This window comes from Myotis daubentonii, chromosome 4 (assembly GCF_963259705.1).
Source record: "Myotis daubentonii chromosome 4, mMyoDau2.1, whole genome shotgun sequence".
Lineage (NCBI taxonomy): Eukaryota > Metazoa > Chordata > Mammalia > Chiroptera > Vespertilionidae > Myotis > Myotis daubentonii.
In genome coordinates this window covers 10,383,638-10,489,998 of record NC_081843.1, presented here as the reverse complement: position 1 = coordinate 10,489,998, position 106,361 = coordinate 10,383,638, and the positions used below count along the sequence as shown (strand labels likewise).

At 53.0% G+C, this 106,361-nt stretch overlaps 9 protein-coding genes and 1 non-coding gene across 33 annotated transcripts; 4 read left to right on the top strand and 6 right to left on the bottom strand.

Annotated features, from left to right (window-relative positions):
* Positions 1-2,668: 2,668 nt before the first annotated feature.
* Positions 2,669-7,934, bottom strand: ALDOA (aldolase, fructose-bisphosphate A). Of its 3 annotated transcripts, none has more exons than XM_059692362.1 (9): positions 7,912-7,934; positions 5,266-5,392; positions 4,969-5,180; positions 4,418-4,472; positions 4,128-4,288; positions 3,709-3,792; positions 3,419-3,593; positions 3,058-3,257; positions 2,669-2,971 (listed from the first exon to the last, which is right to left on the bottom strand). In XM_059692362.1, the coding sequence occupies exons 2-9, from the start codon at positions 5,375-5,377 to the stop codon at positions 2,876-2,878; spliced, it is 1,095 nt and encodes a 364-aa protein (XP_059548345.1). In that variant the 5' UTR covers positions 5,378-5,392; positions 7,912-7,934; the 3' UTR covers positions 2,669-2,875. The 3 variants fall into 3 exon arrangements, with proteins under 3 accessions (XP_059548345.1, XP_059548343.1, XP_059548344.1); XM_059692360.1 differs by lacking the exon at positions 7,912-7,934 and adding an exon at positions 7,633-7,780; XM_059692361.1 differs by lacking the exon at positions 7,912-7,934 and adding an exon at positions 6,672-6,818.
* LOC132232779 (keratin-associated protein 10-10) lies at positions 7,911-15,096 on the bottom strand. 6 transcript variants are annotated; one of them, XR_009452475.1, is made up of 6 exons: positions 14,947-15,077; positions 14,685-14,717; positions 13,768-13,911; positions 13,366-13,521; positions 8,403-8,597; positions 7,911-7,989 (listed from the first exon to the last, which is right to left on the bottom strand). XR_009452475.1 is itself a non-coding variant. In XM_059692363.1 (5 exons), the coding sequence occupies exons 1-5, from the start codon at positions 14,989-14,991 to the stop codon at positions 8,484-8,486; spliced, it is 492 nt and encodes a 163-aa protein (XP_059548346.1). In that variant the 5' UTR covers positions 14,992-15,077; the 3' UTR covers positions 8,400-8,483. The 6 variants fall into 6 exon arrangements, 5 of the variants coding, with proteins under 5 accessions (XP_059548346.1, XP_059548347.1, XP_059548349.1 ...); XM_059692363.1 differs by lacking the exon at positions 7,911-7,989 and having other exon boundaries at positions 8,400-8,597; XM_059692365.1 differs by lacking the exons at positions 7,911-7,989; positions 8,403-8,597 and adding an exon at positions 13,070-13,270 and having other exon boundaries at positions 14,947-15,080.
* A 14,728-nt stretch (positions 15,097-29,824) lies between these two features.
* TLCD3B (TLC domain containing 3B) lies at positions 29,825-36,272 on the top strand. The gene is made up of 5 exons (XM_059692359.1): positions 29,825-30,687; positions 31,592-31,675; positions 34,194-34,428; positions 34,938-35,033; positions 35,318-36,272. Exons 1-5 carry the CDS (start codon positions 30,566-30,568, stop codon positions 35,603-35,605), a joined length of 825 nt encoding a protein of 274 aa, XP_059548342.1. The 5' UTR covers positions 29,825-30,565; the 3' UTR covers positions 35,606-36,272.
* A 162-nt stretch (positions 36,273-36,434) lies between these two features.
* Positions 36,435-40,246, bottom strand: C4H16orf92 (chromosome 4 C16orf92 homolog). Its single transcript, XM_059691934.1, has 4 exons — positions 40,139-40,246; positions 38,748-38,805; positions 36,630-36,911; positions 36,435-36,534 (listed from the first exon to the last, which is right to left on the bottom strand). Exons 1-4 carry the CDS (start codon positions 40,244-40,246, stop codon positions 36,443-36,445), a joined length of 540 nt encoding a protein of 179 aa, XP_059547917.1. The 3' UTR covers positions 36,435-36,442.
* A 3,360-nt stretch (positions 40,247-43,606) lies between these two features.
* Positions 43,607-48,138, top strand: DOC2A (double C2 domain alpha). Its single transcript, XM_059692357.1, has 10 exons — positions 43,607-43,912; positions 44,244-44,323; positions 44,538-44,612; positions 44,733-44,842; positions 46,732-46,858; positions 46,940-46,999; positions 47,075-47,238; positions 47,379-47,460; positions 47,563-47,659; positions 47,745-48,138. Exons 1-10 carry the CDS (start codon positions 43,642-43,644, stop codon positions 47,888-47,890), a joined length of 1,212 nt encoding a protein of 403 aa, XP_059548340.1. The 5' UTR covers positions 43,607-43,641; the 3' UTR covers positions 47,891-48,138.
* A 156-nt stretch (positions 48,139-48,294) lies between these two features.
* INO80E (INO80 complex subunit E) lies at positions 48,295-56,637 on the bottom strand. 6 transcript variants are annotated; one of them, XM_059692354.1, is made up of 8 exons: positions 56,502-56,637; positions 56,284-56,354; positions 56,023-56,075; positions 53,431-53,509; positions 53,219-53,330; positions 52,721-52,837; positions 49,449-49,541; positions 48,295-48,746 (listed from the first exon to the last, which is right to left on the bottom strand). In XM_059692354.1, the coding sequence occupies exons 1-7, from the start codon at positions 56,580-56,582 to the stop codon at positions 49,470-49,472; spliced, it is 585 nt and encodes a 194-aa protein (XP_059548337.1). In that variant the 5' UTR covers positions 56,583-56,637; the 3' UTR covers positions 48,295-48,746; positions 49,449-49,469. The 6 variants fall into 6 exon arrangements, with proteins under 6 accessions (XP_059548337.1, XP_059548339.1, XP_059548334.1 ...); XM_059692356.1 differs by having other exon boundaries at positions 48,295-48,735; XM_059692355.1 differs by lacking the exon at positions 48,295-48,746 and adding an exon at positions 48,753-48,882.
* Positions 56,638-57,170: 533 nt separating this feature from the next.
* HIRIP3 (HIRA interacting protein 3) lies at positions 57,171-60,220 on the top strand. Its single transcript, XM_059692350.1, has 7 exons — positions 57,171-57,312; positions 57,390-57,510; positions 57,628-57,739; positions 57,986-59,310; positions 59,412-59,574; positions 59,657-59,755; positions 59,832-60,220. The coding sequence occupies exons 1-7, from the start codon at positions 57,248-57,250 to the stop codon at positions 59,990-59,992; spliced, it is 2,046 nt and encodes a 681-aa protein (XP_059548333.1). The 5' UTR covers positions 57,171-57,247; the 3' UTR covers positions 59,993-60,220.
* A 697-nt stretch (positions 60,221-60,917) lies between these two features.
* TAOK2 (TAO kinase 2) lies at positions 60,918-81,991 on the bottom strand. 5 transcript variants are annotated; one of them, XM_059692346.1, is made up of 19 exons: positions 81,231-81,990; positions 77,936-78,102; positions 77,693-77,764; positions 77,497-77,598; positions 76,972-77,017; positions 76,747-76,843; positions 76,474-76,587; positions 76,280-76,371; positions 72,429-72,522; positions 72,248-72,329; positions 71,311-71,478; positions 70,879-71,157; positions 70,523-70,684; positions 68,547-68,912; positions 68,263-68,466; positions 66,709-66,948; positions 63,368-63,580; positions 62,235-62,417; positions 60,918-62,151 (listed from the first exon to the last, which is right to left on the bottom strand). In XM_059692346.1, exons 2-19 carry the CDS (start codon positions 78,065-78,067, stop codon positions 61,630-61,632), a joined length of 3,168 nt encoding a protein of 1,055 aa, XP_059548329.1. In that variant the 5' UTR covers positions 78,068-78,102; positions 81,231-81,990; the 3' UTR covers positions 60,918-61,629. The 5 variants fall into 5 exon arrangements, with proteins under 5 accessions (XP_059548329.1, XP_059548330.1, XP_059548332.1 ...); XM_059692347.1 differs by having other exon boundaries at positions 70,879-71,139; XM_059692349.1 differs by lacking the exon at positions 60,918-62,151 and adding an exon at positions 62,556-62,663 and having other exon boundaries at positions 62,279-62,417.
* A 991-nt stretch (positions 81,992-82,982) lies between these two features.
* On the bottom strand, positions 82,983-105,163 carry TMEM219 (transmembrane protein 219). Of its 8 annotated transcripts, none has more exons than XM_059692340.1 (6): positions 105,026-105,163; positions 94,761-94,962; positions 94,486-94,675; positions 86,614-86,843; positions 84,638-84,807; positions 82,983-83,084 (listed from the first exon to the last, which is right to left on the bottom strand). In XM_059692340.1, the coding sequence occupies exons 2-5, from the start codon at positions 94,923-94,925 to the stop codon at positions 84,670-84,672; spliced, it is 723 nt and encodes a 240-aa protein (XP_059548323.1). In that variant the 5' UTR covers positions 94,926-94,962; positions 105,026-105,163; the 3' UTR covers positions 82,983-83,084; positions 84,638-84,669. The 8 variants fall into 8 exon arrangements, with proteins under 8 accessions (XP_059548323.1, XP_059548322.1, XP_059548326.1 ...); XM_059692339.1 differs by having other exon boundaries at positions 94,761-94,959; positions 105,026-105,162; XM_059692343.1 differs by having other exon boundaries at positions 105,045-105,134.
* LOC132233883 (U6 spliceosomal RNA) lies at positions 88,052-88,157 on the top strand. Its single transcript, XR_009452737.1, has one exon. It is a non-coding gene; the product is annotated as a U6 spliceosomal RNA (small nuclear RNA).
* Positions 105,164-106,361: the final 1,198 nt, after the last annotated feature.

Sequence of the window (106,361 nt, the reverse complement as noted above, 5' to 3'; positions counted from 1 at the left end):
TGTGTTGGTCGGCCTCCGCCATGACAGCCCGAGGATGGACTCGCCTGGCTCGCCGGGCCGCCCGCCCGGCACCGGGCGCCCCGAATGCTCCCCGGTGGGCGAGGCAGCCTCAGCCCGACCGCCTCCCGCGGCCAGGGGGACTCTGCCGGGAGGACCTCCCCGTTAGAGGCACAAAGTCCGCCACGCCTGTGCCGGTCCGCATGGCCTCTGATTGCGGGGCCCCCTTGACACCCCTCCGTTGTCTTCACATTTTATTCCTTTTCTTTTTAAAGGAGGAAACGAGCTTAGAGAGGTTAAGTAACTTGTTCACATTTGCATAGCTAAGAATTGGGGTTTGAGTCAAGGTTGAAATTTGAACCCAGAACAGCTGTGTTCTGATTTAGCTTCCACCCGTCAATCACACTTGGCAGATTCAGTCATAAGAAGCCCAAAGCTCCCTGCAGTGGTATTCGAGTTCCTCTGCTCCCCTAGTCTCTGTTCCTGCAGGCAGAGGAAGCAACTAGTCCTTAAACGAGTCTTGTACAAGGTGCTCCCTTTTGGAATGTCCTTTTCACCGTCCTCCATGACCTTCAGTTTTCATTTGCTTTATTTCAGGTGTTTCAGGGTTGACCGTAGGCACAGAATGAGGGCACAGAGTTTGCAGGGGCTGTGGGAGAGTGTTGATTTTGTATGTCGGCAACATATAGAAATGTACAGAGAAGGAAAGGGCCAAGCTCTTAAACTAGAAGGTCCTAGGGTTAATCAGTTCTATATCTATCACTACATGGATTTAGTAGGTCCGGAGAGATCAGAAGGCCAAGACTTTTTTTTTCCCTCTAGAAGGGAGCTCAGACAGGAAAGGGTCCATATCAGAAAATCTGAGAAGTGGCAGGAATACTAGGTCCCTGGTCATGACTAGGACCTTCAACAGTTGAGAATATCTGGTGTATTTACTGCTGCACCCAGCCTGGGTGATTGGGGGAGGGTCCGAGGCATTGAGAAGGCTAACCCCTATTTTGTGAAACTGTTTGAAATTCTGTTTTAGACAGCCTCTTATTCTAAAAATATAACTGCTTTCTAGGCTGCTTGAATAATAAGGAAGATAAACTTAGCTGTCTGGCCTTGTAGGCCAGACACTAGACACGCCCATACTCGCAAGCCATACCAGATGTATTTCTTATTTATTTTTAATATATTTTATTGATTTTTTACAGAGAGGAAGGGAGAGATAGTCAGAAACATCGATGAGAGAGAAACATCGATCAGCTGCCTCCTGCACACCTCCTACTGGGGATGTGCCCGCAACCAAGGTACATGCCCTTGACCGGAATCGAACCCGGGACCCTTCAGTCCGCAGGCCGATGCTCTATCCACTGAGCCAAACCGGTTTTGGCTAGATGTATTTTTTAATTGGATATCACTGTGTTGTTTTCAAGGCCACAGCTTCCAGCGAGATAACCACTAAGCACACATAGGGCTGGCTCTTTAATAAAAAGGAAAGTTCTGCTTGTAGCTCTGCTTAGAATTTGAATTTATTTTTCTCTAAGCCCACCGGTGATTTAAAAAAAGGTGTAATTCCAAACTCTAAGTGTTGCTTGATTTTTTTTCCGGTTTTCTGCAACTGCATGACAGGGGTAAGTGCAGGGCCCTCGTTCTGGCTCCATGGAATGCAGCTGCTAGAGGCTCTGTTCTTAACCTGGAACCTGAGTTCTGTCTCTGCACATTGTTGGTGTTGGAGAGGATTCCAGATTCTTCAAGGGGTTCCACAGCCCAAGAAGACAGTGTAGATTAAGGAAATATGCATTAATATTCTTTTTTTTAAATATCTTTTTATTGATTTCAGAGAGGGACAGGGAGAGAGTTAGAAACACCGATGATGAGAATCATTGACCCACTGCCTCTCGCATGCCGCTAAGGAGTTCGAGCCGCAATCAAAACATGACCTCCTGGTTCCGAAGTCCACACTCCACCTCTGAAACCCAGCTGGGCCCACAACTGCAGGGCTGCATTAATATTCGTTAAAAAAAAGAAAGTATGTTTTATCGATTTTTTAGAGACAGACAGAAACACCAAGAGAAAAACATCATCGACCGGCTGCCTCCTGCATATCCCCCACTGGGGATCGAACTCACAACCCCGGCAAGTGCCCTGAGTGGGAATCGAACCGAGGACCTCTTGGACCACTGAACCACACTCGCCAGGCTGCACTAATATTCTTGTTTCCACCAAGAAAGAGTGTGATCTCCAGCAATAATGCCTGAAGCTTGAATGGGAAAAACATCTACTCATACAGAACGTTTTCATGTTGCCTGGCTCAGAGACTCAGGCAATCTCAGCTGTTGTCTGTGGCTGTTTTTGTCACAGGGCCTTCTGCACCCTTGAGGTGTAGGCCTAAGAGGCTGAGCCTGCAGCCTCCTACAACCAGCAGTTATACACACTCCCCGACTATGAGCCTTATCTGATGCTGCTAGTGGAAGGGGTAAGAGCCTCTGATGGTTGAAGAAAATTTCACAAGCTCTCCTCTTGAAACCCTGAGCAACTAGAAAACGAAACAGGAAAGTCTTACCCCATCCCTTCACCATTTTCCTACCCAAGAAGGAAGAACATAAAACAAGAGCGCTTTCTTCTGGACTCGGCCACCTCCCCAGACACGCCCCTGACCCAGACACTACAAACATGGACAAGAAACTCCCCCTTAAATAGCTGTTTATTGGCAGTGGGCTGGAAAGGGCATTGGAGTTGGCATACACAGACAACACCACGCAACCAATGTCACAAGGGAGGCAAAAGTGCTGGGAAAGAGCAGCCTGGAGCCCGGGATGAGGCCTCTTCAAGAGTGAGTGTGGGAGGGGGCGGGGCCTGGAGTGTTCGAGGGGCAGCCTTAGATCACCTCTGCTTAGTAGGCATGGTTAGAGATGAAGAGGGACTGGCTGGCTGCAGCCCCAGTCTGGCCGCTTGGGGTGTACTTTCCTTGGCAGGCGAGGCTGTTGGCCTAAGAGGGGAGAGGAGCCAGAGTAAGGTTTGTGTTGAGAATCCCATCCACCCCGGCACTCTGCCCACCTCCTGCTCCATCCTCACCAGCGCTCGCTTGATATATTCCTCCTGGGCAGTCTTCAGGTTCTCCTTCTTTCCACCCCAGGCCTTCAGAGCAGAGGCCTGCAGGGCCCGGCCATAGGAGAAGGTCAGGGCCCATGGCTTCAGCAGGGGGCACTTGTTGATAGCATTGAGGTTGATGGATGCCTCCTCCTCACTCTGACCTCCAGATAGGAAGGTGATCCCTGTAAAACAAAGGTGAAATGGGGAGAGAGGTTGTAGTCCGAGATCCAGGGGACTGCTAGGGGTTCCCAGCAGCTGACCTGGAAACCAGACCAATAGGCATAAAGATTGTGGATACCGTTTGTCTACCTCCCAGAGGGCAAGATGAGAGTGTGGGTCTCACCAGGGACAGCGGGGGGCACTGTGCGGCGTAGCGCAGTGACAGTTGCCATGGCAATCTCCTCGTTAGAAAATTTCTGGGTACAGGCATGGCCTGGGGTGACCATATTGGGCTTCAGCAAGGTGCCTTCCAGGTAGATGTGGTGGTCACTCAGAGCCTTGTAGACAGCAGCCAGCACCTAGAGTAGGGCAGGACCAAAGTGGGGTGGGGCAGAGTGGGGGGACAGGAGTCAGCCCCAAGGCCCTCGGCCCAGCTGCCAACCCACCACCCTGCCCAGGCAGGAAGCAACCTACCTTTTCAGTTACATACTGACAGCGCTTCAAGTCATGGTCGCCATCGGGGAGGATCTCAGGCTCCACGATGGGCACGATGCCATTCTGTGGGGTGAGGGACAGAGTAGCTATGAGACTTCCTGGAGGCGTCAGCTCTACCTACAGCCCTCCACAACCACTGGCCAAGGTCTTAGCTCCACGAAGACAGAGACTCGTGGCTTCAAAGCCCTCAGCTTTGCAGGATGTAGGAGACAGGATCTCCTCAGATCAACCCACACAAGCCCTCCACTGTCCTCCACAGGCTCAAGCCTGATGACTGGTGAGGATCCGGAGCAGCTGCCTTAGGGGAGGCAGACATCCTGGCAGATGGGTGGCAGGCTAGATGACACTCTGGAACCAAATGAGATGGAAGCTGGCCTGTGGGGGATGTGCAGGCCCACCTGCTGGCAGATGCTGGCATAACGGGCCAGAACGTTGGCATTTTCCATGATGGCAAGGGCTGAGGGGGTGTGTTCCCCAATCTTCAGCACACAGCGCCACTTGGCAAAGTCAGCTCCGTCTTTCTTGTACTGGGCACAGCGCTCAGACAGCCCATCCAGCCCTGGAAAGGGGATGAGAAGTCAAAACCTGGCAGAGGAGGGGGCAAGTGTCTCCCACTCATCCTGGGCTCTTAGAGGGGCACCAACCTGGGTGGGTTGGTCAGCAAGGCAAGGAGGCAAACAGTTCTCACCTTGGGTAGTAGTTTCACCATTTGTTCCTGCCAGGGGTACCACGCCCTTGTCTACCTGTTGGGGTAGGACAACACTATAAGGCAAGTAAGCAATCTCTACTACCTTCTCCTCTAGAGCCCCCGTCACCTAACCTCACGTGACACCTCCTGGGCTTCAAATGTTTCCACTTGGCTACAGTATCTGATCCTGAGGCAGATACGGGGGGTTATTATTCGACAGACAGCCCGGGAACCTACTACTTGCTGGCTCTGTGAGCAAAACACACCACTGCCTTGAGCTTCTGGTTTTCATCTGTATAATAATGGGTAATGACTTGCTCTTAGAACTTCGAGGATTAAAAATACCAAGCAGGGCAGTTTCTAGCTTTCCTTACCTCCGGTCTGGGGTAGACGCCACCCCAAGTCTCCAGGCTCCCAGCCCAACGTTCACCCCGCCAGCCTATTACTTTGGATGACTTTTCGATTTTGCTTCTAGGCAAGGTGTCTAGAAGCAAATGAGGCTTTTCCCCACACCATTTCAGATCTCCCATTCCGAGGCCCAGCCTCCTCACCTTGATGCCCACAACGCCGCCCTTGGATTTGATGACTTGGGGGAAGGGACGCCCATCATCTGTCTTCTGATAGAGTGTCTCATGGAAGAGGATGACACCCCCGATGCAGGGATTCACTCGGTCATCGGCAGTCAGCAGCAGCTGGCGGTAGAAGCGCCGGTTCTCCTCGGTGTTCTCAGTGCCAATGGACTGCAGCCGCTTGGCAATGCTCCCTGGAAAGGAATCGCCCATGGTCACAGGGGGATCAGCCTGTCACCCCCACGCCTGGGCCCTCCTCCCACTGTGTCCTGATCGCACCAGTGGACTCATCTGCAGCCAGGATGCCCTTGCCCGGAGCCACGATGCGGTGAGCAATGTCACTTAGCTCCTTCTTTTGCTCCGGGGTCAGCGCTGGGTATTGGTACGGCATGGTGCCAGTCAGTGCCTGGGCAGAGGAGACACATGGGGGAGCATGGGTTAGCTGGGTCTCCCAATGAACAGAGCCCCTTGCCAGGGCCAAGTTCCCTACCTTCCCTTCCCACACCCAGCAGGTCTTGGGGTACTTCCCCAGCTCTCCCCTACACCCGACTTCCCTATACTAGGCCTGCCTCCTGTACCTTTCCTAACTCTCTGTGTTGCTGGGTGTTGCCCAGCTGAGGGTGGGTTTGCATACTGGCATCTGGGCCAAAGGAATAGGCCAGAGCCATGGACAGATGGCTTGTGTAGAAGTTGGACCCTTCTGGCTTGCGCTTTGCCATGGGGTCACCTTGCCTAGAAGCAAAATCGAATCGCAGTCTTTCAGAATTTAGAGGTCTGCATAAGGCAGAGGGCCCAACCCCCTCATCTGAAAGGACCCAGAGAAAGGTCTGTATTCAAGTCATACAGCAACCCAAGGGTCAGATCTGAGATTGGAACCCAGATCTGACTGCCATAGGGGCGTTCCTTCCGATCCATCCAAGATCCCAGAGCGGGGACTGGCACCAAGGCCTCAAGGTCATCCCAAGGTCAGGCTTCTCCCCCCAGAGTGGGGGTGGGAGGGCATGAGGAAAAGGGTATGGAGAAGGGTGTAGGAGGGAATCAGAAGGCAGGAAAGGGCAGCAGAGGGAGTCCGGCCCGAGGCGGAGGAAAGGGATAGTTTTGCCCATCTCACTGCTCAAGCAGGGTAAGCTGCGGAGGAGAGGCAAGCGCCCCACCCCTTCCCCTGCAAAGCGCTCCTGTCTGCTCGCCGGGCTGCAGCTGTTCCAGGCTCAGAATCAAGGTCACCCGATAAGAAAAGACAGGGAAGGTGTTAATAGGGAAAGAGGCGCTGCCAAGGGTTGCCCTCCTCGCCAGGGGCGCCTGTGCCCCCGGGCAGGGCCCCCACCCGCCTTAGGGCACCTGAAGCAGTACACGGCCTGGCCCCTAACCCTCGCTGCCTCGCAGGCTCCCTGCAGAGGCAAAGGGGCCATGATCCTTTGCACTAGGGGTCCCGGCAGGAACAGGGAGGGGGACCGGCCCTTCACCTCGCCCTGCTTCCTCCCCGCCATGACTCAGCGCGCGGAGTCCGCATTGCGCAGTGAAGCCGGCGAGCGCCAGCTGGAGCGGCTGGGGACCGGGCTGGGAGTCGCGTGTGTGTGCGGGGGTGATGATGGAGGAGATGCCGGGACCCGGGGCGGGGGGCTCCGCCCGACCCCAGGCCCCCTCGCCGTGGCCTCAGACCTTCGCACGTGGCGAGGCGCGCTCACCTGGCACGGGGGGCGGGCGTGGCGGTGTCGCGGCGGCGGGCGGCGGGCGGGCGAGGCGGGAGCGAACGCGGAGGTCGTCACTACCAGCCTGTTCTGCGGCGCATTCCAAGAGGAACGCCGGCTATTTAGCTCGCGAGTGGGCGGCCCGGGAGGCGGCGCCGGCCTTATTAGGGCACCGCTCCGCCCTCCGCTGCGTTTTTCCTTTTGCTGGGGCTGCAGGCGCCCCGGCGCCCAATGGCAGGCGAGTCACTGGGAGCGGCCGCCCCTAAAGGCGAAGCCCGGAGGCGGCTCGCGGGCGGCGAGAACACGACACCCCCCCCCCCCCCCATCCTCCTCGGACGTGACTCGGGCCACATCCCGCCGGCCCCGTCCCTCCCTCTCCCTCTCCCCCCGCCTGGCGCGCTCTGGGCGCCGTGACTCAGCTGGTTTGGGGCCCCCGAAGGGGCTGTTCCTGGGGTGGGGGGCGGGGGCGGGGGCGCGGGTGGAGGAGCCGGGAAGACCCGAGCTCCGCTTCCCTCCCCGGCCCAACCCCAGCTTCCGGCCTGCGCGGTGCGGCGGGTGCGGGTGGCGCCCGTCCCTGGAGGCCGAGCTCGGGGTCTGGCGGCCACGCCCGCCGGCTGCTCCGAGGCCCCGGGCCGCCCCTCCGCGCTCGCTGGCCCGGGTGCAAGTGGCAGCGGCGGAGGACGAGGAGGCCGCGGGCTGCCGGGGGGAGGCGAGGCGGCAGCGGTGCGGACGACACGCCCCATGGTGCGCGCAGGCTGCAGAGGCCGCGGGGCCGCGAGGAAGGGGCCGGCTGCGCTCGGGCCCTCGCAAGCTGAGCGCCCGGGACACTCGTCCCGTGGACTGACGTCTCAGAATAAAACGTGTCGCACGCCGATCAGCCTCCCAGACACATCCCGCGCCCCGTCCTAGGTCTTCCCTCCAGCCCGGCCCCACCCAGCGCCTTCCCGCTGGCGCCCACCTGGAGGCCGGAGCAGCGGGCAGAGCCTGGTCAGCAGCGAGTGAGCCAGGCGGCACCGGGCTGGGTTATAAAGCAGCCCCTGCCCTCCCCCCGCCAGTGTCCCCAACCTTCTCCACTGACCCCTGCCCTTTCCTCCCCGGGTCCACGGGCAGGGACCTATATTTAGGGAAACCTGAAGCTCCTGACATTCAGGCCGGCGTGGGGCCCCGAGTGCGAGAAGCGGGGAGCGAGCTGGGCCTGCCCTATTTTAAGGCCTGGGGAGGGCCCCCGCCCACTCACCCGTAACTCAGAGGGAATTTCTTCCTTGGAAATCCAGTCTCAGGCCTTCAAAAGGGAAAGAAATCTCTGGGCGGGGATCTGTGGGGAGAAGGGGCAAGGGGACTCCGATCACGTGGCCTTCCCTGCCTCCTCCTCCGACCCCCTCCCCCGCCTGGGCTCGGATGGGAGCGGCTAGGATTCTCTGGAGCCCATTTCTTTAGAGGGGGTGCAGCTGCAGGTGCTAGCTAGACCCACACCCCAAAACAACCAAGAGCCCATGGACTGGGCACGCCAGGTACCCTGTATCCTGACACTTAGGTCCAAGTTCCACCCGTGGTTAGCATCGTTTACTGGGGAGGGAGGAGGAGGGCTGGCACCTGCGGGGCTCCCCCTCTTTCCTTGTCCCTGTGCGGGAACTGCAGTCTAGCCGGCCAGTGGCTCCCCACGTCTTGCTCTGTTGAGAGCCAAGTTCTCCACTGCTGGTTCTCAGGCCAGTGAGCCAGGCAGCCCACCCGTGGTCCCAGTGGCCGGAGGCCCCTCAGGGAAGAGGGCCTGGGGGCTGCCCACTCCCCCGAGGGCAGGGACTTGGGTCCTCATCGGAGCTTGATCTCGAAGCAGAGGCAGTTGAGGCTCTGGCAGTCAGGCAGCTGGCACGCACAGGCACAGTCGCAGAGCGGGCAGCAGCGAGGGCAGCGCGGGGCCCAGCCCTGAGGGAGAGGAGAAGGGGGTGAGGGGGTGGGCAGGAGGAAGGGGGACGGGAGCCTGAGGCTGTGTCCCTCAGGGGAGAAGGGAACAGGCCCGGAAAGCCCATTTGCCCAGTGGAACAGAGAGTACCATCCACCATCCCTGGGCACAAACCAAATCCGTGCTGTTGAGAAATCAGCAAGGAGGCAATGTTCCAAACAGCTGAGCTCAGGAGCTGGGAGAAACTATTCAGGGGGTCCTCTCGTTCTCCCCATTTAATAGGCGAGGAGACTGAGGACCGAGAGCTACCGGCCTGGTCCCATGCTCGCGTTCGGGTGTCCCAGTGTTCAGCTCAGTGATGGTTCTACATTTCTGTGGCCCAGGGCAATTGAAAGTCAGTAGACAGGGAAAGCACACACACATTTTCTGTCCCTGATGAAAATAACTTGTTGGTTTTGTGGATTTCTTCCTGGCATGAGACCAAACTGCAAGATCTCCACATCTCTGAGCACCTACTCTGTGCAAGGCAGACTGCATTCATGAATGAGTTTTAAAATCTTTAATAATGGTAATTTGCATATTTAAATTATTTAATGTCTCAAAAAGTTAGATCTCCTAATTGTCAGAACCTTGAGTAGAGGAGCCTCTTTACAAAAGAGGAAATGGAGGCTCAGAGAGGGGAGTGATTGCCCAAAGGAATGCATCTGGGGGATGCTGCTGGGATGCACCTGGCCTGCCTGCTCCCCGTCCTTAGGCCCCCCTCGACCCACTGCCTCCCAGGTCGGGAACATCAGCTTCTCTGTGGGTGTGCAAGGACAGGGACTGTTCATCTCACGTCCCCACGGAGCTGGCAGGGGGACTCACGCTCAGCGATGACTGTGGGCTGAATGGATAAACCAAAGCACATGATTTCTCCCTCTGTAGGCAACGGAGAAAGAAGAGGCTTCTCAGTTCCCAGGGAAACAGAAGGTCTGCCTCTTGGGGAGAAGAACAGCCTGTCCTAGAGACAGGAAGGGGGAGCAGCCGACTCCCGCCGACTCCCCTCCTGTCCCGGGCAGAGATGCTCGGAGGCTGCTTCGGGCATTAAGTGGAGTCAGGCCAACTGGCTGGGGCAGCACACGCCCAGGGTGTGACAGAAAATTGGCATCGTGAGTCCTAAGGCGGAGCTAGTGACAGTCACAGTTGCACAGATCAGACACTGGGCCAGGCCAGGAATAGGGGAATGACCTTTGGAACAGCTGAGGTTTCGGGGTGCGGTGCCGGATGACTGGTACTATCAGATGTCACTAGGGGCTCCTGTGAGGGGAAGGGACCTAGTGTCCCCAGGTAGAGGGGGCTGAATTGGGCTGGAGCTGCTGCCACTAGAATTGGCTCCCAAGGAGGAGGCTAGAAGTGTCATGGTGGAAGGGACAGAGAGCAAAGTGGTTTTGCTGTGTTTGATGAGGGTGTGCTTTGGGGTGTCTCTGGGGAGTCCCAAGTCTGGAGATGAAGTCAGCTCTGTGGGATTTTGGAGGACCCTGCTGTCATTCTGTGCACAAAATTGGTGGCTGAGAGGCTCCCCTGCCCTCACTTCAGAGAAGAGGGTATTAAAAGCATTTCTTGGCTCTGTCCATTGGATCTAGTCATTAAAAACTGGCTAATGGATTTCTCAACTCTCCCAGGCAGCCAGGTGACTTCTGGAAGGAATCTGCTGTTTAAGTACATTAAACCAGAGCTCCACAAGACTGTTAACTCTCGTGTTTCTCTAGGCCCCGAGTTTTCCACTTGGATATCTTTTGCTTTGATGCTGTGAAGACCAGCCACCTTCACCGGTTAGAGCCCCGGCTCAGCCTGGAGTCTAGTCCAGGCCCAGGCCTGGCGAATTCACGTTTTGGGCCTCAGGTTCCTCGTCACTGAGCCCACTTCTTAAGGTCATCGTGAGGAATCGGCGGAAAGAACGAAGCACAACGCCTGGTGCTTAGTGGGCACTCCGTACAGGGAGCTGCTCTTGTCCCAGCAGCCCTTTCCCCGGTGGGTGGGGCAGGATCGTGTGAGAACTTGTTAAAAAGTCACAAACTCTGCCCAGCTGGTGTGGCTCAGTGGTTGAGCATTGACCTATGAACCAGGAGATCATGGTTCGATTCCCAGTCACAGGGCACATGCCCGGGTTGCAGGCTCGATCCCAAGTTGGGGGCATGCAGGAAGCAGCCGATCAATGAGTTTCTCTCATCATTGATGTTTCTATCTCTCTCTCTCCCTCTCCCTAAGTCAATAAAATATGTATTAAAAAAAAATCACAGCCGAACCGGTTTGGCTCAGTGGATAGAGCGTCGGCCTGCAGACTGAGGGGTCCCAGGTTCGATTCCGGTCAAGGGCATGTACCTTGGTTGCGGGCACATCCCCAGTAGGGGGCGTGCAGGAGGCAGCTGATCGATCTCTCTCATCAATGTTTCTAACTCTCTATCCCTCTCCCTTATTCTCTGTAAAAAAATCAATAAAATATACTTAAAAAAAAATCACAAACTCCAATCAATCCAATCCCAGACCTTTCTGATGCCTGCTTCTGATCACAGACAGGGCTGAGAACCAACCACTGCACTGTATGAGTTTCTCACACGCTATTATAGTTGCCTACTTATTTCTCTCTGGCTTTCACCAGAATGTAAGCCCTGTGAGAGCTGGGACCATGTCTACCCTGTTTCCACTGAGCCCTCAGGGCCCAGCACAGGGTCTCAACAATAACTCCATAAATCTTTGGTTAAGTGAATAAATAATGAATGAATTGGATACTTGGTAACGGAAACCTAGGTTTCTGCCCTGGCTCAGTCACTCAAGCTTCTGTAAGCTGCAGTTTCAACAGCTGTGAAGTAGGCGAGAACTTGGTAATATCTGTGATTGTTACTGTTCCTAAGGAAACTGAAGGACAGAGACTTCAATGCACCAACTACAGTCCGTCCAAGTTATGAATCTGCTTGGTCTTCTAGCCACACTTTTCCCTCTTAAGGAAGGTCACCACTTCAAGGGCAGGAGCTTATTGTCTAAATCTCTGAGCCCAAAATAATTACTGCCTAGGAAGGTGTTCACTTACACGGAACATCTTTAAACCCACAAGTGCAAAAATGGCCTGTCCCCTGCACGCCAGGCTCCGCCCCGAGGACTCTAACACACTGTGGAACAACTTGCCAGGCAAGACTCTGCTGTGAGATGTTGGGGAAATGGCTAAACTTCCCTAAGCCAACGTTTCCCCTGTAATGAGGGGGGGGGGGGGCACAAATACCTACCTACCTACGTGCACAGGCACAGATTGGTGACCGAGGCGTGATGTTAAGTTAAAAAGGGTAAATTGCCGAAACCGGTTTGGCTCAGTGGATAGAGCGTTGGCCTGCGGACTGAAAGGTCCCAGGTTCGATTCCGGTCAAGGGCATGTACCTGGGTTGCGGGCATATCCCCAGTGGGAGATGTGCAGGAGGCAGCTGATCGATGTTTCTCTCTCATTGATGTTTCTAACTCTCTATCTCTCTCCCTTCCTCTCTGTAAAAAATCAATAAAATATATTTAAAAAAAAAAAAAAAAGGGTAAATTGCCGGTGTGGTTCAATGGTTGAGCATTGACCTATGAACTAGGAAGTCACAGTTCGATTCCGGTCAGGGCACATGCCAGGGTGGCAGGCAGCCAATCAATGATTCTCTCTCGTCATTGCTGTTTCTATATCTCTCTCCCTCTCCCTTCCTCTCTGAAATCAATAAAAATATATATATTTTAAAAAGAGTAAGTAGCAGTTGTGATGATATATGTGGTATGACCCATTTTTACCAAATCATAGTAAAATACAGCAGTGATGGTACTGTATGTTAGTACTGTATATGAGGGTCAGACAAAACAGCAACCTTAGAGAGTTGGTTTATAAAGTACCTTATATTTGCTATGTGTTACAACATGCACACTTTGTAATCAGTGCTTTTTGTGATCAGAAAAAAATATATGCAGGTTTTATAAAATACCCAGCTCCCAGGGTTGTTGAGAAAATAATAATGGAACATAGTATTCACTCAGTGAACAGAATGAGCTCTGTGAGAGGTTGTTTTTTCTTTCAACTACCACTTTCAGAGGTGATTGTATGCTCTACATGTTACACACATCACCTATCTCCACCTGATACCCTGTTTTCCTTTTCTTTTTTACATTTTATTGATTTCAGAGAGGAAGGGAGAGGGAGAGAGAGAGAGAAACATCAATGATGGGAGAGAATCATTGATCAGCAGCTGCCTCCTGCACGCACCACAGGGGATTGAGCCCACAACCTGGGCATGTGCCCTTGACTGGAATCGAACTCAGGACCCTTCAGTTCACAGGGTGAAGCTGTAGCCACTGAGCCAAACCGGCTAGGGCCTGTTTTCTTTTTTCCAAGCAGGTTTCATCATTAGAAATTATCTGGTATATTGTTTATGTTGTTGTTGTTGTTTATATTTTATTGATTTTTTACTGAGAGGAAGGGAGAGGGATAGAGTTAGAAACATCGATGAGAGAGAAACGGATCAGCTGCCTCCTGCACACCCCCTAGTGGGGATGTGCCCACAACCACGGTACATGCCCTTGACCGGAATCGAACCTGGGACCTTTCATTCCGCAGGCCGATGCTCTGTTCACTGAGCCAAACCGGTCAGGGCTGTTTATGTTGTTTTTGGCTGTTTCCACCCGACCCGGTACTGGAATTGTGCTGAATAATAAATGTTGAACAAGAACAACAAAAATCAATGTACAGATGGTGCCTAGCTCCGGCTCAAGGGGTTCGGGGACAGTGTGAGAACTCACAGCTTCAGTGGGCTGGGGGCAGCAGGCATCCAGGTAGTGAGCTGGGCTGGGCAGAGGGAAGTCGCAGGCTTCTGCACAGGTCCAGCAACAGTCCTGGGGCCTGGAGGCGCCTTGCTTCCTGCAGGGGGAGCTGCAATCCGTGCAGCAGCCTTGGGCCTAGGAAACGGCAGGGCTCAGGATCCGGACCAGGTGGCGGGGAGGGGTAGCCAAGATACGGTTTTGGGGAGAGGGACAAGAGAAGGCTCGGCAGGAGACAGCAGAGGAGGAACTCTGGTCCCAGGGAAGGGATAGATGGGGGACTGAATAAAAGAGGAGCCTCAGAGTGAGGGCCTGCAGACGAGGGCACAGGCTAACCGGGTTCCTCTTCCAGAGCCCACCCTTCGGCCCCCAGAGGCTCCTCACCAGCAGGCAGTGCCTCGTCAGCAGCACTAGGCCTAGCAGCAACAAATAGATGCCCACAGCGATGAAGACGATGGCGGGAATGGGGAGCAGCAGGGAAGGACTGCTGACGGGAGCCGGGGTGGGATTCCAAGGGCTAGAGGAGGCCTGGATGAGTACAGGAGGAAGGGATGACAAGGAGGTAGGGGAGGCTGCAGGAACACAGAAATACCAGGGGGACACTGAGGTGGCCGGAAAGGGGGGAGGAACAGCCACCAGATGGCCGGGTGAGTCGACAGGACTACACATTCTTGTCCCCCAACCCCCCCTTTCCCCTGTCATCCCCATTTCAGCACCGTACAGGGCTTGTGGTCATTCTAGGCTTCACCCAGACGGACTGAGCTTCCTCTCAGCACGTCTCTCCAAATGGACCTGTTGTCTGGGACGCCTTGCCGGCCCTCAGCCAACATCACTGCCCCTGACTGTCTTCCAACCTGCAGTGCTGCCCCTTCCCACAGCAGCTGTCCTTGTGTTTCCCTCCCTTCCTTACAACCCATTGATGGCTCTCGGCGGCTTAGTCCTCACTTATCTCAGAGACAAAAGCCCGGGCCTAGCCCCACCCACCCGCCTTCCCTCTCTGCACCCCAGCCACACGGAAGGCCCGGCAGCCCCCAAGTGCCCTCTCCTCTCTCTCACCCCAGGTTTCTACCCACTGTTCCCTCCGCCTCCACGCCTTTCTCCTTGATCACTCGGCAAACTTCCTCTGGCCTGGAAGAGCGGGAAGGGCCCTGCTGGGGGTCCCCCTCCCTGGCATTCCTTTGAACGCTCTCGTCCTGAGCGGGAGGGTTATTGGGGTGCAGCGCCCCCTCTGCAGTCCGCCCGCAGGCAGGCACGTCTGGGTGAGTTTAGGGCGCTGCGGGGGTCGGGGGCCTGGGACTCACGTCCATGGGGCAGGACAGCGCGCCAGGCAGGAGCTGCAGAGGAGAGAGCGCCCCGGGCTCAGAGGCCGAGAGGGGCCGCTGGCCCGGGTGCCCCGCCCTTCCTCCCGCTTCCCGGTCGGGGAAACGGGCCCAGCGGGGGTCCCGGGTCCGGACAGTGGCGATGGGACTCGGGGCGGCACGTCCCTCGCAGGCCCCAGCCCGACCCGGCCACACCCCTCTGCTGTCCCCGCACCCCAGCCCCCCCGTCCACCACCCGCGTCACCTGCACCCTCGGCGCCGCGGACCGTTCACGGATTCCGCGCCGCATTGGGCACAAAGGGCCGCGGGGGCTGCACAGCCCGCAAACCTCCCGGGCTTCCTACTGTCGCCATGGAAACCGCGCGCTGCTTCTACGGCGGCTGCCGAGACCCAAAATTTCTTCTCCCCGTTTCGCTTCTGCCGCATATTTTCTGAGACTAGTAGCTCTTTTTTTTTTCTTTATTTTATTTTATTTTTTTTTAATTAAATCTTTATTGTTCAGATTATTACATTTGTTCCTCTTTTTTCCCCCCCATATCTCCCCTCCTCCCAGTTCCCGCCCCACCCTCCGCCCTCACTCCCCACCCACTGTCCTCATCCATAGGTGCACGATTTTTGTCCAGTCTCTTCCCGCATCTCCCACACCCCTTTCCCCCCCAAGAATAGTCAGTCCATTCCCTTTCTATGTCCCTGATTCTATTATAATCACCAGTTCATTCTGTTCATCAGATTATTTATTCACTTGATTCTTAGATTCACTTGTTGATAGATGCATATTTGTTGTTCATAATTTGTATCTTTACCTTTTTCTTCTTCTTCCTCTTCTTAAAGGATACCTTTCAGCATTTCATATAATCCTGGTTTGGTGGTGATGAACTCCTTTAGCTTTTCCTTATCTGTGAAGCTCTTTATCTGACCTTCAATTCTGAATGATAGCTTTGCTGGGTAAAGTAATCTTGGTTGTAGGTTCTTGGTAGTCATCACTTTGAATATTTCTTGCCACTCCCTTCTGGCCTGCAAAGTTTCTGTTGAGAAATCAGCTGACAGTCGTATGGGTATTCCCTTGTAGGTAATTGAGTTTCTTTCTCTTGCTGTTTTTAAGATTCTCTCTTTATCTTTTGCTCTTGGCATTTTAATGATGATGTGTCTTGGTGTGGTCCTCTTTGGATTCCTTTTGTTTGGGGTTCTCCGCGCTTCTTGGACCTGTAAGTCCATTTCTTTCACCAGGTGGGGGAAGTTTTCTGTCATTATTTCTTCAAATAGGTTTTCAATATCTTGCTCTCTCTCATCTTCTGGCACCCCTATAATTCTGATGTTGGTACGCTTGAAGCTGTCCCAGAGGCTCCTTACACTATCCTCGCATTTTTGGATTCTTTTTTCATTTTGCTTTTCCGGTTGGGTGTTTTTTGCTTCCTCGCATTTCAAATCATTGACTTGATTCTTGCACTCCTCTGGTCTGCTGTCGGGAGTCTGTATAATATTCGTTATTTCAGTCCGTGTATGCTTAATTTCTAGTTGGTTCCCCAACATAACATCGAGGGTCTCATTAGTTTTCTTGTAGATCTCATTAAGTTTATCGGCAGCTTCTAAACAGTTCTTGAGAGACCTTAAAAGTGTGGTTCTGAACTCTATATCTTCCATTGACAATTTTGTCCTGTTTCTTTGTCTCCGCATTTTGTTATGCTTCCTTGGTGCACCCCCTAGTGGTCTTTGTTCGCAGTCTTATAGTTAAACCTTGATTGTTGTAGCTAATACCAGGGAGGGTTTGACCTCCAGGCCAAGTGGCTATGAGATTCAGCTGTGTCAGCAATGAGAGAACTTCTGTCCTCTAGGGAGGTGCTAATCTAGCCTTTGCCTGAGGCTATCCGGCAAATGCCTCTGCGCAGGGCTTGGGCGAGGCGGGTCGCACAGGACCAACAGGGTGGGTTGGAGAGAGCAGTTATGGCGGCTCTCAGTCCTGTCCCCAGGGGCTCTGCCTCTCTGAGTCCCAGCACTCGCTGCAAAGCTAGGAGAGAAAGCTGCACTCGCTCTGACCGAAGCCAGACAGTCCCGCTTCTCCCGTTTGAGTCTGGGTCCCTAAAGACTCGCCCGGATCTGGAGCTCAGAGTCTGCGACACCCTCCCGATTGAAAACGCCAACTGCGCCCTCCGCCGCCAGCCCACTCCGCGCACTCCGCACCTCAGAATTTGACTTCAGCACTGCGCCTCCTCTGAGTGTCCGTATGCATTTCTCTTTCCTCCTAGTTGTAGGACTTCCACTCAGCCAGCGTTCCTGTGGTTCTGGGTGATGTCCGTTCCGTCTTTTAGTTTCACTTTTGAAGTAGTTGTTCAAAGCAGCAAACTCCGGCGTTAACCTATGCCGCCATCTTGGTTCCCTCTTTCTCTTTTTTTGTTTTTTAATTGATGAGAAAGAGAGAGAGAGAGAGAGAGAGAGAGAGAGAGGAGAGAGAGGAGAGAGAGAGAGAGAGAGGAGAGAGAGGAGAGAGAGGAGAGAGAGAGAGAGAGATTAAGATGAGAGATTTGTTGTTTCACTTATTCATGCCCATTTATTAGTTGGTTCTTGCGGGTGCCCTGACCCGGGATGGAACCGCCATCTACCCGGCCAGGACCGAGCCCCTTCACATGCTGGGTCCTGAGCCGATAGCAAAGAAAGATCCCCCCCGCGCCCCCCCCCCGCGCCCCCCCCCCTCCACACACACACACACACACACACACACACACACACAACACCAACTTGCTGTGTGACTTTGGTCGAGTCACTGGGCCCACCGAGTCCATTCCTCCTCTGTAAAGGGGGAGCCACCTACCTCACAGGGACACTGTAAAAATCAAAGCGACTTGTTAATTGTCTGGAATTATTCTCAATATTTTTCAACCTGACCCCACCCGTTTTTATCGACAGTCCCCTAATTTCAGACTCCATCATTTGCTCAGGTGGCGTGGCTCAGTGGCTGAACACCCACCTATGGGCCAGAAGGTCACGGTTCGATTCCCTGTCGGGGCACATGCCCGGGTTGCAGGCTGGATCCCCAGTGTGGGGCGTGCAGGAGGCAGCCGATCGATGATTCTCTCTCATCATTGCTGTTTCTATCTCTCTCTCCCTCTCCCTTCCTCTCTGAAATCCATAATAATAATATATATATATTTTTAAAAAGACCTAGTAATCTGATTTCTTCAGCCGTCACATCATTGGCAAAGTGATTTCCTCCCCCCTCAGCAGGTCTTGTTCCGTTTCTATTTTTAAGCCTGGGCAGGCGCCCGATGACTGCAGAATGAGGCCCAAATGCTCCTGCTGACTGTCCACACCTCCCAGTCTGGGCCCTGCCTCTTTGGCTGACTCATTCTCACACCCCCCGCTGGGGCCAAGGCCGCTCTAGGCTCTGCATCTCCAGCAGCAGACAAGGCAGCACGCTCCCTCCCCTCGGGTTGCTTACACTCCTCCTCCTGGGGGGAGGGGATCAGATAATATGGAAATAAATAAGACTGTTTTGTGCCCCATCAGTTCCTTCAAGGTTCCATCACAGGATCTGTTCAGGGCGCCTGAGCCAGTGCACAGGGCCTCGCAGCTCCACGCCTTTGCAGATGCTGTTCCCTCCGCTAGAACCGCACCCTTCCCGCTCCCCCTCTGCTGCACGTCTTCTTCATCCTTCAAGCTTCAGTTCCATTTTGCCCCACGGAGGTCTTCCTGCCAACCTCAGGCAGCGGTGGCCGCGTTGGGCACCATATACATACCTATCACTTTACCACAAGGTATTTGAATCCTCCAGCCGGTGCCTGGCTCCCCAGTTACACTGTGAGTACCTGGGTCTGATTTGTCTCCATGTCCCAAGCCCTAGCACTTGGCCTGGTCTTGGGGGTCTCCAGTGAGCAATGCCTGATTCTGTGAATGGATGGAATCCAACTGCAGCCACCCATGAAGTGTTGTTGTCCAGCTGCCCGAGTTCCTGTGGCTGTCGGGCAGCCGAGGCACTCAGACCTCCTGCCTTCATTCCTGAACTTTTTGCTTCTACACACAGGTTTGCAATTTCCCCTAAAAGCACATTGCCGTATGCCTGCTTGTGCCCATGTTCTCCATCCAGATGTACCTCATCCCCGCTGCTGCCCTGGGGCTTGCCTCCACCAGGAGGCAGCCATGGAAATGGCCAGGGTTCCTGGCCCTCAGTCCCAAATCCCGTCTTCAACCACACAGAGGTGCCCCTTGATGCCACCCTGACCCCCTTAGAGGGGGCTTCTAGCTGTCCCAATGTCACCATCGTTGATTCTGAGGCAGGGTCAGATTGCCTTCTTTTAAAAAATAGATATATTTTTTATTGATTTCAGAGAGGAAGCGAGAGGGAGAAAGAGATAGAATCATCAATGATGAGAGAGAATCATTGTTCGGCTGCCTCCTGCACGCCCCACACTGGGGACTGAGTCTGCAACCCAGGCCTGTGCCCTGACCTGGAATTGAACCGTAACCTCCTGGCTCATAGGTCGACGCTCAACCACTGAGCCATGCCGGCCGGGGCCAAATTGCCTTCTCCAGGCTGTCTTCTCGTCGCCCCTATCTTCTTTGCAGGACCCCGAGGCCCAAGTGGAGGCCAGCCCCAGAAAGGCCTCAGGTAACACAGACTCCCTCCGCCCCCTCAGCTCCTGCCAACGCCGAGATGTGAGCTCGGCAGGCACCCTGGACACTTGTATGGGCTGCAGTGGCCGGGCTCACGGCTGCCGGTGTTCTGTTCCTCCCATGGGCTCATGCATTATGCAGGAGAGCGGACAGTGCCAAGCCAATAGCAGGGGTGATGCATGCACCCCGCTTTGCCAGGGCTCCACTCCTTCCCACACCACACCATTAGTTGGCGGCCGGAAGAAACTGGCTTCGCAATAGTTGGCTAACCATCCGTGCTCCCTCTATCTACAGTTCAAAGCTGGAGATGTCAGCTGTCATCACGGGTGGTTTGGCACTGCCCCTGGGAAAGCGAGAAAGGGGTATGTCCTCCCGATCGTGGGGTGGGTGGGAGCCCCGAGACGCAGAGGAAGCAGAGATGGGAGAAGCCTGGCAGGCCTGGGCTCGGCTGTGCCAAGGGAACCTGGCAGCTCTGATTGGATCTCACGCCGCCAGCCCCTCTGTGGGCATCAGACAACATTGCCTCCCAGAGTCTGAGACGAGGTTCAGCAGCCTCCTCATTACGAGAACGGAGTCCTGTGCTTGGGAAATGGCCCCGGGGGATAAGCTGGGCTGGGCTGAGCTGAGCCAGTGGCAGCACAGGCCTCTCCGCAGACTTCGTTTTATTTAATCCTGACAGTACACCCGGGTGGCGCACGCCTTTTTTTTTTCTTCTTTCTTTTTTTTTCATTTTCTAGAATCTAGATGGAATGAATTCTGACGCAGTTGAGAAGGGATTTTAGAAGTGGGAGGATCTAGGTTTCAATTCTGTGCATCTGTGTGACCTTGGGCAAGTCCACTGAGGTCACTGAGCCTCAGTCTTCCTCATCAGGGATTGCATGGAGACTGTCAGGGCTCATTGTGACCATGAAAGGAAATGCAGGCAGAGTATCTGGCATAGAACAAAGGCTCATTTAAAAATCTAACAGCCCTAACCAGTTTGGTTCAGTGGATAGAGCGTGGGCCTGCGGACTGAAGGGTCCCAGGTTCGATTCCGGTCAAGGGCATGTACCTGGGTTGCGGGCACATCCCCAGTAGGGGGTGTGCAGGAGGCAGCTGATCGATGTTTCTCTCATCTATGTTTCTAACTCTCTATCCCTCTCCTTTCCTCTCTATAAAAAAATCAATAAAAAATATATAACAATGACAACTCTTTTTTTAAAAAAAATATTTTATTGATTTTTTACAGAGAGGAAGGGAGAGAGATAGAGAGTCAGAAACATCGATGAGAGAGAAACATCGATCAGCCACCTCCTGCACACTCCCCACTGGGGATGTGCCCACAACCCAGGTACGTGCCCTTGACCGGAATCGAACCTGGGACCCTTCAGTCCGCAGGCCGATGCTCTATCCACTGAGCCAAACCGGTTTCGGCAACAATGACAACTCTTAAAAAATATATTCTTACTGATTTCAGAGAGGAAGGGAGGGGGAGAGAGAGACGGAAACATCAATGGTGAGAGAATCATTGATCCGCTGCCTCCTGCACGCTCCCCACTGGGATCGAGCCTGCAACCAGGGCATGTGCCCCGACAGGGAATCGAACTGTGACCTCCTGGTTCATAGGTCAACGCTCAACCACTGAGCCACGCTGGCCCGGCACAATGACAACCCTTAATGTCACACTCAACCATCCCGGCAGCCCTACGGAGAGGCATTGCTCTTGTCCCACTTTGTGGACGAGAAGCCCCAGGCGCAGAGGCGTTAAATCAGGCGCACAGCTCTCCTGGCTGGCGAGTGGCAGCCGTAGTATCAGCCCGGGCAGTGGGACGTGTGTGCAACGGAGGCTCAGAGAGGTCTGACACTTGACCAAGGCCACACAATCAACGAGACAAAAAAGGGGCCTGGACACGTAGCTTTCTGACTCCGACTCACCCGCCGTGCCCCTCAGCTTGTCCTGTTGCACAGCTAGAGGGCGGGACTGGGCTGGTTTGGAGCGGCACCTACCCTGGGCCCGGTCCCATTGAAGCATAAATAATACAGGTGCCGGCGCGGCCCAGGACGCTCCCCGGAGCGCCGCCGGGGGAATCGGACCCTCCCCTGGGTATCAGGTGGGAAACAGGCCACTTGGGGCAGCTTGTTGGTTACTTATTCACCGCCTTCCATGTCACACCTCGCACCTCGGCGGGGCTGGGCCGGCTGCGCCCCGCTACAGAGAGGATGGACGAGGCAGCCTGTGACCAAGGAGCCTGAAGCAGCAGGAAACGGTAAACCTGGGCCCAGGGTGGGTTGCGTGACAGGTCTGAGGGGACAGCGTGGGGGTCAGAGGCCCGCCCGGGGGGCTGGGCTGTGCGGGAAGGTGGGCCTAGGCCATGTGAGCCCGCACCAGCGTGGCACTGGGGCCCTGAGTGCCACCCCACGCTGCCCCCTGTGGGTGCTGCCTTCGGAAGCAGGTGGCTGCACCCCGTGCCCGGCCTCGTGTCCCTCCCCCGCGGGTGTTGGGACACCCCTGGACCGCCCAGATAAGGGATCGCGGGGTGTAGAGTGCACCCCGTCTTGGGTTTATTTGGGGGGTGGGGCACAGATCAGCAGGAACGTGCACATGCACACGGGAAAGCTGCTCTTTCCAATTCGCTTTCAGCACTTCTGCCTCCTCCAGGAGGAGCCTCGCGAGCTGCCAGGCGCCCTTCTGCACCTCGCTGTCCAGGCTTATCTGGCCTTTTGTTTACCAGCGAGCAGGCCTCCCGCTCAGATTGGAGCAGGCGATAGTATCGAGCTAGAATGTTAGAGCAGTTTCTTCACCTTATTAATGTTTTGTTACAGTCCATTTGAACCGAGGGATAATGGCTTTCTAATCTCTAGAGTGATAAAAGCTTCCCTTTAAGTGCATGGTTAAAAGCAAGTACCTGGAAATCTGGCTTCTAGGCTCAAAGGCCAGCTCTGCCATGTACCACCTGTGTGACTGGGCGTCACACCACCTCTCGGTGCCTCAGTTCCCGCGTCCGTAACTAGAAGTAATCATGGCACCTCCCTCTTAGGTTACTGTGAGGGTTACCTTAGTTCATACACGTAAAGGGCGTTGATTTGTGACTGACACGAGTCAGTGCTGTGTGAATGTTTGTTATTAGGTCAAACAGGGAGGAAAACAACAACACACAGGAAACACTTCTTTGGACCAATCCCACCATTGTCCGTGCAGGGAAGCGACCTTCAGATAATCAAACAGCCGAGCTAGGATCCCAGTGGGTCTCTGGGTTCCCAATCTACTTATCAGCCATTTCCGTCCTCAGCCATCCATGTAACCTCTCGGCCTTGCCTTACTCATCTGTAGAATGGGATTGATACAAGCTCATTGGCTGATAGGATGGTGTGTAAAGGCCCAGAAAATGAGTTGGTGTGATGTCTCTAATGCATTCTCAGCAGGGGTAACATTGCCCCCATGGGGGCAAAAATTGGAGGGCAAAAAAACCCCTTACTTTTTTATATATAAAGCACAGATATACAGTATATCTGTTATCAGAATTTCACAAAGAGTGGCGATTAGGAAAGAAAATGTCTAAAACAGGCTCCGTAGGAGAGCATTAATGAAAAAAAAAGCTGAGAAACCAAGATTTTTCCAACTTGGGTCGTTATTCACAATGGTTTGTGAAATTGGCTTCATGGGGTGGGGCACGGCCAGAATTTGGGGAGATTAAACCAACACCAAAAATGCCCCAGTGCACTGCACAAGGATCAGTGAGCAGGGGAGGAAGTTTGGGTTCAGTTCGCATGTGTGTGCCTGTGCTGAGTCAGAAGTAAAATCTATCTCTTAGTGGTTACGGTTAAAAAAGTTAAAAGCCAGTGCTCTGAACAACTTTCTTTTTCTCCCCTGATCCTTTATCTCTTAGACAAGACCATGCAGCCTCGGACTGCTAGGAGAAATTACTAACGAAGGAAGGGAACGTAGGAGAGTCCAGATTCTAACGAAACTGGGGCCTGACCTTCACCAGCTCATGGCCCAGGAGTCTTCCCTTTCTTGCTCTCTCTTCCAGGGTAAGCCACAGGTCAGAGGAGAACGGCTGTCCCTTAGAACCCGGGGGAATGTCTCCCGTGTGCTGCTCTTCACCCCTCCCTCTGCTCCCCCCTTTCTTCCTCTCCTCTCTTCTCCCAACTTAGAAGGCAGCAGTCATGTTGACCCTGAGTCCTAGCTCTGCGGCTTACGATGCAGCCAGGGGCAAGTCATTTCACTTCCCCGAGCCTCGGTTTTCTCAGCTTTAAAATGGGGAGATTATTTGTAAGATTGTAATGACCCTTAAATGAGAGAATGTCGCCCAGCCCGAGTGTCTCAGTGGTTAAGCATCCAGCTGTGAACCAGGAGGTCACAGTTCAATTCCCGGTCAGGGCACCTGCCAGGTTCCGGGCTCGATCCCCAGTAGGGGGGCGTGCAGGAGGCAGCTTGGTCAATGATTCTCTCTCATTATTGATGTTTCTATCTCTCTCCCCCTCTCCCTTCCTCTCTGAAATCAATAAAAAATATTATTTAAAAAAATAAGAGAATGTCTGCAAAGCATATTAGTATTTCAGTGCCTTGTGTACTGCAAGTGCTCATAATAGCAGCAGCTAACAGGCCTGTGAAAGTAGTTTATACACACTGTTTCTATTTCATCCTCACAATGAGCCTGCAAGGAGCTGGGAAGATAACAGAGCAAACTCCAGGCCATGCCTGGTCTCAAACCTCAGTTGAAGCACCACCTATAGTTAGTTCTTTGTGACTGCATTGCGTTGACTCCCTTTCAAAAAGCTCTCCTCATAATCCCACATAATGACTTTTGCTTACATCATATTGGGCAGGCTTCTAACTGCACAGGAAGCTGGGAAATATAGTTGTTGTTTTTTTTTAATAGACACATTTATTCCCCAACAAAATAAGAAAGACAATGAGAATGGATACTGGTTAGGCAACCAGGGGCGTCATCTTCAACAATCTGATTTTAACCTTTAATTTTCAGAAGACTATCCAGAGGAGAAAAAATAGCTAAGGAAGCAAGAACTATTAACAGAAATAAGCTATGAAAATGTGACTGATGTGTCCAAATTGTATTCAATGGTGTTTTGTTTCTTTTTATTTAATTTTTCAGACCCTATAGAAAAATGAATTTATGTGTTTTCTACATCTGCTTAACATTATAGAGACCAATGCATTCTCTATGTATTGGTGGAATGGGGAGAAACCCTACCTCATTCACTTCCTGACAGTTTAACCACGATAAGGTACCAAACCTCTCCATGCCTGTTTTCTCATCTGTACAAAGGGCACAATAATAATTCTTACCCTCAGTGCTGTTTTGAGGAAATGACAGTGTGTGGCCCCTAGTAAGTGTTACATAGGTAACATTTACTGAGCTGGTATTTTTATTTTCCCAGCTTCACAGGAAGAATTGAGTCTCACAGAGATTGGCCCACCAACATTCTGGGAATGGAAGAGCCTGTGTTTTGTTTTGTCTTTTTACCATTTTTAAAATTCTAGCTTAATTTAACTGAAGTGCACAAATTATAGGAGTCTGCCCTAGCCGGTTTGGCTCAGTGGATAGAGCATCAGTCTGCAGACTGAAGGGTCTCAGGTTTAATTCCGGTCAAGGGCACAGGCCCGATCCCCAGTAGGGGGTGTGCAGGAGGCAGCTGATCAATGATTCTCTTATCATTGATGTTTCTATCTCTCTCTCCCTCTCCCATCCTCTCTGAAATCACTATATATATATATATTTCTTGAGAACGTTCACATGCGTATACACCAGTGATCCATATAAGGATATTCCTCTATTTGGGGCTCAGAAGGCTCCCCGGACAGAGTCTCCTCTCAGCCAACAACTTCCTCCAACTTAAATGCTTCTGATTTTGCACGCGAGGCCTTTTGCCTGTTTCGAAGTTCATCCAAATGCAGACACACAGGATGTTTCTGCCATTCCCTGTGGAGTCGGAATCGGACGCCCAGGTGGCCCCCGCCAGAAACTGCCGCCTAACTGAACTGTGGTCCTCTTCCGTCTTTTATTCCGGGATCGAACCTTAGCCTTGGCTAATCCGGACGATGCTCCGCCCTATACTATCCTTCAAGCAACAACCTTTTATGCGTTTCTTCTTTTCTTTTCTTTTTAAATTGTTGACGCTATAACAGATGCCCCCATCCCTCCCCCCACTCCATCCAGCCCCCACCTCCTCTGGCCCCCACCACACTGTGGTCTGTGTGCACGGACTATGCACATATGCCCTTTGGCTATTCTCTTCACAGCCCTCCCCCCCCGCCCCCCCCCCCCCCCCATCAGTCTGTTCTAAGTATCCATGCCTCTGGTTCTATTTTGTTCCTTTCGCTGTCCTTATTTGGCCCTCCTTCCTCTTCCTTTCTCCTCTTTCAGCTCCGCCCCTGAAATGCAGCTGGCCAATTCTGGAAGAGAAAGCCCCCTTCCCCCCAACCCCCACTCCTGCCAGAGCAGGCCCCTCCTCTAGGAAGCGCATCATAGGGCGCAGGTACCAAGAGGGGGGCCAATGTGAAGATTGCATATTCCAAACCCTCCACTGGCCCACCGATGGGAGAACGGCGCTCCGCCCTCTCCAACCGCCTCAGCTGAGCTGTCTCCCTCGTGCCTTTGCAGTTTTGACACTTTGCTTGCATCCTGAGGCGGTCCCCTCGGAGACCTCAAGGGGTGCAGGGCGGCAGGCCCTGACTGCTTGCACCCCCTTCGGGGCCTCCCCACTCCTCTCCCTGGAGTGGATGGGAGAGGAGGCTTTTCCAGACAAAAATCACATGTTTTCAGGGTTATTGTTTTTAATGGGATAATGCTTTGGGTCTTTTTTTTTTTTTCTGTTACTTTTAAATTTCAAATATCTTTATAATTTGACCACCATCACCCCTCTTTTGTTGGCGCTCTGGGTGCTGATGAGAGACAGCCTCCCTCTCTAGCTTCCGCCTTGCCCCTCGGAGGGGAGGGCCTGGGAGGAGGGAGAGGTGCCTGAAGAGCCGGCGGGGGCGGAGGATGGGGTGGCCTGGGTGGAGCTGAGGGAGACTCCCCACATCATCAGGGCTGAAGGAGAAAGAGGAGAGACTTTACGGTGTGAGGTGGACCAGGAGGGACAGATCAGCCTCAGGGTTTATAGGGAAAATGACACTGTTGGAATTGGATTGATAAGGAGAAATAGGGTGCCCAGTTGCCTGGAATGAGAGATACTTAAAGTGCAGTATGGATCCCAGCGGTCAGGGAAGAGCTATGCCTGGCGGCTTCTGCTGGTTACAGACGGGGGGATCCATGGGCCGAGAGAGCCACTGAGGGGATGGGATCCCTGAGCCTGCGGACACTGTGCTAAGGCGTTCTCATGGCGTCTCTCCTCACCTTCTCTCCCGCAGGCAGGCATGGCCCTGCTCTTCCTGGTGGGCTGCGTCTTCTTCCCGCTGATCTTTGCGCTCCTCCGCTGGGGCCTGCAGAACCACCCCAGCCTGCAGACGCCGAGGCCAGAGGCTGTTTTGGTGGCATCCAAGTAAGAGGACAGGGTGAGGGCTCCTTCCTGGGCCAGGGCTCCTGCAGCTGGGCTCCTCCTTCCAGGAAGGGTTAGTGGTGAGAGCAGAAGCAGAGTGTGAGTGTGTGTGTGTGTGTGTGTGAGTGTGTGTGTGTGTGCGCGCGCGAGAGTGTGTGCGCGCGCGAGTGTGTGTGTGTGTGTGTGTGCGCGCGCGAGTGTGAGTGTGTGTGTGTATGTGCGCGCACGAGTGTGTGTGTGTGCGCGCGCGCGAGAGTGTGTGTGTGGGCGCGAGAGAGTGTGTGTGTGCGCGCGCGAGAGTGTGTGTGTGTGTGCGCACGCGCGTGTGCGGGCGAGAGAGAGAGAGAGAGAGAGAGAGAGAGAGAGAGAGAGAGAGAGAGAGCACGCGAGAGTGTGTGTGTGTGAGTGTGTGTGTGCACGCGCGCACGCGAGAGTGTGTGTGTGTGTGAGTGTATGTGTGTGTGTAGGGGTGGAGAGATTCAATAGTCAAAAGACACTGGCTGTGGAATATTTTGCAAGTCATTCAGCATCTGTGAACTTTGGAGTCCTCATTTGTAAATGGGTTTAATAAGAATACCCACCTTTGCCCAGCTGGTGAGTATTGGCCTATGAACCAGGAGATCACAGGTTCGATTCCCTGACAGGACACATGCCAGGGTCCTGGGCTTGATTCCCAATCGGGGGCGTGCAGGAGGCAGCCAATAGATGATTTTTTCTCATCATTGATGTTTCTCTTCCTCTTTCTCCTTCTCCCTTCCTCTCTGAAATCAATAAAAACATTAAAAAAAAAAACCACTTTCCATTCTTCAAGGAGATATGTGAGGGTCAGATGAATCACGTTTACAAAGTGAGGGTTGCAACCTCCTGCAAGTAACAGAAGCGGCGTTTGTTGGGACTTCGTGAGTTGGAGGGAGGACTCGTGTTCATTTATTAAATGGGGGAGCAGCTGCTCAGCTCCAACCAAACATTATGGAGTTAAAACGTGGGCCCAACGTTGTCTGATCTTCTGATTCTTTCTTAAAAGAAGTCGAATGTTTAGGTGAAACCTCCTAATTTTCAAACACTGACAAATAACCTAGAACTTAAGAAACCACTGTATTGGCAATACCATCCTGGCCAAACAAAGCATGTCTGTAGGCTGGACGGGGCCCTGGTGCTGTGAATCCGTGGCCTGTTTGACAGAGCTTAATATACGTGAGCTATCGTCAAACCTCAGGCTGGAGAGAGAGAGAGGGCCGCAGGGCAGAATTTACCTGGGCGTCTAGGTGAGTTCCCGGGAGACAAAAAGCTGTCTCTGCCTTAACCCACATCTCCGCGAGCGAAGCGCACCTCCTTGGCCGGGTTTGTGGTCCTCGTTTGGGCAGTCACGGTTGCTTGCCACTGCCCACCCTCCCCCAGCTCTGCACCTGTTTGTCGCTTTGCCATTCTCTCACTTTGGAGTTGTGTAAACATAGGTTTGAAATCCAGCTTTGCCAGCTCTGGTTTGTCTTGGGCAAGTTTTTCTTCTTGTGTGTTTTTTGTTTGTTTGTTTTTTTATTTATTTTTAAAATATATATATATATTTTATTGATTTTTTACAGAGAGGAAGGGAGAGGGATAGAGAGAGAAAGAAACATCAATGATGAGAGAGAATCATGGACCGGCTGCCTCCTGCACACTCCCTATTGGGGATGTGCACGCAACCAAGGTACATGCATGCCCCTGACTGGAATCGAACCTGGGACCCTTGAGTCTGCAGGCCCACGCTCCATCCCCTGAGCCAAACTGGTCAGGGCTGTTTGTTTGTTTTTTAATCTCTACACCTAGTTTCTTGTTTGTAAAACAAGCGTACTACCATCCGGGAAGATGAAGTAAGAATGCCCTAAGTCACCTTGCCCGGTGCTGAGCACACAGAAAACGCTCTCCAAGCGGGGTCCCCTTCAGGGAAGCCCTGAGGTCAGGAAGCTAGGTCCACTGTTGTTTTAAAAATTGTCCCTGATCCCTGCCAAGGCCAGACGCCTCTTGGGGTCTGTTCCTGCAGCTCGCCACTAGGGGGCGGCGTGCAATAGCAAATCCCAGCTCTTTGACTCTCGGGTGGGAGGGCGGGGCGGGGGCGCGTGGAATGGGCTTTGGACAGGCAAAGGCAAACCGCAGGGTTGCTTATTGAGGTGTATCTTACAGGGCAGGCCTGGCAGCCAAAGGTTTGGGTACAGGTCCCACGTCATGCAGAAGGCCTGTGGGTGCATGATGGGAATCAGAAGGCAGGAAGCCGTCCGGCTCTGGCTGGGCTTCTGACCTGCGGCATGACCTTGGCCAAGTCACCAGGCCCCGGTTTCCTGGTGGTTGGATGAGGGGCTTGCACCAGCCAATCGCAGTCCTCTCCAGCTCAGAATCGTGGCTGTTCCGTGCAGTCGCAGAGGAAGAGGCGTAACAAACCTAGAGAAGAAGAGTGGCCAGTGAATAGGGGGCCAGGAGGGGCGGGGGTGGGGGGCGTGAGGGGGGAGGGGCGGAGCATCCCAGGGCCCCAGGCGGGTCTTCTGAGAGGCAGCACTTCTCCCTCTTCAAACCTGCAGCCATTCGGACGCCTCGTGTGGGAGGGTCCCTGCCTCTTTCCCGCGTGTCTGGGGAGGAGCACTGATGGCCTGGGGCCCGTTTCCCGGCCTGTGCTGGAGTGCTTTGATTCCTGTCCACGCCTCAGAGCAATCCTGCCGAGACAGCGGGACGCACCTCTTTCCCCTGCTCCCTCCTCCAGGGACCCTCCATCCCCTACGGGGAGTGGGCGCCCGAAGCTGGGCCCCCGGCAGCCACTGAGGAACACGTGTTGGGTGGCATTTGCAAAATGCTGGTGGGAAACCGGCCAGGCCCATCTGGGGGCTCAGAGCCCCCCCACCCCAGCTGGCCAAGGCACCCCGGGCCACCTGGCCCCCCAGGAGGAGAGCCTCCCCTCCCCTGGCCCCAGTCCGTGGCAGCCCTCTGTGCCCGCAGCTGCTGTCTCTTTAAGGGCCTCCCCCCCTCGTTCTTTGCTCCCCCCATCTCTGTCGCAGCCGCGGCTGTGGCTCAGAGCTGCATGGGGAGACGCCACTGCAGGTCCGGTTTCTTGGTGTCTGGTCGGTGCCATCATTTCCCCACCCCTCCCCCGCCCTCCCCCAGCTGGTGACTTACCCTCCCCCTCCCCCTCCCACCGAGGGGGCAGGGGGCTGGGCATGGACACTCGATAATGCCCCATGCAGCGTCAGTGCGGGGCAGCGGGGGCTGTGGAGGCAGCGCGAGGCGGGAGAGCAGTGCTGACCGCTGACCACTTGCCCGGCCGCTGCTCTGTCTCTCTTCCCTCCCGCCCTCTCCCTGCCTTTCAGGGCTGGCCCCACGGTCCCACCCCTCACCCCCCACCCCGCCTCCTCGGGCCCTCCCAGCCTCTCCACGTAAGCCCCCCTCCCACCTGCCTTGTCTCTCCCTCCCCTCCCCCACCCGCATCTTCCTGCTCCTCCAGCACCTCTCCCTCTCTGTCCTCTTACCAAGTCCTCCCCTCATCTCCCTCCCTCCCTCCGGCTGGCTTTCTCCTGCTCCCTTTCTGGGATCCTCCCTCTCCCGGTCTCACCCCTTCCCCATCTCACCCAACTCCCTTCCCCCTGCCTCGGGCCTGACTCCCCTGCCCCATCCCTTCTTGCCCTGTCCCCTTTGTGTCCCCCCTCTCCATCTCCCCTCTGGCTTTTTGTCTTTTCTCCACCTCTAACTCCCTTCAGCTCCATCTCCCTGTCCCTTCCCCACTGCTCTCCTCCCCGCCCGAGGCCCGAGCCACCATGCTGACCCTGGTGGCTGGGGGGGTGGTGTTCCCCGGACTCTTCCTCCTCTCCAAGAACACGCTCCAGCGGTTGCCCCAGCTGCGCTGGGAGGAGGCCGACGCGGTCATTGTCTCCGCCAGGTAAACCGCATCCCTTCCCCGCAGCCCCTCTCCCCTCCTCAGGCTTCATGAGGATGAATGGAACCCGTCCTTCCTTGGGCCCGTGGCCCGGTGGGGCCTGGGGGCTCCTGGAGGGGTCAGCAGGCTTTACCTCCGAGCTCCCTTCCCTCCTCACTGCCATACTCTGTCTCAGGAGACCTCATCCAAACCCAGCCATCTGGTCTACTCCCATTCAGACTGCCTTCCTTCCTTTCCTCATTCACCTCCCAACCTCCAAAACAGGATCCGCATGTGACTAGAACATCCTACAAGATATTAGGGACCGAGGCAAGGGCTAGGGAGCTGCGTGTTACTCGGGGCTTGTGTTTGGGGGCACAAGGGACAGACAAGTGAAAGGTAGAACTCTTTACAGCCCTGGAATAAGGGCCGGCGTTGGGGAGGGGAGCCTGGTGGCAGTTAAGGATACCGTGGGAAAGTGGCCGGGGGGATTTGGGGTCACTGAGGGACTAGTTGATGAGCAGTATGATGACGGGGCAGCTGAGTGGTGCAAGTACAGGCCCAGGGCTTCCCCTTGCCATCCTGTGCTGCCCCCCCCCCCCCAGGAAGGGGCATTGTTGTCAGCCACACATTCTCAGCATTGCCTCACCCCAGAATGACCTCCCTGGTGTCCTGGGAGGAAGACAACCCAGTGTTCACAGTGCAGGGAAGGGAGCTGGCAGCCGGGAACGAGGAACTGAGGAGTGGCAGCTGGGCAAATGCAGGAGCTGAGGTGGTGGCGCGAGCCCTGGGACAGGCAGCTTTGGGAAAAGATGGGCAGGGAGGGACCTGAGAAGTAACCAAGTCCAAAGCATCGTAACCGGACAGTAAAGAGGAGAAGCCAAGGGGTGTGTCTCCTCCCTCTACCACGGCTGCTCTCCCTCCCTAGGCTGGTGTCCTCTGTCCAAGCCGTCATGGCCTCCACAGCTGGCTACATCGTCTCCACCTCCTGCAAGCACATCATCGATGACCAGTAAGTGCCATGAGACCTCCTGTGCCCCGGTTCCAGCATCTTGTGTATGTGTGTGTGTGTGGCCCCTGAGGTCTTCTAGGGGGCTCCTGCAGTGGTCCCCAAGCCCTTCCCTTGGGCCTGAGCAAGTTAACTGCAGTAGCTGCAACTCAACACCCAGGGATAAATTTATCCACGTCCTGTCCTTAAAGGTCAGAACGAGCCGGAGAAGGAATAGGGATCAAACAGGATTCTAGAAGCAGCTCCTGGGCCTCCCAGCCTCTTTATCATAGGTCCTCCCCTACCTCCTCCAACCCTACACCCTTCAGACCCTATTTCCAACCAGCGGCTAACTGGGGTGCCTTCTTCTTCATGCTGGGCTCACCCCTCACCTCCTCCCAGAATCCAGGGATCCAGCCCCACCTTCATGCACGAGGGAGAGAAGAGAGATGACAAAAACAAGGCCACCAGTGGTGTGTGTGTGTGTGTGTGTGTGTGTGTGTGTGTGTGCGCGCGCGCGCGCAGAGGTCAAAATTTGGCACTGGCAGCTGCTGCAGTGCCTGGTGCTTGCCAAAGCCCAGGCCTGAGAGGTGGGGCCAGAGTGGGAAGCAGAGGGCCCCTGTCCATGGTGCTGACAGGCCAGCTCTAGGTGACCCACGGGCTGCGCCAGAGTTGCCTGTCAGGGTGCTGACGAGGCCTTCACTTCGGGCCCTGCCTCCTTTCTATGGTGGCTGTTGGGCCCCAGGGACACTGTCTGGATGAGCCTGAACTGGAGGTGCCCCACCTTTCCCTGCAGATGAGTCCCCTCATCTGCGGATTGGGGTACATCCCAGCGTAGAAAGGCAGCTGGGAGTTGAGTTGTGTGTTAAATGCCTAGAGCAGTCCTGGCTCACATATACTGGATACTGAACTCTTTCTTCAGACTCCACCCATGTGACTGAGCTTCTTCTTGCCCTCGCCCCCTCTTCTCCATCCCTAAGTCCAAAATGAGCCTGGATCCCCACACATTTCCTCCCCTCCCCTCCAAACAGAGGTCACCTTCCTCTTACCTCTCCTCCCGCCTAGCTCAGCTCTCCTCCCTCCCCTTTTAATCCTCAGGTAGAAGAGGAGGATCAGGGCTAATCTAGGGGCCACAGCTGTTCCCACTTCCAGCACCTCATTGCTGAGAGGGTGGGTCCGAGTATAACCCTTCGCATCGCTGCCCAGGGACTGGTGGGTGGTCTTAGTTGCCCTAAATGCCCGTGGTCCCACCGCCTACCATGTCCCTGCAGCCGATTCTCCTGGCCATTCCCGCTCCAATGGCTCTCAGGCTGCTGGACGCCGTTCCACATTCTGCCCTCGTCACTAAGCTGCTCCTTCTCTCTCCCTCCTGGGCCCACTCCCCCATGGGTCTCAGCTTCTCTTTCCCTGAAATGACCCTGCTGGCACGGGCCGCCTGCTCCCTTCCGGGCCGGCCTCCCCCAGATCCGGCTCCCCCAGGGCTTACACTCTGCTTCCAGCACGAGCCCACCCCAGCGACCCCCAGCCCACTTCCAGGCCTCACTCCCTTGCCCTGCAGCAGCGCCTCACATCTGGCCTCAGCCCCTTTCTGTGTCTTTTCGTGGCTGACGTTGCTTTGTCCCTCCACTTAGCTGGGCCAGCTCCCCCTGACCTCCCACCCCGCCTCGGACCTGCCACGGCACGGGAGGACTCCCGAGGCAGGGCTCGATGGACTGGCTCCAGCAGAAGAATGCAGAGTTGCAGATTATGCACTTTTCATTTTTGTTTACTCTCAAAGTACATAGAACTCTCTCTGCTCTTGGCTCCTCTGGCTCAGCGTTTCCTCCGTAATGCTTGGCTGTACCTGGGAGAACGAGACGTCAGGCCACACTCGGGAACAGCAAGTAGCACGGACAGCGCCAGGGGCCTCCTCCCACACTTGTTTCCAGCCTCCCAGGCAGCAGCGGCTGAGAGTGAGGCCCGAGGAGCCAGGCTTCGGTCTGTTCCTTGGCCAGGTCGCCTCCCCCCCAGTTTCCATTTGTGAAACGGAGGGGTAACCATACAGCCCTTTCGGGGGTTTTTGTCGGGGAGTAAATAAGTTGTGCGTGTGGAAGGCTGAGCGTATTAGCACGGTGCCTGCGTGGAATCACCAGTCGGTGTTCGCCAACACGGTCTCTCCCCATCACTGGCCCGGTGCGTCCTCAGCGCCGAAGCCTTTCTTATCTGCTGAGTTTGTTTTCTCTCTACCTCTGCTCTTTATCTCTCTCCCTTTTTCTCCTGCCACATTGCAGAGAGAAGAATGAATGAATGAATGAATGAATGAATGAATGAATATGGAAAATCGATGGGTTTTGAAGTCAGTCTGGGCTTGAATCTCACCGCTGCTGCGTTCCGCCCTCTGACCTGGGTTCCATCCTGCAGCCTGAGCGTCCACTCCGCCTCAGGGGTGTGAGGGGCATTGAGGTCTGGGGCCCAGGCTGCGTCCAGTACCAACCCTGGCGCCCGCCCGCAGCGGCGTCCGTGCCCTTTCCTCCTGACACCTCCTCCTCTCTCTGCCGGACAGACACTGGCTTTCCTCCGCCTACACACAGTTCGCAGTGCCCTACTTCATCTACGACATCTACGCCATGTTTCTCTGCCACTGGCACAAGCACCAGGTCAAGGGGCACGGAGGGGACGAAGGAGAGGCCCGGGCCCCCGGCAGCACCTGGGCCGTGGCGCGCGGCTACCTGCACAAGGAGTTCCTCATGGTGCTGCACCACGCCGTCATGGTGCTGGTGTGCTTCCCGCTGTCGGTGGTGAGTCCCGCGCCTGCCGCGCTGTGGGGAGCCTGGGGGCCCCGGGGGAGGCCCCAAGGAGTGTCCTGAGCACAGCCCCGCCCCAGGCCGCAGGAGGGGCTTGGAGCTGCTGCGGCTGCCTGTGTCTGAGCCTCAGTTTCCTCGTGCGGAACACACCGCACACCATCCTGCCGCCAAGGCTGCTGGGTACAGTGAGGGCAGGCGCAGGCTCAGAACGAAGCCTCTGGAACAGCGGTTCTCAACCTGTGGGTCGCGACCCCTTTGGGGTCCCTAAGACCATCGGAAAACACATATATAATTACATATTGTTTTTGTGATTAGTCACTATGCTTTAATTATGTTCAATTTGTAACGATGAAATTGGGGGTCACCACAGCATGAGCTGTATTAGAGGGTCGCGGCATTAGGAAGGTTGAGAACCACTGCTCCGGAAGGTGGTGGAGGGAGAGCAGGAGAGCAGGTGCTGCCCACGCGCCCAGGGCGAGGCCCGCTTCCTTCTCTCCGCTCAGGTGTGGCGTCAGGGCAAAGGCGACTACTTTCTAGGCTGCCTGCTGATGGCCGAGGTCAGCACGCCCTTCGTCTGCCTGGGCAAGATCCTCATCCAGGTGAGCGGACCCGCGGGTGCAGGAGTCTGCGGGGGGGAGGGGGTGCGCGGGGCGGGCAGGCGCCCCCAGGGACCGCCAGGGGGTCTCTACAGGGCAGGCGCGGTGTCAGGTCCGGGAGCGACCGCAGCCGGCGGGAGCGGGGAGGCGGGGCCGGGGCGGAGGGGCGGGGCGGAGCCGGAGAGGGGCGGGGCCTTGGGCCGGAGAGGGCGGGGCCGGGCCGGAGAGGGCGGGGCCTGGGGAGACACGCCCCGCGCTCACCCGCCGCTCTCCGCCGCCGCCCGCAGTACAAGCAGCAGCACACGCTGCTGCACAAGGTGAACGGCGCCCTGATGCTGCTCAGCTTCCTGTGCTGCCGGGTGCTGCTCTTCCCCTACCTGTACTGGGCCTACGGGCGGCACGCGGGGCTGCCGCTGCTCGCCGTGCCCCTCGCCCTCCCGGCGCACGTCAACCTGGGCGCCGCGCTGCTGCTCGCCCCGCAGCTCTACTGGTTCTTCCTCATCTGCCGCGGGGCCTGCCGCCTCTTCTGGCCGCGCGGCTCCCCGCCGCCCTCGCCCGCGCCGGCCCGCGAGTGAGGCGGGGCCCGAGGACCCTGCCCGCCCCTCCGCCAGCCCCACCCCGACCCCCCGGGGACGAGGCTCTGGGGCTGCAGCGAGGGGTGTGGAGCCGGGAGCCTGGCCGCCCGGGACGGACGATGGACTCCGAGGGGTGGGTGCAGGCCCGGGGCCCGGGGCGGGGCGGGTGGAGGGGCGGGAGAGGGCCTGGGCCCGCGGCGCCTCCCGCAGACCCGTCTCTGACCACAGCCCGGGCCCTGGAGAGCGAAGGGCAGCGGAAGGGGCGGCCCTTCCCCTCCTGGTACGGCTTGAGGGCGGGGGGGGGGCTGCTGGAGGCTCACGGGGACCAGGAACCAGAAGGCGGGGAGGCCCTGCTGCAGCTCCTCCCAGCTCCCTGCTCGGGGCGGGCGGCCCGCAGCGCCTCTCCGGGGGGCCAGCCTGGGGTCCTATTTATTCACCCACATTCTCACTCGCCTGTCGGGGCGGTGGCTGCGCCCCCCGCCTTCCCAGCGCTGAGCAATCCCGCAGGTGAGGGGCGGTCCGGTCCCTCCCCCGTAGGCTGCACACTCGCCCGCAGGCCCTGGCATGTCCCTGGTGCTACAGACCCCCCAAGGCTTCCTCCAGTCTGGGGTCGGGGACCCCGGGAGGTGCTTCCAGACCGCTAATAAAGACGATCTGCGTGAACGCCGCCCGCCTCAGCACAAACTTTACTCCTCTGCAGGGGCGGAGGGTGGGTCTGAGCGCTCGGCCTGGCTCCTCAGGCCCCTTTCTGGCAGCTCCTACGGGGCGGGGCATGGGGGTCAGAGGTGGGAGGCCTCCCGCCGGGAAGGCAGGGGGCGGGGGCAGTGAGGGGCAGCCTTACATGTGTGTGCAGAACTGGAAGAGGACGAAGAAGAATGCCGCCACCAGGATGCCCACCAGGATGTGATGGAAGAGCTTGGGGTTGGAACCTGCTGGACAAGGCAGGGGCGTCGGCCGGGGCTCCTCTCCGAGGTCGGCCTCCGGGCTCTGACACCGAGGCGGCCCCTCTCAGGCTGCTCCCCACCTGGCTTCACAAAGATGGCGGGTTTCTCGCCGATAAACCCGGCCACGGCCAGGCGCCTGGCTGGGTCGGAGTCCGGGTAATCAAAGAAGTCAGGTCTGTCTAGGAAGCGTGGGGACTCTGCTCCCAGGGCCCAGGTCTTGGCGCCCTCCGGGGTGGGTGCTGCGGACCACAGCGACGTCTGTGACAAGAGCCCCGCTGACCCCCGCCCGCCCCAAGCGGCAGAGGCAGACCCAGGGCCTGCCAGGCCACACGGCCTTCCAGTGGCTATGGAGGGGCTCAACTCTGTCCCAGGAGCTTCTCAACGCTCAGCCGAACTCTCCACCAGAAGGCCCACGCTGGAGGGGGTGGATGGGAGAGAGTGTGGGGAACAGAGAGAAAGGCCCAAGCTTGGCCTCCCAGCCCCTGAGGGGGCACTGACCCCTCCCCCCAAGCTTTCCCCTTCCCAGGCTCCCAGCACCACTCCCCACCTGCTGCAACGGCCCCCAGCCCAACCAGCCACACCCACGCCCTCGCCCACTGCCACGGACTCATGACCTCTCCACTCCTGGGACGGGGCTGGGGCTCTATGATGTCACAGCCCGGAGCCCTTATGACCACACACTCTGGGGTGAGGGGAGAGAGAAGTGCTGGGGCTTGGAACCCTTCCCAGCCACCCTGGAATCAGCAGGGCAGAGGCTGGGACCCACAGAGCCCCCCGCCCCTTGGGGTACACAGTGGCAGCCCCAGAATGTGGAAACAGGAGGGGCTTGGTGGGGCTAAGGACACCGTATTTGTAGAGAAGGCGCAGGTTTTCTGTGTAGAAGGGGGTCAGGCTACACACGTTCGGTTCCCCTTGGACCAACCACCATGTATTGAGCACTTAGTACCACGCGGAGCACTTCACATAGACATAGGTGGACTCAGCTACCATCACAACCCCGTGGGGTAGGAACTGCCTTCACTGCCCAGGAGAGGGAGCCGAGGCACAGATGGGCAAAGTAATGTGGGCAGCGCACACTTCCCTGGGCTGTGCGTTTCCTTCCCGAGGCTTCCCCTGGTCCCCAAATTCAGGAGCACAGGCATTCCCCTCACCCAAAACCCTGGCGCTTAGTGCTCGGCCGGGAACCAAGAGAAATAATAAGATGTCCCCACTAGGTGGCAGCATTGTCCACGCCTGCCTGCCTGCTTTCCCTCCTCCCGGCAGACCCAGCTCCCCAGCTCCCCAGCTCCCCAGCTCCCCAGCTCCCCAGCTCCCCAGCTCCAGGCCTTCGCCGCCCTCTTCCCACAGGTGCCTCAGATGCTTCAGGCGTCGCAGGGGGAATGGCAGGCACGCGGTTGTCAGAGAAAGTCCCCTGGCCCATCTCCCGAGGCAGCGCTCAGTCATGCACAGAGCTTTCACGGGCTCCCCTCTCTGGGTGGTCTCCCTCAAGGGCCATCCCATTTCCCCTTTCTGGACCCCAATCTTCTTCTTCTTTTTTTAAAGTATATATATTTTTATTGATTTCAGAGAAGGAAAGAGGGAGAGAGAGATAGGAACATCATTGATAGGCTGCCTCCTGCACTCCCCCCTCACTGGGGATCGAGCCCACAACCCAGGCATGTGCCCTTGACCGAACTGAACCTGGGACCCTTCGGTCCGCAGGCGGATGCTCCATCCACCGAGTCAAACCAGCGAGGGCCCCAATCTTCTTTTATTTGTCACTTCCCAACTTTCACTCTGGCAGGCCGCAGTCTGCTTCAGAGTTAGCTCCCCTCTGATTGGCAGGTAGGGGCTGTCTGTCACAGATGTGTCCCGCCCTACCCAAGCCCAAGGACACGTCAGGGTCTCCTTGGTGTTATTACACAGATGCCTGTTCATGCGTGAGGTCCGCTCCCTCCTCCACTGGGTCCCCACCCTCATCTCTCCTGCCCTCATGGGCTGCCCACTCACTCTCCTCACAGCAACACTAGGAGGCACTTGCCGTGTTCTGCTTCCTAAATAAGAAAAAAAGCCCAGAGAGAAAAGGGGGAAAGAGGAGGGGAGCTAACACCTCCAGGGCCTCCTGTGGGGCTGGGCCTCTCCTCCCTACACTTGTCTCTCCTAAGAAAGAGCAAGTGAGTTACCCAGTCACAGGCATGTAAGGGCAGCAGGGACGAAACCTGGTTCCTGGCTCTGGGCCAGGGCCTGGCCCCATGTGCAGCTGCTGCTGGGGTTTAGCTGGGAGTAAAGGGGTTCAGAGCCTCCAGCTTTTGGAGTGGATTTTGCCGTTCCCTCAATTGCCTCAAAAGAATACAGCTGCCCGCTCTACCCGAAAAGGCCCTTTCGACTCAAGCAGCGAATGACCCATTCATTTACTCCTCCGATGATTAAGTGCATGTATCGAGCTCCTCCCGTGTGCTGGGCTCCCTTTGCGGCTTAGATCTAAGTCGGCAGGCCCTGCTGTCTGCCTTCAGGGCGCACCGGGGAGAGAACTCAAGGATGCCCGTCATTAGAGCACAGACAGCACCTAAGGGGCTGGCTATACGTGCAGTCTCTCCTCCTTCTCATTGACTGTACTTTTCAACGCCTTCGGGCCTTTCTTCGTCCCCACCACTCCACTGAAACCACTTTTGCCGAGTCCTCCAATGACCGCATAGCTTGCCAAACGGAATGGTTACTTCTCTAATCCACTCTGTCTGTCTGTCAGTGTCCTGAACCTGCCTCCAGGCTCCGGCCACGCTCACGGATTTCCGGGACTCCTTGTTCTCTAACCCACTCAGTCTTGGACCGTCTTCTTTCTATCTATACTCTCTCTCCCAAGGTGATCTCATCCAGTCGCATGGCTTTAAATACCATCTATATGCTGATGACTCACAAATGTATATTTCCAGCCCAGCCCTCTCCTCTGAGCTCCAGATTCCTCTACCCGATTTCCTGCTTCATGCCTCTGTATGTCCCCAAACACCTCGGATTCGATAGATCGCAAATGGAGCTCTTGATTCTCCTACCCCGGGCCTGCTCCTCCCTTCCACTGCAGCCAGCGTCTCGGGGCTCCTCCAGATACTCTGCTCAGCACAAAAGCCCGGGGATCATCTCAGATCCCACCCCCCGTCTCTCTTCTGACAAACCCATTATCAAGACCTGTTGGCGTGACTTCCAACAGAAATCTCAAATCTACCCATTTCCTCCCCCCTGAAGTTCTGCCCCCCTCATTTAAGCCAACCCCACGTCTCACCCAGCTTATGGCAGCAGCCTGTGGACCGGTTGATCTCCCTCTGTTCCCTCTTCCCACAGTGAGAACAACCCGGGAGACACACATCCACTACTTAAAAACCTCTGGTGGCTCCTTGTGTGGATTCTGAACTTACCCTGACCTTCGAGACTTGCCCAGCCCTGTCCACCTACCCTCTTTGGATCTTTCCAGGCTCTCCCTTCCTTGGCACACTCCAGCCTTGGCATGAACCTCTGCCAGGAACACTCTTGCTCCACGCTTGGCCGGCCAACGCCTTCTCATCTTCCAGGTCGTGGCTGAGACAACGCTTCCCCGGGGAGGTGCACTGAGACCCCACACCTTGTGACCGCCCCCAGTCACCGCATCGATCTCGCTGCGTGGGCCTTGTCTGTGCATTGTCCGTCTCTCCACAAGGCTGTGAAGCCGGAGGTGCTTGATCCTGGTCATAGTCACGGCACCACAATCAATAGTAGGTATTCGATAGATATTTATTGACTGAACGGACAGATGAAAAGCCTTTCCATCAGGGCTCAGCCCTTCAACAAGGCTCTCTGCTGGGCCTGCGCCAAGCCCCTGGAGAAGACCCCAGTGGCGGATGCTGGGCTCTCAGGCTCTTGCCCAGCTTGCCCCTCCCCTCGCTGCAGGCCCAGGTCTGCCCCCGGCCAAGCCCACCAGCTCCGCCCCGGATGTTGGCATCTCCCTTAGCCTGGAGAGCCCTGAAGGAAACCTAATGGTTGCCTTTACTTTGAAAAGTACATTCCTTTAATGCGTTTGGATAGGAAACGTATACACATGGTACAAAACTCAAAAGGTATAACAGGATAGACGTTGGAGATAACTCCTACTCGTGCCTCACCCTGCCTCGCAGCTACCTCCTCAGAGGGCACTGTAGTTACCACTTTCTTGTGCAGCCTTCTAGAGATAATTTATGCACAAATAAACACATATAAACTGCCCCCCTCAAATGGAAGCATTCCATACATGCTATTCTGTACCTTACTTTTTCCAGTTAACATGAGACTGTGAAGGCGATTCGGTACAAGCACATAAGGGCCTTTCTTTGCCAGGGCGGCGCACTATTTCATTGTGTGAAATTGTGTTGTAGCGGATTGAACTGGTCCCCTACTGGTGGACATTTAGCTTGCTCCATGTCCCTTTGCAAATAACCCTGAATTTCTATTATTTTGCTCGTGGGACCAGCATGTATATATAGATGACAAAATCCTAGAAGTGGCATTTCTGGGTCAAATAGTCTATGTATTTGTCCTTTTGGTGCCACCATCAGACTGGCCTCCACAGGTGCGGCCCCGTTACCCACAGCCTCATCAACGTTGCATGTTAACCGATGCTTTGAATTTCATGGTTTGATAGATGACAAGTGCTATCTTTCTAGTTTGACTGTATTTCTCTCTTTTCAAAAATTGTGTGTTTAAAAAATATACATCACAATAGATCTTTGTTGTTGTTGTTGTTAATCCTCACCCGAGGATATTTTCTCATTAGTTTGAGGGGAGAATGGGAGAGAGAGGGAAAGATAGAGAGAAATATCGGTGTGAGAGAAACACATTGATTGGTTGCCTCCTGCATGCAGACCAGGGAGAAGCCTGCAACCAAGGTACGTGCCCTTGACTGGAATCGAACCCGGGACCCTTTGGCCCAGAGGCCAAAGCTCTAGCCACTGAGCCAAACCGATTAAGGCCACATCACAATGGATCTTAACATTTTCAAGCAGACGTTCACATGGTTGTGCAGCCACATTTCTCTTTTAAATCACAACATTCAGCGATGCCAGCTTAGTGCCAGGCCCAGCAACTTAGTGCAGGACAAACCGTGTGGCCAGATTGAGCCTGAGCCGGCACTGGATGCCGGGCAGAGGGGTTGTTCCAGGAAGGCGCCTGGGAAGAGGTGAGCCAGAACGGCCCCTGAAGGAAGGGGCAGGTCCGCCAGCAGAGGGGCTCGTATGAGTCCAGGTCGGGTGGCCTCAGAGATCCAGGTGTGTTCTAGAAACTGTCAGCGAGAGGAGCCCCGAGGAGATGAGAGAAGTCAGGGTCTTGGGCTGAAGGGCCTTGGAAGCCACTGTGAGGACTTTGCCTTTGGGGGATGGCAAGTTTGGGGCAAACGAGAGCAAAGAGCAAAGGCTGCAGTGAGGCGGGCAGGTGGCAGGTGAGAAAGGCAGGCGGCTGGGGAAAGGCTGCAGCGCTCGGGCTCGGAGCAGCCCGTGCCCCTCCGCACCGCCCGAGGGACGGGCCTGGCGGGGACGGGCCTGAAGCGGGTGGAGGGTCGGCGAGGGCGGTGCATTTCCAAAGGGGACGCCTTCCCTCCGAAAGGGACACCTGCCCTCGGGGCAGGATCGGGTCACCAGCAGGGACACCTGAACAGCCAAAGGGAGGAGGCGTGGGAAAGCCCCAGCCGCAGCCCTCCGTCTCCTCCCGCGGCCTGAAACCCCCGCTGGGCTCGGGGCGCCCAGATCCCAGGCTGCGACCGCAGGCGGATCACACCTCCCAGCCTTGCATCCCGCAAGGGTCACTGCGGCTCTCCAGGCCCCATCCCGCAGGCCCCGCCCCTACGGATGCGGGAGCGGACGGCCGGACGCCCTCCTCTCTCCTGCGCCCGCACCTCTGCGGGGGAGGGGCGGGAGGATGCTCCAGGGACCTGGGGAGCGAGCCGGTGTCGCCATGGCAACTAGGCGGGTGGACGGGTCCTGAGATTCCGGAGGGAAGGAAGGAGAAAGCGAGGGAGTGGGCGCCGTGGGCTCCGTGCGGGCCCCGGGCAGGAGGAGTTGGGGAGCACCGGGCAGTTCTCACAGTTGGTTCCCGGTGGCGCCAGGCGCTCGCGCGTTTGCGAGTGTGCGCGCGAAGTTTCCCGGGTGAGGGTGCCAGCGCGTCGGGGTCTGTGCTGTGTGAGTGCGCACGTGGGCACGAGCGTGTGGGGGGCAGTGCCTGCGTGCTCGTGACTGTGTGTGCACGCGTGTGCTCCCCGAAGTGTGCCCGGCTGGCGGCGGGAGAGTCCCGCTGCCTCCCCGCCCCCCGCCGCCGGCGCCCGCAGCCTCCCGCCTCCACGGCGCTCACCCCCTCCTCCCGCACTTGCCCGGCTCTCCCTCCTCTCGGCGCGCACAGCGGACTCCGCGCTCTGGCTGCCGCCGCCCGGAACGCCGCCGCCCAGCTTGCGCCCGCCGTCCCCGCAGTGCCCGGGCACCTGTTGGAGGCAGAGACAGGTGCAGGGGGCTGGGTCGCGGGGCCCGGTGCGGGTGAGGGGTGTGCGTGAGCCTGCGGGTGCCTGCGGGGTGGGGGTGGGGGGAAGCCCGCTCGAGGCTGCAATTGCTGGCGCCCCTGGAGCGCCAATCTAAGGAGGAGGCAGCTGGGGAAGGGGCCCAGCGTGGGCTGCAGGTGGGGACCAGGCGGACCGGCGGACCCTGGGGCTGAACGCGGTGGGAAGTGCATGTCTCCAGGGGTGGGTGACACCCGGACTAGACAAGCGCCTGCTGCAGAAGGATGGCCAGAGCCCCGAGAGACAGAGGAGACCTGGGGGTGGCTTCGGGGAGCAGGCAGGCCCAGGGGCAGAAGGGAGCCCAGAACGAGGGGCAGGAGCCGGGAAGATGACAAAGGGACAGGGCGGGCGGTAAGTGGGCAAGGCTGGGGTGGAGCCAGGACCTGGGGGGAGGGAGTTGGCAGCCCAGCCTGTGGAGCGAGGACCCAGCTCACAGGCTGACCCTCCCTCCACACCTAGAAGGGGAGGCCCCAGACTGGGAGGGTGCTGCCTGGCCTGCAGCCTGCAGCCCACAGGTGTGAGGAGTGGGCAGTGGCTCACGCTGGGACCTCCCTCCCCCCCAGACACGGTGCTGCATGAGGGGCCGCAGGGGCGATCGCATGACCATCAACATCCAGGAGCACATGGCCATCAACGTGTGCCCCGGGCCCATCCGGCCCATCCGCCAAATCTCTGACTACTTCCCCCGCCGGGGACCAGGACCTGAAGGGGGCGGTGGTGGAGGGGGCCTTGGGGAGGCCCCTGCTCGGCTGGCCCCCCTGGCCCTGGCCCCCCCTGCAGCCTTCCTGGGGGCCACCACGCCCGAGGATGGAGCTGAGGTGGACAGCTATGACTCGGATGATGCCAGTGAGTCTGGGGGCTCCAAGGGCCCAGGGTGGTATTGGGGGTCTCCAGGCTGTGGGAAGGGGATGGGGCCCTGCTGGGTGTGTGGGGGAGGCCAGGGCACAGGCACTACAGCTGCAGTCAGTGTGGAGACTACAGCTTTAGCGAGGCTCAATATTCAATATTTCTCCTGAGACAACCACCCACACAGCCCAGTTGCAGCCGAACCAGGAACCCAACACACAGGCTGGCAGGCTGACATGCACATACCTTCATGGCCAGCGCACCAGCCGGCCTGCCACCGCGCTCACACACCTGCCTTTACACACGGACTCACGCTGCTTCTCTTCTCCAGCCACCCTGGGCACGCTGGAGTTTGACCTTCTCTATGACCAGGCCTCCTGCACTTTGCACTGTAGTATCCTCAGGGCCAAGGTGGGCACTCCCTCCCTCCCCAGCCTCAACCCTGTTTGCCTCCCACCTGGGAGGGATGGGTCTCCATCCTTCCCTTCTCCCGGCCATGCCCCTGCTCCCCCCCCCCCACGCCCCCTCCCAAGTCCCCTTCTCCTCGGCTCTCCACACCCCAAGGATCTCCTCTGCTGAGGGAGGGCTGGGAGCTCACCGCTCTCTTTCCTCCCCTCCTCGCCAGGGCCTCAAGCCCATGGATTTCAATGGCCTGGCCGACCCCTACGTCAAGGTGCACCTGCTGCCTGGAGCCTGCAAGGTAATAGCTCCCTCCCTCCCCGAGTCTGACGCAGCTTCTGGGTCTGTCCCCAGCCTCCCCCGCTCTCAGCCGCTGTGGGTCTAGGGAACGTGCATTGAGAATCCTGTCCCCACGCCGCAGGCCAATAAGCTAAAAACGAAGACGCAGAGGAACACCCTGAACCCCGTGTGGAACGAGGACCTGACGTACAGCGGCATCACGGATGATGACATCAGCCACAAGGTGCTCAGGTGAGGCCCATCCTCCCGGCTACCAAAGCCTCCAGCTCCGCGCCTCCTCCGGGACAGCTGTCCTGGGAACTTCCTTTGGTTGACTTACTTCCCGTTAAGGCCCTCGGATGCTCACGTACAGTCAGTGGCGCCCCATCCCCTTGGCAGCAGGCCACACGCTCCCTGGCATTCCTACCCCCATGGCTCCTCCTGCCTCCAGCAGAGGGCTGCCCTCTCTGACCGGCCTTCATTGCTCTGATCCTTTGCCTGTTGTCTCTTCTATCTGGAAAGTGCTGCTTTCCGCCACCCTCAACCCCACTCCTTGTTCGAGGCCCCGCCTCCCCCTGAAAGCGGTCCCTGGCCCCCGACAGCCCTTTTCAGAGGCCCTGCCTGAAGTCAGGCCTGTGCAGCGGAGGTCTGCCCGTTCGGTTGCCTCTGTCCCCCCCAACATCTCTAAGGAAGGAAGTCTGAGGATAGGAAACTTGCCCAGTCATCCCTGAGCTGTTATGGGGAGAGTAGTCCCTGACAGGGAATGAAGGGCAGCAAAACCTAGGCTTCTAGAACTTTCCTTTGTTCATGGCAGAGTTTGTATCAGGGCAGGGGCAGCCAGGGCTGTGTTTTATTTTTTTAAAAATTTAGATGTTTACTTATTTTTATTGACTTCAGAGAGAAAAGGAGAGGGAGAGAGAAATATCAATGAGAGAGAGAATCATTGAGCGACTGCCTCCTGTACGCCCCCCACTGGGGATGGAGCCCACAACCCGGGCATGCGCCCTGACCAGGAATGGAACCGTGACCTCCTGGTTCATAGGTCGATGCTCAACCACTGAGCCACACTGGCTGGGCAGGGCTGTGTTTGGGAGAGATCACCTTGATGTTGCGTGTGAGGTGGGCTGGCGGGAGGACAGGCAGAAACCAGAAAGGCTGGCCCCATAGTTCAGATGCTAGAGAGTGAGGACTGCATCACTCGCTGGGTGCCCCGCGGTATCCAGCCCCGGGCTGTGCATTTTATTTTATTTTATATTTTGTTGATTTCTTACGGAGAGGAAGGGAGAGGGATAGTTAGAAACATCGATCGGCTGCCTCCTGCACACCCCCTCCTGGGGATGTGCCTGCAACCAAGGTACATGCCCTTGACCGGAATCGAACCTGGGACCCTTCAGTCCACAGGCCGACGCTCTATCCACTGAGCCAACCCGGTTAGGGAACGGGCTATGCGTTTTACATTCCTTCATTTCACTTGGTCCTTACAGTAGCTTTAGGAGGTGGGTGAGTAGAATCTCCATTTTATGGATGAGAACTGAGGCGTCAGGTTGACTTGCCCAAGCTCACGCGGTTGCTAGTAGTGGCAGAGCTGGGGATGAACGCTCCGACATGACAGCTACCCAAGGGTGTCACAGCAGAAGCAAGTGCAGGGGTCGAAGGAGACAACACAAACACTCCTTTCTCACTCTGGCCTCAGTCTCTCCCCGGCGGCTCTCTGCATGCAGAACAGGACAGGAGCTCCAGAGGAGTGGGTGCCGGGTCCAGATGCCCCAGGCTCTTCCAGGCCGTCTAGCCCTCAGAGCCTCAAGTGGTGACCACACCCACCAGTGCCACCCTATGCAGTCAGCAGGCTCCTGTCCACAGGCCCAGAAGGCAGGGATGGGGAGGGTCCCCAAGGTTTGTGAAGGCTTCCAGGTCGCTGAGCAGATCCCGATGGACCAGGGAGGGGTAGGGGAACAGGGCACATCAAAACATCCTCCTCAGGTGCCAGGCCTGGTGCTCACCGCAGCCCATTTTACAGATGAGGAGTATTTAACGAAGGCAGAGCAGGACCAGCCTCGGTGCCCATGGTTCCATCGGAGGCACTTTCTCACTGGAGTGGGGCCCAGGGACCCCAGGGGCCCTGACCTTGGTTTCCCTGCCAGGATCTCCGTGTGTGATGAGGACAAGCTGAGCCACAATGAGTTCATCGGAGAGATCCGAGTACCCCTCCGCCGCCTCAAGCCTTCACAGAAGAAGCATTTTAATATCTGCCTTGAGCGCCAGGTCCCGGTCCGTATGGGGCTGTAGGGTGCTAAGGGGAGGGGTTCCTGGGGAGGCCAGGTTTCCAGAACCTTCTCTTTGCCCTTTCAGCTGGCGTCACCCTCTTCCATGTCGGCCGCGCTGAGGGGCATATCCTGTTACTTGAAGGAGGTAAGGCGCCTCACAGGGACCAGTCAGGGTGGGAGGTGGTAAGGACGCAGGCTGACCTCTGTGTCTGCCCCGAAGCTGGAGCAGGCGGAACAGGGGCCTGGGCTGCTGGAAGAACGAGGGCGCATCCTGCTGAGTCTCAGCTATAGCTCTTCACGCCGCGGGCTACTGGTGGGCATCTTACGCTGTGCTCACCTGGCTGCCATGGACGTCAATGGCTACTCCGACCCCTATGTCAAGACGTGAGCCCTCCCCCTGCCGAAGTGCCCTCCCCTCCCCTTCCCTCCCCTCCCCTCCCCAGGGAGCCTGACCTCTGCCCTGTCCTCCTCTGGCCTATCCCTGACCACCCTGCTCCTCTGCCCCCGCCCCACCTCCTTGGCAGGTACCTGAGGCCAGATGTGGATAAGAAATCCAAGCACAAAACAGGCGTGAAGAAGAAGACTCTCAACCCAGAATTTAATGAGGTAAATGGGGAAGGGACCGGAGATCACAAGGGGCGGGACGGGGCGGGGCCTGGCAGGGGGTGGGGCGGTGCCTCATGGAAGGTGTGGCTTGCCCTGTCCCAGGAGTTTTTCTATGAGATGGAACTCTCAGCTCTGGCCACCAAGACTCTGGAAGTCACAGTCTGGGACTATGACATTGGCAAATCCAACGACTTCATTGGTGAGGGAGGAGCCCGCTGGGTGGTGCTGAGGGAGGGCAGGCTGGCAGCGAGCAGGGCCCTGATTTTGCCTCTCCTGCTCCCCAGGGGGCGTGTCCCTGGGACCTGGTGCCCGGGGAGAGGCCCGGAAGCACTGGAATGACTGTCTGCAGCAGCCAGACTCGGCCCTGGAGCGCTGGCACACCTTGACCAGCGAGCTGCCCCCTGCAGCCGGGGCTCTGCCCTCAGCCTGAGCTAGGCAAGCAGCTGCCCAGCACAGGCCCCTCAGGGCTGGGTCCAGCACCCAACCTTCGCACGAGTGTGTTGCACGTTTACACGGGGTGGATGCCCCGCCCGCCCTGCACTACCTGTCTTATTTCGTGAGAATCTGTGACTGTGGGTCTGTCTTCTTGTGAGGGACTGTGGAGATCTGTATTCACATATGCAAACTTCCTCCTGCCTGACTCGCTACTACATGCAAATATGCAAACCACCCATCCTGTGCACACCTGCAGGGGGAGCCCTGCCAGGGCCCCTGCCCCAAGGCCCCAGCTGCTGCTTCTCTCTTGCCTCTCCAGGCTGCCCGTCCCCTCCACCACAGGGAGGAGGTCGGATTAGGGGGGGTTCGAAAGAGAAGATTCCAAAAAAGAAAAGGACAAAACCCAAAAAAGAGCCACTCCTTTACTACAGAATCTTCGTTTGAAAACAACACATCTAGCCCTGTACAGCTGCCCTTTTAAATGGAGGGGGGAGGCACCGCAGGGTCCCGGCCTCTCCGAGGGGTGGCAGATGTTCCCAGCCACTCATTTAAATCAGTGTCCCCGGGACGGGGCCAGGATGTGAGGGCAGCCTCCTGCCCTTCCTGGGGAGGGGCCCTCCTTCCAGGGGACGTTTGTGCATGTTTACGCCTCTTCTGATTGTGTCAGTGGCCGCAGCATGGCAACTGGGCGTCAATAAATGTCTCTGTGGAAGCTGGGGCTCATGTGCTGGCACAGGGGGCTGGACAGGGGCTGGGCAGAGGGGGTCACTCCGGGATGTCGATCACCAGGTCATCATCTCCATCCAGGGCATCATCCCCGCTGCCTGCATCGCTGAACATCTGCCGAGGGACTGCACTCAGGATCGTAGGGGGGGGCATCTTAGTGGGAGGCAGTGAGGCCAGGGCTGCCCCCACCCCAGCCCCAGAACCCCGGCTGGGGAAGGTCAGCGGCCCTCCCACAGGGCAGTCAGGGGGTCCCACCGCCATCTGCAGCAGGGGGGGGAAGAAACACAGGGAGGGGCTGTCAGGAAGGAATGGGACCTCTAGGAGGCCGGCACTGCCCCTTACGGCAGTTCTGGGGGGTGGGGAAGGGGCAAAGGCTCATTCAAAGGGTACTGGACACAGCCAGGCCAGCCACACTGGAATCAGGGGCCTACCCCACCATAGCCACTTCAGAGTCTCAAACCAGCAAGTGCCTGGGGGTAAGGGGTAGTAGTGATGGAGGCAGTGATGAGGGCGGGAGGGGCTTACAGGAAACCAGGAGGGAAAGGCTGGGCCCTGCCTCACCAGGGAGGCACCTTGGCAGCCCCTGTGACGGCACAGCAATCAGAGCCAGCCTGGGCCTGCCTGCCTGCCTCTAGGCACCTGATACCACTGGCCACCACTGGCCTTCTCTCCCTCCTCCTACGGTGGGACTCACTGGTTTGGTGGTAGGGTGGGGAGTGTCCTAGGTCTTCACCCCCTGCTAAGTGAGTGAGGCCTCATATCTGGGATGGCCCCTCCTTGGGATCCCCACAGTCACTGGCCTAGGCCAGGCCCTCCTCTCAGCTCACCTGGACTACGGTACCAGCCTCCTAACTGGACTCCCTGCCTTCAGCCTCTCCCAGCTCCAGCTCCTCCTCCACACTGCAGCCAGAGTGAGCTCTCTAAAACACAAATCTGAGCGTGTCACTCCTCCACTTGATGGCCTCAGGCCCCTTGCTGCCCGCGGGGCAGGCAGTGCCGCATGCCTGAGAGCGGGCATGCCTGAGAACGGCGGGCGGTCCTTCCACCTGCAGTGTCCTTTTCTATTTGTCAAAAGTCCTGCTGTGTCCTCTGAGGCTGGGAAGTGGCCTCTGTCCTGCCCAGCCCTCCAGCCCCACTCCTGCCAGGTCCTGACAACCTCCCCCCCAGAGAGCGCGGTGGGCTGCACGCCTTGCCTGTGAGCACAAACCGAGCACATACTGACAGTGATTCGCTTTAATGCTCTCTGGCCATCCTGACCACCCTGGAAGGGAGGAGAGGTCACGGGCCAGAGGAGAATACAGGCTGCCAGGTCCCCACTGGGCAGTGTCCAATCTGGCCCTGGGTTGCAGGTGGCAGGAAATGCTTCTGTGTGGTCTTCACAGTGGCCCTTCTCATTGTTTTGACCCATTCAGCCCTCATGGCCCACCCTCACCCTGCTCCTGGGTGGCGTGGAGGGCCAGAGTGGGTTTTTCATCAGGGCCAGCACCTCAGGGTACAGGTGACTGCCAGGGCTGATGACAGGAGGCCAAGCATTGAATAGCACCCTTGTATCCAGTACGAGGCACCCATGTGTACACAGAGGAGCAGACACATACATGGCTGAAAAAAGCAGCGACATGAGGACTGTCCCCCTCCTCTGGCCACTACTCTTGATTCCTACTCCAGCTCCACTTCCTAACCTGCTTGGACTCACTCAATGGCCCCCTCAGGTGACCAACAGCAGCTAGTGTTTACCTGTGGCTTCCTGGGGACCAGGCACTGGGCTCAGTGTTCTTTCCCTTCACTCATGTTAACGTGACAGTGACCCAGTGACCCCAGGAGAAGCTGAGGCTCAGAGTGACATGACATGCCCAAGGTCACATGGGGGAGCTGGGGTTCAAACCCAGCCGAGTCTGACGGAGGCCCAGGCCCCTAACGGACCTGCTTCAGTCTTCACAGCGTTCCCTCCTCACGCCACGTCACTCAGAAGCCTCAACGACCCCCACTCCCTTCACAGGCCCGCCCGCCTCTGGGCGCCAAGGCCTTCTGCGACCCCCCATCCTGGTTTCCTTCCCGACACTGTTCCCTCATCCCTCCTGCTCTGGCCCAAACACTGGTCATGTCCTTTGTCTTCCTCCTACCGCTGCCTCCGCCTGTAACACCCAAATCTCACTTCCCCTGGGCTCGAGTGTCACCTCTTCTTGGAGGCCTTCCCTGAAGTAACCCCGTCCCCCGGCACAGCCACTGACCTGGGCCTCTCTCCCAACCAGTATTTTCTCTCCTGAATGTCTAGAACTCAGCTCCCCACAGCTTCTCTACTTCAGGACCAGCACCTCAGAAAGCCTCAAACTGCCGAGCCCACGCCACACACCTCTGCCCATCGGCCCCAGGCTCCGCTGACCCTGGCCATCTCCACCATCCTGCCCTCCAGGCCAGAAACAAAATCCTTGCTAAGTAGGGTGGAGGGTCAGTGTGTCACCCATTACCTACCCATTTTTCAGGCTTAAGGGCCGAGGTTACACAAGGAGTAAGTGGCAGAGCTGGGAGAGGAACTCTAGAACGCACACCCAGCACCACCACAAGCATGTCATCCCATTGCACTTCCGGTTCCAGAACCTTGAGTCAAAAGTCCACCTGGCTTGAGAGCTGTCCAGCCGGTACCTATTCCCCTGGGACTCAGCTGGACGGGCCCAGGGGCCTCGTCTGCTGGAGCTAAGCGCGAAGACCGCCCCTCTTCTCCACCCACTCTCCTCGTGATCGCACCCACTGCCATGCCGATGACTTCCAGCACATGCCCAGGAGCCCCAGGCTCACCACCCAGGTGTCCTGTTTCCAGACAGAATCGCAACATGTCCACACCAGCTCCTCACCTCTCCCACTCCTGACTTCTTTGGTTGCTCAGGCTGGAGTCACCCTTGCCTTCTTCCTCACAGCCCACACTGGTCTTCCTGTGGCTCATTCTCTGCAATAGACCCTCTCTACTGCTATCTGGTCTGCTGCAGCAGCCTCCTCACTGGTCTCCCCGTTTCCATCCTGACCAGACCCCCTCCTCCTCTCTTCTCCCTCCCCAGGCTATTCTCCACACAGCAGTGCCAGCACTTTTGTTAACATGTAAATCAGATCAGATTCTCCCTCTGCCCAATCTCTCCAAAGACTTCCTATTCATTCATAGTACAAGCCAAAGTCTTTACACACCGACAAGGCCTTACACCATTTTACCCGTTATTTCTCTGACCGGCTCTCTGATCATTCTCCCCCTCTGACTTTCATTCGATCACACTGACTCCTTCCTGGTCCTTGAACAGCCAAGTATGCACACACACACTCCTACCCCAGGGCCTTTGCACTGGTTGGCCTTCCTGATTGAAACACTTTGCCAGAGAGCCACGTGGCTTGTTCTCATTTCCGTGAAGTCTCTACCAAAGAACACCCCAGACCACCTAACCATAAACACCAGTACCCATCTACTCTGGTGCTTCCTCTTCACCCGACTCCATTTGTCTGCACTGGTATCTATTTATTTTACTTTCTGCCTATCTGCTAAAATATGAGCTCTACGAAGGCAGAGATTTGTCTGTTTTATTCACTACTTCATCTGCAGCACCTAGAACAGTGCCTGGTGCATAGTAGACACTCAGTAAACACTTGTTGAGTACGTGTATTTTGATTGCTCACTACACAGACACAGAATCTGAGCCTTGGAGGGTGAAGGACCCCTGCTCAAGGTCCCATGGTTTCAATTGGTGCAGCTTTGACTTGATTCTAGATCCCACAACTCCGTCCCTCCCTCTGGGGCTGCCGGGCATCACAGAACAGCTGTGAAAATGAGCCTGCCCCCCCTCCCCCCGTCACACTGCAACAGTCTAAGGGCAGGATCCCAGGCATCTTTACTCTGAGTCCTCCAAGGCTGGTCCTACCGATTTACCTCCACATCGAGCCTGTGAGCCAGCATTTCTCTGGCCCATATCCCTCAGTACTTAGCCCTGGGCTGGGCCCCCAGCAGCCCCAAATCAATCCTTTAAAATTCTCCGAGAGGCCCCCAGCTTCTGTCCTGAGCCTCCCTCAAATGGCTATCCTCCTGCCATTCTGGCCCCTCCCTAACATCCCCCAAACTGGGTACCTTGAGTTTCCGGGGCAGGCGGGGCCGTTTCTCCCGCTTGGGCCTCAGGGGGCTGGGCTCGGGCAGCTGCAGGGCCAGGTAGTCAGAAGGGAATGGGGGGTAGGGGGGGGAAGCCAGCTGCAGGTGGGAGTGGGGGGATGGAGATGGGAAATGGAATGGATGGGTGGGAGGTGAAGGGGAAAATGCAAACAGGAAGAAGAATGGAAAAACAAGAGATGATGATGAGTGTGGCTTCTGAGAACAGAAGGGGATGGGACAGCAGCAGGACTTTGTCCTGGGGTCTGCTCTCCTCAGTCACATCTGTCCCCCATTCCTACACCAGAGAGAGCCAGGCAGCCATGACTCACCCCTCCAAGGGACGCTTGCTGGTCACACCCAGACTGATCTCCCCAGAGCTGGGCCAGCTTCACCCTGAGGCCTGGCCTCTCTACCCAAATGATGCCCACCTTCTTCCCAGGCATCTTAGTTACCATTTCCCATCCCTGAGCCCCAACTCACCGAGCTCAGGTATGGGGAGGGGGCCCCGGAGGCCTGAAGGGGAAACCCTGCTGAAGGAGGCAGAGAGAGGCTGGAGGGCGAGGGGGCACCCCCCATCGGAGGGCTTCGTTTCCTGGAGAAAGGATAGGGGAGGGGGTCAGAGGAAGCTAGGAGGCCCAGGTGCTCCCCCTGCCCCCAACCTCCATCCCCAGAGAATGATGGCTTCTTCTCACCTCTTGGGGGCTGGCGTGTCCGACAACTTGGGTGTCCCCTCTGTCTCACTGTTATCTGAAGATGCAGTGGCATCTGAGTCTGTGAGGGGGAGGGCTGGTCAGTGGGGAGGGTTCCTGTCCGCCCCAGAGGGCATGACCTCGACTTTGGAAGGGCGCCAGGCAAGCTAACTCTTTAGCTGGCGCGCACGTGCTATTCTGGGGAGCCCAGAGTCTCCAACTTCTTAAAAGGTCCTTTACACCTGACTTCCAAACACTTCCTGCCAGGCCCCTCCACGGTGACACATGTCAAGCACTTCCTACCTGCCAGACTCTGACCAGGCACCTGGCATTCACCACCCCTCTGTCTTCATAACCATCCAAGAAGGAAGGAGAGGGCTTCACTTCCACTTTTCAGATGAGGCCACTGAGGCTAAGAGTAAGGTGTGGGGCTGAACTTGAACCCAGGTCACTGACTCTCTGGCCAATTTACGCCACTCTCTCCTCATTCACCTCTAAGCTGCTTTCAGCTCCTGCCTCTGCTCCACTCCCTATGATCCAGCGTCCTGTTAATTCATCTCTCAAGTTTCTCCTATCTTTATCCACTGCCCGCCCCCCATTCCAACTGCCACAAGATCAAGCCACTACCCTGTGGTGTCAAAATCCCCTAAGCAATCTCACCTCTCCTGCAGCACTGTCCACTCCTACTCCAGAATGACCCAAAACTGATCCCATCTGAAATGCTTAATGTGGCCTCAACCTACCTTTCTGATCTCCCAACCAAACTATACTCTTCACATCATGCCAATCAATTTAATAAAAAAACATTTATTTCCCATTCAGTGCCTCTACCTACAAGGTCCATCACTCATTTGACAAATAACGGCTATGTATATGTGCCTTTCTCAATTTCTTGGCTGAGATACATCCTTTAAGAAGCAAATTCATATACACGTCTGATCACTATTGTACAGCTGAAACTAATATAATATTGTATGTCAATTGTAACTGAAAAAGAAAAAAAAGTGATGTAACGGCACCTCTCTGAGAAGTCTTCCAAAATCCTTCAGGCCCAGTTAATCACTGGCTGTTCCAGATTCTGCTCTCACATGTCATGGTTCTCCTTGCACTGTGCTAACATGTGTCATGTGTGGGCATTTCCCTGACCAGACTGTGGGATTCTCCACGATACAAGTGGGCTTATGTGTGCAGCTCTTGCTCCTCAGATTTATCACACTCTGACCATGAACATGCCGACTTTCTTGCTTCCTACCCTGAAACCCCCTTGACCAGGCAGTTCACTGGAATCCCCGAGGGAAGGAACAAGCAGGCAGAGAGAAGCCAGAATAAAAGCCAAATGTTTTTGCCATGACCTAGACGAGCGGGCTTCCACCTACTTCTCTGACCTCATTTAGCATCTACCGCCCTCCTATAATATGTAGATGAATGGTGTTGTGTTCCAATAAAATTATTACAAAAACAAGCAGCCTGGCTGAATGTCATCTGCTGACCCTGCTCTAGATCAATGTTTAAAGGGACCACAGAGAGAGGTGACTGTATGTGACATGGCTTCTGAGGGTCCCATCCTGGAACAGAGGCACAAATGCCACTCGAGGGCGTTTCGAACTGTGGGTCTCAACTCATTAGTAGGTCATGAAGTCATTTTATTTGTTGCAATCAGCATTCAATGAAAAAAAAAAGCAGCCTAAAAAGTGTCAGAAAAAATGTGTATAGTGATCTTAACACTTTCATTAAATTTTGTCTTGTAAGTATTTAAGTAGAGACTTGTTCATGATGTGAAATGTATTGTTGATTGTGATAGTGCTTTAAAAGTTTGAAAACACTGCTTTATGTGCTTTAGCCCTTCTGCTCTTCAGACTCTTCTGTTACCTCAGCGTATTTGCATTTTGTTATTCTCTCTGCCTGGAAACCTCTCATTCATGCCTTCTAAGATTGTTTTTTTTCTTTCTTACCTAGGTCCTAGCTCCAACACTACTTCCTAAAAAAGGCCTTTCTTGGACACTCTGTTGAGACATCCCCTGCCGTCTGCTTTTATATGGTCTGCAAACTAAGAATGGCTTTTGTATTTTTAAATGGTTGGGGGTGGAGGGACAAAATATAGCTTATGATGTGAAATTCAAGTTTCATTGTCCATAAATAAAGTTTTACTGAAACACAGCCATGCTCACTTATCTATCACCTTTGGCTGCTTTTGCACTACAACAGCAGAACTACGCAGCTGTGACAAAGACTTGTATGTTCCGCAAAGCCTAAAATATTCGTTAATTGGTCCTTTACAGAAAAAGTTTTTCATCCCTGCTCTAGCCTGATTTTATTCCTTTCAAATCTAACTTTCTAATTTCTTGCTTACTTATTACATTGTCCCCAGCTAGGATAAAAATCCCAAGGGGCTTCATCCATCTTGGTCACCACAGTACCTCCAAAGTCAGTGCCTACAACACAGACGTTCATTAATGCCCAGTGAAGAACAGTGGTGGTGGAGGGCGAGCAACGAGGCTGCGGAGCCCTGGACGCTGGCTGCCTCCGCGGCCTGAAAGGAGGCCCAGGAAGCTGGCTGCGCGCCGGGAACCGTCGCCCCCCATCAGTCATGCTCACCCGAAGAGTCTTCATCCACGTTCTCGTACTGCAGGAGCCGGTCTAGGAGGAAACTGAGGAAAGAGGCGGGGCGGACAGTGCTCACTGCGGCCGCAGCAACGCTGTCCGGCCCTTGTCCCTCTGGCTGGTCCGCTGGCGCCTAGCCACAGCCCCAGGCAGGCAGGCACCGTGCCCGTGGGCCCGACTCCCGCAGCCGGGTCCGAGTACGTACCGCCACCGGGACCTCACCCCCGGGCTCCCTTCTCCCGCCCGGCGGCTCACCTCTTGTCCCGGGACACCTTCAGCAGTTTCCTCTGTGCCTTCCTCAGTTCCTCCTGGAAGCACTCGTGTTCCTGCATCACAGTCAGGGGCGCGCTGAGCCGGCGGGGCCCGGGAGGGGCCGGAACCTGGCGACAGCGCCCCCCACTCCCTTTCCTCGTGGGAAAACCGCGGTCCTCCCGGAGGCAGGCCTCACCCCCACCTCCTCACCCCCCACTCACGTAGATGAGGAACTTGAGCTTCCGCTTCAGGTTCCGGTACTTCTTCTTGTAGTCCACTTCGCCGTCCGCCGGCCCGTTCATGACCAGCCCCGGAGCGGCGCCCAGCACTGAAGTCCCGCTACCCTCCCAGCGCTCGGCCCCGCCTCTCCACCCTCCACTTCCGGAGACGAAGTCAAACCGTGCCCGCGGGGACTACAACCCCCAGCGTGCCCCGCGCCCAGGTTTCGTTACCACCCCGTTGCCCTCTCAGGGAACAGCGGGAAAGGAACTTCGCTACCCGGGACGACGCTAAAGATGGTGTCGCCGCGACTTGATGACATCACAAAGATGGCGGACGCCGGAGGTTCGCCCTGACTGATTCTACGTGTGCTCAGAGATTGGCAGGCACAAGACTCTTCTCCCGGGGAGTCCTAGTTTTCAGGAGAGATGTCCCTTTTCTTCTGTCTTCCGAAGTCACAGCGGCCTAGCTGGCACGAGACCACGGACGGAGGCGTCGCGGACTGATTACGTACACCCAAAGGTTGCCGCGCCGAATCTAAAAAAGGAAAGGAGCCGCGAGACCCTCCAACTGCCGGGAAATCAAGGTTTGTCTGGCAAAGCCCTCGGTCCAAGCGGCCCGCAACCGACACCCAACGGTCCCTCGCCTTACAACGCCACGACACTGCGCGTGCGCACGTTCCTGTCAAATGCGCTAACGGAGGCCGGGAAGAAAAAAGGCGGGGGCCACCAATCCCAACCCGCGCAAAATGGCGCGGGAGAACGAGATGCGGGAGTTTACCCGTAGCTTCTTCCGAGGCCGCCCGGACCTCAGGTGCACTGGAGGTTGGGGTGGGGGTGGACAAGGGCAGGGCCGGGCCGGGGACTCCCCCTTGACATCTCTCTCCGCAGCACGCTCACCCACTCCATCGTGCGGCGAAGGTTCTTGGCTCACACCGGCCGCGACCACCTGGATCCCAAGGAGAAGCAGGCGCTGAAGCGGCTCGTGGAGGAGGAACTGCTGAAGATGCAGGTGTGGGCGGAACCCGCTCCACGGGAGGCAGGGCTTGTGGCCGAGGAGTAGGGGCCAGAGAGGGGTGTAGCAGAGCATCACCTTGATACACGTTTTGCCCTCTTGATGCACAAACAGGGGGACGAAGCGGGTGCCAGAGAAGGGCTAGACCTTGCCAAGAAGGCAAAGAGGCCTCCCACCTCCTGCAGTGACCCAGAGAGAAAAAGGTTCCGTTTGAATTCGGATTCAGGTTAGTGCCTTCTGCCTAGTTGGTTCATTCAGAAAGTATTTACTGTGCATGTAGTTGTCCCAAGGCATTGGATGAGGTCGTGAAGCCAGTGAGTCAGGAACCCCGAACAGGGTGGACTGATGGGCCGTTTCCTGCTGTCTCTCCTCCTTTCTTCTGTCTGAAGCAGGGTTTGAGACAACCTATCCCAAGTGGAGGGAAAGGGGCAGGAGGAACCTGTCCCAGCCTTCTCTTCTCTCCACATTCCAGAGCCCAGTGCTGCAGCCTCCAGTCCAGACTGCTCCAGCCACCCAGCAAAGAATGGGATGGGCGCAGTAGCCAGTCCCACAGAGGAGAGTCCAAAGCGGGCCCCAAAAAGAGCAACTGAGAGCAGCGATGAGGAACAGCAGAGGGACCTTACTGCATGCAAGACCGGATTAGAGGAGGCGGCAGCGAAGGAGAGCTGGGAGGAGGAGGAGAGCTCTGCTAGAACAAGTCAGGTCTGGAGAGAAGAGAGCAGTGAGGAAGGGAATAAGGAAAAGGAGTCCAAAGGCAGGACTAGGAAGAAACGTGTGACAAAACACAGGACCCAGCGGGATGGTGGCAAAAGGCAGAGTGGCAGCAGTGAGGAGGATGGGGAAGACAGCTGGAGGAAGGTGAAACCAGCTACTAAAGGCATGGGAAAGTCAGCCAAAGTAGAAAATGGAAAAACCACCAATGGTGAGGCAAGTGACTCGGAGAGGGAGGTGAGTGACAGTGAGGCAGGGGGGACCCTCAAGGGGGAGAGGAAGAACCGCTCTTACAGGAAGAGCTCCAAGAAAAGCAGGCCCCGAAGCTCTTCCTCCTCTTCTGCAAACGGCAGCCCGGAACCCAAAGGCAGGAAGGTGAGGATGAAGATGGGGTGGGAGGCCACCATTAAGAACAAGCAGGTACCAGACAAGATTTCAGCTAGTAGGAAGCAGGCCATGGAGGAGAGTGAGGACAGTGAGGAAGAACCTGCCCAAAGGATGGAAAACAAAAGAGCTAAAAGGCACCAGGAAAGTGAAATGGAGAGTGAGGGGGAGGAGACCCTAGCCAAGAAAGAGAACAGCGAGGAGGATTGGAAACCCAGAGCTCCAAACAATGGAGGGAAAAAGTCAGCTTGGGAGGAGAGGAGCAGCAAGCAGAAAAGCCTGGCAGCAAAAGTTCTGGGAGACTGGGGGGACAGAGAGGAAGAGAAGGAAAAAGCAGCAGCAGGCAGCGGAGATAACAGTGGGGGAGATGAAGAGCCCCTAGTGCAGAGGAAGGGCAAGAACAGGACTCAGCGGGATGGTGGCAAAAGGCAGAGTGGCAGCAGCAAGGAGGATGGGGAAGACAGCTGGAGGAAGGTGAAACCAGCTACTAAAGGCATGGGAAAGTCAGCCAAAGTAGAAAGTAGAAAGACAACCAATGGTGAGGCAAGTGACTCAGACAGGGAGGTGAGTGACAGTGAGGCAGGGGGGACCCTCAAGGGGGAGAGGAAGAACCGCTCTTACAGGAAGAGCTCCAAGAAAAGCAGGTCCCGAAGCTCTTCCTCCTCTTCTGCAAATGGCAGCCCGGAACCCAAAGGCAGGAAGGTGAGGATGAAGATGGGGTGGGAGGCCACCTTTAAGTGAAGAGGGAGACCTAGAGTCAAACCCAGAAGCCCTGACCTTCAGCTGTTGTCTTTTCTTGTCAGTCTGGTCATCGTGATGAGGACCACCCTGCTGTGATGAGACTAAAGCGCTACATTCGGGCCTGTGGCGCCCATCGCAACTACAAGAAGCTGCTGGGCTCCTGCCGCTCGCGCAAGGAGCGCCTGTGTGTCCTCCGGGCGGAGCTGGAAGCTCTGGGCATGAAGGGTTAGGCCGGGTGTGCCCTGGGGCTGCAGGAGAGGTCCTTGGCTGCTGGGGAGGAGGGGATCACAAGATTCTTCTGCCCCAGGTAACCCTTCCTTAGAGAAGTGTCGGGCTCTAAAGGAGCAGCGTGAGGAGGCAGCCGAGGTGGCATCCTTGGACATCACTAACATCATCAGCTGTTCAGGTGAGGGGCTTCCCCCTGCCCAGGAACAGATGGGGCTTGGACTGCCTCAGACAACTCATCCACTTCTTCCCCCCAGGTCGGCCACGCAGACGCACTGCCTGGAACCCTTCAGAAGCAGCCCTCCCCGGGGAGCTATACCGCCGGACCCTGGACTCAGAGGAAGAGCGGCACTGTGCCCCACGCCCAGACTGGTCTCATATGCGTGGCATCATCAGCAGTGACGGCGAGAGTAACTGAGCTCCCCCGCCTACCAGGAGGAACTTTACACACTTGTAGAAAGCACACGTCTATAGCACCCCCCACCAACCCAAACTCTGTGCCCAAAGAGAAGCACCTTTTTTCAGACTTGAAACCCCCAGGTACAGTTGCTGGGATCCTATTTGTTTCATGTTCTCAGTTTAAAGTGCTTACAGGAGTTTATTTTTTAAGACTCAATAAAGGAGTGTTTGAATCACCTCATTAAAACTAGTCCCCCACTCTCATCCCACCCACGCCATCTAGTTCCCTTTAATTTCCCTCAGGTTCTCCAAAGGAGTCCCAGCTTTTAGATCCTGCCATCCAGTCTGCACCAGGCTCTATTAGAAGAGTGGCTCCTAATCTTCCTCCAGTCTGACTAGTGTGCCTCTCTGACCCTCCTGTCTTGTTGGAGGACTCTATGAAAAAATGGCTTTAAGATTGTGAAGCACAAAATGAAATAACTTGGAGACAGCTGGTGTTTATGTCTTTCGTCCCCTTTATAAAAACAGCCCCTTGGTCTATGGGCCAACCCTTTCAGCATTCAGGGGTTGGGGGTACAGGACCTACACCTTACCAATCAGCACCATGCCAATCCTCTGGCTACAGATGGAGCCAATGAGGTCACTTCGGGAATTTGCTGGGATTCTTGCTGTTGAAGTTGTTGGTAAGATGTAACCCTGGAGCTGCTAGGAGCTTGAGCATGAAGTGAATCTTCTAAAAATCTTTGAAGCCAAAGCAAAGGGAAGCAGAGGTCAAAAGTCTAATGATCCCATCTAAGGCTCTGGATCTAGTAATGGCCAAAGTCATTAAAAACACTGCAATTTTTAGTTATACAGCCCAATAAATCCTCTTTAAATACAAGTAACATTATCACCTGCCACTGAATAGTCCTTAATACACAGCTTAGAAAGCATGAGTCCTGGGGTCTGTTAGAATAACCAACAGTTTATTAAAAGCTTGCCATGGGGCTCTGTGCCAGCCCCGTAGCTGGGAGGGGCTGCCATGACTGCCCCCAGACCTGGGAGCAGCCCCTTCCAAGGTCCTTCCCTTGTTCCCCTGCCCCAGCTCTGATCTCAATTAAAAAAAAAAAAAAAGACAAGACGGCACAGGACTTCAGACGGCAACAGGGGAATGGAGAGACCCAGGCATCCTGACCCCAAGACCCCATCCTTATCCTTCTTCCTAAGAAGGCCCTTTCCTCCCGTACTCCCCACCCGACCCCCAGACTTGCTCTGTCACATCCCAGGTCTGCGGGGGCCTGGCGTCCCCAATCCATGGCCCCAATGCAGGGAGTAGTATAGTTCTCTGAATATATCTAGACCCACCCTTCCCCTCCCCCAGGGGACTAGATGAATATTTGACACAAACATCTCCCTCCTTTTCCAAGGCGGTGGTGGAGAGAGACCCTGGCACCATGGTGGGGAGGCAGGGGCTCCTAGTCAGCCTTGAGGAACCTATGCCCAAGCTGACCCTGGGCCACTGGCCAGCCCAAGAAGCTCATGAGATGAGGTTTGAGGGGAGCTGGAACTAACATCCTGTCCCCCACCCTTGGGTGGGCCTCAAGCTTGTAAGCCCTCCAGAATCAGGCTCCACCCAACCCTGCCCCTGCCCCTCCATCTGCTGATCCACCTTGCACTTCAGGAATAGAAGTGGGAGGAGCCATTGAGGATGTGGGAAGCGACACTGGTGCTGCGGCTCAGAGGCCCAGGCACTGCGGCAGCAGGTGGGCCCACATTGTCACTGCCACTGCCCCCCGAGGCTGCCCGTCGCAGGGGCTGGGGGCTGTTTCTTAGCAGTAGCAGGGCTCCACCACGGGGTGTCCCACTCTGTGCTGGGGGCCCCAGCCAGTTTGGGGGACCTGGGGGAGCCAGCAGAGAGGGCTGACGCCAAGCTGGGGGGGGCATGCCAGGTGGAGGAGGGCCATGGCTCCAGTGTGCTCCTGAACGGGGAACAGGGCGGGAGGGCCAGGCAGGGGCAGGGGGAGGAGCGGGATAGCCCTGGGCAGCAGCCTCGGCTGGAATGCCCCCCAGAGCCATACTGGAGAAACCCAGCCTCATGCTCTCAGCATCGAAAGCCTCGATCTCACGGGCCTGCCGCTCGAGCAAACTCCGGATTCGTTCAGAACGCCCTGTTTGCAGGGCCAGCAGCTCCTCTTCCACCTGGAACACCCAGAAGAGATTAGAGAGTCCAGTGAGGGTTAGAGGGGATTGCCCACCCCATCCTGAAGACCAAGCCCTCTTACCCGCTGCTCTAGCAGTGCCCGCCTCAGAGCTACTCTCTGTTCCAGCTCTCGCAACTCCCTCTCATGTTGACTCTCCGTGCGAATCTTGATCTTACTCTGATAAGCATTGAGTAGCTCCAGTTCCTGTTGAAGCTGCTGCCGAAGGGCTTGGAACTCTGCCTCTTGGGTCTCATCAAGCCGCAGCTGGAAAACAGGAAGAACTAATTTTAAGGGGCCTCCTCCCCAACCCCCACAATCCTCCCCTGCCCCAGGTAGGCCTGGGCCCTAAGGTTTCAAGAAGCAGCCAGTGTCAACATCTACCAAAATGAAAGGTCGTCATACCCTGTGACACAGCAATTACACTTCCAGGAATTTATCCCCAAGGTATACTTGCACATGTGCTCGAAGGTGTTCACTGAAGCGTTGTAATAGCAATATACTGGAAACAACCTAAATGTCCACCAATAAGGGATGGGTTAAATAAATTATGGTATATTCATACCATGGATAATTCTATGCTGTTAAAAAAAAAAATGAGATATGTGTACTGACATGGGAAGAGGTCCAAGAAATATTAGGTGGAAAAAAGTTAAAGAATAGTATGTAAAGTATGATTCATTCTTGTTTAAAAATTTTATGTAACTTCAATATGCATAGGAAATATCTAGTACGATGAATTATTAACAATAATTCTGAAAAGTGGGATTGGGTAAAAAAATGGCAATGAATAGTGTTACTTTTTACAGCATGTGTATATTTAAGTGACCCATTCCATGTTACTTATGTGTGATCACTTTTAGAACAGCAACCTTCAAAATCCTCCACAAGTCAGGAAATTGGCCTGAGGGCTACAAACATTTTGATTTTCTATTCACACATTAAACTAACTCAGGCTCAAGGAAAAATTACAGCCACACTTTCCTCGGTGGTTCTTGGTAGAATAGGCAGGCTGGCTTTGTCAAGACCTTAAGAAAATACTCAAGCGAGAGAATAAAACCATTGCAGAGAATACCAACAGTGGGAGAGATCTGAGGTTTTCCAGGAACAAAAAGCCCCTTCTCTATCCACCCCCTCCCCTGCTTTCAGGGCCCATAACCCAGTGGGAAATAGAGGCCACTCTCCGCCATGCTCCCTCTCTGGACCCCAGGCCTCACCGCCTGTGAGCTGAGCATCTCTGAGATGGACTGGTCGTATTGTTCAGCTAGGATTGCCAGCTTTCGGGTCTGTTCTTCCTTAAGCCGCTTAAGGAGGCTCTTGTGCTGAGCTTTAGGCGTAGTCTCCAGCAAGTGTGCCCGCAGAGCCTTGTACTGCCGAGTCTGGATCTTACACGTCTCCTGGAACTGCTTCTTGATCTGCAGCTCCTTAGACTATGCAGTGGATGGACCGAGGGGAAATGGGGGCAGGGGAGAGGAAGAGGGAGAGGAGGAAGAGGAAGAACAGGAGGAGGAGGAACAGGAGGAGGAGGAACAATCAGGGGAGAAGGGGAAAAGAGAGAGAGAGAGAGAGAGAGGAAGAGACAGAAACAGAGACAGGGAGAGGGAGAGAAACAGAAAACATGTTAGACAGAGGGGGCGGGGGGAACTGTATACAGACAGACATGGAGAGATGGGATTGTGTTGAGAGAGATCAGGAAGATTCTCAATGGGCAAGAGATGCAAAGAAAACAAGGTTCCGAGAGCATGTTCACAGAGTTGGGTGGAAAACACAAGAAACAGCAGGAGAGTTCATGGACAGGGAACTGGAATCTTTAGAGTACTGAGGGCATACAAGAAGCTTTGACCATGCACAGAAAACACAACCTAGAGATAGAAGCATGTGAGCAGATACGGAATGTGTACAAGAAGAGTGAGAAAACCAAATCACACAACACACCCATGGAAGAGAGCAACACAGCTGAAGACAGAGGAAGGCCCAGGTTCAGTACCTCTGGGTGGGAAGGAGGGAAGGACAACCACCGAGCTGAGAAATGGATAAGGAGAGGTGGCCCCATCTCAGGCCACATAAGGCAAAGGGGCAAAGAAGTGGCCAGAAAGGGCCTGACAAGTTCAATGGGCCAACAGCTGCCACCCTGGCCAGATTTCCACATTCCAGACAGCCCCTTACACACTCAGCTCCCATTCCAAGCCCACAACCAATCCCATTTCCACAGCCCCCATACTCTCTTGCTTGGCCCCCAAACTCACCATCCCCTACTATTCAGGGTTCCCAGTTCCATCCCCCAGCCCTCTAGAATAATGCCTGATGCCAGGAGAGAAATTCAGCTCCCAGAAAGGGAACAGGTTGGGAGACAAAGCAGGGGATGAGGACAAAAGGACCAGAACCTAAGGACTCTCTTAAGGAATCCACAAATGGGAACTGTGGGCATAAGATATGTCAAAGCTCAAAGAGGTCCAGACCACCAAGCTGGTGGTGGTCATGATGTAATAAAGTTGACGCCAGAGAGGATGAGGCTGAGGAATGAAAGGGGTTGAGATAACGTAGATGGAGGTGAAGAGGTCATGGGACTGGGGGCCAAGGGTCTGGATTGGGGCATACCAGGGAGGCTAGGCGGCAGGACAAAGCAGACAGAGGCAGCCTGGGCCAAAGGTATAGTTCCGCTTAGATATTTTATTTGTGTTTGTCTTTTTCTTTTTTTGATGGGGGAAAGGGGATAGGTTGGAAGGGAGACAGAAAAACAAAATCAAAGAGAGAAAAAAAAACACATGACTCTTTCCACCCACCACCACACCTGGCCCCAGGCCTGAGTCGATGAGGGTGAGGATGAGCACACACACAGCGGGAGAACAGCAATAACTTAAGGTGGGGGAGGAGCTTCAGGAGAACACAAAGTGTAACTTCTGAGCTCTAGTGGAGGGGGCTGCCTGCCTAGAGGTCCAAGGGTTGGGGGTGGGGGGAGCACACTGAGGAAGGAGGGATGAAAGGGAGGACTGGGACTGCAGAATCTTCGCTGAGTAGTGGGAGATAAAGTGCTCAATGCTCTAGATTCGGGCTGATGAAACACCAGAGTTGGTCACCTCCAGGGAGGCAGGGCCCGGGACTGACGGGTTCGGGATTTCCGCCCAGCTAGAGTCCCTGGTGGTGGTTGGTGGGCGGCAGGGGGCCCTAGCCTGCGCTGGCTGCGTGGTAGTAGTCGGGGAATACGGCTGGGCCGTTCAACCCGAAGCAGGCCCCAGCTGGCCAGTGTGTGGATAGCCCAGGGAGGTAAGCGGGAGGCCAAACCCTGGCTGGCCCGTGCCAGGTGCCAGTTCCAGCCCTTACACAGGGCCCAAAACCTTGCCAACAGGGCTAGTGGGTGTCGGGAAGCCCGGGAATTACTCCGCCGAGGCCCAGGGACAGGCAGTCGACTGCGGAAGCCATCCTTGTTGGTCTTGGGGTAGAGGGCAAACAGACCCCGGTCCCCAACAGCCCCACAGCCCTGTAGGGCCCTAAAGGCCATGGGGGATAGGCGCAGCAGAGCCCGTAACCAGAGCCGAGAGATGCCCCGGCGAATCTGAGGTCCCTGCTGCCGCACCCATTTGCCCCCAGCTGCCATAGCTGCCAGTGGTAGAACCAGGCTTGGCCAGGCTAGGAGCCAGGCGGCCCCAAGGCCCAGAGGGACACCCATAAGGCCTCGGCACCAGCTCAGACCCAGGATAGCCCCCAGTGCAGTGGCCTGGGCAAGGAGTAAGAACAGACTGGGGGGCAGATGCAGAGCTGTACAAAGAAGTAGGTAGGAGGCCCCCAGGCCCACCAGCCCCACCTCAAGGGCTAGCAGCGAGGCCTGCAAGCCACCCCCACCCTGGGCCGCCAGCAGTGGGAGCAGCAGCAGAAGTAGTAGGGGCAGGAGGCCAGAGGAGGACCCCACTGCAAAAGAGAGGCCAGCCAGGAGGCCATGGGACAGGAGTCCAGGGAACTGGCTAGCAGGGCCAGGTCTCAGATATGTTGGAGGGGGTTCAGGGGGGATGTCTGGTGAGGGACAGCCATCTCCAGGATCCCTCGGAGTCCTAATTGGAGCCCCTTCCTCCTCTTCTTCCTCTTCCTCCTCCTCAGGGACTGGGGTCAGAGCTGGGCCTTGGACCCAGCCAAACTCAAATTCCTCATCCAGGAGGCTCCTATACTCCTTCTCCCACAACCTCCATGCCACAGCCGCCTCCTGGCCCAAAATGTTCCTTTCCTGAGGTGTCAGGGATGGGACTCTTAGCTCCTCTATCTCCTCCTCAGTAAGACCCCAAACTTCCTCATCAACCAAACACCTATGTTTTTGTGGACTGGGACTAGGGGTTCCTGATTCTTCCCCCAAAATCCTCTGCTCCTCTGGTTCCAAGGTGGCCCCTTCCTTTCCCAGAATCCTTCTCTCTGGAACTGCTTGCTCCTCCTCTCCCAGAATTCTTTGGCCAAAGACTGCCTCCTGGCCAGATGAGCAGGGATGCTCTTCTCTAGGGGTGCCTGTGCTGGGTGGTCCCAGAGCCCCAGGAATGGGGAGCGGGAGGGCCGGGGGACGCTGGCCTGCACGTACTTTGAGGCTCTTGGGCTGCTGGCGAACCTGGGCCGCATGCTTCTGCCGCAACTCTTGCTCACGCCGCTTGTTGTACTCCAGCTGGTTGCCCAGCTCTGTCTGGTGCTGCAGGCGGGTGAGCTCTGCCCTTGTGCGCTGTACAGCCTGGAGCTGTCTTAGCTCAAGCTCCCGTGTGGCCTCATGCTGCCGCAGCAGCAATGCACACTCCAAGTCCTTCTGTGTTTGTTTCTTGTTCAAGTCCTGAAGCAGAAGAGGGGCGGGGCCCAGAGTCCATTTAGGAAACCTTGTTGGTGTGAGAGCCCCAAAACTCTTTGGCAGAAGAAGCTGAGGGTGGGAAGATGAGGGATATAAGGGAGCCAAACTCCTGGCTGGTCTGGGAACAGAATCTTTTTTTTTTTTAAAAAATATATATTTTATTGCCGAAACCGGTTTGCCTCAGTGGATAGAGCGTTGGCCTGCGGACTGAAGGGTCCCGGGTTCGATTCCGGTCAAGGGCATGTACCTGGGTTGTGGGCACTTCCCCAGTGGGGGATGTGCAGGAGGCAGCTGATCGATGTTTCTCTCTCATCGATGTTTCTAACTCTCTATCTCTCTCTCTTCCTCTCTGTAAAAAAATCAATAAAATATATTTTTAAAAAAAATAAAAATATATATATTTTATTGATTTTTTACAGAGAGGAGGGAGAGAGATAGAGAGTTAGAAACATCGATGAGAGAGAAATATCGATCAGCTGTCTCCTACACACCCGACACTGGGGATGTGCCTGCAACCAAGTCACATGCCCTTGACCAGAATCGAACCTGGGGCCCTTCAGTCTGCAGGCCGACGCTCTATCCACTGAGCCAAACGGGCTAGGGCTAGGAACAGAATATTAAGGGAACTCTAGCAGGGTCTTTCTGGTGGGCATGAGAAGCACAAGGGGTGTTCAAGAGAAGCAGAACCATAACATGAAGGTGGGCTGAGGCAAAAGACAAGTGAGGCAAATGAAAAAGGATGTCTGGGCCGGGCCAGCATGGCTCAGTGGTTGAGCGTTGACCTGTGAACCAGGAGGTTGAGGTTCGATTCCGTCAGGGCACATGCCTGGATTGTGGGCTCCATTCCCAGTATGGGGCATGCAGGAGGCAGCCAATCAATGATTCTCTCATCACTGATGTTTCTATCTCTCTCCCCCCTTCCCTTCCTCTCTGAAATCAATATGTATATTGATTATATTATATATATTATATATATCACTCTGAAATCAATTTATATATATTGATTTCGTATATATATTTAATTTTTATTTATTTATTTATTATTTTAAAAAATATTTTTCATTAATTTTTTTACAGAAAGAAAGGGAGAGGGATAGAGAGTTAGAAACATCGATCAGCTGCTTCCTGCACACCTACTGGGGATGTGCCCACAACCAAGGTACTTGCCCTTGACTGGAATCGAACCTGGGACCTTTCAGTCCTTAGGCCGACACTCTATCCACTGAGCCAAACCGGTTAGGGCTATGTATTTATTTTAAAAGGATGTCTGGGATCCGGGAGGGGAATGGGGTGACCCACCTCTCGCAGCAGATCTTGGTCCAGGCTATGACGAGCCAGCAGCATTTTGCGCTTATATTGGCGACACTGCAACTCAAAGTATTGGCGCTGCCGCCGTAGCAGCCCTGCCTCCTCTTCCGCCTGGCACTGCTGCAGCTGCTCCTTCTGCCGCAAAAGCCACTCAGCCTTCTCCCGCTTGGGTGTGCTGGGATTCTCCTGAAGCTCCTGGGCAGTGGGGAGAGCAGGGTGGTCAGGGACTGCCTCTTTCACCACCAGGCCCTATCCACTGCTGGAGCCTATCCCACCTCCTTTAGTTGCTCCTTCCGAAGTTTGTAGGTTCGCTTCTGCGCCTCCAGCAGGGCAGCCAACTCCTTCTTCTGCTGCCCAAGGATGTGCTGCTGGAACTTTCGTTCCTCAGCCTGGGCAGCTCGTGCCTCCTTTTCACCGATGGCCTGGTGCCGCCGTGACAGCTTTTCTGCCTCAGCCCCGAAGCCAGCCCGCTGTGCCTCAAGCTCTCGCTGCAGCCGTGCACTATGCTCCTCACGTTCACCCCTCAGCCGTGACTCCAGGGCCAGCAGCTGTTTCTGGTGCTGTCGTCGCATCCGCTTATAGCCACTTAGCTGCTCCCTCAGAGCTGAGTCCTGCTCATGCTCCTGGATCTGACGGCTGACCTGGGGCAGGAGAGAGAATGAGAAGAAGGGCTCAGCCTTGGCCCCCATTTTATTAGCACACACAGTCTTCATGCTCTATGAAGAAAGAACATGGGTTTTAGACTCATGGGTTTAATTCGCACATTTGGTACCTTCCTCACACATAACCTCTCTGAGCCCTCAACTGGATAATGACAATATAACTGACTTCACAGGGTGATGAGATAATAAGGGTACTGAGCACAGGGCCCGGTGTAAAAGTAGGACAATTCAGATTAGTTCAAAAGAGTAATCATACAGTCCAGGCCGGTTTGGCTCAGTAGACAGAGCGTCAGCCTATGGAATAAAGGGTCCCAGGTTCGATTCTGGTCAAGGACGCATACCTAGGTTGCGGGCTCGATCCCTGGCCTTGCTCAGTGTGTGTGCGGGAGGCAACCAATTGATGTATTTCTCTCACATCAATGTTTTTCTCTGTCTCTTCCCCTCTCTTCCATTCTCTCTAAAAATCAATGGGAAAATATCCTCAGGTGAGGATTAATACCAACAAAAAGAGAGTAATCATACAGACCTGGGTCCCTGTCCCAGCTCTGCCACTTACTAACCATGTGACCTCATGCAAGTTAAGGTTGCTAAACCTCAGTTTCCTCATCTATTAAATGGGGCCATAATATCTCCTTATAGAGGGCTGTGGAGATTAACTTTGATACATACTAGTATGTACTAGTGTCTAGAACACTGTGAACCACTAAGTATTGGCTTCGTTCTCCTTCAGCAAACACTGAGGATCATTATAGCCCAAATTCAGAACTGGATCTGGGCCATGAGATGTTGGAATAACAAGAACACTGGGACTGGATGTCCTCAGCTGAGATTTGAGCTCAGGTCCATTGTCCAGGTGGCCAATACCCTGGAAGTCACAGATTTCTCTGCACAGTATCACAAAGAACCAAGCATCACTGGATTTGAAGAGTTGACCTAACAGAACCAACCACATGCAGAGATCACTAGACCAAGTAAGGGGTTGTTGGTGCTTGCAGCTAAGCAGGAATGTAATCTAAATGTCTACCCACTTTTCCCTGTCAACTGGGAAAACACTGCTATGACTTAATGTTAGGAAAGGGCCAACGTCTGCTTACAGAATTTGACAACCATCAACAATGCTAGGGCAGTGCCTCAGGCAAGCAGGCCTCTGAGTCATGGCTGCCTCACCTCTCAAATGGGATCATCCTGGCTCCCTCCCAGAGGAGCCGGGTTAAATATAGGCAGGTATGTGAACCTGAGAGCCAATCACTGGTATGAGGCAGATGCCTGACCACCACCCTAGCCCTCCACAAACACAGAGCCCAGCACATCTGTCATAATGCTGTTCAGGAGCATCCAATTGGCCAGGGGCCTGGGAAGGCACCCAAGGAGACATGATTTAAGCCCAGCCACAAAAACGGAGTAAGAGTCTGCCAAGCTAGGAATACCCAATGTGGCCAATCCCCTGGAGGTTGAAGTGAAGAAAAGGCAAGAGACAGCTACCATAAGCGAGGGTAGAATTTGAACTTAACCATGTGCCATAAGGAGAAAATCATTTCTGGACTTAGATGATTGGGCCCTCTGGCCCGAGGGAGAATGGCTGCACTTACCAGGGAGGCAGTACGGATGGTGGCAAAGTGGTCCCGGTTGCGGCAGTAGGCCCGGCGGCGGGCAGAAGAGGTGGTAGAAGTGGGAGCTGGGGCTGCAGGCTGCTGGAGAGGGCCCTGGGTCAGCTCTGGCTGGTAGGGGTCATCATATAGGTTGTCAGAGCCCTGGAGGAAAGGTGGAAAGGATACCTAGGCTCACAGGCCACTGGGCCCACAGGGAGTTCCTGGCAGGCCCAGTCAGATTTAGAGAAGAGGGAGTCATGCTTGGGCGGGAGAGAAGGGAACCCAGACGATGCCTGAGCTGAAGAGCTGGGGTTGGGCCTTTCCACTGTCAGGCCTACTCAGGGTGAGCTGCATACCGGCAGCCGGTGGATGATGGAACTGTGGGAGGTGACTGTGTGTTCGCCCTCCTGCATCATGGCCATCTCCCGGGCTTCGGGGCCCTCCTCCTCTTCTTCCTCCTCTTCCTCTTCCTCTTCCTCCTCCTCATTGTCTGAAGCATCTGCTAGGCTGTTGACTGAGCTGCTCTGACTAGAGGCGCTGATGGACATGCTGGGCACTGAGTGGCTACTCTCTAGACTGGTCAGCGTCCCAGCTCGGTGCATGTAGGGCTCCGCCTCCTGCAGACAGGGCGTAGGCTGTTGGGCGGGGAAGGGGAAGAACAAGGGGTGTGTACATGGAGGCAGCACAAGGAGACAGTGGGTGTGAGGAGGGATGGGTAAGGGGGCCAAGCAGCGGCTACGAGGCAAGTACCACATGGTGGTAAAGGGTGGCAGGGCAAGCTGGGTCACCTCCTCCTCCTCTGGGGCTTCGGCACCAGGGCCATTGGGTGCCTCTTGGAACAGTATCTTCTTCATCTTGCGGTACTGCAGGTTGTCCAGCTCCCGCACAGCATCCTTGGTCCTCTGAATTAGGTCCATAATGACTGTGGGTGGCCGCTCCCGGAGCACAAAGCGGTGCTGGGGAAAGAGAACACTGAGGCTTGCTGCCAAGCACCCCCACGACCCTCAATATCCTATGGGTGCTGGCATTCCCTCTAGCCTGAGGCAATCCCCTGGGACCCATGTCCTCATGGGTGGATGCTGGCCTTGTCCCAACACTTCCTCCCACATTAATTTTCACCACCCAATCTCCCCCGTCTCTTATTCTTTCACCCATGGCTGACAGGCAAGACCAGTCACATCTGGATTCCAGTCCAGGTCCTCTTATCAAAGTGCTGCATGTCCATGGACATGTCATGAGGCCTCTCTGGGCCTCATAAGGTATCCCACAATAACAAAACAACTGTCAAACTAGACAATCTATGTCAGTTCCCAACTAGGGCTCCTTAGGCCCCTATGGATCTGTGAAGGGAATAGGGACCCCTCTACTTTTGTTAAGTCAAAAAACACCTAAGGGAAATCATACATTTACCCATGACAAGGCTACATAGGCTTTTGGCTTGATTTACATCAGATCAGTGTAGTAACCCTGGTTATCACATGCTGACCAGAAGTCCTGGCTCGCAATTATATACATCTTTGATTAATAAAAGATGGGAAAACAAATTATTACTTAATAAAGGCAGTCTGGTAGACAAAATCGAACAACAGAGTCCATGGGGTAACAGGGAGGGGGTGGGAATTAATAAATGAAGTTTTTGGTGGGAATCACTAATTTCATTGAGGGGTTTCTTGTACCTCAAACAAGCTACAGTTCTAGAAGAATCCTAGGCCAGTGAGTCCTCACCTTCAGAAGAACCTCTGAGGTTGGTCTGTCTTGAGGGATTTTCTGAAGACAGGAGTCGACAAAATTCCGGAAGTACTCAGACCTAGTAGTCACAGGAGGGTGAGGGAGGGGTGGGGAAGGGATGAGTCAGGCAGCCTTACCCTATGGCCTAACCCCTGGGCCCAGGGACCCTAGCCCTTACCAGTGTCCTGACTGGAGCACAGGGGACTCATTCTGTGCAATGTGGTATAAGGCACTCATCGCATTCATGTTAAACAGTGGTGGTTTCCGTTCCGCTACAAAGAAAGGTCAAGTGGGAGAAAGTGAGAGATGGCAGTGGGTAGAGGAGACTGGAACGGAAATCAGAAGATTTGGGTTCACATTCCAGCTCCCTGACTTCTTGGCTGCATGACTCTGAGCAATTCACATAATCTCAATGCACTCCCTCTGGAAAATGCAACACCCGTCCTTTCACCTGCACAAGGTGAAGTAGAGATCAAATAAAATAACACATGCAAAAGCACCAAAGAAGGCAGAAGAAAGCACATTCAGTTATCAGCCAAATTAGTATTTATTAGGTACCAAATGAGAGCAAAAAGCTTGCTAAGTATTATGGGGAAGGCAAAGAAAAACAAGAAATAGGTCCTGTCCTCAACGAACTTCCAGTCTGACAGAAAGATTAAATAGGGCTGGACAAATAATATCAAGTTCAAACTGTTAGCTGGCACAAGAGGGAGACAGGTAAATGGCTGGGAAGCTGGGTGTGTGGTGGGCCTTCCCGCTGGTACATTTGCAGGGAATTCAGGGAAGGTCTTTTGGAAAAAGGGATATTGGAGCTAGACTTAGATGAGCAATTGAAAGCCAGGAGCCCCAAGTAGCTCAGTCAAATGTTTTATGTTGTTTATGTTTTTGGCCCACATAGTGATTTTTAAATTAAATTCCACATAACAAATAACAATAATCTAACTCTCCAGTTTATCTTAAAAACTTAGATCTGGTGAATTAGAGCCTAAATTCCTGCATAACAATGAGCTGGAGATAAGCAATAGCAATCTCCAGTTTGCCAAACTTCCAGTTTGCTTCTCTGATCCTGACTATCAGTTGCCATTTATCATCAAGATTGATGTTTTTTTGTGTGTGATTTTTTTTTAATTGTAGAGAAATATTTCTCTGTACCTATGTCTCTACCAAAACTAGGAATAAAATGGACAGCTCTGGATTTTTCTTATTCCTGGCCTGCTTCACATCTTTGCATAACCTGTCTGGTTGCACCCTCAAATGGTAAATGTAGACATGCAGAGATGGCCATGTACAAATTTCTGCCCTTGGGCAGTGGACACAAAAGAAATCAAGGCAAGAAAGTGCAAAAGTACTTGGCACACTGGGGTGGAGCTCCTGAAGAGGAAAGCCAGGCTTTAGGAAGCAGTCTTTAGCTTGGTGTAAGAAAAGATGGATATGACTTCAGAACTGAAAGCAACAGAGAGCCACTGCTGGCTCTTAGGAAGGGAGTGAAACAACAGAGCTTAAGCAGATGTCTGTGACATAGGAGAGACTGGCAGTAGGAAAGACCACTGCAGGAAGTTGCTTATAAGAATAACTAACAGCATCTTTCTTTTTTGTTTGTTTGTTTGTTAATCCTCACCTGAGGATATTTTTCCATTGATTTTTAGATAGTGGAAGGGAGGGGAGAGACACAGAGAGAAAAACATCAATATGAGAAAGATATTCATTGGTTGCCTCCCACATGGGCCCTTACCAGAGCCGGGGATTGCGCCTGCAACCCAGGTACGTGCCCTTGACTGGAATAGAAGCCACGACCCTTCAGTCCACGGGCCAACGCTCTATCTACCGAGCCAAACCTGCTAGGGCAGGGGTCCTCAAACTTTTTAAACAGGGGGCCAGTTCACTGTCCCTCAGACCGTTGGAGGGCCGGACTATAGTTTAAAAAAAAACTATCTAAGATCTGGAAACAGCCTAAGTGCCCATCAGTAGATGAATGGATTAGAAAACTGTGGTACATCTACACGATGGAATACTATGCTGCTGTAAAAAAGAAGGAATTCTTACCGTTTGCAACAGCATGGATGAACTGGAGAGCATTATGCTAAGTGAAATAAGCCAGTCAATGAAGGAAAAATACCACATGTTCTCACTCATTCATGGACAATAGAGACCATTATAAACTTTTGAACAATAATAGATACAGAGGCCGAGCTGCCTCAAACAGATTGTCAAACTGCAGCGGGAAGGCCGGGGAGGGTTGGGGGGCAGGAGGTAGGGGGGTAAGAGATCAACTAAAGGACTTGTATGCATGCATATAAGCATAACCAATGGACATAAGACACTGGGGGGTAGGGGAGGCTAGGGGACTGTCTAGGGCGGGGGGGAAAATAGACACATATGTAATACCCTTTGTAATACTTTAAGCAATAAAAAAAAAAAGAAATAAACAAGAAAGCACCAAAAAACAAAACAAACAAAAACTATGAACAAATTCCTATGCACACGGCACATATCTTATTTTGAAGTAAAAAAACAAAACGGGAACAAATACAATATTTGTATTTGCATGTGGCCTGCGGGCTGTAGTTTGAGGACCCCTGTGCTAGGGCAACAGCATCTCTTTCTTGGGACAACTAGTCTATGTTTGGCACCCTGTTGGAGGTCTTACAAACATTATCTCATTAGTTGTTTCAATAGTGCAGGCTGACAAATATGCGAATGTTTTTTTTTTTTTTTTTTTATTGCTTAAAGTATTACAAAGGGTATTACATATGTATCCATTTTATCCCCCCGCCCTAGACAGTCCCCTAGCCTCCCCTATCACCCAGTGTCTTATGTCCATTGGTTATGCTTATATGCAAATATGCGAATGTTGACATGGCTTCAAGGCATTATGAACTCACTGGAGCCTAACTCTGTCCGTATCACTCACTGCTCTTTACTGCATTATTCCAAATAACTGAAACTAGTTTCAGCTCCCCATGCCTGCTCTTACCTGTCTGAATGCTCTTCCCTACAGTCTTCAAACAGCTAACTACTATTTGCCTTGTGGTTCCATTTAGCTATCTCTGCTACAAGGAGACCTTCCTCAGCCTCTGAACTAGGTCATATCCCTTGTTTTAGAGTTGTACTATTCCTTTAACTCCCCCATTCAGCTCTTACTACATTAAAAGAAAACATGCCTGTTTTCCCAACTTGAATATAAATTCCATGAAGGCAGGAGCCTTATTCACTGCTATACTCCCAGAACCTACTAGCACATACATGGTACACAGTCTGCGTTAAAAAAAAAAAGTTTAGAACTAGAGTATTAGACAGAAGAGATGAATGCTATGAAATCTTTAGGTATAAAAACTGGCAGAATTTGCACGAGCCAGTTTGGCTCAGTGGATAGTGCATCAGCCCGCAGACTGAAGGGTCCCAGATTCAATTCTGGTCAAGGGCATGTACAGCGGTTGTAGGTTCCCCGGCCCAGGTTGGGGTGCATGTAGGAGGCAACCAATCAATGTGTCTCTCTCACATCAATGTTTCTCTCTGTCTCTCTCTCTCCCTTCCACTCTCTAAAAATCAATGGAGCCCTAGCTGGTTTGGCTCAGTGGATAGAGCATCGGCCTACAGACTGAAAGGTCCCAGGTTCGATTTCGGTCAAGGGCACATGCCCAGGTTGCGGGCTTGATCTCCAGTGGGGGGCGTGCAGGAGGCAGCCGATCAATAATTCTCTCATCATTGATGTTTCTATCTCTCTCTCCCTCTCCCTTCCTCTCTGATTAAAAAAATAATAAAAATTAAAACAACAACAACAAACTAATAAAAATAAAAATCAAGGGTTAGGGTTAGGGTTAGGGTTAGGGTGAGGATTAACAAAAATAAAATAAACAAATAAAAAACTGGCAGAATTTGACAGCTGCCTGTATTGGAAATCAAGGGTAGAGTCAAAATGAACAGAAGCCTGGAGACCTAAAAGGATGGTATCGTATGGGGATGATAAGAGAAAGAGAAGGGAATGAAGGGAAAAGAGGATGGAGGGAGCAGAGTGGAGGATATCCTTACCCAGCTCGATGCACGTTATCCCCAGTGACCAGACATCCACCTTGCCATCATACTGCCCTTCATCCATTGCCAGGATCACCTCCGGAGCCATCCTGGGAGTTCAGATGAAAGAGACTAATTACCTGCCCAGATCCTGCCAACTCCTGCTCCCAACTTTCTGGAAGCTCTCTCCAATCACCACCACTCCCACTCACCAGTATGGGGTGCCCACAAAGGAGTTGGCAGGTGCCATGATGGATGCGGAGCCGAAGTCCCCCAGCTTTACCAAGCCTGGCTCTGATAGCAGGATGTTTCCAGCCTTCACATCCCTGCCAAAGAAGCAAAGCACAGGAATAAGACATGCATCTCAGGAAGGCTGGGTGGGGACTATAGCACCAAGTTCCAAGAAGGTTTGTAGCCCAGCTAAATGCAGAGTGGTGTAGTGAGCACTCCCCCTCCCTCCCAGACATCATCAGTGCTATTTGTACCTATGGATCATGTTGTGGGAATGCAGATAAGCCAGGCCCTGAAGGGCCCCGTGGGTCACAGCTGCAATCTCCACCTCCTGAAGGGGCTTCTTATGCACTAGGGAGTGAGGGAAAAACATCAAGCTGAGGGAGACCAAGAGTGAGACTGGAACAAGTTTCCCTTAACCCTTCCCCTACAGCTTCTCTGCTCTTCTCCCTTCTTCCACTTGTGACAGAGTTACTTACCTTCTAGAAGGTCAGAAGCTGAGCCCAGGCAATACTCCATCACCAGCTAAGGAAGGGTCAAGGGTCAGAGATCAGCGGAACTGGCCACCCCTGGCCCATCTCTCTTGGGCAGAGATCCAAAATAGAGAGCTTCCTTGCTCTATCCTCCACTCAGGCAATGCCCCGAGGGTAATGACAGGGAGGAAGGACAACTGAGAAAATGAGGGGGTGGTGGAAGAGTCCCTAGAGTCAGAGCCTCTCCCACCTGAATCCCTTCAAAGCTCCAATCTCCATTCCAGCTCTTCCAACCCATGTGCCCTTGTTCCAACTGCTAATAGTCTATGTCACCCTTCAAACCAGCCTCTTCTTCTGGGCAGACACTGCTGCTCATGGCTTTGTCTGAGAAATAAAAAGGCTGGGAGAGACTCACTCCTCCCCAGGATTCCCACACCAGCACTCCAAACAGAGCCCACCTAAGAGACTAGACCAAGATAAGGATGGGCCTGAGAGGGGCAAAGATCAGGCCTGAGACAGGGGCCAGCTCACCCAAGCTGTGTGTTCCCTCAGGTAACAGCCCCGGTACTGAATGGTATTGGGATGCCGGAGCTTCTGTAGAAACCGAACCTCCTTGATGATGTCCTGCCACTTCTGGGAGGCGTCAGGGGGAGCAGAGACTTACTCAGTCTGCATCTTGAGACAGGAGTCTCCTACCCCCAACCCGTTCTTGTTAAGTCTGACCCACCTCATTAGACTGCTTCCCACTGTAGGACATCTTCTTGATGGCCACCACCTCATTATTCCGGACATCCCGGGCCTAGAGGACCAGACCAGAAGGTGGTTAAGGCACCCAGTGAGAACTGGGCAGCGAGAAGACTTGCTGGCACCGTAGGAGAGGGCGCGGTGTAGTATAGAGAGCTACTTGGAGGTCCACAGCGGGGAGAATGCAGCCCCCATCCCTGCCCTACCCTCCCAAGCCCCAACTCACAAAGTACACAGCTCCAAAGCTGCCATGGCCAATTTCCCGAAGGTCAGAGAAGAGCTTTTCAGGGTCATCCTTGAAAAAGAGCTCAGCCACATCAGGGTCCTTCAGGCTCCCAGCCCGGCTCCCAGCTGGCATGGTGGCCCCTGAGGGCCCTGAGAGTGGGGCCTGACCTGGAGAATGGAAATGGGGCCAAGGATGGGCTGTCAGAGAGAGGAAGGGGCCCAAGTTTCTGCCTTCTCCTTCCTAGTTCCCTGAGGAGGGGGAGGCACTGCTGAGGAAGGGTATGGGGAGATTAGGAACAACATTAAAGCTCAAAAAAAAAAAAAGAAAAAAGAACTTGTCCTGAGAATCAAAGAATGGGCCACAGGGCCAGAGTCCCTAAAACAGCTAGGAAGAGTGGGAGCTAAGCATTCTTACCACCCTCCTCAGACCTCAACAAGCTCCATTTCCCTATAATCCCTACTTCCTCCTTCAAGAATAAAAGATTCTGCCTTCCAGCCAGACCCCCAAATCCCCAAGGGTCCTGTCCCCCAAGTCCCATAGTCCAAATTTCCAGGCACCTTCCCATTCCTCTTAGCTTTGAGGCCCCCTCCTCCCTCAACCTCTCACACTCTGAAGAGAGCAGGAAATGGCCAGGCCGGAGGCAGTGGAAATCCGGCCATTGTTAGAAGTGGGTACTGGCCCAGAGGGGCCAGAAGACTCATTCTCAAAAAGGGCTAGGGACACTGGGCAGGGAGATCTAAAGTAGGAAGGACAGGGAGAGAAATGGCTTTGCGATCTGGGCTACCTTTTCTGTCCAGCCCAATTGCATAGGCATCACACACAGATACAGGGCATTTACGGTATACAAATAACATTTACTGAGCATGTGTAGCAACACCTTCCATGCATTACCTCTCATTCAATCCTCACCACACATAACCTTATGAGGTTATTACTGGTACCCTTATTTTGCAGATGAGGAAACAGGCTCAGGAAGGTTAAATGACTTTCCCAAAACTGGTCTTCTATCACTGTGCTTTCAAAACAGCACCGTGAAATAAGCAGGCAGGATCATGATCACCATTTCACAGATGAGGCCACTGAGGCATAGAAAGGGAAGAGGACTTCTCCAAGGTCAGAGAACAGGACCTTCTCCTCTCCAGTCAGGCCTGTGTGCTCATTCCTCTCTAAGCAACTCACTACAAGCCTAGCCACCTCCTACAGGAAGCTTTCCTTGATCACTCAGTGCTTAGGGAGAACTGCTAGAGCACCCAGCCAAACATCCAGAGAAACTCCAGCATCAAAGCCAAGACCCCCCCCCCCCCCCCCACACACACACCCACCCCCACCCACACCCACAAGGGGATTCCAGGCCAAACTCCTGACTAAGCACTTGTTGGAATTCAGGCACAAAGGAGCCTTCAGAAGAGCTGGACTCCCAGGGCAGTTCTAGCTCCTTAAAGAGCCTACCAATCTAGCATGTAATTATATTGTCATGCATTGCTTCCTATTGTGTTGTTAATTTTGTCTCCTCAGCTCAACTGGAAGCTGGTGGGCAAGAAGCAAGCCCAGCTCCCGCTAGTGGCCCCAGGGTGCAGAGGGCTCAGAATAGCCTGGAGATTGATGGCCCTCAGCAGCTCCCAGGCTGCTCAAAGCAGGCCCTTTCTCCATTCTCCTGCCAAGCACCCCTCACCCCAACCGCACAACCACACACAAAGGCAGGAGCTCACCACCTGCCAAGGGAATCTTCTTGACCTCTTTACCAGCTCTCAACCGAGAATGCCAACACAGAACCCTAGGCCACAGGACATGGGGCCTCTTCCTCAAATAACATCGGAGGTTTGAACGACGACCAAGATCTGCGCTACATCAGAACCACCTCCTAAAATGGACCATGTTAGCTCCATTCTGCAGACGAGGAAATCCAAGACTGTCTATCCCTACACTACCAGTAGTACATTCACCCAAAACATACAGCAACAGGGCTTTGGTACGTTCCTTAGAGTTGGTCTTTCAGGAAAATGAATGAGAGCAGAGGGCTGTTGTGACATTTTTAACGAGATCCCATACTTAGGAACACTATGCGGACATTTGGCATATGGATTTTTCCTTCCAGGCCTCCAGGGTCACCACAAGGTTTTAATACTTTGGGGACATCCCACCCCAGCAGCTTGGCTTTAACTATGAAGAGACACCATTTGTCAGAAGAGAGGGCCCTCTGAGGAGCCCAGGCCAAAGGCTGGGATCACAGTAAAGATGAAGGTCAGAGTGCAGAGAAAAATCATGAGGCAGAGGAAGGCGCCAGAGCCTCCCTCCCATCTGGAAAAGCTCCTGAGTACAGCCCTCCCAAACAAGGAAGCTCTTCTTCCTCCCATTCTTAAATCTTACCACAACTCAAATCCTGATTCTGCCACTGAGTGACCTTGGGCAACCTCTCCGGGCCTTAATATTCTCAACTGTAAAATGGGGAGATAGCAATGAAAGGACAAAGGGGGCCCCAGCCCGTGTGGAAACGAAAGGTTGCCAGTTCAATTCCTGGTCAGGGCACGAGCCCGGGTGTGGGCTCAAGACCCAGCGGGGGGCATACAGGAGGCAGCCTATAGAGAGATGCTTCCCTCTCATGTGCTTTGCTCTCACATCGGTGTTTTTCTCCCTCTCCCTTTCTCTCCAAAAATCAATAAAAACATATACTTTTAAAAAAGGGTGAAGGGGGAGGGGGTCACGTGAGAAAATGGGTGTACAACACTTTGTAAACGATAGATCGCTGACAACTGTATGAGATTCTCACGACATAGCTGGGGGAAATACTGCCAGGCACCGCCAAACACAAATGCACACACACACACACACACACACACACACACACACTTCCTTGAAAGGACAAGAGGCCCAACCAGGCCATGCCTAAAACACGAAGCAGCAGACTGACCATGGGGCTCAGAGACGTGGGGACCCCCACCCCAGACCAGCCAGTTAACAGGCTACAATAAGGCAGAGGAGGTGACTGTGAGGGGCACAGCTAACGGGGAGGATCAGAAGGGGGCAAACCCATCCGATGAGCTCACACCCCCAGGGCGTGACGCCCGGTGACAGCAGAGACCCGTCACCTGAGGCCCCATCAGACAGACATAATGAAGGGACGAGAAAGGGGAAGCGGTGGCAGCAGCAGGCAAGGCTCGTCAGAGGCTGACCACTGCCCCGCGGGGCTTCCCCCTCCCGAGGCGAGGCCCTCCGCAGGCCCGGCGGCTGAGGAAGGAGCGCCCTTTCTTCTCCATACCAGACACAGGGACCCGCGTCCCTGCACCCCGGGTCTCACCTGGTAGGGGTCACTATGGTGCCCCCGCGCTTCCGACTCCTCCTGGGGTCCTCCAGCGGCTCGGCCAAGCTGGGCGAGGGGCAAGGAGACCTCTCCCCTCGCCACCTCCTCCTCCTCGGCTTTCTCCCTCCCCGAGGGGCGGGCCCGGGAAGCCTCCCCGGGAGGGGAAGGGGTGACAGCCTGGTCTGACCTCGCGGTCCAGTCCTCCTCCTCGAGGGCGACAGCTGCCGAGTCCCGGGTTTCTGGCTGTGGGGTCTGAGCCCCAGAGAGCCGAACTGGGGGAGCCGATCTGGGACTCGAACGCGCGGGGAGTAAACCCCGGATACTGCCGCCCGCAGGGCCCTGAACCCCGGTAAAATAAGGACCCAGGTTTAGAGAGGCTGGGACCCAAGTCGCGGATATCTGCAATCTGTGGGGCAAATACCCGGAGACTGGAGAAACGAGGGGTCAAGCCCGGAAATTCAGGACTGAAGCACCAGAGCCCCAGGTCTCCGGCCGCCGACAGGGCGCCCACCCCTAGGACGTCCGGCCAAATGGCCCCTCTCACGTCAGGGTCGGAGGGTGACAGCCCCACTCCCGCCCCGGCCTCCTCCCCTTCTCCTTCTCTCTCCTGGGGGTAGCTGAGAGACTCTAGCTAAGGGCAGTCCCGGCACCCTCTCGCCCTCTCTTCTGTCTCAGCTTCTCGCCGCACCACAACCCAGGTCTCATCCCGGTCTCCCTCTCCCTCTTCCTCCCAATTCCAAGATGGAGACCGGGCGGGAGGGCGCAGGCGCCGTAGGGACGCCCGGCCAAAGAGGGAGGGGCCGCTTCCTCTGGGGCCCCGCCCCTCTCTCCTGACCGCCGCGGCCTAGAAGATAGGCAGCTAGGGAGCCAGAGTGCGCACGCGCCCCGCCACGCGGACCCGGGTGGGAGGCGGGGCGAAGGGCTAGGCTTGGGGAGGGCGGAGTCCAGCGCGCTTTCCGACAACTGGCGGTGGAGGGGGCTGCGGCGCATGCGTTCGCCCCACCTTAGCGGGGAGCCCGAGCTTGTTGCTAGGGCAAGCTTTGAGGGGGCGCGGGCGGAAGGAAAAAGACGTGATCGCGCCTGCGCGCAGGGTAGATCCTGGGAGGAGTGAAGGGAGGTTGGTGTGTGGCGCGGAAAAGGCGGGAATACGGGCTGCTCAGCTTAGTAACCGGACAGCCTGGCCTTGGGCTGCCAAGTTCGAGGAATCTTTGCCGGGTAATCTGTCACATCCTTTCAGCAAACTGAGGCCTTTTACATGACTAAACCCACCTGACTCTCGCAACTAGCTGAAATTATTTCATAGGCACAAGGTGGCAGCGCTGGGTCAAAACCAGGTGTTTTCCAAAGCCAAGGTACAACCCTGCGGAGAGCTGCAGTAACCCAGGCCCTAGGACAGTGATGGCGAACCTTTTGAGCGCGGCGTGTCAGCATTTTGAAAAACCCTAACTTAACTCTGGTGCCGTGTCACATATAGAAATTTTTTGATATTTGCAACCATAGTAAAACAAAGACTTCTATTTTTGATATTTATTTTATATATTTAAATGCCATTTAACAAAGAAAAATCAACCAAAAAAATGAGTTCGCATGTCACCTCTGACACGCGTGTCATAGGTTCGCCATCACTGCCCTAGGACAACCTGTATCCTAAACTAAGAATCCACAAGGAAAAATCCCCTGAACCTCCCAAACCAACCTACTCTTAAGATTCCCACCTCATCTAATTCCCAATAAACACACTGGGCAGCATTGGGGGGGGAAAATCCTTTTATTTCCCCCCACATTTTTGCTCTCCACTTTCTGTAACATCTCTTCCAACTCAGAACCAAGGCCCAAGAAGTTGATTCACACCTGGAGAGAAAGAAAATAAAAAAACAGAGCAGGTGAGAGAGCCCTTGGGGGAAGCTCTGGCATTGCTGCAGAAATTGAGGGAAGAACAGAGGAAGTGACAACCAGAGACAGGGACAAGCCCTCCTCCCAGCTGGGATGGCCTCCGGACCCCAGGAAGTATCCCTTTTCCCGTCTGCTCAGATCTAGGGAAGGCCTGGTCTCTCTCCTCCACTCAGCCAGCTTCTTCCTCTCAGCACCAGTGGCCAATGGCCTGCAAGTGTCAAGTCATAGCATCTTAGCCTGGCATCGCGGTGCCTCATTTCCTGTCTCAAGTAGGTGGCTGAAGCAGTCAGGCACAGCCCTAAGCAAAATAAGCAAAAGCTGTGCCCTAGCCAGTTTCCTCAGTGGATAGAGCATCGGCCTGCGGACTGAAGGGTCCGGGTTCGATTCTGGCTAACAGCACATGCCCAGGTTGCAGGCTCGATCCCCAGTAGGGGCCGTGCAGGAGGCAGCTGATTAATGGTTCTCTCTCATCATGGATGTTTCTATCTCTCTCCCTCTCTCCCTTCCTCTCTGAAATCAATAAAGAAATATATTTAAAAAAAATAAGCAGCCAAACCGGTTTGGATCTGTGGATAGAGCGTCGGCCTGCGGACTGAAAGGTCCCAGGTTCGATTCCAGTCAAGGGCATGTACCTTGGTTGCAGGCACATCCCCAGTAGGAGGTGTGCAGGAGGCAGCTGGTCGATGTTTCTCTCTCATCGAAGTTTCTAGCTCTCTATCCAGCTCCCTTCCTCTCTGTAAAAAATCAATAAAATATATTTAAAAAAAAATAAGCAAAGTTGATCTTGAATGTCCTTCCCTGGGCTTAAGCTGTTTCTACTATTCCCACGGTTATGTCCTAAGGCACAGCAGCCAGCTGAAGCTAAGAACAATTTAAGAACTGGATGCAGGATATATGACTCTCAAATTGAATGAGAACCACCGAACGGTGAGAATATTTTACAGAAACATTTTTTTTCCTCAATGAGCTGATACACAAACTAGCTAGCCAATACGTTTCCCACTCCCTGCCGCTTTTGTGTTCCTCGAGGATTCTGTTAGCAGAATCAACTTTCTCTAAAGGCAGTGATGGCTAATGGAGAAGAGAAAGTGCATGTAAAGTGCTGTGGCACATGGTATGTGCCCAGTAACAGGCATCATCAATCAATTCTTTTGAGCTGTTCAAGATGACTTTTACAAAATTTGAGTCATAAAACTGGATATCAGAATTTCAGGGCAAAAGCAAGACAAACATTATTCATATCCAGGACACATCATCAAATCCGAACCCTCTTAATTCACCATTGTTACCAAAAAGCTTCTTGGATGTGAACTAGATCTATGGGTGGATCTTAGTATCTAATTGTTAATGGAAAGAAGTTAGTCACAAAAGAATATGTATGATTCTATCTTCATAAAGTTCAAAAATAACTAAAACCAAATCATATTGTTTAGGAATGACTCTATGTCAGTTACAATTCCCACTCCCACCCCATCCCCCTGTTCTCACAGGACTGGGGCAAAGAACCTTACCTGAGAACAAGACAGGAACCAGACCAGTGCTCTCAGAGCCGGGTTCTAGACCAGTAGGACTCCCGACGAGGGTGGAAGCACACAGCAGTAAAAAAGCAAAGAAGGCCACAGAAGAGAAGCAGGAAGGAGCCCAAAACCAGCAGCCTGGAGCCACACAGGGCCAGCTCCTCCTAAGGGTGGGCACAGGGAGGGACGGAGAAATGAATGAGACAGGGAAGACAGAGAATCTTCCCTTAGGAAGACATCTTACCCCCAGCCCGAGGCTATGGCGAGAAGCCTCCACGGAGGAAAGGGCTCTCCACATCCAGGGAGCAGCTAGAAGGGACACGTTATTTCTATACAAGCTAATTGTCTCATGGTCTACAAACTGCCTTCTTGCCCAACATTGAACCTCCTAATAATGACTCTATGAGAGTTCACTACTATCCTCATTTTAAAAACGTGCAAGCAGGGCCCGGTCTGGAAACCGAGATCTCTGATTCCAAGCTCCCAGTGATGCTCCTCACCAGGGGGTTTGCAAATGCGAGGGAAGAGTATGCAGCAGCCTCCTAACTGTTCTCTCTCCTCCACTCGGCCAGTCTCTTCCATCCAGCACCACTGGCCCCATGGCCTGCAGTGTCAGGCCATAGCATTTTAGCCTAACGTTGCAGTGCCTCATGGTCAGGCTCCCGCATCTCTCCTGCCTCTTCCCCTAAGTCATTCCTCAGTCCCTCATCACTTTTCAATCTCTAGGCCTGTGCTCATGCTGGTCCCTTATGCCTGGAGTGTATTTCCTTTTTCTTGAACCCCCTCTAGTGCATTATCTGCCCAAATATTCCTCATTCTTCAGGGATCAATCACTCTGACAGGGCAGAACAAGCCTGGGCCTGAGAGTCGGAAGGCCTAGGTTGAAGTCCTGCATCTGCTGCTTAAGTAGTTGTGTGGCCTTGGGCAATTCATTCCCTCTCTCTGAACCTGTTTCCTCATCTGTAAATGGGATCATAACAGCTACCTCAAAAGATTATTTAAAATGAGATAATGAATCTAGCCCTAACCGGTTTGGCTCAGTGGATAGAGGGTGTCGGCCTGCGGACTCAAGGGTCCCAGGTTCGATTCCGGTCAAGGGCATGTACCTTGGTTGTGGGCACATACCTAGTAGGGGGTGTGCAGGAGGCAACTGATCAATGTTTCTCTCTCATCGATGTTTCTAACTCTCTATCCCTCTCCTTCCTCTCTGTAAAAAATCAATAAAATACGTTTAAAAAAATAAAAATAAAATGAGATAATGAATCTGAAAGCACTCTGTTAGAACTACTGTGCACAATTCCCTTTCTTAAATGCCACCATCTCCGTGAAACATTCTCTGAAAATGTTCAAGTTAGAGTCAATTGCTCCTTGCTCTGTTTGAATAGTACTTTGCTCATATCTCTATGCTAACAATTAGTTTATTCTGCCTCTCAGTCCAGCTTCTGAATTCCTTTGAGGGAGAGGTCATTTTTTTTGTTATTTAAAGACGTAATTAATAGTAATAGCTGCCATTTATCAGATTTCTATTACGTACCAGACATTGTACTAAGGACTTTACATTCATTCTCATTTATTTGTTGGAATCAGGAGACAGTGTCATGCTTTCCATTGTACAGATGAGGAAGCTGAGGCTCAGAGAGACTCAGGTGCTTGTTCAAGGTCACAGCCTCCCAGTCAGTATTACAAAGCCTATGTTTTATCTACTGGGTAAAATTGCCTTCAAGCCCTGGCCGGTGTGGCTCAGTTGGTTGGAGCATCCTCCCTTGCACCAGAAGATCGCAGGTTCAAGTTTGATCCTATTGGGGCCTGTACAGGAGTCAACCAATCTATGTATCTCTCTCACATTGACGTATCTCTCTCCCTCTCTCTCTCCCCGCGCCACCCCCCCCCCCGGCCTTAAAAAAAATTGTCTTCAAGATACAGCATGCAGCATGGAAGTCTATGAAACCCTGACAACCTGAAGCTCTTACCGAGGTGAGCAGTTTGGTGAGCGCAAGGCCTTCCTGGCTCCAGACCCGGACACAGTCCTCAGCCATCCTAGGGCTCAGGGTGGCATTTCCTACTCCTTCCTCTGAGCAGGATATGGGTGGCTGGCTGGACGGCAGGAGTCCTGGGACAGCACTAAAATACAGGCAGATCCCTGGGGTCCTTTCTGTGGTCACCCTGGCTGTAATGAGGACCAGCTCTCCTGCAGAAGGTCCTATGAGGAGCATGGGAGAGGAGATGGAAGAAAATGAAGGGTAGGGTGCGAACCATCCCTTGTCAGACTTCTATTCATTTCAAAGGCTTCCTACAGTTCCAGGTGTTTTAGCACTGGTTCTATTCAATGAAGTACTCTATACACCAACATTTACATCAATTAAAAATGAAAATAAGTAGGTACTAATATAAACAAAAATTAATTTAAATTAGCTTACAACCAACAAAACAAACACATCAGTATTTACAAGGTTGCAGTGAACCGGGGATAGATACACATTGTCAATGTCAGTTTGTATAAACTAGTTCATCCTTTTTTAAGAAAGCAATTTTCGCCAAAACCGGTTTGGCTCAGTGGATAGAGCGTCGGCCTGCGGACTGAAAGGTCCCAGGTTCGATTCCAGTCAAGGGCACGTACCTGGGTTGCGGGCACATCCCCGGTGGGAGATGTGCAGGAGGCAGCTGATCGATGTTTCTTTCTCATCGATTTTTCTAGCTCTCTATCTCTCTCCCTTCCTCTCTGTGAAAAGTCAATAAAATATATTAAAAAAAAAAAAGAAAGCAATTTTCCACTAGGTATGAAAATCCATTAAAAGGTTCACATCTGGCCCTGGCTTGTGTTTCTCAGTGGTTAGAGTGTCAGCCCACATACAGAAGAGTCATGGGATTGATTCCCAGTCAAGGGTACATACCTGGGCCACAGGTTCGATTCCCCGGCCCCGGTTGGGGTATGTGCAGGAGGCAACCAATCCATGTATCTCTCTCACATTGATGTTTCTCCCCGCCGCCCCATTCCAATCGTTCTAAAAATCATTGGAAAAAATATCCTCAGGTAAAGACTAACAACACAACAGAAAAGGTTCACATCCCATTTCAAATTAGTGGAAAAATAGCCTATTCGGTTAATGGCCGTGGGACAATTCCATTTGTGAAAATAGCTTAGACTCTTATCTCACACTATAAAATTAAGTCCAGATATATTAAATACCTATATAAACAAACAAGCAAACTAAAAAAAACCCCAAAACTTAAGTAAGTATTAAAATAAAATATGGAAAAATATTTTCTAATTTTAAAGTTGGGAAACCCTTGCTAAAAATGTCTCAAAATCTAGAAGCCTGAGTAAAGAACAAGAGCAATAAACTTAACCTCATAACAAATTGAAGGCTTTTATATAATGAAAGATAAGTTTGAAAAACACATACAAGAGTGCTTGCTTGGCAGCACATATACTAAAACTGGAACGATACAGAGAAGATTAGCATGGCCCCTGCACAAGGATGACATGTAAATTCGTGAAGCGTTCCATATTAAAACACACACACACACACACACACACACGAGCCCTAGCTGATTTGGCTCAGTGGATAGAGCATCAGACTGCAGACTGAAGGGTCCCGGGTTCAATTCCAGTCAAGGGCACATGCCCAGGTTGTGGGCTCCATCCCCTGAAGGGGGTGTGCAGGAGGCAGCCGATCAACAATTCTCTCCCACTGATGTTTCTATCTCTCTCTCCCTCTCTCTTCCTCTCTGAAATCAATAAAAATGTTTGTTTAAAAACACACACAAGAAACAGACTGGTTAAAAATACCTATAATAGATTTAATTGGCAAAAGGTTTACTAGCCAGAATACATAAAGACCTAAAAATCAAGAAGATAAAGAGAACGAAAGATAAGCAAAGAAAGTGAATAGGAAGTTCAGAGAAAACATGAAAATGGTAAATAAACTTGTAAGAAGATACGCAACCTACTAATAATCAGGAGAAAATAAATTAAAACAAGTAATTTCTTTGCCCATTAAATTGGTAAAAATGAAAAAGAGTGATAATAACAAGTTATTGAAGATTTGGAAAAATGGCCACTCTCAATTTCTGACATCTTTTAGGAGACAACTTGGCTATATCTGTTTCAATTTTAAATGGGTACAGGGAGGGACTAAGAAGATGCCTAACAAACTGTTAACTTGACAGGGGAGTTAGGAGGACTTTTACATCTGCTTTGTAACTTCTATTAAAGAGAGTACTCAGGGTAAAAAAAAAAAAAAGGGGGGGGGGGATCCATATCCTTTGACTCAGTAATACCACTTGTAGAAATTATTCCTAAGGACAGATTCAAGAGAAAAATACATACCAAATATTTATTGTGATTTCATTTTTAAATGCCAAAAAATAGGAAACAATAAAGATGTTTAACAATAGGGAAAGCATTAACAAATGATGGCCTTACCACTAAATGAATCACTTTACACCATTAAAATAATAATGCTGGAGAAACCAAGATGGCGGCATAGGTAAACACCGGAAATTGCTGCCTCCCACAACAAATTCAAAGTACAACTAAAAGACAAAATGGACGTCATCCAGAACTACAGGAAGGCGGGCTGAGTGGAAATTCTACAACTAGAAGGAAAGAGAAAAGCACACTGAGACTCAGAGGGGCTGCGGAGGTGGAGTGCAGAGGTACGGAGGCTCAAGCGCAGGCGGCAAGGGCTGGCGACTGAGGACGCGGCTGTCTTTTTAAATCGGGTGGGAGCCACAAGCCCCTGACTGCTCTGAACTCCAGTTCCGGGTGAGTCTCTGGGGACCTAGACTCATACGGGGAGAAACTGGACTGTCTGGCAGTGGGCAGAACTTGGGACTCGAGGGCGGCTTTCCTTCAGAGGTGCTTGCAGCAATTACCGGAACACTGAGACTCGGGGCCCCTTAGGGCAGGGCTGAGGACCAGCCATAGCTGCTTGCTCCACCCTGTTGATCCCGAGACCCCGCCCCACCCAAGCTGCGGCAGAGGCTTTTGCATATGAATGCCCTGGCCCTTTGCAATCTGAAAATTACCTAACAAACTGCAGCTGGGCCAGTCAGACACAGAACTTCCAAGAGAAGGCCCAAGGCCCCATAGCAGCTTGCATTGCTTCACAGCTGGGCCTCATTTGGACACCTCCAAACCCCAAACAAGGAAGGGGAATCTGCAGATCTCTTCGTAGCTCCTGCTGGGTAGCCTCAGGCAGAGGCTAAATTAGCACCTCCTTAGATCCAAGAGCCAGTGTACCCAGTGGTCCAGAGCGGGACTATCCAGATTACAACACCTCAGATCCATAAGGGACACACTCAGGGGGCAGACTCAGTGAGCACCAAAGCCCCATTGAAGCAAGTCTTGCCCCATAAGGGTGTCTTCAGCACAGAAGTTCTCCCACTGTAGACACAGCTCTCACAGCCAATAGGCCTGGAGGTCAATTCCTCTCAGTGATACCTACAACAATCAAGACTTAACTACAACAAGACTGTGCACAAAGCTCACAAAGGGGTGCACCAAGAGTGTCCACCTCAGGTAATTGGGGAGGCTGAGCCACTGGGCCCTATAGGACACCTAGCACACAAAGCCACTCTATCGACACAGCGAAGCATAAAAAATGCAGAGACAAAGAAAAAGGACACAAATGACAGAAATGAAGGAAAGCAAATGACTGGATATAGAGTTCAAAACCACACTTTTAAGGTTTTTCAAGAACTTTCTAGAAACCACCGATAAATGTAGTGAGACCCTCAAGAAATCTAGTGAGACCCTCGAGGTTATGATAAAGGACCAACTAGAAATTAAGCATACACTGACTGAAATAAAGGATATTATGCCGAGTTCCAATAGCAGACTAGAGGATCGCAAGAATCAAGTCAAAGATTTGAAATACAAAGAAGCAAAAAACACCCAACCAGAAAAGCAAAATGAAAAAAGAATCCAAAAATATGAAGATAGCATAAGGAGCCTCTGGGACAGCTTCAAGCACACCAACATCCGAATTATAGGGGTGCCAGTAGAAGAGAAAGAGCAAGATATCGAAAACCTATTTGAAGCAATGACAGAAAACTTCCCCCACCTGGTGAAAGAAATAGACTTACAAGTCCAGGAAGCACAGAGAACCCCAAACAAAAGGAATCCAAAGAGGACCACACCAAGACACATCATAATTAAAATGCCAAGAGCAAAAGACAAAGAGAGAATCTTAAAAGCAGCAAGAGAAAAACAGTCAGTTACCTACAAGGGAGTACCCATACGACTGTCAGCTGATTTCTTAACAGAAACTTTGCAGGCCAGAAGGGAGTGGCAAGAAATATTCAAAGTGATGAATACCAAGAACCTACAACCTAGATTACTTTATCCAGCAAAGCTATCATTCAGAATTGAAGGTCAGATAAAGAGCTTCACAGATAAGGAAAAGCTAAAGGAGTTCATCACCACCAAACCAGTACTATATGAAATGCTGAAAGGTATCCTTTAAGAAGAGGAAGAAGAAAAAGGTAAAGATACAAATTATGAACAACAAATACACATCTATGAACAAGTGAATCTAAGAATCAAGTGAATAAATAATCTGATGAACAGAATGAACTGGTGATTATAATAGAATCAGGGGCATAGAAAGGGAGTGGACTGACTATTCTTGGGGGGAAAAGGGGTGTGGGGGATGCGGGAAGAGACTGGACGATAATCGTGCACCTATGGATGAGGACAGTGGGTGGGGAGGGAGGAGGGTGGGGTGGGAACTGGGTGGAGGGGAGCTATGGGGGAAAAAAGAGGAACAACTGTAATAATCTGAACAATAAAGATTTAATTTTAAAAAATAAAATAATAATGCTTTTGTTTTTTGCACTAATACAAAAAACACACTGTCATAAGTGAAAAAAGAGAAATACAAACCAGTATGTACACCGTAATTACAATTGAGAAATGTACATGTAAAATTCTATAAGGGAACTCCCCTTTCTTCTGTGTTCCCCAGATCAAATCAGTCACCCAGTCCTGTCAATCTCACACTTCTGACATCTCTCTCAAATCAGTCCCCTTCTTTCACAGCACTGTCTTAGCTCAGTTTTTCTCATCATCTTTTTATTGCAACCACCTCCCAACTGGTCTTCCTGAATCTGGACACATTTCTTCCTGGCAGTCAGTCAACAAGTGTTATCTTTTTAAAAGAACAACAGAAAAACAAAATCTTATTTCCCTGATTAAAATCTTTGAGTTTGCACAATGTACTAAATAAAGTCCAACTGCCTTGGCTTGACACATGAGCCCCTCCATGGGATTCTGAATGCTTCTTCAGGCTCATTACCTGCCACACCCTCAATAATCCTTTCCCTGTACCAGCCAAACTAAACCCTTGGAAGCTTCTGAACATGCCATCATGGTCCCCATCTGTATGTCTTTGCATACGCTCTTCCCTCTGGCTGGAAGGACATCCGCATAGCCCGGCCTCAAACCTCAGCTCAGGTGCTGTATCCTTGGAAAAGCCTGCCTTCACTATCCATGCTTGATAGATTTCTGAGTACTCCCACTGTACCTTGTGTTCTACTTCACACAATGAACGTTATTTATTTACTAGAGGCCCGGTGCATGGATTCATGCACATTGAAAGGAAATTAATTAGAAGAAATATTTTGCAGGTTGGGGAGGGACTGTAGGAGGGCTCCAGGGCATGTCCAGCCCATCTAGCCCAGTCCTGATAGGCCAGACTCCAGCAGCAAGCTAACCTACTGGTCGGAGCGTCTGCCCCGATAGTCAGTGCACGTCATAGTGACCGGTCAAAGGGTTGAACAGTTAGACACTTAACATATTAGGCTTTTATACACATAGATGTTCACATCTGTATCCTTGCTAGATGGTGAACAACTTGAAACAAGGGTCCATGTCTTACAAATCTCTGTATTTCCCATGCTTGGTACATCATAAGTGTTCATTTTACTTGTTTATTTATTTATTCATTCATTAAATGTTTTTATTGATTTCCAGTAGGTGTTCATTTTAAATTTTGTCCAAAGTAATCTTTAATATTATTACTTTGTTTCTAGTCATTATTTTCTAAAAAAGTCTTCTTTGCAGAAGCAAAAATTGACAAACTGATCCAAAAATTCATATGGAAATCCAAAGAATCCAGAATAGCCAAAACAATCTTTAAAAAGAACAACGTTGGAGGACTCATATTTTCTGATTTCAAAACTTACTACAAAGTTATAGTGATCAAAACAGTGTGGTACTAACATAAGGATAGACATATAGATCCTGGAATAGAACTGAGAGTCCAGAAATAAACTCATACATCTATGGTCAACTGATTTTTTTAAAAAATCCTCACCCAAGAAGAAGTTTTTATTGATTTTTAGAGAGAGGAAGGGAGAGAGAGAGAGAGAAACATCGATTGGCTGCCTTCTGTACGCACCCTGACCAGGGATTGAACCCATAATCTATGTATGTGTTTTGATCTGGAATCAATCCTGCAACTTTTCATGTACAGAAGAATGCTCCAACCAACTGAGCCACCTGGCCAGGGCATGTGGTCAAGGGTACCATGACTACTCAATGGGGAAATAAGAGTCTTTTCAACAAAACATGATGAGACCACCTGCAAAAGAATGAAGTTGGACCCATCCTCATACCATACATAAAAATTAATTCAAAGTGGATCATAGAACACTGGCTGGTGTAGCTCAATTCGTTGGAGTGTCGTCCTTTATACCAGAAGGTTGTGGGTTTGATTCCCAGTCAGAGCACATACCTGGGTTACAGGTTTGATCCCTCCTGGCTCATAGGTCGACACTCAACCACTGAGCCACACAAGTCGGGCCATCTCCCAATTTTTTAGATAAGGAGCCTGAGGCCAAATCTCACACAGGAATTAATGGAACCTACCGACTCACTCTCACTCATTGTTTTCTTAGAAGACTTTAAGCGCTTTGGATGATATCTAATTGTTTACTGTATCCTCCATAGCACATAGAGCTGTGTCACACACATAGCAGCACTGAAGACATTAGTTTAACGCAGTGGTTCTCAACCTGTGGGTCGTGACCCCTTTGGCGGTGGAACGACCCTTTCACAGGTGAGAGAGCAGCAGCAAGAGCAGGCCTCCACGGGGCAGATGAGCAGGAGGGGACTCACCTGAGGGATGCCTAAGACCATCCTGCATATCAGATATTTACATTACGATTCATAACAGTAGCAACATTACAGTTATGAAGTAACAACGAAAATAATTTTATGGTTGGGTCACGACATGAGGAACTGTATTTAAAGGGCCAGAAGGTTGAAAACCGCTGGTTTACCTGAACAGAACATGCTTCTTAAACATCCCTGAGAAAAAGCTGCCTCTATGAGGAGACGGCTGGAGGAATGAAGAGGGATGGCAAAGAACATTAGGTCAAATCTAGCCCATGCCATCACACCTCCAAGAATAGAATCAAAGAACCCCAGAGCTAGAAGGGGAGAGAGAAAACATTTATAGAGAACCTACCCAGTGGGCATCGTTTTCACTGTAAGTATCTAGTCCTCATTACAGTAAGAGTGACTAAGGGATGTGCCTAAGGCAGGGGTGGGCAAACTTTTTGACTCGAGGGCCACAATGGGTTCTTAAACTGGACCAGAGGGCCGGAACAAAAGCATGGATGGAGTGTTTGTGTGAACTAATATAAATTCAAAGTAAACATCATTACATAAAAGGGTACGGTCTTTTTTTTTTTTTTTTTTTTTTTAGTTTTATTCATTTCAAACAGGCCGTAGTTTGCCCATGGCTGGCCTAAGGTCACCAGGTTGGTGAGTTGAGAGGCAGGCCCCACCCCTGAGTGTTCTGATGTCCAACCCCCACAGTCCTCCATCTCACCTTTCAATCCCATCTGACTACCCCGCACCGTGGCTTGAAATGTCTGGGTCTTGTTCCTGCCTGGACCATCTCCGAAGTTCAAGGTGGTCAGCAAGCCCACCACGTGGGATCCATGCGACGTCCCTGTGGCTGTCGCGGTCGTAGGGCACAGGGTCAGCTGGCCGAAAGATCTCAAGAAGGAGACCCAGTCCTGTGTGCAAAAGGAAGGTGGGAGAGGTGAGAGAGCAGCAGCAAGAGCAGGCCTCCGCCGGGCAGATGAGCAGGAGGGGACTCACCTGAGGGATGTCAGGGCTGCGCAGGCCAGTCCTGTGAGTGAGAAGGAAGCCGCCAAGGCCCAGGCCAGAGAGGCCAAGAAGCAGCAGGATCAAAGTGGCACAGACCAGCGGTGGGTGGTGGGCCAGACAGAGATGCAGGTTGTGCCCTGCCTGACAGCTGCCCATGGGGAGCAGAGGGGTCCGGGCCTCCACGGAAAACCTGCTGGAGGACAGGAAGGGAGAACTGGGCAAGAGCCTGCCAGGCAGAAGGCACTTACCCATTTTCCTCAAAGGAAAGCTAAAGCAGCCAGGAGACCAGGGCCGCGCCCACCACCACGGACAGTGGCAGAGCCAGGACAGGAATCCAAGGCTCTTGACTCCAGGCGTTCACCGCCCTGCACCACTCAGCGAATGTTTGCTGCATTTAATTTCTGAAGCAATCAAGGCGGAAGTGGGGAGCAAACTGTGCTGGAAAAGGGAACCCGAAAAGGAGCATTCTTAAAAGTAGATATTCAGGAAACAGCTGTTCTGGGCCTAGGGTTTGGCTGCGGAACAGCCAATAGCCCAAAGGAAGCGTCTGACGAAAAGAAACCCACTTTGAGGTCAAACCGCTCCGCTTGAATCCTCCCCTGCCCTTCCATGGCCACGTGAGAAAACTCAGTCCAACTCTGGGAGGTTAGCATATGTGCAATGGGAGTGCTAGCCCATGGAACCAGGACTGAACGTGGCAGATAGAAGCGGTTTGCATAATACGTGGCCACGCAGGAGCTCAACAAATGTCCACTTCTTTTCTATTTTTTTCTGTGTCATATTTATCTTCAGGAAAGGTGAGGCAAGGCGGAAACGGAGGCGTGCGGACTCGAACACGGGAGTGGCGGGGCCACGGTCTGAAGCCCGGCCCCGCTTCCAAGCGGAGTGCTCGTTCCCAGGCGGGAAGCGACAGCCTGATGCCAAGGAACATCTGGAAAGGGGCGGAGGGGAGCAGCGCGCCGGGAAAGTGCAGGTGTCACCACGCTCAGCCCCGGCCCGGCCTCCCCTCCCGGCGGGTTTGCAAAGGGGGGGAAGCAGGAGGGGAGGGGGCAGAGCTGCGGGTCGGGGCCGCTGCTGCCCCGGGCCTCCCCTTCCCCAGCGCCCCTGCAGGAACTCTACACGCGCATCCCTGCCGGGTCCAGCAGCGCCGGAGCGCCCGCCGCCCGCTCTCACCGCTCGGAGCCGGCGGAGGCCCGCGCCCCCCGCGACGTCACGCGTGGAGCCGGGAAAGGGCGGGCTCCGCGCCCCGCCCCCACCAGCCCCCGCGGCGGGGATTCGCATGCGCAGAGCCCCCGCGGCAGCCGCCTGGCCTCCAATCCGGGCAGGGCTGTACCAAGAGGAACGCCGGCGGAGGGGCGAAGGGGGAGGAACTGACCCCGCGGCCGGTGAGCGGCGGGAGAGAACCAGGGCGCTAGTCCCGGAGACATTGCGAGAATTGCAAACGCTCCCCCGCAGGGGCCGAGAGGGCGCCACACCCGCGGGTCTGGCCGCCCGCGTTTTCCGGTGGTTCGGCAGCCCCCCCTCCCCGCACAGTAGCACTGCCCAGCCGCGCCCCGGCTCGGGCTGAGGACGCGGTCCGCCCGGGGTGCGGCCAGCCGGGACTCTAGGCTTGCGGGCGGGTTCAGGTTCCTTCCCTGCAGCCTGATTATGTTGACCGTCTCCGTGTCAGGTCTGCCCTGGCTTTTAGGGACTCCTTAACGCAGAGGGTCCTACAGGCTGCGATAGACACGATCGCATTTCTGTTCTGCCCGCGTTTCAGAGTTCTGCCTGCCGAGGTCCGTCCGTCCGACGTGAAATAACGGGACGCCGGGAGCAGGACCCTGTATGCAAACCCCGGTTCTGTTCGCCGCTGCGTAAACCATGACCAGGCTCTGGTGGGGGCTGAGTTTATCCTGTTAAAGAGGGTGTTTCTGCCAGTGCATTTTTCCGTGGGAAGCTGAGACACAGTGTGGGAACATGAGCCCAGGGTTCGCTGAGCACAAAACCAGCACCGGACGAACACTGTTGCAACAGAACCTGAGTATTCAACTCAGGCTTCCTTACGGCAGAGACCAGGCCCTATCTGCACCACCACCTCCACACGTTTATCGTACAGAATCCTCTCATAGGTGGTAAGATGACACTTGGCAAGGGTGCCGAGGCCATTCTGGGGGGACAAACAGTCTTATTCAACAAATGGTGTTGGGAAAACTGGACATCCATGTACAAAAAGACGAAGTTAAACCCCTACCTTTACAACATATACAAAAGGTAATTCAAAATTCATGGAAGAACTAGATGTAAGAGCTGAAACTATCAAACTTTTAGAAGAAAACGTAGGGGGAAACCTTTATGGCATTGGAGTTGGCAATGATTTCTTGGATATGACACCAACAACACAGGCAACAAAAGGATAAACTGGATAAATTGCACTACATCAAAATTTAAAACTTCTGTGCATCAAAGGACACAACAGCCAATTGATGATTCTCTCTCATCATTGATGTTCTTCTCTCTCTCTCTTCCTCTCCCTTCCTCTCTGAATCAATAAAAAATAAAAAAAGAGTAAAGGTACATTACAAGCTCAACAAACTTCAAACAGTATAAACTCCAAGTAGGATAAATTCAGAGAGACCCACACTAACACATTATAAACAAACTGTCAAAACCCAAAACTAAACAGAAAACCTGGAAAGCAGCATAAGAGAACTAACCAGTACAAGGGATTTTTCAATAAGAAAAATGCTAATATTTCATCAGAAGTCATGGTGGTCAGAAGTCAGTGGGGATAACATACTTAAGTGCAGAAAGAAAAATCTGTCAACCAAGAATTCTATATCTCGCAAAATTGTCCAATAATAAAGGAGAAATTGAGACTCCCACATAAACAAAAGCTGAGAGAGTTTATTACTAGTAGACTTGCCCTATAAGAAATGCTAACGGGAGTCCTTCAGGCTTAAGTAAAGGGGCACTTTTACTTAAAATTTATGAAGAAATGAGGACTACTTATAAAGGTAACTACATAGGTAAAATATAAAAGTCAGTATTGTATTTTAGGTTTTGTAACTCTTCTTTTTCCTATAGGATTTAAAAGACAAATGCATAAAACAATAATTATAGATCTATCTTAACACACAATGTATAAAGATATAATTTGTGACAATCTATATATATAAGAGGCTAATATGCAAAGTGTCCCCTCAGGAGTTCCACTGGGAGACCGGAAGTTCCATTGCTCCCTATGATGTACACTGACCACTAGGGGGTGGTGCGGAACGAAGGAAGGCCCTGGCCTGTAGCCAGAAGGCCCCTTTGCCCTGATCACTGGCCAGGCCTAGGGATCCTACCTGTGCACAAATTTCATGCATTGGGCCTCTAGTAACAATATAAGGGGAGAGACAGTGCTGTATAGGAACAGAGTTTTTGTGTAGTATTGAAGCCAAGTTGGTGTTAATTAAAAATAGGTTGTTATTATTTTGAGATGATAATTATAATTCTGAAGGAAATCAATCAAAAAATAATTATAAAATATACAGAAAAATGAAAAGGGAATCAAAATTGTACATTACTGCCCTAGCCAGTTTGACTCAGTGGATTAGAGCGTTGGCCCATGGACTGAAGGGTCCAGGTTCGATTCTGATCCAGGGCACATACCTCGGTTGCAGGCTCACTCTCCTGTGTGGGAGGCAACCAATAGATGTGTCTCTCTCACATCTATGTTTCTCTCTCTGTTTCTCCCCCTCCACTCTTTCTAAAAATTAATGAAACAATATCCTCAGGTGAGGATTAACAAAATATTTTTTAAATGGTACATTACTAAAAAAATCAAACATTAAAACAATAATGGAGGAATGAGGATATGACAGACAGAAAAAAAGAACAAATAGCAGAAGTCCTTCCTTATCAGTAATTACTTCAAATGTAAATGGATTAAACTCTCCAATTAAAAGGCAGAGTTTGGTGAAATGGATTTTAAAAAGAAAACATCTATATGCTGTTCACAAGAGAATCATTTTAGATCCAAAGGCACAGAGAGGTTGAAAGTAAAAGGGTAGAAAAAAGATATTCTATGCAAATCATAACCAAAAGAGAAGAGGGGTGGTTATACTAATATCAGACAAAATAAACTTTAAAAAAATATATATTCTATTGATTTTTTACAGAGAAGAAGGGAGAGGGACAAAGAGCTAGAAACATCGATGCGAGAGATTGATCAGCTGCCTCCTGCACACCCCCCACTGGGGATGTGCCTGCAAGCAGGGTACATGCCCCTGACCGGAATCAAACCCCCCCTGAGTCCGCAGGCCGACGTTCTATCCACTGAGCCAAACCGGTTTGGCAAAATAAACAATTTTTGAGTCAAATATTGTTTCGAGATACAAAGAAGGAATTATATATTAATGAAAGGGTCAATTCATCATGAAAATATTACATTTATAACTCCATATAGGGTGTCCCAAAATTCACACAAGAAGTAATTTTGATAGAAAACACAGGTTTATAATTAAAAATTGTAAATTTTTTATTGATTCTTAAAGTATACAGTATAGGGTTATGTATGGAATAGCACATCGGGTAAATGGCCTCCACGGCTTTGCTGGCACATACGAAAAGCCGTGGTCTTCATTGGTCTTCATTGTCCCTGCTCCTGGGCCATACTTGGTAATGCTTATCAAATTGAAGGGATTGAAATCAAAGGGCAACAGATATTAGAATCTGATTCAATAACCAAGTAAAATTAGGCTTTTATTTTTTGTTGTTGTTGTTGTTAATGCTTATGCAAAATTCAAATCTTGTGTGAATTTTGGGACACCCTATACATACCTAACTATAGAGCCCCAAAATATATGAAGCAAAAATGGAAAAAAAAAAGTTGAAGGGAGGAAAAAACAGTTCTTTAATAATAGTTAGAAATTAGGTATATAAATGTTTAATCACTATGTTATAAGCCTGCAACTAATAATATTGTATGCCAACTCTAATTGAAAAATACATTTTTTTGTTAATTCTCACCAAAGGATATTTTTTTCCATTGATTTTTTTAGAGAGAATGGAAGGGACAGATTGAAGTGGGGGCGGGAGAGGAACATCGATGCAAGAGAGACACATCAATTGGTTGCCTCCTGCATGCGCCCCATAAGTTCCAATCCTGGTCAGGGCACATACCTAGGTTGTGGGTTCAATTCCTGGTTGGGACACATGTGGAAGACAACCAATTTCTCTCTCTCTCTCTCTCTCCCCCCCTTCCCCTCTCTCTAAAATCAATAAACATATCCTCAGGTGAGGATTTGTATATAATGGAACTAGATAGAGGTAATGATTGCACAACATTCTAAATGTACTTAATGCCATTAAATTGTACTCTTTTAAATGGTTAAAATGGTAAATTGTATGTTATATGTAATTTACCACCATTTTTGTTTTATTTTTTACCACAATTTAAAAAATGAGTTTATTACTTTTCCTTTTTTAAAATATATACATTTATATATATATATATATATATATATATATATATATATATATATATATATATATATATATATATTATTGACTTTTACAGAGAGGAAGGGTGTGGGATAGAGTGTTAGAAACACTGATGAAAAAAAAAAAGAACAGAAACACTGATGAGAGAGAAACATCGATCAGCTGCCTCCTGCACACCTCCCCACTGGGGATGTGCCCTTGACCAAGGTACATGCCCTTGACCAGAATCGAACCTGGGACCCTTCAGTCCGCAGGCTGACGCTCCATCCACTGAGCCAAACCGGTTAGGGCTTACCTTTCCTTAATATATACTCCTGTTACTATATCTTCACCTCAGGTAACCGTATCACCATCCACCCAGTCTCCCAAGCAAGAATCCTTAGTCAGCCTTGACTCCACCCTCTCCCCTTCCCTGCCACATCCCATCCAACATCAAAACTGTTTTGGGAATCCTTTGTCTCCTCTCCATGCCCGCCGCCTTTGGTTACCCCAGGCTCTCATACTCTGTCATCAGGACTATTGCAGCTGTCTCCTCACCCTCCTCACCGACTCCAGTTTCTCTTCCCTTCAACTCATCATCCAGGTTGCCTCCTGAGGGAGCCTCCTAAAAGAGTGGACTCTGCTGCTCTACTAAAGACTTCTGTTAACTTCGGGACAAAGTTCTAATTTCTGGTCCATATAAGATCCCTACAACCTAGCCTCAATCCTCCTTTCCAGCATCATTTTTCACTCCAGCCACATAAATGTCTTTCAATTCTAGCTATTCCACACCACCATATTTTATTTTTTTAAATATATTTTTTATTGATTTCAGAGAAGAAGGGGGGGGGGAGAGAGAGAGAGAGAGAGAGAGAGAGAGAGATCAATGATGAGAGAGAATCATTGATCGGCTGCCTCCGGCACACCCCCTTTTGGGGATTGAACCCCCAACCTGGGCGTGTGCCCAACCTGGGCATGTGACCTACTGGTTCATAGGTGGACCACTGAAGCCCGCCAGCTGGGCAACACTGCCATATTTTTAGGTAGAACTCTCCTCTCTTTGTGAAACACACTGACTGACTTCTACCTGTACACACTTTATCTTTCTTCAAGACCAACCTCAAAGGTCACAGCCTCTATCTGTTTCCCCCACTCTCAGAATTGAACCTCCACCCCCATCATGTCTTTGCAACATTCCATCCATTATAGTACAGAGCACCCTGCATTTTAACATTCTTGTAGAAAGTCTATCATCTTTGGATTGTGAATTCCTGAGAGGCAAAGACTGTGTCACATCCTCCTCATCTCTATAACCTCAACACTCAGCAAGGTGCCTGGCACGTGGTAGTCTCAAAATGTTAGTGAGTTTCTTCTCCCATTCCCCTCAGCAGCTGTTCTAAATCTCTGCCATTCTCTGCAAATCCTTTACCCAACCTCTGAAACTGTCAGCAGATGACCCCACCAGAAAGAGTCCATCACCCATGAAATCCTTTAACTTTCTGCCCTTGCCACACACCCCTGCACCCCACGGACACATTTCATACATATACACCCAAACTTTCCTCCTCGCGGCTGTTTACAGAGGAAGCTCTGTCCCTCCTCCAGCTCACGGCCAGTTCTTTCACTGTGCGTCAGATGCCCTCTTATCGCCTCAGTGCTTCCTCAATCATCCCTCTCTCCTTTCCCACCTGTATTCATTCAACAAATATTCACAGAGCAACTCTGTGCGCTTGGATGCTGGAGTTATAATGGAGAATGCGTTAGGTAATGTTCCATACCTCATAGAGCTTCCATTGTAATGAGAAATGTAGACAAGTAATTTTGCAATGGATATGGAGGAAATGAATACGAAGATGTAGGGAATAAGAGACAGGTCACTTTATTAATTTTTGTATCCCTCACCTAAGGATATGTTTATTGAAATTTTTAGAAAGAGAGGAAGGGAGGAAAAGAAGAGAGAGAGAGAGAGAGATCAGTTGCCTCTCATATGGGCCCAGACTGGGGATTGAACCCACAGCCTTTTTGGTGTATGGGACAACACTCCAACCAACTGAGCCACCTGCCCAGGATCAGGCCACTTAAATGAGGTCAGAGAAGGTGTTTTTGTGACGGTGACCTTTGAGCACATGCCTGAAGATGCGAGTGAGTTTTCTGCATGACAGTGTAGAGCAGTGGCTCTCAACCTGTGGGTCGCAACCCCTTTGGCGGTCGAACGACCCTTCCACAGGGGTCGCCTAAAACCATCCTGCATATCAGATATTTACATTACTATTCATAACAGTAGCAACATTACATTTATGAAGTAGCAATGAAAATAATTTTATGGTTGGGTCACAACATGAGGAACTGTATTTAAAGGGCCAGAAGGTTGAGAACCACTGAAATAGAGGCTATAATTTTTTAAAAGATCAATGAAATTAAAAGTGGTTTCTTTGAAGACATACACACATTTGAAAATCCTTTAGACAGACTCATCAAAAAAAGAGAAAGAGTCCAAATAAATAAAATCAGAAATGAAATAAAAGTTACAACTGATACCACAGAAAAACAAAAAATAAGAAACTATTCTATACTAAAGGCCCCGTGCAGAAAATTTGTGCATGGGTAGGGTCCCTAGGCCTGACCAGCGATCAGGGCTGATCTGTGGGGTACTGGCAGGGTGATCAGGGGTTCCCTGCTGGCACCTGCCTTGGCTGGCCTGGGGCCTGTGGACTGGGGCAGCTCCTGCACTGAGTATCTGCCCCCTGGTGGTCAGTACTGGTCACAGCAACTGGTTGTTTCACTGATGGTTCCATTGTTTGGTCAATTTGCTTTTATTATGGACTAGGGGCCCGGTGCACGAAATTCGTGCACTGGGTGTGTGTGTGTGGGGGGGGGGAGTGTCCCTCAGCCCAGCCTGCCCCCTCTCACATATTGGGAGCCCTCAGGCATTGACCCCCATCACCCTCCAATCGCAGGATCGGCCCCTTGCCCAGGCCTGACGCCTCTGACAGAGTTGTCAGGCCTGGGCAGGGGACCCTCATTCCCCCCCATCACTGGTTCTGCCCCCAGCCCAGGCCTGATGCCTCTGGCCCAGGCATCAAGCCTGGGCAGGGGACCCCCAAACCCCTCCGATTGCTGGCTCTGCCCCTTGCCCAGGCCTGATGCCTCGGCCAGAGGCGTAGACCCCCATCACCCTCCGATCGCCTGATCGGCCCCTTGCCCAGGCCAGACGCCTCCGCCAGAGGTGTCAGGCTTGGACAGGGGACCCCCATCTCCCCCCGATCACTGGCTCTGACCCCCGCCCAGGCCTGAGGCCTCTGGCCCAGGAATCATGCCTGGTCAGGGGACCCCCATCTCCCTCTGATCGCTTGCTCCACCCCCCACCCAAGCCTGACGCCTCTGACCTAGGCTTCAGGCCTGGGCAAGGGGACCGTCATATCCCCCCAATCCCCGGCTCAGCCCCCCGCCCAGGCCTGATGCCTCGGCCAGAGGAGTTGACCCTCATCGCCCTCCGATCACCAATCACCGGATCGGCCCCTTGACCAGGCCTGAGGCCTCCAGCAGAGGTGTCAGGCCTGGGCAGGAGACCCCCAGCTCCCTGCGGTTGCAGGCTCCGCCCCTGCCCAGGCCTAACGCCTCTGGCCTAGGCGTCCGGCCTGGGCAGCGGGGACCCGCAGCTGCAGCGGCCCCGCGATCGTGGGCTCCGCTTTAGGCCCAGGCAAGGGACCCCTAGCTCCTGGGACTGCCAGCTTTGACCGTGCCCAGCTCCCATCGCTGGCTCCACCCCTACTTCCTGTTATCACTGGCCAGGGCGGCAAAGGCGCCTGATTCTCCGATCATGGCTGGGGGGTAGGGCCGCCTTTGCCCTGCCCCCCAGCTCTTAGCTCCCCCCTGGGTTTCCGATCACTGTCAGTGGCAGGGGGCTTCTTCCTGCTTTCCCTTTCGCCTCCCTGCATTGTGCCTACATATGCAAATTAGCCGCCATCTTGTTGGCAGTTAACTGCCAATCTTAGTTGGCAGTTAATTTGCATATAGCTCTGATTAGCCAATGAAAAGGGTATCATCGTACGCCAATTACCATTTTTCTCTTTTATTATATAGGATAATAAAAGCCTAATATGCAAATTGTCTCCTGGACTTGGAGTTCGACCGGGGGTGGGGCCAGCCAGTCAACTGCCTGAGGCCCCTCCCCCTGGTGAGCTCTGCCCCTGATCAGCGCAGGGCAGGCTGGCCAACCTCCTGTGACCTCTCCCTCCCAACCAGCCCCACCCCCTGAAAAAAAAAATGAAGAGGAAGGAATACTTGGTGTTTACATTTGTAGGGAAGCAGGCCTGCATCACCTTCTAGGCCAGCGGTTCTCAACCTGTGGGTCGCGACCCCTTTGGGGGTCGAATGACCCTTTCACAGGGGTCACCTAAGACCATCGGAAAACACATATATAATTACCTATTGTTTTTGTGATTAATCATTATGCTTTAATTATGTTCCATTTGTAACAATGAAAATACATCCTGCATATCAGATATTTACATGACGATCCATAACAGTAGCAAAATTACAGTTATGAAGTAGCCACGAAAATAATTTTATGGTTGGGGGTCACCACAACATGAGGAACTGTATGAAAGGGTCGCGGCATTTGGAAGGTTGAGACCCACTGATCTAGACTCACTCCACATACTCTCAGAACTCACAAAACTCTCAGAGACCATGGGACCTGGGAAACAAAACCCTTCTGTTTTCTCCTCAGGAGCAGCAGGCCTAGAAGCATTTTCCCCTTGCCTTTCTCTGCCTGGCCCAAGTCCCAGCTCCCAGTACGGAGCCCATACCTGAGGCAGCTCCACTTACTGCTCCTCCAGCGCCAGCTTCCAGTCAGAGGCAGCGCAGCGCTGAGAAGCCGGAGGTCCCCCAGATTCCGCTGTGATCAGGCCAGCTTCATTAAAATAAACTTTGATCCCGGAGGAGTTGTTTCTGAAGGTGCTGTTGTGTACTTATCACAGTTCCCATGGCTACAGGCTCACAGTGAGAGGGAAAGGGGTATACATCAGCAGCACCCTGCAATAGGACTTTGACCTTGTAGACAAACAGGCAGCAGGGCAACCTTTCGAATGACACTGCATGAATAGCGTTTAGAATTCTGAATGACTTAAGTAGCAAAGAACATTAAATAAAACATTACATGTGAGAATGTGTTCTAATCCTTGGTTCCGTTTAGGTACTTAACAGTTAACCATTCATAACAGTATTAACCTTTTCATCTAATAGGGAAATCATCTAACCAAAAGGTTGCAAACTGGCATCTCTCAGGCCAAATCAAACCTGTGGGCCTCTTTTATATCATTTCAGAGTGTTTAAAACTTGTTTGGAGTCAACTTTAAAAAAATCAGTATCTTTCAGTGGGGAAAAAAAAAAATCCAATTTCCAGTGTCAATGCCCTCCCATAAAAGGCTACCCAGAACACAGCCAGAATTGAACAAAGTTGGGCTTATTGACTCATTGCAGTAAAGGTGACCACACATTATGGGAAACTGTGGGGCATCTCAGTAAGAGCATGTTATAAATGACTTCTTGCCCAGCCGGCATGGCTCAGTGTTTGAGTGTCCACCTATGAACCAGGAGGTCATGCTTCGATTCCCGGTCAGAGTACATGCCCGGGTAGTGGGCTCAATCCTCAGTGGGGGTATGTGCAGAAGGCAGCCAATCAATGATTCCCTCTCATCATTGATGTTTCTATCTCTTTCCCCCTCTCCTTTCCTCTCTGAAATCAATAAAAATATGTTTTAAATTAAAAAAATAAAAAAAACTTCTTACAGGACTTGAGCTTGTGTTAGGTTTCTGGGAAGGATTCAAGAAAAGGAGCTATGCTCTAGTTTTGATGTGAGGAAGTCAGGATAGTTTTATGATGTAATATCTTAGAAATATTTATCTAAAAGTGGAAAGGAAGGAGCAAGACTAAAGCTACAATTGATAAAGGAGCAGAAGTGATTTAAGTTACCAGGATGGGGGCAGTTGGTCATTTCTGTTGTTTGGATAATGTTCTTTTGTCTGTGTTCAGACATGATGACAGAGTGGTCTTATTTTTATCTTGATCCCTCACAGTCATAGAGTAGCCTTGTCTCTGTGATGTTGGTGTTCTGCAAAAATGCGTTCATCAAAAGAAAAAAT

Coding starts and splice junctions, on each gene's coding strand:
- C4H16orf92 (XM_059691934.1), bottom strand. CDS start 40,246: ATGACCAGGATCAAGCACCTCCGGCTTCACAGCCTTGTGGAGAGACGG. Junction 36,912..38,747: donor GGCCCAGAGCCAGGAACCAG/GTTTCGTCCCTG, acceptor CTCCTGGGACAG/AGTTGAGCCCCTCCATAGCC. Junction 36,535..36,629: donor CGCCATCTTTGTGAAGCCAG/GTGGGGAGCAGC, acceptor CTTGTCCAGCAG/GTTCCAACCCCAAGCTCTTC.
- LOC132232779 (XM_059692363.1), bottom strand. CDS start 14,991: ATGCGGCGCGGAATCCGTGAACGGTCCGCGGCGCCGAGGGTGCAG. Junction 13,912..14,684: donor CGCTGTCCTGCCCCATGGAC/GTGAGTCCCAGG, acceptor GTACTCATCCAG/GCCTCCTCTAGCCCTTGGAA. Junction 13,522..13,767: donor TGACGAGGCACTGCCTGCTG/GTGAGGAGCCTC, acceptor GCCGTTTCCTAG/GCCCAAGGCTGCTGCACGGA.
- TAOK2 (XM_059692344.1), bottom strand. CDS start 78,067: ATGCCAGCTGGGAGCCGGGCTGGGAGCCTGAAGGACCCTGATGTGGCT. Junction 77,018..77,496: donor TGAGGGAACACACAGCTTGG/GTGAGCTGGCCC, acceptor ACCCTTCCTTAG/CTGGTGATGGAGTATTGCCT. Junction 72,330..72,428: donor GTGCTCCAGTCAGGACACTG/GTAAGGGCTAGG, acceptor TGTGACTACTAG/GTCTGAGTACTTCCGGAATT.
- ALDOA (XM_059692362.1), bottom strand. CDS start 5,377: ATGCCGTACCAATACCCAGCGCTGACCCCGGAGCAAAAGAAGGAGCTA. Junction 4,473..4,968: donor GCGGCGTTGTGGGCATCAAG/GTGAGGAGGCTG, acceptor CTACCCCAACAG/GTAGACAAGGGCGTGGTACC. Junction 3,793..4,127: donor ATGCCAGCATCTGCCAGCAG/GTGGGCCTGCAC, acceptor CTCACCCCACAG/AATGGCATCGTGCCCATCGT.
- DOC2A (XM_059692357.1), top strand. CDS start 43,642: ATGAGGGGCCGCAGGGGCGATCGCATGACCATCAACATCCAGGAGCAC. Junction 44,843..46,731: donor ATCAGCCACAAGGTGCTCAG/GTGAGGCCCATC, acceptor TTTCCCTGCCAG/GATCTCCGTGTGTGATGAGG. Junction 46,859..46,939: donor GCCTTGAGCGCCAGGTCCCG/GTCCGTATGGGG, acceptor TTGCCCTTTCAG/CTGGCGTCACCCTCTTCCAT.
- TLCD3B (XM_059692359.1), top strand. CDS start 30,566: ATGCTGACCCTGGTGGCTGGGGGGGTGGTGTTCCCCGGACTCTTCCTC. Junction 31,676..34,193: donor AAGCACATCATCGATGACCA/GTAAGTGCCATG, acceptor TCTGCCGGACAG/ACACTGGCTTTCCTCCGCCT. Junction 34,429..34,937: donor TGTGCTTCCCGCTGTCGGTG/GTGAGTCCCGCG, acceptor CTCTCCGCTCAG/GTGTGGCGTCAGGGCAAAGG.
- HIRIP3 (XM_059692350.1), top strand. CDS start 57,248: ATGGCGCGGGAGAACGAGATGCGGGAGTTTACCCGTAGCTTCTTCCGA. Junction 57,511..57,627: donor AGGAACTGCTGAAGATGCAG/GTGTGGGCGGAA, acceptor ATGCACAAACAG/GGGGACGAAGCGGGTGCCAG. Junction 59,756..59,831: donor TAACATCATCAGCTGTTCAG/GTGAGGGGCTTC, acceptor TCTTCCCCCCAG/GTCGGCCACGCAGACGCACT.
- TMEM219 (XM_059692337.1), bottom strand. CDS start 95,021: ATGGGTAAGTGCCTTCTGCCTGGCAGGCTCTTGCCCAGTTCTCCCTTC. Junction 86,844..94,485: donor TAGTCAGATGGGATTGAAAG/GTGAGATGGAGG, acceptor TGCTCCTCATAG/GACCTTCTGCAGGAGAGCTG. Junction 84,808..86,613: donor TCACCAAACTGCTCACCTCG/GTAAGAGCTTCA, acceptor GCCCACCCTTAG/GAGGAGCTGGCCCTGTGTGG.
- INO80E (XM_059692351.1), bottom strand. CDS start 56,582: ATGAACGGGCCGGCGGACGGCGAAGTGGACTACAAGAAGAAGTACCGG. Junction 56,355..56,501: donor AGCTCAAGTTCCTCATCTAC/GTGAGTGGGGGG, acceptor ACTGTGATGCAG/GAACACGAGTGCTTCCAGGA. Junction 48,883..52,720: donor GCCTGCCCCGGAAACTCAAG/GTACCCAGTTTG, acceptor CCCCTGCTGCAG/ATGGCGGTGGGACCCCCTGA.